This window comes from Xenopus tropicalis, chromosome 4, assembly GCF_000004195.4.
Source record: "Xenopus tropicalis strain Nigerian chromosome 4, UCB_Xtro_10.0, whole genome shotgun sequence".
Lineage (NCBI taxonomy): Eukaryota > Metazoa > Chordata > Amphibia > Anura > Pipidae > Xenopus > Xenopus tropicalis.
The window spans coordinates 49,145,464-49,289,642 of NC_030680.2; the positions used below are offsets into that span (position 1 = coordinate 49,145,464).

A 144,179-nucleotide genomic window follows, 5' to 3' on the forward strand; every position below is an offset into this window, starting at 1 on the left:
AGCACTTCTGCAAATTACACTTAGTTTTTATTTTAGTAGTGTCTGATATATTAGCAGTTTTTTGCAGCCAGTACCAGGCTTTTGGCTCTGCATCTCTCTTTTGTCAGTGACTTTAAGGTTAAGTGACTGTGTGCGCGGATGGAGTCAGTTAACCCCACAGACAACATAACTCTTTTAGGAAAGCTGGTGAACAAAAAGCCTGTTCACTGACCTTGTCTGTATAGTCACTTAACCCCTTCCTTTTGGATCTCCCTTTAACTTGGAATCTTTAGCTAGACTCTTCCTGCTCCCTGAACTGCTCCTGAGCAGTGATGCCTATCAGAGACAAAGAGCTGCCTTTTCCCTTAAGGGCACAGATCATGATCTGTCTGTATATCTTAATTTATATAACCCTACTTGACTATATGGCCATGTTTTGCCTTTGAATAGAAGGTTGTGATCACACTTCACTGCTTTAAAACTAGAACGATTAGGACTAGTTAAGGTGACAGGGGTGGCACAAATAAAATGTAATCTAAAATTTACTGTTTTCTACTCTAGGAAGAAACTTAACATTAATTAAGGGTATCAGTGGGACGCCTTATAAACAGCATGGGGACCCATTTTTGGGTCCTTACCTATAGGTTAAGAAACCTTGGGCTAAAGCAACATACAGTTACCTGAGCAAACTCCGATATCACCTTTGCAAGGAGTTTAACTGTGCTAAACTTTTAACACATAAAGCTGGCTGTTACAATGGCAAGGTCACCGACCAGCAGATCTCTGCCTAATAGACCTGGCCTACTGGGTGAGGACCACATAAATGTGTTGATGCAGTACTTGCAAGACAGAATTTGAAGACCTTCAAAATGCATATCTGGCAGATTTCCAGCCACATATTCTTGTACAAGTATAATATCCAAGACTTGTATAGAGTGAGTGTATAGATAAGTCAGTATAGGTTTGTGTGTGCTGGGTTCACTTGGAAGGGTTGGACTTGATGGACCCTATGTAACTATAAGTATGATATTGAACAGGGATGATGTATTGAGGCCCCATACAAGGTCAGTCTTCAGGGGCTGAGCTGCATCTTTTATTGGCCTGTGTAGGGCAATAGCTGAGATTAAGCAGGAGTGCGGGTGACATATCTATATACACTTTCCTTAATGGCCACATATGGAAACCAGAAAAGCTGCTACTTTGGCGTTTGTGATCTCATTTAATATATAACTCATTCCAAATGTTTAGATCAAATGCATCAAGGCTGTAGTATAATATAATGGGCTTTTTTAAATAGTTTTTTTTCCTTAAGGGATTGGGTGCATTTTTATAAAGCGAAAAAAAACTATTGTTGAAAACAGCTCTAAGTTGATCCAGGGACTGGTGCTAATTCCATATTGGAGCTAAAAATGATTTTTTTTTCTGCTCTAAAGGCAGATTTCACAAAAAGTTGATGCTCACATATTTTTTTAAGATTATTTATTGTGTATGTAGTTTTATTAAACACACATATTACAGCATGGTAAAAATGGTAAATCTCTAATAGAACCTCAGGTCTTTTTCTGAAATAAATACTGCTTTTGGCATCTTAAAATCTGTGGCACTACTGAAATGGCTATGAAATACAAAATAAAAAAAATAAATTGGGGTTATTACATACTTTTCACCATCAATACCCATGTGCACTACTACATAAAATATACCTCACCAACTAATTTCAGGGTGTGAGGCTGAGTGTTCCTGTGTCTCTAACCTTGTAATTCCATCAAGGGCTTAAACCAAAAGTCGTACCACCACAACTAATACATCCATTATCACCTAAAAAAATGTGAGATAAGAGCTCATTCTTTGATTTATTTCATGAGGTTTTGTGTCTAACAAGATAACTATATATTTTTTCCTAAAATGTTAATACAGGTGTGGGACCTGTTATCCAGAATGCTCTGGACCTGGAGTTTTCCGGATAAGCAATTTGAATCTCCATACGTTGAGTCTACTAAAAAAACATTATTTAAATCCAATAGGATTGTTTTGCCTCCAATAAGGATTCGTTATATCTTAACTGGGAGCAAGTACAAGCAACTGTTTTATTACAAAGAAAAAGGGAATCGTTTTTTAAAAATTAATACTTATTGCTTAAAATAAAGTCTATGGGGGATGGTCTTCCCATGAATTGGAACATTTTGGATAATGGGTTTCTGAACAATGGATCCCATACTTGTACGTATAAGTGTGAAATTAGAGTTTACAACTGAATTCACCCATTTTCTGTGTATTCCTGTGTGTATTTATCAATGGGTGAAATTTTGAGTTCACCGTTTCATAAATAGACTTTTAAAAACTCTATAGGAATAAATAGATAGTGGCTGAATTTTTCTATGATGAGCACTAATCTCATATTTTGATCAATTTTACCCCAGCCTTAGATCAGAACTGAACTGGTCCTATACACTGAAGAAGCACTGTACTGCAACTGAAAGAGCAGTAAAATCAATAAAACAATGAAAGGTAATTACTACTTAAAAGCATCTCGATGTCCCCTCCTTTGATCATTATCCATCTATAATATTCAATCTAACCAAAAAATGATTATTGGATATACATAGATGAAGTAGGTTATTTGTTAATATGTATTTCAATAATTAATCCATGGGATCACACTTATGAAATGTTGAGTTACAGGTTGGGGCATTACTAGGCCTGCTACAGAGTGACCAGACAGCATTGCTTCTTTTTCTTTTTGACAGAGGTTCCTCTCACCTCACCTTGTCTGCCATGAAATGCTTGGGCTCCTGTGCTATTAACTGCTAGAAGCCAGGCTGTGTTAGGAAATGCTGGAAGCACAATGTGTGTGCCATGAAATGCTGGTGCTACAATGAGTCATGACATTTCTGGACTCCTGTGTTATAAGATGGGGGCCAGGGGCGAGTCAAGCCGTCTGGGTGCCCTAGGCAACCCGGTTGGCCACCTTGCCCCTGCAACCTTCATCCTCCCTGTGCGAATGTGCAATGCCATCGTGCATGGGGGGATGGTGGGTCATTGCCCCCACTACACAATGGCAAGCAGTGGGGGAATGACAAGGGAGCACAGACTAGGGGTAGGTAGTAGAGGTGCTTCTTTTGCCTACCCCTAGTTCCAGCATTGCTGGGGGCCACATGCTCAACCCAACATTCCATATTAAAATTTTATACTAATTTTTCCACTGTTAAAGTGAATTTGAGCATCTGGGTTGTGGGATGGAGGAGTGTTCCACAGAGCATATGACTCTTAAAACTTTTCTTTAAGGTTGCCATTTTTGTTACATATTCTCTAAAACAGGTTAAAAAAAGTTAAGGAATGGTATATCCCATGAGTTTTTTAACTTATTTCAACCACCAGTAACAGCTGCAATGTACACAAAGCAACAAAGCACAGTGTGGAGGGAAATGTAGAGAATATTAGGGATGCACCAAATCCATGCTCCTGGCCGAACCAAATCTGAATCCTAAAAATCATGTGACTTTTAGTGACGTAAACACGGAAGTTTAAAATGTAACCTTTCCATAACCTAATTAGCATATGCTAATAAAGATGTAACCCTACTGTAACCTAATTATCATACAGTACGCTACTTTAGGCTGATGCCACACGTGGCGTTTTTTCCGCTGCATATTTTCTAATTCTCTCGGAGGGCAAAAAACGCCAGATACCATCATCCATAGAAATAATTTGAAAAGATACAAAGCAAACCACACAATGCGGAAATACGCTATAAAATGCTTTAGCACAGATTTTTCAAGCGTTGGCCAAAATACGCCAGTATTTGCAAAGCAAGCTATTCCTATGTATACGCAAAGGCAGCTGCCAGACCTAGCAGAAATACGCAGCGTTTTTTCCTATTTCGCACTATTAGCACCATGGAAACGGGATTTGCTTACGTCACCAGTACTAGGCTGAAAAACGCCATAGTCAGGGGCTGTGTGGCTTGTGTGGAGTTTTTAGGCTGAGAAAAAACGCAGCGTAAAAACGCCACTTGTGGCATCAGCCTAAGATTACGATTTGGTTCGGTAATAGGCTGATTCCTTTACGAAGGATTCGGGGGTTCGGCCAAAACCAAAAAAGTGGATTCCGTGCATCCCTAGAGAATATGTAACAAAAATGGCAACCTTAAAGGAAAACCATACCCCCGAATAATAAAGGTCTCTATAAAAAATAAATTGCATAAACCAGTTCCTATGTAAAACTCTGCTTCATCTAAATAAGCTATTTTCACCTCCTGGCATCATATGATTTACCGTGCACACAAACAAACCAAGGGCAAACATACAGTGGATTTTAAAAGTCTACACACCCCTGGTAAAATGTCAGGTTCCTGTGCTGTACAAAAATGAGACAAAGATAAATAATTTCAGAACTTTTTCCACCTTTAATGTGACCTATAAACTGTACCACTCAATTGAAAAACAAACTGAAATCTTTTAGGTGGAGGGAAGAAAATCAAAAAAATGAAAATAATGTTGTTGCATAAGTGTGCACACCCTCTTCTAACTGGGGATGTAGCTGTGTTCAGAATTAAGCAATCACATTCAAAATCATGTTAAATAGGAGTCAGCATACACCTGCCATCATTTAAAGTGCCTCTGATTAACCCCAAATAAAGTTCAGCTGCTCTAGTTGGTCTTTCCTGACATTTTTTTAGTCGCAGCCCACAGCAAAAGCCACAGAGAACTTCCAAAGCATCAGAGGGATCTCATTGTTAATGGATATCAGTAAGGAGAAGGGTACAAAAGAATTTCCAAGGCATTAGATATACCATGGAACACAGTGAAGACAGTCATCATCAAGTGGAGAAAATATGGCACAACAGTGACATTACCAAGAACTGGACGTCCCTCCAAAATTGATGAAAAGACGAGAAGTAAACTGGTCAGGGAGGCTACCAAGAGGCCTACAGCAACATTAAAGGAGCTGCAGGAATATCTGTGGCAAGATGAAAGCCTTTTCTTACGAAGAAAAACATCCAAGCCAGGCTACATTTTGCAAAAACACATCTGAAGTCTCCCAAAAGCATGTGGGAAAAGGTGTTATGGTCTGATGAAACCAAGGTTGAACTTTCTGGCCATAATTCCAAAAAATATGTTTGGCGCAAAAACAATACTGCACATCACCAAAAGAACACCATACCCACAGTGAAGCATGGTGGTGGCAGCATCATGCTTTGGGGCTGTTTTTCTTCAGCTGGAACTGGGGCCTTAGTTAAGATAGAGGGAATTATGAACAGTTCCCAATATCAGTCAATACTGTCACAAAACCTTCAGGCTTCTGCTAGAAAGCTGAACATGAGGAGGAACTTCATCTTTCAGCATGACAACGACCAAAAGCATACATCCAAATCAACAAAGAATGGCTTCACCGGAAGAAGATTAAAGTTTTGGAATGGCCCAGCCAGAGCCCAGACCTGAATCCAATTGAAAATCTGTGGGGTGATCTGAAGAGGGCTGTGCACAGGAGATGCCCTTGCAATCTGACAGATTTGGAGTGTTTCTGCAAAGAAGAGTGGGCAAATCTTGCAAAGCCAAAATGTGCCATGCTGATAGACTCATACCCAAAAAGACTGAGTGCTGTAATACAATCAAAAAGTGCTTCAACAAAGTATTAGTTTAAGGGTGTGCACACTTATGCAACCACATTATTTTAGTTTTTTAGTTTTCTTCCCTCCACCTAAAAGATTTCAGTTTGTTTTTCAATTGAGTGGTACAGTTTATAGGTCACATTAAAGGTGGAAAAAGTTCTGAAATTATTTATCGTTGTCTCATTTTTGTACAGCACAGGAACCTGACATTTTAGCAGGGGTGTGTAGACTTTTTATATCCACTGTACATGCTAGGCCACATCAATCAGCCAATTAATGGACAGAGTTCTGTTTTTTGCTTCCACACTTTTTCCTGTTTCAGTTAGAGCTGCAATATTTCTGGTCAGGTGACCTCTGAGGGAGCACACAGACCATCACAATATGGTGTCTTAAGACAAAATATATAAACGGGCACTATTTACTGATATATACTGTATGTATGTATATATACACAATCCATAGAATTTCAGCACACCAACAGACCACGGTCTTGATAAAGGTCTTAGGAGGAGACCGAAATGTTGGCTTTTTATTTTAAATGACTTAAATAATTTTGTTTTTTAACTTTTAAAGGCTTCTGGGGTGCACCTGCTTACTTTTGAATTTCTGGATAATCTGGTAGCACCCAGGTCACTTCTATTGTTGGTGTATCTGTTGGTTAGAATAGTTATTCATTCTGGGGGTGTAACATAGTAAGTTGAATTGAAAAAAGACATCTGTCTATCAAGTTCAACCATAATGACTATATATATCTATATATAACCTGCCTAACTGCTAGTTGATCCAGAGGAAAGCAAAAAAACCCTCTGAAGCCTCTCTAATTTTCTGGGCCAGTCCCTGGATCAACCTGTAAGAGCTATCTCCCATAACCCTGTATTCCCTCACTTGTACTAAGAGCTTTCCCCCATAACCCTGTATTCCCTCACTTGTACTAAGAGCTATCTCCCATAACCCTGTATTCCCTCACTTGTACTAAGAGCTATCTCCCATAACCCTGTATTCCCTCACTTGCTTGTAGTTCTTCTTTAAACAAAGAACTTCAAAGAAAGAGGTGAGAGCACTAAGAACAAATGGGGAATTTAGGAAGGAACTTTACATTAAGTCACTAACTAGCTTACTTGCATGAGTTTTGTTGATAGACCAGTTCCTTCCTAAATCAGCGGCATGGTAAAGTGATTTCTGAGATTACATTCTTTTATTTAATAGCACAAAACACACGATAGAGAATAACCCAAATCTTATTTTATACATGTAGGGGGTAACTGGTATATGAGAGCGAGACAGAGCCAGTCACAATTGATATCTTTGTTGCCCAGCCTCGAGTTCTTTTTTTAGTACAAGGCTGGTTCTAAAGGTTGTGTCAGGGTCTCCTAGATTAGGGCCCCAAAGACATGATTTGTGTATGTTATTCAGCACATATCCTTGGCATTCCCTGACTGCTGATATGGATTAACACAGTAAGACGTGAAACAATTCTCACAGCCTAAAATAGAGCTGTACAGAGGGCAATTCTTGTAAGGTACATTTTCTTTGGGATTAAAGTTATTTTGGTGAGGACATGGATTTCCTGTGAAATTAAGCTTTTCATTCTGGACAATTCATAGTTATGGACCATTAAGCGTTCACAATGAAATCCTGAAAAACCAAATCTTGTAAATCCTTTTATTTATGGAAACTGAAAGTATTTTGAACTTTAACCTTGAGTTGTTATGCTGAACCAGCCTTCCTGCAAAAGCATTTTATATATACATTATGACCCCAGTTCCTCTTTTACAACAGCTGTAAAAATACAGATCACATCACTGCTCATAAATCGTTCTCACACTTTATTACTGGACTGCATCTTTTATAGATTGCTTTAAGTTTCTCTGGCAAAGACTTGATATAAGCTTCCCAAAGGAATAAGCTACATTTACTCCAAACATTGACCATAATATTATCTCATTTAATGTATGTTAAAACTGTACACTGGGCGAACAGCTGCTATATTTAGGGAAGGGAACCTTACTAAATAAAGACCATTGCTCAAACACATAGATTAGGAAGTTTGGAGGAAACCTCCCAAATTTCATTTTTTTTTTAACAATTCTTGAATGTACACATTTTGCAGTATGATGATTACAGTATCATTTGTGCTTGTTTACTTGTACAAAAAGTAAAATAAATTAACATTGTAACAAAAAGAACATCACAGTGTCATCTTTATTGGTATATACATTATTTGCCATTTAACCTTTTACTTCATGTCCACATACAAACCAAAGCAGAGTTAGGATACTGTTATTGTGCTTTCTTATACATTAAGATTTAGGTGTAAGGGTGGTTAGGGGGGAGTTTAGAGGTGGGACCTTCCCCAGATTACAAAAGGGGGCTCATCGTCTATCCATGCTGCCCATATTCAATCAAATTTTTGATGGCACCCTCTCCTTATGTATGTAAGCTTATATAGGGGTATAGCTTTGTTAATCATGGATTCTCATGCTGCAATTTTGGGACCCTCATGTGATTTCCAGTATAAAGCGATTGTTTTTTTTTTGCATACATGCACAGTATAAGGAGTAATGTTCTTTCGGCCCCTTGGGCAATAGGTCTTCTACCTGATTGAGCAGTATTGTTATTGGGTCTAATGGTATCAGGTTTATTCTGTCCCTTATAATGTTCACTATTTTCCCCCAAAAGCATTGTGCCCGTGGGCAACCCCACACCATGTGCAGGAAGTCAGCAGGGGAGTGGTAAATTGTAGGTCTGTTTTAATAATTAGAGATTTGCCCAGGACCCACCAAGACCCATCATCTCATTTAACGTTTGACTGAAGCATCCCCCTGAAATTGCAGACCCCTCATTTTAATTCACTGGGGAGATCAAGGTTTATAGGTTCTTTATAAAAGTCTCAATGTTTCACTTTACGTTTTGTTTTCATCTTTTTGCAATTATGGTTTTCCTCTCCCATGTCTGTTAATCTAGAGGGGTGCAACTGGACCCCACTTCTACTTTGGTAAAGACAGACTATTTCTTTATTGGCTCCCTTATTATGTTCCAGTTCACCTGCTTAAGGGTAGTACTGTTAATAATTTATTGGGGCAACCTCATGCAGTCCACCAATGAGAATTCTGCCGTGGGACCACTGGCACTTTAAATGGGCCCTGCTTTTAAGTTTGGCATCTGTTGTGGCAAATTATATGATCATTTGTTAAGTGATCTCCTTAACTCACCCTGTGCTTGCATAGACACCAGGATTGTGTTTGTTCATAGACAGCAATAGTATTTAAATGACCAAATAGATTGAAGTCTGTGGAAGTCTGGGGATCAGCCTGAAAACATGGTTTATCTGACCGGTATGAAAAAGTGGAGATTCTGGGACCCATATATAAACACTGGGCAAATTTGGAACTTGGCAGTAACTAACGGCAACCAATCTAATGTTTGCTTTCATGTTTCAACCTGCAGCTCACTGAAAAAAGCCAATAACAGATTGGTTGCTATGGGTTTCTGCCAATGGGCAAATTTGCCCAGTGTGTATAAACAAGCCCCTCTGAGTACCAACACAAGCACGGAGAAAGAAAGCTGATGGTGAATTGGGTGCTAGGACAAGAGGCATGAGTACCCCTTGATAATCATTCAGTAATCAGTCTAACTGGGTTTTCTACCACTCTCAATTGACTAGATAACATTTCCAGAGGCTGTCGCCATTCCAGTCCACAATAAATGCTACTGCCATAAGGCTCTACTGAGTTCTTTGTATGATGTCATGATTTTAGTATAAGCTGGATCTCCAATAAAGGGAATGAAAATTATCACAGTAATATAAAAGTTATACCTAGCAATATCCTGTTAACTATGGATTCAAACAGTCGCTGTACTATAAGATAGTTGTGTTTTTATTTAAGGCTGTTACTCGGCACCTATCTGGTCTTAACAAATGAGTGCATGGGCATATTTATGATGTGACTGTTACAGGTGGGGAGTTGCTATGTTACTTGTATTGTGATCACAGGGATAAAAGGAAAGACACAGTCAACCACAAGCTAGAAATTCTTTTGTTCTTAAAGTCACCAAGTCATTACAATATGACAATTGTACCTTCAGATATACACAAGCACAAACAAAACACACAAGCACAGATAAATAAGAGAGAAACCCTTCATCAAAAATGAATCTGGTATTTTTGGTTAGTAGTTATTTTACTACTTTACTAATACAAAACCAAATCAGAATGATAATTTGCTTATTAAAATAAAATAAATGACACTTCATGTGAATATAAAAAAATGGTTACATTACCCGGAGCTTTAAAGCCTCTGGTGTTTCCCCCAAACCAATTCCAAATTATTTGGCTGAATCTTGCAAAAAGAATCCCAAACCAAATCCTGCATCCCTAATATAATGGACTTATGTACCAGTTAACAGTTACGTTGCATAACTTGTGGTTCATCATACCACATGGGAGATAACAAGAACTTTAGATTGAGCCCATATGCTGTATCTCACATCAGCTTAGATGATAACTGTAACTAAATGTGCCCAGTGCTCTGCTCTGGTGCAGTTTCTTCTTTGTTGCTTTGATTTACCAATTTTTGTGGTCCAGGACAAAACCATGACAAAACATGCCTGACTCTTTTCTGTGATCAAAATCTACCACTAGCTTATTCAAGAAAAAACAGAATATTGAGAGTTGCATTTTTCCTATGGACAAAACTCGCACACAAGCAAGAATCACATTGTTCCATTTATTTGCAATGAGGCTAAGAATCTTGAATGCTTTAACAAAAGGAAAAGGAAGTGGTCACACCGAATGCCAATTGAATTCTACAGAAATTTGCTAGTGTTTGCAAACATTTGTTTTTTTTTTATTATTAATTGCATCCATTTAAAGTATCAGAAGATATTCTTGAGTATGTTTGTTTTTTTTTTTCATCCAAGATTTTTTTTGATTTATGTAAGTATATTTTTTGGCAGTATATGATTGTTTTGTTCCTTCTCGAAAAATTCAGGATTTATTAAAAAAAAAAAACAACAAAAAACAAAAAATCGAGATTTCTAAAACTTTGTGACATTTTCTTTTTTGAGGTTTAAGGTGGTGAGAAACACTGAGTCCTATGGAGGCTTAGAATAATAGAATAGTCAGTGCCAGCCTGACACATTAAGGGAAAGCATTATTGTTTTCTATTTCACACACTTTCAAGGCAAAATTAATTCCATCATTGGTTTTAATTTCACACGTTTTCAAGGGAAAGTTGACCACACCACTGTTTTCCATTTCACCCAGTTTCAAGTGAAACTTAAACACATTATTGTGTTCCAAGAATGAGTGCCAATGCTCCTAAAATGACTGCTGGTGCAATTATTTTTTGGAAAAATAAAGAGGATTCATGGAAATGAACAACCATTTAAATTTGTTGCATTTTCAGACAATAAACTTGATAGTTTTGTTCAACCCTACCAACATTATCGTAAATGATTGTGAATGAATGAAGAATGATTTGGTTTTATTCTAAAAAATACCAAGTCGAGTTTATAAGGAGATCTGCTCCTTAATCTCATCTGCCACTAAACTGCCCAGATTGCCAGTTTGCCACATCCTTATAATGAAATTCATTGGCCTGCATAGTTTCCTGAGATCAATTCTGGCTTAGGTACTATCAGCAAGGAGTTCTGCAGTTCTTCCAGGTACTCTGGTTTCCACCAACACTTGAAACACATACAAGCAGGTTAACTGGCTCCTCATAAAAAGGGCCCCATTACATGTAAGCATCAAGGTGCCACTGACCTAATGGCAATTACAGACCCCGTTTAACAAACACTTTGTAGGGAAAATGGGACATACAAAACCGCTGGGCTGAACCACAGAAGGGGTACAGAAACAGTTTACAGACAGTAACAGAGCACAATAAATATCATAGTTCACAATGTCAGAGAACGCTGTAAAACATTTTATTATATTACCACATTTTTACATATATAAGATTTTAAGAGAATGCATTCAGTGAAATAGGATTTATCTTTAAATATCGTTTTTAACATTGCACATATAAGGATAATATGGTGATCTTCTTTTCCAGAATAACAGTTATATTCTTTAACACTGAAAATCAGAAAATATAAAAATACCACTCAATGCCACAATTCTGAAAATTAACCAAAATGACAAGAAGGGCAATGGATTTCCACATCAAACGAAATGTTCTTGTCTTCACATCATACAGGGGAAACACTCTCATGTGATTAATTGGGACTATGCTGGAATCTACTGTATACTGTATGCATGAAGCATTACATCATTGCTTAATGACAGTTATAATGCGCAAAATAAAATTAAAACATACGATTTAGGTTTCTTTTAATGGGTGCTGATAAGCGAATCATTCCCTTAAAATGCGCTTTTTTTTTCTTAAACCTTAGAATTATGTAAAACCTGCTGTCCCTATAATGACCCAAAAGGGTACCAAAAAAGTAAAGCAGTGCTGTAGTGCCATTTTACCTGTCCCAGTCATTCGCTGGCAGACTCAAATTCAGATATGTGCAGTAAAATGCAGTTTTTTACTCTACTGCACAAACGCTCATGTCTGAAAAGCAAGATGGGGCACAAGCTGTATTACATCTTTCCCTGGTTTTGCATGTTTTTTCCCTAACAGGAGCACCAGCGCAGAGATAAAGTTTGTGATCAGATCGCATAGATGTTACATTTAGGCATAGTGATTAAAGGTTTATACACCATACTGTCATATGGTAAAGATTAATGATGCAACTTCTACGATGTAACATCTCTAAGTGAGCTGTTGCACCATAAATAAAAAAAAAACAGTAGGTTTTTATGGTGCATTTCATGAAATTGCCAGAGAACTGGAAGGGAGCCTGTGTGTCTGGAAAGCCATGTGCTCCGCCTAAAGGCTAGCTCAATAATATATATATATATATATATATATATATATACATAGTAGTACTAAGGAGCACTGATGGACAGGATAACTAAAGTAGCCCTTGTAAGAACAATAATTCCTACACCCAGACAAAAACTCCAGTAAGTGGCAAACTGTTCAGATTTGTCTTCACTGTGTGATACATATTCATGACAGTTAGGAAAGTATTAGTAACTAGGGAATGCCCTGTATTCACAATCTATGGATTTGTCTAAGGCTGATGGCAGACGAGGCATAGGGTGGATATTTTCGGCAAGCGGAAAAGCGCTTGCTGAAAATACCGCCCTACACCTCCTACATGTGCCTGCACCCAAATGAATGGAATGCGCTCGGGTTCAGGCACATGTAGCCAAAATACGCATAAAACCGCAAGCGCTTTTCCGCTTGCCAAAAATATCCGCCCTACTCCTCGTCTGCCATCAGCCTAAATACTGAACCTGAGAGCAAATTTGGATATTTAAATTTGAGGCGAAATCACATAAAGTCATGAGTTCACCTGAATAAAATAATATATTATGTTTCATCACATCAGAATTACAGGGCAGACATGAAGGTGAAAGCTTGGCTACTTGTCTGGATTATCAGATCATGAAGTTTGTGAAGTTTCTGATGCTTGGAAATGACCATTTCACCCTCCAACTGGATAAGGTTGAACCTTCCTCCAACTACTGAATAGCTAGCCATCTGAAGATATTGGGGGGGGGGGGGGGGGGGGGGGGGAGTTATTCATGTAAACAATTCAATTCATACAGTGACAAAGTTACCACATAAAACAAATACATTACACCTATTTCTAGGCGGTTCACAAAGATGCCTTAGAAAGTCTATCATACTGGTGGCAATCTATACCTTTCATGGGAATAATATATTTACGGCATAGGTCACAAGCTTAAAGGAACAGTAAAACCAAAAAATTTAAGTTTATCAAAATAATTACTATATTATGCACTATTGCCCTGCACTGGTAAAAGTTGTGTGTTTGCTTCAGAAACAATACTATAGTTTATATAAACAAAGCTGCTGTGTAGCCTGGGGGCAGCCATTCAATTTGAAAAAAGGCTGAAGTTATACATCAGATGTATATATAACTATGTTACACTATGTTATGTGTAGACTCCAATTATGTTATATAGAACTTATCTGTATGTGGCCTGTGCCTTTTCTCCTTTTTTTCAAGCTTGAATGGCTGCCTCCATGGCTACCCAGAAACTTTGTTTATGTAAACTACAGTACTGTTTCTGAAGAAAACACCCAACTTTTACCAGCGCACTTTACTTTAAAACATTTTTATTTCCTGGTGTTAGCTGCTACTAAGTAGCTCCATGTGTCTTCACCCTTACTGTTCCTTTAAGTTAAAAATCATTATACATTCTGTTGTAAAATTCAGTTAATGGGTTGGCCACAAATTAATTTCCTTGTAAGACCTTGAGTAAATAGAAGCTTTCTCAGTGCCAGCTTGCACATTATCTCCTGCCAAGATGCAAGACCTGTGACCTGTGACAAAAGCACTGGCATGGCAAAAACACATGACAATGTCTGTTGACCTGTATGTGCTTGCACTAGCAGTCTGCTTGTACTTACTGCCTCTACCTTAATCTAAAAACAGAGGGTAAAGAGAAAATTGTCTGTGTGCATCAGCCTTAACAGATAAGTCTCAATTTACGTATACCCCTTATATTAAAGAATTTGAATCTAACCATAGTATATTTGTCATATATGCATAACATGCATCACACCTCATGTGAAGAAGGAAAAAGGGCCACTGGCATTGCACATATTAAATAAAATCTCCTGTGGTTCTTTGAGGTAACTACAAAAAAAAGCAGAGGGTAATTAAACTTCACTGCACATTTAAAATGGTTTGTCTCCCCTGCCTATGATATGGAAAGTAAAGTGAAGGAGGTATTGCAGTGCCTGTGGAAAATATACAGGAAAGTAGGTTGGAATGTGACTTTAGAAGATAGGGATGTAGTTGTCAATCTTGGCCCGATGTCTCTGAGCGATGCATTCTGCAATCCACACAATGTTCCTGCATTCTTGTTCCTTCAGCTTTACAAATGCATAGAAAACTCCAAAGTGGAACTGGTTTAGGAAAGCTAATTTATTTAACTTTACCTGAAAAGAAAAAACAAGCATCACATCAATATTTTTTTTGGTAAAAGCAAGAATCAAAATACATTGTAGTACTTATCAGGACAGTAAGCAGATAAACTACAACAAAAGTGACAATACATCCTCTCATTATTTCCTTACTGCTTCAGCTCCATCCACCCCAGACCTCTACACAGAATCCCAACACTCAACACCTCAAAAATATCTGATGGCCATATGGCATTGTTGCAAATGAATGTCTAGTTACAAATTGTCTCTGGATACAACAGTTTGTTGTCAGCCAAGACTTTTACAGTGAATTGGTAAAATTAACTGCTACACCTTATGTGGCAGGGCCTGAATGTACGCTGCAATAAAGTGGTCTACTGAAACGGTCAGTGTGTGCTCAGGATCAAACTAACTGAACAGTTATATCCCATATGGCCTCCCCACATCCCTTCAAGTCGCTGACTGACAAACAGGTTAGAGAGCTGCAAAGAAGAAAGTTGTGTTCTGGCTATTATTATCTATTTACTTCAGGCTTTTAAAAATGTTTTTTTTTTTTTTTTTTGCACAGCCTATTTACCTAATTTTATTTTCTACACTGAACTGCAGCATTAATATCATACTTTATTTTCTTGTTCTTGCACTCATCTCCTTGCAATTAAACACTGCACCTCCCTACAGGTACATACATCTATGGAGGAGGTGACAGTACATAATCTAAATCAAAAAAGAAATATATAAGCAGCTGTCTATTTAATTTTTTAGAAAATGTATTGGCATTGCAGTCAGGAAAAAAGTCCTTGCTACATTTGGTCACCTCAGTATCAATAATTACCATGGTGCTAAACCATTCCCCACACACATGGCAGGGAGTCAATGTAATCCAAGATTCAAGAAAACAGGCCAGAGCGCTCACCAGATTATCAAAAATGGGTAAGAGCCTTTTATCAATATTAACAGCCATGGATGCGACAAACAGAGGAAGTGGTTTTTCCTTGAAACATTGAACACTGTCAGCAAACCCCCACTACGCAGGGGTCATATCAGGATACAAAAGTAAGGCGATTTGATTCCTCTCATGCCAAACATTTTCTAGGCTAAATATATATTCCTCGGCATTTCATGTTTTATGCATCACACAACTTACCTCTGTATCTTGACTTTTGTCACGTAATACACAACAATTTAGATTAAACAGTGTGTCACATGTTCCAGGATTATAACAACCTGTAAATGTTTTATTCAACAATGCTGGGTTTGCTCAAGTTCTTAATTAGCTGAATGCCTCAGTATCAGTACACTGGCTAAAGCCAGTTCCCAAACCACTAAAATCTTGGCAAGATGACATGCCCTTTGGCTTGAGAAATGATATTTTATTTGAGTACAAAGATACCGGACTTTCACCGAAGCAATCATGTTGCTTAAAGGAAAACTCTGCAGAGCAAAGGTTATTACCCCCTATTTAAACTGAATGACTGAATGGGGCATCAAAGAAAAATAATACACTGGTAGCTCTCATGCCTGAACTCCTAAGCTATTGAACTGAAACAATAATTGAAGCAGCACCACAGGCATTAATAAGTCTGATTTACAAATTATCTAGCCATTGTAGAACCTCACTTTTGTACTGAAAACCAAACCAACAAATTATACAAAGTCTGTGGGCTAAACCTGGTTAGTGACCATACTTATATTGACCTTTAAAATGGATAGAATGAATCTTCGATCACAAAAATCGCATACATGCTCTTAATACAGTATTTTTAATAAATGGATAATTGGAAAGACTGAATTGATCTGGTTATTTCCTTTATTTATATTCTCATAGTGTTCAAAGGCCAGCAGTTATGACTACTGGCAGCTGTGCAGTCTTACATACAAGAACTTCATTACATGTCTATATAGAAATGTTGCCCTGAACAATAAAAAGTATAAGGAACTACATTCATTTCTAAAGAAGGTGGATGGTGCTAAATTCCTGCTGGAGACTGAAGCTATTAACCTGGAATACTGTGATCACAGTAAGTGGAAAGTAGTGTAACAGTTGTGAACTGCACATACTGTACCAATAGGACTGTCCCCTTTTCCTATATTTTATGGAAGCTCTCTTACTAATTTGTGCCAAGCAGTTACACCTATTTAATCAGGGCTGATGAAACAGTGATGACTGACTGTGGGAGAGTGCAAAGACCTGGTAAGGTAAAGCGCTGATGTAAACAATGTGACCACTACAGCTGAAACAAATTATGTAAACTTTTATAAACGTACATTAATATTTTTCAGGGTTTAAAGGAGAAGGAAAGGCTAGTAAAGAGTTAATCTCAAGCTGCAGGCATACCTTCAGTTCTCTCAATAGTGCCCTTAAGTCTCCCCATATTTCACCTGTTCAGAAGATCAGAAGCCAAACAGGAAGAAAAAACGCTGAGCTGGGTAGAGAAGATTCCCATAACGCAACGCTCCTGCACAGACACTACGACCAGATCTTTAGCTTGCACATGCGCACACATCAGGAGCACTCCCCCTAGTGTCTGGTTGCTATGGTGACGCAGAAGAGGATGCAGCGAGGGGCGGGGGCGGCGAGGGACTGGCTTGTGCTTTTCAGACATGCTGGCTAAATGATCGGAGCAGGAGGGGGGGGGGCTTTTCAGTTAGTGCACATACACTGCGTCGTGTATGTACGCGGGGAGGAGCCAAATTCGATCTCCGCGTCAAAAGGTCTGGGCACCCCTGCTATACCATATCTGGGAACTCAAATTTCTGCAAACTATACCACTATAATTTAAAGCCTCTAATACAGAACACGAAAACATTACTACAAAAAAAGTATACTATCTCGTGGCTAGGAACAATTGCAGCAATAAAAATGAGCATATTAACTAAATATCTTTATCTATTAAAAGATATTTTAAAAGAGACTCTGCCAGTTAATATATCCCCTAGCATACTAAAAGCAACACAGGCATTATTCCATAATTTTATTTGGAACCACCATCAGCACCACATTTCTAAATCAGTAATGATGACGGCAGTCAGACGAGGTGGTTTGGGTACACCTAACATATAAAAATAATATGAGGCAACACAACTGAGACAGCTCCTAGCCTGGTCTCATTGGTCCTCCCATACAATCTGGGGTCATATTGAAAAAAGCATGCTCAAAAATTGCCATGGTCTCAAGCACCCACTACTCGGAATCATCTTTCTATGCGTTCAGCTACTCGACTCACGCTCTCAATATGGTCAAAAACCAAACGCAATCATATATTGTATTCAAGGGTCACTCTGATACCACTTTATCTGCATAACCCAAAATTCCAACCAGGAACCAATCCATCATTTTACTCCAGGTGGACTAAGTCTCAATTGTTTACTGTCCGGTCTTATTAAACCCACAGTCAAATACCATCCATTTCAAATGATACAAGAGAATCAACCACAGACAAATATTAAATGGTTCCACCATTTTTTAGATCTGTATATCAACTATGCAAAGTCAAACCCCCCCTACTGCATTTAAAACTTGGCACTGAAAGGTCAACCCCAAACAGGGCTCATATAAAAAATCCACAACATACTCACCCCTCCATTAGACTTTCTACAACTTAGACTAAGCTATATGGAAAAACGGGACAAAATTCTCCCTCAGCCTCTGCTTATGGATGATTGGTTGCATATTTGGGACAATTTTAGGAAAGTGGTATAATGTACCAGACAGAAAGAGCAAATATACAAAGTGTTGACTTTCTGGTTCTATAACCCAGACAGATTACACAAACTTTTCCCACAGCATTCCCCTTTATGCTTGAGAAACTGTGGAGCAAGTAGTACACTTCCACACATTTTCTGGAAATGCCAGAGTATTCAACCTTTACGGACTGAAGTTGCAGGACTATTAAGCCAACTGTTGATGAAACAAATCCCACTTGACATGCCCATCTTTATTTTAGGTAAGCCTCTACCAAAAGTGAAGTAAAAGCGGTCAGGCTCTGGTTAACCAAGTCCTGACTGCCACCCATTTGCCCATTGTGGCTAATTGCAAAAACCCCTTACCGCCCACTATAACTCCCATAATTAATAGAGTGAATACTAATCGAATTTTTGAGTCTGGAATTGCAACCATTCAAAACACTACAGCTAACTATTTAGAGGTATGGCCATCAAGGGATTTGCGGGGGCTGGCATCTGCACCCTCTTAAGGGCAACATGCCCACAGCCTGTATACCACCTATTATTCTCAGATACTGTCTGCTAACAATCTCTCAAATGCAACTGCACCTCCTTTGTGAACTTACCATGTTGTGTTACTGCCTTGTTTTTTTCTTTATTAGTTTGAACATAATCACTACATCTTTTTCCTCCTTTTTTGTGGCTACTTAAATAATAATGGTCAATGCAAACAGTAACCACAACATACAATTAAAGGGGTTGTTCACCTTTTTTTTGTTGTTTCCTAAAATTATAATGTTCCTCTAAGCCTGCTAATTTATGTTTCACACAGATGATGCCTCTATTTAGCAAAATATACAATTTAAAACCTACTATTTTAGCTGCAATTCTTCAAGAGGCACCACAGAAAGTCTTCAAGGGGGGATTGTTTATCCTTCATGCAGTGAGTGTCCTGACACCCGAGATTCTGCTTTTCCCTTACTATGCTCCCCCTCCTATCATTTGTATTTGATCGTTTGCAGGAGAGAGCGGCTCACTGACACAAACACTCTTCCCCCCCCCCCCCCCCCCCCCCAGCATGTGTATCTGATCGTTTGCTGGAGAGCAGCTCATTAAAACAAACACATTCCCCCCTCCCTCTCCCAGCATTTGTGCCAAGAGACATGACCCTGCTAGATCTATCTGATCATTTAAATTAAAAAGGCACTCATTGAAACAATGTGCTCCCCCTCCCTCAAAGAAGCAGCAGCAGCGTCCTGAACCTTAGGGAAGCTAGCAGTGTCTTTTACTTCTTTATAACTTAATGAACAAATCAGAGGAGGGCATGCAAATAGCAGAAAAGGAGTGAGCATGCGCAGTAGATTTTTAACCTCCTGCTTGCCAGTACTAAGCGTTATGCAGAGTGTCAAAGTGCTGAGACATCCCCATGTAGAGAGGGGCCGGCGACCCACTCCCCTCGTGTCTCTACTAACTTCTGCTCTAGGAAGAAATGCTAATTGCACAGGTAATTTTCTCAGAAACTATAGAATTTTTATTAAAGATAGACACTACAATTTTACTTAAAATGACCTAATCTGCCCTGATAATTGCATTTATATGAAGGTGAACAACCCCTTCAAGCAAAATTGCCATGTCATAAGCTTTGATATTATTCAATATTGCATTTTATATTTAATGCAATGTTTTTTTGTCTGTAAATACGTCAATAAAAATGTTACAAAAAAAGTTACAAAAAAACCCCAAACAAACAAACAAACAATTGAAAAGCCAGAAAGGGGCATAGTGTACCAGTGAACCTATATTTTACATTAACTGTTTTGACAAAGGTCTCACAACTCCTTTACATACCATGGTCCTGAGAGAAGATAAGTTGAACACACAAAATGGTTAAAGAAGCTAACAAAGCTTCATCTCTGTCCGACCATATCTATAATTTGCCAAGACAGAATTTTGATAAATATGATACGCTTGGGTTGGCTAAACTAGGTGAAGTATTGCTGTGTTTTGCAGGGTGACTTGTTTTCCTCTGTACATACATAGTTCTTACCTCATGTTCAAAGAACCTGTCTTCTAGGGTTTTATCACCAGGGTTATTACCTGCACCTTCAAACAGTAGTTTGTATTCCTAAAAAAAAAAAAAAAAAAAAATTCACACATCAATAAATTGATAATTAATATGTTCAGCACACAAAAAATTTTCATTTATATTTTTTTAGATTAACAAAAATTGTTACAAATTGTTTTCTGAAAGGTTTTTTTTTTTTTTATAGAAGTGCAGCAGGTGAAGGTGATAAGACTAACAGCAAGATTTGCTCCTTTGGTGATCACCAATTTGACCTATTTGTACTGTCATCTTTTTGGCCAAATTGAAATGATTTAGTAATTTTTCCCACTGGCTATTAACTGGATAATAACAAGGACCAAATACTTATAAGCATGGCCAGATTTTGGCCAGGAATGGGAGGGTGAGTTGAATGATCCTACCTCACATGCATCTGCATAATGAGCAAGCTGGGCACTCACTCATTATGTGCTTTGTGTGCCCCAACAAGGCTGCCAACACCAAGGGACATTGCATTCTTTAGGGTTTTTTTTTTTTTTTTTTTTTGCAAAAACTACTATTGTAAGCTTTGCAAAAACTCTCTTAACCTGCAACTCCAACAGTGGGAAAACATTTTTAGATGACAGGTGTCCTTTAAAAGGGACCTGTCACCCAGACATAAAAAAAGTGTTTAAACAAAGTAATTTTCAAATTAAACATGATACCCAAATTACCTTTTTTTATTGACACAACCATACCCATTATAAAGGCATTTAAAAATCCTAGCTGTCAATCATATATTGACTACCCCAACCTTATGCCTTAGGCATAGATGCGGGGCAGCAGTCACTTTCTCCCTTCCTCCTCACCATCTAATTGTGTAGCCAGTGCATGGGCATCAGGTCCCCCATTCTCGCACATAAACAAGATGTTGGGGTTATACAAAGCTTGCTGTAATGATTGTGCCACAAAATGGCACCTGCCTGCTTGCTGTGATTGTGAATTCCAAAATTGAAGGACACGAGATTTAAAATCATTTATATAGTGTAAGTAAAGTTTATTTTGCTTGACAAACACAATACAAAATAATTTGGAATTATTTCCTAGGGTGACATATTCCATATAAAAAATTAAAGGTGCTCTTCATTAAATATGTTTGTATTCCTGACCTAAGAAATATAAAACACTTGTATCCGCTGTAATATCTTAGCACAAATTGAGGCTAAAACACGCTGAATTAATTAAAGATTCTACTGTCTATAAAGAAAACCTGTGTCTCATCATAGGTCAGTGTCATAGCATGTATTTGCATATAACATACATGCAATATTATATTATATATTCAGGTACAGATCCAGAAATATAGATATAGTATGACATCAGTTTTTCTTCAAGTTCAAGTGTTGTTTTTTAATTATTATTCTAAAAAACATTGTACTTTTATGTCCAAACTGAAGGATAATCAATGTAGGTTATGCTACACTCTAAAAAAAACCCTGGTGAAAACTGATGTCATAAAACATGTACATCTCCCCACCAAAAAACCTTCTTTTTAAAAAATGCTATCAAATATTACCAGAAAGACATTTTGAATACCGTATATACTCGAGTATAAGCTGACCTGAGTATAAGCCGGGGTACCTAATTTTACCTAAGAAAACTGGAAAAACTTATTGACTCAAGTACAAGCCTAGGGTTGGAAATGCAGCCGCTACTGCGTTTCAATAATCAAATTATTTAATAAAAGACACTCACAAGTGCTTACATGACTACCATATTAATAAACACAAGGTATGGGCAGGAAAATGAGGCGCATCCAACATAAGATAACCATATGCAAGGTTGTACAGGTTAATATCTCATTTAATTTTACATACATATTGAAATTGTGATGTGTAAATTTGTTATTTAATTCTTATATAGTTCTGTATACTTTTTGGGGTGAGTGATGTAGAATCACAAGTTTAAGAAAGATAAGATCATGTGTACTAGGAAACAGTAAATATTTCTGACTCATCTCATCCAGTCTCTTCTGCAAACCACTCTCTGGTTGCTAAGGTAAACAAGGCCCTAGCAACCAGATATGGACCTTAGATTGCAAGCTTCGTGTCGCGACATGCATGCGAGCTGGGGCGGCCCAGTTGTGCCGGTAGGACACGGATGCGCCGGCAGGACATTGAAGGGGCCCGTAGGATATAATTGAATCACAAGTGAGTGCTGGGGCGGCGCGGGGGGCGGGGGTGTTGCCGGTAGGACATGGATGTGCCGCCGCGGGGGTGGGGGGGGGGTGGGGGGTTGTGCCGGTAGGACATGGATGTGCCGTCAGGGTGGCGCGGGGGTGGGGGCCCCGGCAGGACATGGATGTGCCGGAAGGACAAGGATGTGCCGGCAGGACTCGAGTATAAGCTGAGGATTCCTTTTTTAGCACATTTTGAGTGCTGGAAAACTCGGCTTATACTCGAGTATATACGGTAAGTAGATCAATACTTCAGAGAACAAGGACAATGTTTACAGAAGTTGGTAAGTACTTTGGATGCTAAGAGGGCCAACAATCCTAGCAACTAAATATATATGTTGATAAAGTATTTCTATGGTGCCTTTCTTTAGAGTGTCATCAAGTATGACTAAACCAGAGAGGATGCAACAGAGAGGCTGCTACAATAAGAATATTTAATATTTTTTTAAATGCCTGTACCAAAAGTATGTAGTAATAAATAATATTTACTTACTGGATAATAGTCAGCTACTGTTTTGACCTGTTCATAGTCATCAGCACGTGCTAGCTGGGCCAATCCCTCTGGATAAAGTTTTCCACAGTGCGGAAACAATTTGGCGCGGTCTTCTTTTGAAAGCTCAGTGCCAAATGAATTTATTGTGATTATAAATGCTCTTCTGTCAGCTTCAAACTAGAGGAAAAATATAAAGAGTGGTTAGGGCACTCAATACAATGATTCCTCATGCTGGTAGATTGGATCACATGCTAAACATTAAGAACACAGATAGTTTAAAGGAGAACAAAACTCATGTTTACAAACTTGTGGTATATTTATGGTATTTATCTCCTCTCACAAACTGGCAATATAAAATTAAAATGTTTATGTATCTTCCTCTGTTTCTGACCTGTTTCTCTCCACTCAAACACAAATAATTTGCTGCTATTTTAATACTTCACTTCAACCTTTAGCAAGACAGCAATGTGCAAGCTATTCTAAATCCTGCCCCTTATATGCAGGTAGTGCTTACCAATAAATTATATATAATTGTTCAAATTGCTGGGGGATATATAGCATACATTTTTACAATGCACTAAACCATGTAAAAAACTGTAAAATAGAAGTGCTTTTATTTTAATACCTTTGGGTTCAAATATGTCCATAAACTGCTTGAAAATTGTGCTCTACTCAGACCTTATGCCAGCTTCCTGTTTAGACTCTTCAGTATGTGGCTGAGGCCACCGGCTTTCATAGCTACTTAAAGTGAAGCGAATATGCATAGAGTGGGCGGGGCTTAGGCATGTCACAGGCAGTCTGTTCCTACGCTACTCGCTCCTTTCCCCCCTCCCCTGGCAGCAGCACAAGCAGAGAGACACAGAAGGAGGGAGGGGTTTTCCCTGCTACTGCTGAGTAAAGCCTGTCAGTCAGTGCTGTGACCACTTCCTGTGGGAGACTAAGGTGACACTCACATGTTTCATTTTGCTCTGGCTTCAGACTTGAGTGGTTGTCTCTGCAGCTCTCATATAATGGCAGTTTTAGGAGGTAAAATGCTTTCAAAACCTCTTTCTTTCTGCATCATTTGTATGTATGTATGCATGCATGCATGCATGCATGCATGTATAACTTTATTTATAAAGCGCCACAAGGGTACGCAGCGCTGTACAGTCTTACAGAATACAAAATTACACACAGGGAGGACGAGTGATATAATAAATAAATACATATATGTATATATATATATATATATATATATATATATATATATATATATATATATATATATATAAGTGCCATGTGGTATGAGACACAGTAGGAAGGAAGTCCCTGCCCCGTAGAGCTTACAATCTGAGTGGTTGGGTAACATACAGGCACAAACTGGAAGGTAAGAGTGCATCAGGTATGGGCATTTGCCCTTAAGCGCAGGACTGGGCAGAATAATGTCTTAGTGCTCCAGAAGGTAACAGCTGTGTTTTTTCTTAAAGAGAGTGGGTGAGTTTTCCCTACGGAGGGATTCAGGGATAGAGTTCCAGAGGTAAGGAGCAGCGAGATAGAAAGGTTTAAGACGAGAGAACACAGTGGGTGTGGATGGTGTAAAGAGACGGAGGCTCTGAGAGGAGCGGAGGAGACGACCAGGAACATGTAGGGAGACCAGTGAAGAAATGTAGTGAGGAGCAGAGGAGTGAAGGGCTTTGAATGTCAGCAGAAGGATTTTGTAAGCTATCCTTTGCTTGACAGGCAGCCATGCTAGTGAGCTTAATTAATGTGAATTAATCATTTCACATTTTGAAGGAGGATGAATATTATAACTGAATATGAACTTTATATAAAATGTCTCCTTTAATGGTGACAAATAAAAGAAATACGTTTCCGCACTCTTTCATACAAAACCAGTCTGACACTAAGCAAGTAGGGAGAGGCAACTAAACACTAAGTTGACAATTGGTTGTAGGGAATAAGGGGTGGTGGTGCAAGAAGAGTCAGTAGTAATAATAAATACTAGTGCAATACTACTAGTGCAATACTACTAGCGCAATAAGTACTAGTGAATTAATATAACAAATTGTACTAATATTTTGTATGGAGAAGTAATTAGAAGAAAAAACACACCTCTCAAGATTACTTCAAAGAAAATATCTAGTATAAATAAATCTAAAGCAACTGGACTTGTTAAAGGAGAAGGGAAGGCTAATAAAGAGTTAATCTCAAACTGCAGGCATACATTCAGTTCTCTCAATAGTGCCCTCAAGTCTCTCCATATTTCACCTGTTCAGATGATCAGAAGCCAAACAGGAAGAAAAAAACGCTGAGCTGTGTAAAGAAAGTTTCCATAATACCTCACTCCTGCACTGAGACCAAGGGGCATATTTATTATGCTGTGTAAAAAACGGCGAGAAAATCCGCCAGGCTTCGCGATCTTTTCCATTTATTTTACACAGCTTTTTACTCCGTATTTTCGGCGAATTAGTTTTACACAGCATAATAAATACGCCCCCAAGTGTACATGCTCAGTTAGACTATGGGGCTGATTTACTTACCCACGAACGGGTCAAATGGAGTCCGATTGCGTTTTTTTCGTAATGATCGGTATTTTGCGATTTTTTCGTATGTTTTGCGATTTTTTCGGATTCTTTACGAATTTTTCGTTACCAATACGATTTTTGCGTAAAAACGCGAGTTTTCCTATCCATTACGAAAGTTGCGTAAAAAGTTGCGCATTTTTCGTAGCGTTAAAACTTACGTGAAAAGTTGCGCATTTTTCGTAGCGTTAAGTTTTAACGCTACGAAAAATGCGCAACTTTTCGCGTAAGTTTTAACGCTACGAAAAATGCACAATTTTTTACGCAACTTTCGTAATGGATACGAAAAACTCGCGGTTTTACGCAAAAATCGTATTGGTAACGAAAAATTCGTACAGAATCCGAAAAAATCGCAAAACATACGAAAAAGTCGCAAAATGTTCGTTTTCAAGTCGGAACTTTTCCAATTCGGGTCGGATTCGTGGGTTAGTAAATCAGCCCCTATGAGTCCGCTTCCTGCTGATTGGCTCAGATCCACATTCCTAAGGGGGGGGGGGGGAGTGAGTTCTTAGCATTCTTGAGGGAGGGGGGAGCAGGAGAGGGGAGAGAGCAGAGAGCTGCGTGTTTTTACCTTTCTTTCTCCTTTAAGTAATTATTGAAGACGTTTCACTACTTATCCGAGCAGCTTCTTCAGTTCAACTGACTAGTATGGGAAGTCCTCAGCATACTCTTCCACTAATCCAATCACAATGACTTCCCATACCAGTCAGTCAGTTGAACTGAAGAAGCTTCTCGGATGAGTAGTGAAACGTCTTCAATGATTACTTAGTCCAGTTGCTTTAGATTTATTATACTAGATATACCATGACCTGGATGAATGAAAATCTTCATAGTCACTTCAAAGAAAAGTAAATTGAAGGAACTTGATAGGGTTGTCTTCCTTTTCTCCTCAAACTCATTTTATAATAAAATATGTTCTTTCTGCTCTTTTAATTAATAACATTTTATTTATTTTGTTCCGTATTAATGGCCCACTGTTTTTTTTTGGGTGCTTTTTTGTACTTTTATCATTACTAGCTTCCCATGCCACCCACTAGAATCAAAGGTAAAACAAAAAGGAGGACCTCTGTTAATTTGAATTATAGTGAACTAAAGGTTCTGAACACAAACTTACAGGAATATTGTATATGCTAATGAATAGCCTATTGAAGAATCTTGCTGCTCTTTTAAATCTTTCATTTAAGCCACCATTCTGTGATGTTCTGTGTCAATTACCTATCACCTGACAGAAAGAAGCAGATTCTAGCAGTAACAGAAAGAAGTGCAGGAGTAAACGACACAGCTCCCTCTATTCATTGGCTGTAACCTAGCATGTATGTTTGTCTTTGGAGTGTAAGCATAGTTCCTCATATGAGCCACAGGGAAAGACTCGGAAGCAATTTTAAAAACGGCAGTGTTTCAATATGGGGTCATCCAATAAAATAAACTACCTAAAAACACATTTTGAATGAAACGGTTTTATTTATATATGACATACAGTGTCCAGGGGTATAGCTTTCCTAAAGTGAAGCTTTTATTTTAAAACTGTCCAGAAGGTTCCAGAAACTATTCTGAAAAATTCAGCGAGTGAGTACTAATACAATGTGTAAACCAGCAGTCTTTTATATTTTAAGTAAATTATTTAAATAATTTACTTCATAATTAAATAAGACATAAAATAAAAAACCAAAACTAAAATGAAGCCTACCGCATTTAACCCTAATATATAATAATTCACAATCAATAAACAAGTTAATCATGTAAACACAAGGGAGCATCAGATATCTCAAAAAACTAGGATTTACAACCATTATTTGACTTTACCTCTAAAATTGGACACATTGCATCTGCAGTTGTGCCACCTAGTGAATCACAAAACTTGTAAAAGGATTCCAGGTAGGCCTAAAAAAGAGAAAATGTAACAAAATAAGATACAAATGACTTCTATTCTATAGATACTATATAATACTATAGATTTGATTAAAAAAAATTGCTTAGTAAGAAATTACCAAAAAAGATTTGTTTTAATTTTATTTAAAACTTAAAAAACTTTGCTAGCTATGCAAGATTTATTATTTTGTTTATAGGAGATACAATTATTTTGTACTGTATATCTAAGTACATTTCTTTTTTTTTTTTTTTTTAAAGCAAACCTTTTATGCATACCTTGTAAAGAGTATTTCTTATGATTTCAATATTCATTTCATCAAGATCCTGTTCAGAAATACAGTCCTGGAAAAATGCAGCTAGGCACAAAAATAAAGGTACAAATGAGGAAAACAATAATTTCAAATTAAAAATACTGAGAATGTAAAAACTTGCAAATTGCAATTCAAAGGATGTGGATACACCAATCATTAGTGTTATTAACAATACTTGAATGTAGTCTTTAATTATGGAAAGCTGGTGTGGGCAGAAATGAAGCACATCAGCCTTATAATTAATTTAGATCATAAGACCACAAGCAAAAGTCCAACTCATTTCACCTAAGCATTTGGTTTAAATTTTAGATCAACTTGGAAACTGGAATCAGCCGGGGGCCACGAATTTCTTGTATTTTCTAATGGGAAAGAAAGCTAATTAAAATTATGAAATTTAAAATGTTTGGCTTATATTAGTTATCCAATAAAATTATTAATGGCCCTCCAGTTTCTGCCTTATTCTCACTACAAATTTTTAGAGTAAGTCTGTTGTTCCCATTTGTATGATTTAGAATATTTAAACAAATAATCAAAAGTGACTATTAAACGGCTATTAATCAGGGTCTAATTACACTGTAGGACCAGATCTGAACCTGAAACGGTTTAAAGGGTTTGTTTGAATTAACTTTTAGTATGTTATAGAGAGTAAAATTCTGAACAATACAATTGTATGTAGCCTCACAGAGCAATAGTTTTTTGGCTGCCGTCAAGTCAGTGACCCCCATTTGAAAGCTGCAAAGAGTTAGAAGAAGAAGACAAATAATTAAGAAACTATAAAAAATAAAATAAAATATGAAGACCAAAAGGAAAGTTGCTAGGAACTGGCCATTCTATAGCATACTAAAGATTAACTGAAAGATGAACCACTCCTTTTGTACATTGTACATCCAAGAGTCTAAAGATGGCCCATACACGCACCGATATTATCATACGAAACAAAGAAAGGTTGCAATTGAAGCGTGTATGGCCACCTTTAGAAACTATAAAATTAATCCCAGAATTCCTTTTGTTTGCTTTTGTCTGTATGAGGCAGTCTCCTCAACCTTATTTATTTGTTTGTAGAACCACATGGTGACTCTACCTAAGCTGACCAGAAAACCCTGCACTACACTGATGAGCCTCAAGAAAGGCGAAACCGGTCTGTAGTTGGGAATCTGATCAGCTATTATCCTGGCTTCAGCTTCAAGCCCAGTGGGTGAGCTGTAGCCTATAGCATAAACCCATGTAAATGGGATTTTTTTTAAGAGTTTGGAATTCATTCCCAGAATTCCTTTTGTTTTTGAGGGTCAAATAGCTAAGAAAAATATCTTCTATAATCCCCATGACAATAGTCCTTTATTGGAAAATAAATGAAACACAATGTATACAGTATCCAGCATACTGTCTGCATATTCATTTTAAAGGAGAAGGAAAGTAATTTTGGCATTTTACTGCCAATAAATTTGCCACATTAGTGCCACCTAGAATAATATTTAATTTATTCTACAGAAACCATTACTATACCTGAGTAAACAGCTTTAGAAGCTTTCTCCGTTTGCTTAAGATAGCAGCTGCCATTTTAAGTAGCTTCCTGCCTGCAGTCAAGCCGGTATAGCTCGGATTACACATTCCTAAGGGACAGGGGAAGGAGTTCTTAGCATTCTCCTGGGAGGGGGGTGCAGGAGAGGGGAGAGAACTGTGCAGACTCTGGCCCTGGGAATTAAGGATGTTTCTGAGAGAGGAAGTCAGACATTGGAACACTGTGTTTACAAAAAAAAGAGACAAGAAATCCTGTGTTTCTTTTGATAAGTGCAGCATTACTGTAAGTGCTTATGGCTGTATTTACATCCTTTTTGATAAAGTTTACTTCGTTTTTACCTTTCCTTCTCCTTTAAGAACTATGATTACGGGTCCAGTCCATTAAAGATTTTATTACCTAGTGGTGTATCGACGAGGATAGCATTGTAGAGTTCTGCTGGTGTCTGAGCGATGTTGACTGCTTCCATTTGTTCAAAACTCCCCAAAGGATGGCATTTGGGCACTAATTCAGAGATGGATCGCTGGTGCAGTGTTCCAGTTATAAGTAAGATCACATTGTCAATCATATAACTGTACCTAATAAAAAAAAAAAAAAGTAAATCCACCAACAGTTTAATAAAAAAAGGCAATTATAAGGACAAAAAAAAGGTCAAAATATGAGAAAATTTTAAATTAAATTTAACTGTCAAACTAAAAGTTTAAAAGTACAGTTTGGAGCCAAAGTTCTGTTTTTTATTCTAGTACAGGTATGGGATCAATTCACGTATATCACGTCAAAAATTCACGTATATATTTGGCAAACTATCACCCTTAACTTGTAAAAAAGCTTACCAAAGTAAATAAAAAAATCCAGGTGCTCCAAGCTTTGCTAAAGCGAAATGTGCGTCACATGCTTTTTAGTTTTGGATAGGCAGGACTTCTAGACTCAATAAGGGTGACTGGCTGGGTGGTATGGGGGGCAATTGGGGTGGCAGTGGGTGGCGTTTTGGTTAGGTCACAGAGTGACTTTGGAGCATATTGGTCTGGTATTTTGGTTCTAGTTTATAGATCAGTAGTATAGGACTCAAGGTGATGGTGTTGTATGACTACAATTGGGCTCACCTAGGAGAGTTCCTTATTTGGCTAATCTTACAAACGCCCTGCCCTGTTAATTAACTACCCACAACCTGTAATCCAGCAGTGCAACAACCATATATGCACTACATACCAACTGTTTTGCTTACAATACCTTAACCCTCTGATAACCCTTTAATAACAGAGGCAATTTTGGTAGTTAAACAGAGCTGGTTTATTATTTAGCATATATAATGGTTGTTATCTCTTGGTTATACGGCTTGTTGGTCCTGCCTAAACCAACTACAGTTTTAATGTAAATTTTAGCTTTGTTATTTCTGCACAACACATCCTTATATTTTATACACTTTGAATCTCAATAAAGGATAAGTTTTAATTGAGCAAGTTAACTCATTCCCTATGGCTTAAAGAGGGAAAGGTGCAATTTTGTAGGTCATACTTTTTCTCTTTCCATTTGAGCTAATTGACCCTGCATACCCTCTTTGAGTTTCACCCTATTTTCTAATTGTCTAGCTCCAACCCCAAGCCCTCAGCCATAGGGAGTGGACATCAAAAGAAGAAAAGACAGGGGAAGGGCACTCTGGTAATCCAAAAACAGGTCATTCCAATAGTTAAAAAGAAAAAAAACTTTATTATATACTCATCTCAAAATTGCCTGACACATTTCGTGTCTATCTGACACTTAATCATAGGCTTAAAGGACAAGGAGAGGCTAAGTCACTTGGGGGTGCCAAAATGTTAGGCACACCCAAGTGACTTAAATCGCTTACCTTGTACCGCAGGCTGGTGCCCGTTAGGAGAAAACAGCACCAGCCCGGGGTACCTGTAGCGATGCACTTCCTCCTTTCTGCTTCGTTTAGCTGCGACTATGCGATAGGCGCATGCGCAGTAGAGTGAAAAGCCGACTTCTCTGTTAAAGTTCGCTTTTCACTCTACTGTGCATGCGCGCTCGCGAACCAGAAAGAAGGAAGTGCTGCAGGTACCCCGGGCTGGTGCTGTTCTCTCCCAACAGGGGCACCAGCCTGGGGTAAAAGGTAGGCGATTTAAGTCACTTGGGGGTGAGGACATGGAGGACAGTCGCATCGCAGAGCTGACATGACAGCCCCCCTGGCTCGTTGCCCAGAAGCTGTCATTGCTCCTGACTCTCTGCAGAGGCAGTTGTAAATGCTTGGCAGATAGTGCCTTTTTCTGCCAGACATTGTACAGCGTACGTGCTTGGCAGTGAAAGTGTTAAGCTACGTGGCTAATACTGGTGCTATGTGGACCTATTATACTCAATATCAACTGCATTATCTCTTTAACCACCCAAAAAAAAACAAGGTTGTTATAATTATTATTCCAAAGTGAAATCCTCAGATTCAAGCATATCAATCTAGCAGTTATTTTTGCTGTGGTTATTCCTTCTCAAAAGAAGCTCACACAGGGATCAACTGCTAGCTTTCCTGAGCGACAATCTAGTGATTAAACCTCTGAGGCAATGCTGTCATGGCTACTTCCCTAAATGCTGCTTTAAGTTTATTACAAGTGATTTATGCAAAACATTTAAGCAATTTATGGAAAAGCATCAGTAGTAGCTAGGTATCTTAGTGTCCCCAGTTCATTCCCTAACAGCATTTAACGAAGCATTATAAAATTTGAGGATTTCATTATTATTTCAATGATTACATATCATTATTCTAAATATGGAATTATGAGTAATGTATTCTTGTAGCAGAGGTGCATATAAGCAGTAATAACCGAGATAAGCACAGTTGCACTGCTACTGGGTTAACTAGTATAGTTAATTGGCAAGCACAAAACTTATTACACCAAACATCATAATAATGTGGATTTGATGGTACTGCAGGAAAGACAAGGTTAAAAATAAGCATACCGTACATGAGTATATGTTTTAATGTCTACATTTATTTACCTACAAACTTGCACCTCTTATATAGTATGGGAGCATTATGAATTAAATATCATGCACAATGTCAGGTAAACAGTACCCCTACAATTAATTATGAACAATGATTTAATTCCTTATGTGGTTACAAAGGAATAATATGAATAACTCATTACCCAAATACTTGAGAATCACAACAACCGAGTATTTGCATAGTAGTTAACTGCATTTGATTTCTAATAGATAATTACAAGTGCATAATGAATGCACTTTTAGCCTTGGGCAAATATTGTTTTTGGCTTGATTTCCCATTGCAATCTGTTTTTCCTGTGCATCAGTTACTTAAATACTATCTTACCCAAATAGTCCCAGAAATGAAAGATCAGAGAGAGCAAGACTGGCACCTGCCCAAATTCATAACACTATACAGATGGAAAGTCACTATGTTTGCCAGTAAGGATATCCAAATCAACAAGAAATGACTTACGATTTATCATAGAAGCTTACAGATAAATTTCTATTTCTTATTGAAAGAGCACTTGTAAAAAGTTATATTTAGTTGCTCGAACCACTATATCTCTACACTACGCAATACTTAGCAAGTCATCCTCAAGTACGGGACTCTTGAAAACACAATTCATGAGTAAAGACAGCATAGTTTGCTAAGGCTACAACACACTGAGATTTTTTCATTTTATTTGCTGTGGGTTGACTAAGAGTTGACTTGGAAAAAATAAGCTTGTTAGTTCTCTTAGCAAATCTGTAGTGGATCAACATACCCCACGTAGAATGCTGAGTGACACATGCAGCCTTGCATTAGAGCACATACCCCAAAAAGTGGCCACATTCACCTGGTACATACCACAAAATAACATCATGATTCTATGATATACGCACATTGAGCCAGATTTAATTTGATGAGAATATTCTAGTGTGTTACGGCAAGCCATAATGAGCCAATGCTTGAACAAGGTGTTGGCATGAAGGCCAACAATTATAACTTCCTTCCCTTGTAGCAAGCCACTTTTTAGGGTCTAGGGGAATTATTTATTTGTCCCTGTTTGAAATGAACCCCAAACATGCTGTGACCTTTAAAATAAAGGTGGTGGCAAGCTAATGCTGTATTAAGTCAACAGTTCCTTATCTTATACGAATTTGAATTCAGCACACTGACACTGCAGTGGAACTGTGACTAAGCATTAGGAGTGCCATTCCAAACTACATGCAAGTTAAAGGCATTGTGGGATGGAAAACTTGGCACAGAAGATGATAAAGATGGCTTAGCTCATATACGTTGTCAGTGGCTAAATGTTTAAGCATATTTAGAGCCTGGTGGAACACATCCTTTTAATAATAATTCAAGATTATGTTCTTGACAATGGCATTATAAACATTATATTATTAGAATGGATTAGAATTATTTTTTAAAGGACAGATCATGTGAATCAAATGTATTTTCTTTTTATGATGAAGCAGGTATTTTGTAAAGTTGCAGAAAACATGATCTACTTAAAATATTTTTAATACATTTTTCATACAGTTCAGACCCAACAAAGCATATTTTCATTTTGGTGGAAAGGACAATTTGGCATAATATATTAAAATGTAATAACATGGATTGTTTTGTTCATTTTAAACAACTTTTGGTTATTTATCATTACTATTTGGTAATCCACAATTAGTCTCCTTGTTGTATATTACAGTACTTTAAACTACATATCAAGCCAGAGAGACTCAGGCTAGTGGGCTAGACTAAAGCAACTAACATTGCAACTAACAGCACACATACCAACTAAAAGCTTGCATTCTAACATTTACCCCAGGCCATATAGGATTTGTATTTTCCCCACCAACACTGTTTGCCCTATGAACAATCATTTTCTAATTACGTTGGGTTGAAAACCCCAACATACTGTTCTTCGACTTTAGCTTATTCTTCCGCTTCTTCCCAAACTTTGCACAGTCAGTCACTGTGTGACTTTGTATTCAAGGTTAGAAAATGTGGGCGGGGCCACCAAAAGCCAATCACATTTCTTTCATTGTTTTCAGTGGGGAAATTTTAACTGCTGCCATTCTCCCATGTTTAATGTCAGGGTCCCCAAACTTTGCACAGTTTGTCACTGGGTGACTATGTTCCAAATTTAGAAAAGTGAGCGGGACCAACAACAGCCAGATTTCACCTATAGACTTCATATGTTTATATTTAAACATTAATACTAAGGTCTCCAAACTTTGTAGAGCTAGTCACCAGGTAACTGTGGTCAGAAAAAGTGGGTGGAGCCACAAACAGCCAATCAGATTTTAACTATTGATTTTCAATGGGGAAATTCAACCTGCTGCCATTCTCACACCAGGGTCCTAGGGGACTGCATTTTTAGGTTTTAAAAAGTGGGTGGAGCCACCATCAGACTTCACCTATTGAATTTTTTTGGTTTAAATTTAAAATGCTCTTACATTATTTATGTCTGGGTTCCCAAACTTTGCACAGTCAGTCACTGGCTGACTACATATTCAAGGTTAGAACAAGTGGGCAAAGCCACCAACAGCCAATCCATTTCCACCCATTAAATTTAATTGGTTTATATTTAAACTGATGCCATTATTTAAATGTTAATTCCAGGGTTGTTAAACTTTCCAGAGTTAGTCACTGGGTATTTGCAGTTCAAACTTAGAAAAAAGTGGGCGGAGCCACCAACAGCCAATAACATTTCACCTATTTACTTTCAATGGTGAAGTGTAAAATGCTGTCAGTGTCACAATTGAGTCCCCAAAATTTGTAAAAGTTGGTCACTGGGGGACTGCAGTTCAAAAATAGGAAAAGTGGGTTGGGCCACTAACAGCCAATCAGATTTCATCAAGTGAATTTTATTGGTTTAAATTTAAAATGCTGCCAGTCTCACACTATTTATGCCAGGGTGCCCAATGTTTGTCACTGAGTAACTTCGACTCAAGGTTAGAAAAAGTGGGCACACCCACCAATCACAATTCACCTATTGAGTTTTATTGGTTTAAATTTAAACTGCTGCTGTTCTTTAACTATTAATCCAAGGGTCCCTTAACTTTGCAGAGTTAGTCACTGGGTAACTGCAGTTCCAGGTTAGAAAAAGGGGCTGCAGCCACCAACCACCAATCAAATTTAAGTTGCTGCCATTCAGACACTATTAAAACCAGGGTCCCCAAACTTTGCAGTGGTTTTTACTATATAACTGTGGTCCAAGGTTAGAGAAAGTGAGCGGAGCCCATTCAGTGACTTCATGTTTTTCAACCCAACATGAAGTTTGTTCTCAAACTTCCCTTTCTAGTCGCATGCTTGTTATTTATTAACTGCCGTTTTTAAAACAAATTTAATTTAAAACATCATAGAAAAAACTCTATATTTATCTATATATATCTGAAGGATACTGTTTATTCTACTGGCTGATATACAGGTACTGTGGTTAGGTGCTCCAGTATGGCAGCAAGAAATCTTGGAATTTTATTTTAATTGCAATGCAATTACAATTTAAGATACAATTTATGTGTAAACAAGCAAGTTTAAAGGTGTCACAGTGTATAATACAAGTATTTGACATAGAATTTCCCTTTAGCTGTATGAATGTTGATATACAGGTATGGGATACCTTATCTGGAAACCCATTATCCAGAAAGTTCTGAATTACAGAAAGGCCATCTCCCATAGACTCCATTATAAGCAAATAATTCTTATTTTTAAAAATGATTTCCTTTTTCCCTGTAATAATAAACCAGTACCTTGTACTTGATCCCAACTAAGATATAATTAATCCTTACTGGAGGCAAAACAAGCCTAACGGGTTTATTCAATATTTAAATGATTTTTAGTAGACTTAAGGGATCTTTCTCTAACTTGAATCTCCATAACTTAACTGTAAAACCCCAGGTCCCGCGCATTCTGTATAAAATTTAGGATAATGGAGGGCACTCTGGGCTAAGATATTCTTGCCCTTTACAAACAATCAAATTGTGTGGGGTATTCTCTCATCCAGAGTATCTGCCTTCATATCCTTTTGTTCAGTTTTTTAACTGGATGGTATGTATTGTTTATTGATGGATATTTTACTGTTTAAGATGCAATATTTTGGCTGCATAATGATTTGTTAAATAAAAATATATGTCTTTTAACTATAATACCTCCCTGGGAAGGTTGTTTCTGGTGTGCAGGGTTTGTTTGGGGTTTTACCCATGCATTCTGTATAACAGGTCCCATACCTGTATATAGTTTGGCAATTTCTCTATGGACCAAACTGTAAATTATATCCATAATAGCATGTTCTAATATCAGAATATGCCATTTATAACTTAAAACACACAGTAAACAGGCCAGATATAAAAATAAATCCAAATGCACTAAAAGATAAAGCTATGTCTCTAATTATGACCCTCTCCCAAACCACATAATCCTTAATGAATAACAACATATATACAACCTTAAAGTCATGCCTGAAATCTGTCCTAAAAAAAAACCCAAAAAACTATACAAACACATACACACACAATTTTTTCAATGCACCTCTCGCATTACTAACTCCTAAAACAACGCACCAGAAGCAGCTGATAAAGAAACCTTAAAGGTTTCAGGTAAAGGAAAACTTTAAACAATTGAAAAATGGAAAAATATTTTTTTTTCATGATAAAGAAAGCTTTAAATGAAAGAATGCAGCTCAGAAGCAGATCAAAGCAGCTAACATGTAGCCTTTAAAGCTACATTATACCACTGCACAATGCAAGTCTCCATAAAAATATATAATGTAAAACAGTCCATATGCAAAACAATTTCATATAAAGATTTTTTAATAGAAAATACTTTTTTTTAGTATGAGCTGTGGTATTATGCAATATAGTAAAATTGCCATTATAAGTACTAGAGTCCACCCTGTGGCTTGTATAAAGCACTGTGCTTACACTTAAGTAACACATACTAGGTTATGTCAACCTTTACAAATCTCTTCCTGTTTCAATCCAAACCTTCATTATTTCCTACCAGATGGTCTGTAGGTGAAAATACTACACATCCCCAAATTGGTAGTTCTAGGGAAGATGTAAAAGGACAATATTTGCTGATAAGTAGAAGTCAATTTGATAAGATGCTTCTAATAGGTAACTTAATAGCAGTTATGTATACAAATAAGTTAAAAAAAACACTGCAAATTTGTAAAGAATGTATATTGTAAAGTTGCTTAGAATTAGGTTTCCTTTTATTAGGCAAACAATTATATTTTGGGTTGACTTGTCCTTTAATATAGCTATACCCTGTTTGTGTTCACACCTTGTTAAAGGAACAGTTCAGTGTAAAAATGAAACTGGCTAAAATAGACTGCACAAAATAAAAAATATTTGCAATACAGTTAGCAAAAATGTAATCCATAAAGGCTGCAATGGACAGATGTCTAACACTATAGCCAGAATTCTACTTTCTGCTTTCAGCGGTCTAACCTTTCAGTTAGTCAGTGACTTGAGGGGAGGGGGGGCAACATGGGACATAATTGGTCAGTTAGTTTGTGAGCACACAGGTCAGATTCAAATGCAAACTAACTGAACAGTTATGTCCCATATGCCCAACTCCCACCCCCACCTCAAGTCAATGATTGGAAACTGACTGCTCACTGCTAATCTGTTAATGCCTTTAAGAGGGGCCTGGATGAGTTCTTGAACAATCAGAATATCCAAGGCTATTGTGATACTAATATCTACAGTAATAAGACACAGTACTATAATAAGACAAGTAAGAGACAGCAAGGAGCGAAGAAGGAGCAGCCCAACAGTTTTCCCATCATTCTGCCACCAAGAAGGAATTATTTCACCACTTAAGAAAAAAAGGAAAAGTGTCATACTGAGTGTCAAAACCCCACATCCTCCCAAAACACTGAACTTTGAACTATAATACTGATGCCAGTGGTAAGCACCTGCATGGCATTCAACATTCTACTGCACAGCTGGTAGCCTTTGATTGGTACTACTGCCAAGTGTCAAGCCAAATCGTTGCAGGGAGCAGAAAAGGGCAGTTGAGAATGGCACATCCTTACTCTTAAGGAGTGCTTGCAGGCTGCCAACAAAAGGTGGAAAGGATCTACAAAACGTTACAAGGAATAATTTGCAATTTGAGGAGGAACCCAGGGCCAACCGCACCAGCATATGGTCTCACAAGGGGTCTGAGGATCTCATCTCGGTACCTTATGGCAGTCAGGCTACCTCTGGCGAGCACATGGGGGACTGTGCGGCCCCCCAAAGAAATGCCACTCCACACCATTACTGACCCACTGCCAAACCAGTCATGCTGGAGGATGTTGCAGGCAGCAGAACGTTCTCCAAGGCGTCTCCAAACTCTGTCACGTCTGTCACATGTGCTCAGTGTGAGCCTGCTTTCATCTGTGAAGAGCACAGGGTACCAGTGGCGAATCTGCCAATCTTGGTGTTCTCTGGCAAAAGCCAAACATCCTGCATGGTGTTGGGCTGTAAGCACAACCCCCATCTGTGGACGTCGGGCCCTCATGGAGTCAGTTTCTGACTGTTTGAGTAGACACATGCATATTTGTGGCCCGCTGGAGGTCATTTTGCAGGCAGTGCTCCTCCTGTTCCTCCTTGCACAAAGGCGGAGGTAGCGGTCCTGCTGCTGGGTTGTTGCCCTCCTACGGCCTCCTCCACGTCTCCTGATGTACTGGCCTGTCTCTTGGTATCGCCTCCATGCTCTGGACTCTACGCTGACAGACACAGCAAGCCTTCTTGCCACAGCTCGCATTGATGTGCCATCCTGGATGAGCTGCACTACCTGAGCCATTTGTGTGGGTTGTAGACTCCGTCTCATGCTACCACTAGATTGAAAGCACCGCCAGCATTCAAAAGTGACCAAAACATCAGCCAGAAAGCATAGGAACGGAGAAGTGGTCTGTGGTTACCACCTGCAGAACCACTCCTTTATTGGGGATGTCTTGCTAATTGTCTATAATTTCCACCGGTTGTCTATTCCATTTGCACAACAGCATGTGAAATTGATTGTCAATCAGTGTTGCTACCTAAGTGGACAGTTTGATTTCACAGAAGTGTGATTGACTTGGAGTTACATTAAGTGTTACCTTTATTTTTTTCGAGTGTATATTTTACTCTTTACCTTTAAGAGGTCATTAGGAAAAATCTTCTTAGATTTAAGAACCCATAATCAATTTCAAAATTAATTTACATGATGGAAAAAACCTTAAAAACAGGGATTATCCATTTAAGCTTTTAATGTAGCTTTATGCAACTTAAGTACTCAATTAAAGTTCTTGTGTTGACAGTTTTATAGAGCAAGATGACAAGATCTTTGCATAAAGTAGTCAGAGTGTTCTCTTTAAGCTGTAACAGCTGAATAAGAAATCGAGATTTTGACATATATACACTGTGACCATTCTATCATTAAATCTGAATTATAAACCACTTATAAGTCCTTCAAGTAACACATTTGTAAGGACTAAAGCAGTGGCATGAAAGTTTTAGCTTTAGCTAATTTAGAGTAACCAAACATCTGATTAAGCACTATATTTTATTATACCGATAGGATCACACTAAAAGAAATGAAATACCAACGCATCCCTAGCTGAAACAGGTGTACTGCAATACTTCTCAAACTGTGGGACTGGTTGTCTTGGCTTGTGGTGGCCCAGATTTAAGGCTAGTTAGAAGAGATTTGGGAAGAATGCCCTTCGCAAAATCTAGTAGGCAGAATTCCTCCAGCAGGTTAACTGCAAAACATTTGCTCAGGGTAGTGGACACACTAAGTGCCCTTAGATACTACTGCTTGAAGACCAGATTTTGGAATTTCTGGAATTATGCTTTAAAGGCTGATATTATGTTTGAAACATTGGTGTGTAACATGGTTATGAGCTAATGGGGACACAATCAAACGTTAGGCATGGAAGGCAGGCTTTCAATGATGCCAACAGCTCCCTATCTTCTTTTCTGCTGATTCACTGCACATACTCAGTGCTATTGTCAGTAACCTGAGCTTAGGGACCCACTCACAATTTACTGTATATACAGAAAGTAAAATCACAATACAAGGCCGATAAGTAAATAATTCAGATTTTAATTATATTGCAGCAGAATTTAATAATGATCCCTGTAATATCAGCTAGAAACTTTTCCAGGTATGAGATGGGAGGGAGAGGTTGTATAGGGAGACTGATGGATAGAGCTGCAGAGCAAAAGAGAAACTTTTACAGCTTATGGCTGGGAGTGTAGGGAGACTCTGTGTGAGCTGGAGAGGAGAGAAAAGCTTTTACAACTGGGGCTGGGAGGGTCTGTGTGGGGAGACTGTGTGTCAGGTTCATAATAGGCCACTCCCATCCCTTTAGAAAAATGATCAGAGAGACAGGAGAAGAACTGATTTAACAGGTATAAAACTAAGCTTTTGCAATGGTGTTTTTACCTTTTATTATGGAAAATGAATTTTCTAACACACTGAGAATTATTAGCCATTTTATAAGTTTTGGACATTGAAAGTGAACAAACGCTTTAATATCTGTTTGTAACATGGCAGCAGCATAGTAAGTTAGGGTGAAGAAAAAAAAAAACTGCACGGCATAGTCTACATGGGGCATAATATAAAAACATCATGGTAGCCACTGTACTTCTTTTAAATTTTAGAATACTAATTCAAACCGAACAGCGTGTTCTTATAACATAGGCTCTTATTATAGTTGTCCCCACATTTAACTGCTCCAATAAATATTCCATAAAGTAAGTTGATGCTATATCTCTAATCATGCAGAACGAGAAGTACTGGAAATACATAGAAAACCACACTTGGCATGTAGTTCATATATCAAAAGCCTTTTCTCAGCCAGGCAGTGACAAGTGTGAGGGGGCAGTATAACTGGCTAATTATGAACTACAGCAATAAACCTTTTGTCAGCAAATAACTTGTGGTTCTGCCAGCAGTAATGGACTTGCCAAGTTTAGGGAAATCAAGTTAACAAGTTCAACACAGCATTAAGCTTTAGCCATTTTCAGAAATTAAAACATCAGCTTATATATAAAGGTAGGGGCTTAGGGCCCCTATTGCTTCACATTAATTGTTGACCTGTTGTGTAACACTTTTGTTCTTGGAATAAATTTTTTTTTTTTATTTTTTTTTTTGATACAGTACAAAATGCTGTAGCACTAGATGGTAAGTTTTAAAAGTGTGATGGAAAACACTGTTAATTAACGAATTCATCTATGACTCTGTTAGCTCTGCTGCCTTGCAACACTGGGGTCCTGTGCATGTCCTCCCCAGTGTCTGCCTGGGTCCCCTTAAGATTACAAAAACAATAATACTGTTGGTGAAATTTCCCCAGGTGTGTAGTGGAAATGTCTGTAACCTTGAGTAACCTTCTGTAAGCTCTCAGTTTAAATGACATCTACCATACAAAAATGGTTTCCCCATTAAAGGTGAAAGTAAATACAGCCGGCACTACAGTTGGGGGAAACTACCTCACAAGCATGCACACTAATTTATTATTCACCTATCAGGGCACTTACTTATTATTCATGTACGTGTGCCCCACATGGTCACCTGAAACAGTAGGTACCTGTTGGTGTGGGCAGCCTAGCGCTTGCAAAGGGGGTTTTCTTGACAAAATAGTATTTTTCCCTCTTTTTAAAGAAAGCAGAACAAAAGAACAAGATTGCTCTATGGTGCTCGCTATAAAGAACCATGAGCCAGGGAACTTTTCTGCTAACAGAAGCACTAGCCTGGGTAACAAGTAAGTAAATACAATCACTAGGGGGTGCCTAACCTTTGGCACCCATAAGTGATTGAGACTTTATTTCCTTTGATACTAAATCTTGTATGATAGGTACCTTTTAGAGGATAAGGAAAGTCATTTGGCATTTTACTGCCAATAGATTAGCCACATTCGTGCAAGCTAGAATGCTATATTTATTCTGCAGAAAACTTTACCATACCTGTGTAAACAGCCCCAGAAACTCGCTCCATTTGTTTAAGATAGCAGCTGCCATTTTAGCTTGGTCTCAGTAGCTTCCGTGCTGCTGGTAGCACAGATGACACATTCTGATGGGAAGGGGAATGAATTCTTATTGGAGGGGGGAGCAGGAGAAGAAAGAGGGGATAGTTGAGCAGACTAGGCCCGGGAATGAAGGATTTTTCTGAGAGAGGAAGTCTGATACCAAAGTACATGTGTACACAAAAGAAGACAAGAAACCCTGTGTTTCTTATGATAGAGGACTCAGTACAACTTTTCTGTGAGTGCTTATGGCTGTATTTACATAGACCTTTATGATAAAGCTTACTTAGTTTTTAACTTTTTTAAATAAGAATAAACTCTGATCCCAACGGAACATAAAAACTGAAAGAGACATTTTCACAAGATAATATTAAACAGCCTTGCTGGTAAAGCTTTCTTTCTTTTTTAAATATTATCTTTACAAAATGCTCCTTTCAGTCTGCCGTTTATTGGGAAGGCATTTAACCAAGTTAAATTTGAACAACAAATATATAAAGGACAAAGAGCAAGATTTCACATAAAGTTGATATCAATGAGAATTGTGCCTTTAAACTCTGCTTCATGAGCCAAAATAGACAAAAGTACCAGTGCTATTTTTAAAGCAGGCTATGTGTTATGAAATCACCAACCCTATCCATCATTGTAATAAAAAACAAAAGTCAGGAGCACTCAACATAGTTACATGGTTAATTTGGGTTGAAGAAAAGACAAGCCCATCGAGTTTAACCCCTCCAAACATTCACAGTGTCCAGTAAACCACAGATATTTATTTACCTGCTGAAGAAGTTGAAGCAAAATGGAATTTTAAACATAATCCTTCTTAAAACCCCAAAAAATGGATTCCTTAATGCAGTGAGAAAGATAACACTGTCAACATCTGACTGAAGATGACTGACTACATCTGCTTTATTTAGGAAGTTAATGGTTTTGAATATGTCTGTTTTTAAAGGCAGTGATAATTTCCTCTTGGGCACTTCAAACCATTTGATTAAAGGAACAGTAACACCAAAATGTATCATTCAAAATATCCCTTCTAGACACTTATTAACACACATATCATATAGAAATGACAAAATTGTAACTGGGCATTGAATAAATAACATTACCAGTGATGTATAAGACATAGTTAAAACGGCGACAAGGCGACTGCTTGACTTCCGCTTTAACCCGGAACTTCATTCTCCCCCCCACCACACCCATTGCTTCCCTATCAGAATCTGCCTTGCCAGTGATTTACAGCTTTAGTTTGTTGCCAGATCAGGAAGAGGGAAGGGTGACTGAGGCCTTCTTATCTCCTGCTGTGTTTGGTAGCCTGTGTGATCTGAGTGCTCTGGCTAAGTTTGCACAGGGTGGGGGAGGAGGGGAAGGAGGGGGGAGCTGCCCGGAAAGATGTCAGAGATCTGCAGCTTGAGTCTGGTAATACTGTTTATTTAATATAAGCTTAAAATATTCCTATTTCTATAATACAGATATGCTTATCAAAGTGTTTAGAAGTGCTATTTATAATGTAATTTTTTTGTGTTACTGTGCCTTTAATAATTATCCATACAGTCTTCTCCAACCAATGTAAGACAATGTAGGAAAAGTTCATATTTCTGTTCTTCAGCCGCCCCAGTGTAGCTTTGCTAACTGTGTTACAGATCTATTATTGGTATTTATTTTTTATTATCTTCTACAACAAATTATTATCTCTTTTTACAAAGGCCTCACATATTTGTTATGGTTAATAACCAGGCCTCGTGATTTTAAATTAGCCCTGCTAAAAATATCATTAAGGCTTTTGGTAAAGATTAAAACTATACAGTGAAACTTCAATTTTACATACCCTGATTTTAAGCTTTCCCACATTTTACATCGGGCTTTTTTGTGGTACCACAAAATGATAATGCATTTTAAAGGAAAAATAAAGTCAAAGTCACTTGGGGGTGCCAAAATGTTAGGCACCCCCAAGTGACTTTGACCGCCTACCTTTTACCCCGGGCTGGTGCCCCTGTGAGGAAGGAACAGCACCAGCCCGGGGTAGCTGCCGGCGCTTCCTTGCTGCTGATTCGCTGCGCGCGCATGCGCAGTAGAGTGAAAAGCCGAACTTAAATGTTAAAGTTGGCTTTTCACTCTACTGCGCATGCGCCCACCGCTGGCACTCAGGAAAAGGAAGCGAGGAAGACGGAAGCGCTGCGCTCCAGGTGCCCCGGTGCTGTTTTCTCCTAACAGGGGCACCAGCCCGGGGTACGAGGTAAGCGGTTAAAGTCACTTGGGGGTGCCTAACATTTTGGCACCCCCAAGTGACTTTGACTTTCGTTTCCCTTTAATGGGTGCTTTTATCTGATTTTACATAAAAATGTTGCACTAATGTTCCCAAAGATAGCTGTTTGTCCTCTATAAATGTTATTATTAGTGAAATAAAGGGGTTTAAATACCAACCAGATGCACTTTGTCACAGTTTTGGCTGTAAAAAGTCATTTCCAATCATTCTGCACCTCATACAGTCATGCACAAATCACTTGTTGCTCTAGGTTGTGCATCTCTGTCAGAGAGGCCTTGCATATGGCACCCTTATAATGTAACACCAATGCTGCACTGCTTAACTGTTGTCATTAAAAGAGTAAATATTGTATGTCAATTCTCTGACTACTGTGCTTATATCCTCTATGTATCTAAAGAATAAATTGTTTTAATACATTCATCTGATTTTACATCATTTTTCCTGGCCCCCTGAAAAATGTAAAATAGGGTTTTCTAACATTTTCATGAGAAAGAAATGAGCTACTAAGGACTTTATATACTCACGTGATAAAGTCCATGAAACTTGCCAGTGGTTCGTATGACTGGTTTCTCATATGCCTGAATTCTACCACCATCTTCTCCTTTAGCTTATCATCAATAACAGAGACAGCAAGGGGTGACGCTTCATTGGCCAGGAAGGTACCATAATCTGTGCTCTGCAAATGCAACTTTAAATCTGCAAAACACATACATGGAAAAAAAAATGTTCTTACAATTATAAAACTGAAAGCATTAAATAATATTACATGGACCTGAACATGGACAAATAGCAAAACATTATGTCTGCCTTGGTCTCCTTAACAGTGCAAAAACAATAATGCTCCACAGGTGTGTAGTCAGAGTAACCTTCTGTAAGCTCTCAATTTAAACTAGAAAGGGAAGTTCGAGAACAAACTTCATGTTGGGTTAAAAACGTGAAGTCAGTGAATGAAATCTGATTTGTTGTTGGCTTCTCCCACTTTTTCTAACCTTGGACCACAGTTATATAGTAAAAACCAATGTGCAATAGTTTTAATAGTGTCTGAATAGTGACTGAATGGCAGCAATTTAAATTTCCCACTGAAAGTCAACGAGTGATATCTGATGGGAGCTTGGTGGCTCCACCCCCTTTTTCTAACCTGGAACTGGAGTTACCCAGAGACTAACTCTGCAAAGTTTAGGGACCCTAGGATTAAAAGTTAAAGAATGGCAGCAGTTTAAATTTAAACCAATAAAAGTCAATAGGTAAATTGTGATTGGTGGCTGGTGAGTGTGCCCACTTTTTCTAACCTTGAGTCAAAGTTACCCAGTGTCAAACTGTGGGCACCCTGACATAAATAGTGTGACAAAGGCAGCATTTTAAATTTAACAAAAAAAATTCAATAGGTGAAGTTTGATTGGCTGTTGGTGGCTACACCTAAAAATCTAGTCCCCTAGTGGCCCTGGTGTTAATACTGTGAGAATGGCATTAGGTTGAATTTCCCCATTGAAAATAGTTAAAATCTGATTGGCTGTGGGTGGCTCCACCCACTTTTTCTTACTCTGAACCGCAGTTACGTGGTGACTAGCTCTACAAAGTTGGGGGACCTTAGTATTAATATTTAAAGAATGGCAGCAGTTTAAACTTAAACATATGAAGTCTATAGGTGAAATCTGATTGGCTGTTGTTGGCCCCACCCACTTTAAATTTGGAACATTGTCACCCAGTGACAAACTGTGCAAAGTTTGGGGACCCTGACATTAAACATGGGAGAATGGCAGCAGTTAACATTTCCCTACTGAAAACGATGAAAGAAATGTGATTTGGCTTTTGGCGGCCCCGTCCACTTTTTCTAACCTTGACTACAAAGTCACCCAGTGACTGACTATGCAAAGCTTGGGAACCCTGGCATCAAACCAATAAAATTCAATAGGTGAAATCTAATTGGCTGTTGGTGGCTCCACCCACTTTTAAAAAACTAACCCTCCAGTCCCTTAGTGACCAACTGTGAAAAGTTTGGGGACCCTGGGGTTAATACTGTGAGAATGGCAGCAGGTTGAATTTCCCTATTGAAAGTCAATAGGTAAAATCTGATTGGCTGTTGGTGGCTCTGCCCACTTTTTTTTTACCTTGAACCACAGTTACCTGGTGCCTAACTCTGCAAAGTTTGGGGACCCTGGTGTTATTAAACTGTTAGAATGGCAGCAGGTTGGATTTCCACCAAATCAATAGGTAAAATCTGATTGGCTGTTCACAGGCTGTTTGTGACTCCGCCCACTTAAAAAACCAACAACTTCAATACGTAATCATGTAGTGACTGACTATGCATAGTTTGGGAACTCTGGCTTCAAACCAATAAAAGTCAATTGGTAAAATCTGACTGGCTGTTGGTGGCTCCGCCCACTTTTTCTACCCTTGAACCGCAGTTACCTGTACCTGTGGGGACCCTGATGATATTACTGTGAGAATGGCAGCAAGTGTAGCCTCAAAGCTGTAAGATTGGCAGCAGTTTTAATTTCCCCATAAAAGTAAATGGGTAAAATTTGATTGGCTGTTGTTGGCCCCTCCCACTTTGCTTTAAAAAAAAAAACTTGAATGCATAGCCACCCAGTGACTGAAAGTCAAAGTTTGGGAACTCTGGCTTCAAACCAATAAAAATCAATAGGTAAAATCTGATTGGCTGTTGGTGGCTCTGCCCACTTTTTCTAACCTTGAACCGCAGTTACCTGGTGCCTAACTCTGCAAAGTTTGGGGACCATGGTGTTATTACTGAATGGCAGCAGGTTGGATTTTCTCCAAGTCAATAGGTAAAATCTGATTGCCTTTTCACAGCTCTGCCCACTTTTGGGCATTCAACAATCATCATATTTTCATTCAGGCTGACCCCATGACTATGTGATTCAAGTTTGGGGAGTGTAGCTGTAAGCTGTAAGATTGGCAGCAGTTTCAATTTCCCCATAAAAGTCAATGAAATTTGATTGGCTGTTGTTGGCCCCTACCACTTGGGGTCATCCAACAAAAGTCGCTGTTTCATTCGGGGTGACCCCATGATTATGTTATTCAAGTTTGGGGGGTGTAGTTTCAAAGCTGTAAGAGTGGCAGTAGTTCCCTGTCAAAGTCAATGGGAAAATTGGGGTGTTCAGAGCGGCGCCACAAAGACGGGGACGGGATCGCTTAGAAAAGCACAAGCAACCTGCTCCGCTATAGGGCAAAGAAGTGTGGAGAGTTTGGGTGTTGTACCCTAAAACTGTAGGAAGAGTACCGTCCTACAATTGGTCCTTTGTGGACCAATTGATAAGTGCAAAATAGTAGAAGGCGCCGTGAATAGGGTCATCAGTTGACACAAAAACAGTAGTGAGCCTCTCTTCTACATATTGATCAAGTTAACCTGCATGTTCGCTGATGTAAATGGTCAAAGACTTGATATATTAATTCTAGGGTCAAACAGATGACTGGTTGCTGCTGAATATTTGCTAGACTAAACATGCCTTTGCCAACATGCACATTTTAATGCAGTATGGCAGTGCTGCCTAACTGTGTGGCTGCTTTGATGTTTTACCTTTGTGTAAATTTTAAAAGGTATCAGTACTGAGAATAACTGTCCCCCTGCAGATTAAAGCTGTAATCCCCCTGTATTGTTTAAATGTGTAATCCCCTGTACTGTTCACATATTTTAATATCTGCATTGTTCATCCACTGCATTGTTCACACCTCAGACTGTTATCACTCACATTGTTCACCTGCGTGTGCCATACTCTGCCTGCCCTATGCTGCCTGTGGGAGGTGCAGCTGGTAGGGGTTTGTTCTGGGAGTTTGTTAGCAGTTGGAAATAGCCATTAAATGGTCCCTAAGGTGTGTAATTATGTGCTGGGGGTTCCTGTGCTATCAACAGGGGAGGAGGCGGCATATGGATTTAAGGGTGTGTCTTAATATGACATAATATGAATCTTTCATACATATGAATGATGGTTGATATCCCTGTCATGAGCATCAGTCATTTGCTACCACCATTGATGTGGGCATGGTCTTAAAAGCTCTTGTGATTAAATGGATGTGGTTTGAAGTGGGTGTGGTTTAAAAAGGGGGGGTGGTCAAAAATGTCTTCAATTAGCGGCCCTCTACTATGTATGCTAGAGAAATTTCGGCCCTCAACACCACAGAAGTTGGACAGCACTGCAATATGGAATCTGAAGACCACTTTCCAAGTATCTGGTGTGCTTTTTTAAAGGGGTTGTTCACCAGTTTTTTATTATTTAAATTTTTAGTTTCTAGGGTCCAAATTACCTTAGCAACCAGGGAATGGTTTAAATGAGAGACTGGTATATAAATAGGAGAGAGGACATGAATACAAAAATATGTTGAGCTTCACAGAACAATAGTTTTCTAGCTGCTTTTTTGCGTTAAAATAGATGCGACAATTAGCGCGCGATTCACTACAGTATTACCGTGTGCATTAAATTTACGCGCAACCACATGCGTTAATTTTAACGAATGCGCTAATTAGCACGCAGAAATAACACTAACGCATGATTCACAAACACTTAGACGGGCTAAATATCGCATTAGTCTGTGCGAAAATTAACACCTACTTGAGGCAGGCGGTAATTATAGAAAAGTACAGTTAATGAGCTTTTGGCAACACAATATGGACTTTGCAGTGTTATTTATTCAAGTCTGTGTTGGAGTGAGTGATGCAGCCTCCAGTTTGCCGCATATAAATAGTAGCCGCATATAAAAATAGTAGCCTATAAATAGTAGCCGCATATAAATAGTAGCATATAAATATTCATAGGCTACTATTTATATGCGGCTACTATTTATATGCGGCTACTATTTATATGCGCATAATAATAGGCTATAATTAGCGCACATAATAGGCGTTAATTAGTGCGCATTCAGTAAATGCCGCATACTCATCGCGCGTAAATTAACGCAAGTATGCTTATAGTGAATCGTGCGTTATCGCGTCTAAATTTTCGCGACTTAACATTTTTAACGCATGCTATAAATAGTGCACGTTTTAACGCACTTGAATCAGCCCTGTTACCTCTTACTGTATATACTGTATTTGGGGCTAAAGTTTTCACTGCCTCCCATTTTATGCATTTGATGTAGTACAGAGGAGTGATTGGGGGGCTGGAAACATTTACTTAAAATGGAGTTTGTGGGCCATGGCCTTCCATTAAAAAAATAAAAATAAAAACAATAGGTAAGGTATGCACATTAACTTTTTCATGACTGTACTACTAGTTTCTCAATGGGTGCAGGAGATGAAATAGTATTATTAAAAAGGGGTGTAAGGGTTGAGAGTTTCTATAAATTCATCAAGTTAAGCCTATTTAAAAAATAAATTCTAGCTAACCTGTAATTTATTGCTGAATGAGTGTCACCTCCTGACCATTGCCCTATAAAGAGAGTGTATATATGGATGCAAATGATATGTGCCTTCCAAATGTTCCAATTGTTCATACAAAGAGCAAAATACAGAATAGAAGGAAGCTCCTCTTCACGGTTCATGAACTGGCAGACATGGTGCTTTAGCAGACAAAACTTTTAAACCTCTGTGATTATAATATAATACAAGTCTGGAAACCCTAAAAAAAAAAAAACATTATCCACAGCTCCAAATTATGGGGAGGCCATGGTCCATTTCAAAAAAGAAAACTTTTAAATGTTAATTTTGTTTCCCCTAATCAAACCACTATATTGATTTTTACACATTTTCTGCATTACACTAGAAATTGGATGTTGATGCACTTCCTTGTTCCATTACAGTTGCAACCTTAACACAGTACATTGTCACTTCTCTTCTACAAACTAAAACATGATGTGCATGGCAACATTCTTTTCTTATAAAAAATCCCCCCCACAAAACTGCTCACCGCTCAAATCCTCTGGTCCAAGGTACAACCTGCCCCGGACGTTGCACTCAGGTGAAAAAACTTACGGGCGGGGAGAACCCATTTTCAAACAAAAAAGCATTATGCTTACCAGTGTGTGCAGTTCTGTAACATTCTTTTCTTCACTGACCCCAAGCATGTTATTCTCCCCTGACAACTTTGGACTGCATCACACATGCAATGGCCCTGGGCCATTGCTTTCAATGGAAAAAAAGGAACCAAACTATTCTGATACAGATACTCTATTCTTTTGACAGTCATTGGATGACTGCAGCCAAACTAAAGAACACAAAGCAGAACCGTGGGTATATGTAACTCTTTATAATATGGCTGACATTTATAAAGATTATTCTACTTAAACTTTCCCCCTTTAAGCAAATAATTGTTGTTTTTTTTTTTTTAAATGTATTCCATTCCATTATGTATTCCAGAAAATTTTACCTTGCACTTGATAATACATCAATCCAAAATCCTTTAGAGAGGGTGATAAATGCAAAAAAATAGCTTGCAGATGTTTTCAGTACTGACATAGTGAATACATTCTAAATTCTTTTGCACTGATATAAAGCAATTATAACAACACAAATCAGCAGAATCTCTTAGTACTGTATTCCTCTGGCTCACATCTGCTGTGGGCTCAAACCCTGGATGTGCTTGCTCTCACACTGGGGAGTCTTAGCAATTTAGTCAACACTCTTGTGTATTATTTAAAATAAGAGCTCTCTGTCCCATTAACCGTGACTTTGGCAACACAGCAAGGCTTATTCTACACTGGATTTATAACATCTTTTTGTAGGTAGTGCTGCTTTTAATCTGTCTATATAACAGAATCTATATACATTATAAAGCCTCAGACATTTGTAACAACCAGCAGAAGCGCCTTGTACAAAATGTTCTTACTCGTTTGTAATTTTCGAGCCTCTTGGGAAAGTGATGCACACTAAAGCATTCAGTACTTAACTAAAATCAGATGTGAGGAGAGTATGTGTGGTTGGAAATAGCAAAGCATGATGCACAAAACATAGACTAGGTAGAACCTAGTATTTTTATGGACTGCCCTAGATTGTGCTTAAGTGCATGCATGCATAGCCAGAGGAGAAATGATATCATTCATATGTGCATTACAGGGCTTATGTCACTTCAAAACATTTAACAGGAGGCAAGCATTTTACAAGCTTTTACACGAAATGCAAGCCTAATTTTTGGTGAGTTGATTTAAAGGAGAAGGAAAGGCAAAATCACTTGGGGTGCCAAAATGTTAGGCACCCCAAGTGACTTTAACCACTTACCTTGTACCCCGGGCTGGTGCCCCTGTTCGCAGAAAACAGCATCAGCCCGGGGTACCTGGAGCAGATTGCTTCCTCCTTCCTGCTTCCGTTGGCTGAAATGCCAGCGGTCGGCGCGTGCGCGGTAGAGTGAAAAGCCGACTTTAATGTTTAAGTTCGGCTTTTCACTCTACTGCGCATGCACGCGCAGCGAATAACAAAGGAGGAAGCGCTACCCCGGGCTGGTGCTGTTTTCTGCGAACAGAGGCACCAGCCCGGGGTAAAAGGTAGGCGGTTAAAGTCACTTGGAGGTGCCTAACATTTTGGCACCCCCAAGTGACTTTTACTTTATTTCTAGTGTTCTACTGTGTGATCTCACAAAGTATCTTAAAGTGTGCAAAAGGATTTCAAAGAATTAATTCCACAGAAAAGGGTAAACAACAAACGCAGATATCCTTTGCAAAATGTTTCTGGGCAACTGAAGGTCAGGTCAAATACTGTACATAAAATATACAAAATACTGTTCTATTTAAAAAGAAAAGGCTTTACAGATCAAAAACCAAAAAAGTTTATCCCCGGGTAAGAAGTACAATAAATTAGTCTATGACGGAAAGCTAAACAAATTTTCACTGTGAAGGGCTACCGCCTAGATAATGCAAGAGTACATTAAAAATGAAAGTTTGCAGTCAGTAAAAAATGTTCCAGCTTTGTAATCAGTTTTCTGTTGATGATGCCAATCTCTGAAATACAAAATGTACTAAACATAGTTGATCACCATCCTCTTTAACACATGAACTACTTTAATACTGTATTTAAAAACTCTCCTGAGCTCAGCTCAAACAAAGCAGAACTTTTATCAGAGACAGTTCTACCTGTGTGAGCCTGTATTCTTGATGAAATGTATGCTGAATAAGGGTCTGTGTGTGTAGGCTGTTTGCAGATTCAAATGTATCTGATTATGTATCAGAGGAAAAATGGCCACCAGGTGAAAGCTGCTATTTGCTTTAGGAAAATGTGATGGTGCTGGCAAACGGAGGGGATATATACAGTACACATGATGCCTTTTGGGTGGGGGAGGCATGCCCAATTGATATACATAGTAGGCAAATGTAGGCTTTACATGTACTTTAAAGGAGAAAAAAAGGTGAAATAACTGGGTGGTCGGCCCCAGGGTAGCAAGGGAAGGCAAAGTAGAAGAAAAACCGTGGCCCGAAGCAGTTTTCTGCTAACAGGCAGTGGCTTGGAAATACGACATTGAGTACATGCTCTGTGCACAGATAAAATTCCCTACTAATATTATGTAATAAAAGTACAAATGCTGCACATGGAGTGCCAAAAAGCTTGCTTAGGCACTGCTTCCGTCTTTCTGCTGAATGAAGGCAGAAGCCGACAAAATGCCCCATGGTAAAAAACAAAAACTTGGTCCAGTCACTGTCACTATGCTCCAGAACTGAACAACAATGTGGAGCAAATAAGTCATAATTACAATTTGTGCGGCTAGACCAGAGTGGATTAGTACAATAATACAAAAATTATACTGAAATATATTTCTATCAATGCAGGGTCTTTAAGAAATAAGATGGGCAAAAGATAAAAATGGTTCACACTGCAGTGACTCAATTCTAAATAATAATGACTTGAACCACTTGTTTCTTTTTTAAATGAACAACAAAATGCATGGATTAGCAAGAAATAAAGAATATCATGTGTCACACTGCCACCAAGCGCTAAGATATGGAACTACAAGAAATTCACACTAGTTACTATATTATTGTACTAGTTACATGTAAATGGGATTTTTTTTTTTTTTTTAAGAGTTTGGAATTCATTCCCAGAATTCCTTTTGTTTGCTTTTGTCTGTATGAGGCAGTCTCCTCAACCTAATTTCTTTGTTTGACACTAGTTACTACAACTCTGTAGCTACCTTACACTTCGTGATTTCCGCTGTGAATGTAATTTTATATTTATGCACAGTGACATACATATTTCTATAAAGTTGCCAACACTTCAAAGTATGTCCGAGACAGTACATCAATGACGCATGGACAGTATATAGCTTAGTACAGAACATATTATTTGTCAGATTAATTTACATTTGGCTGCACTGTTTTTTTGGATAACATTTTTCAGAACTTTACAGATTGGTGACATTTACTGCAGAGATTTGAATTTCTTGATTTTCATTTTATATGCTAAACAAGAGACATACAGTAAAGGAAAAAAAAATTGTCCCATTTCTAAATTTCCTATAACTGAATATTTGACATTTAAAGAAAATTTTAAACAAAAGGAACCAAAGAACCAAAAACAGTTTTGAAATTATTACTACATTTATTTAAGTAATAAAGTCATTAAACACCACATCACCCATTTAAAGTAACAGCCTCCTTAGGCTAATGCCACACGAAGCGTACGTAGTGTATTTTCGGCAAGACGAAAAAAACTTGCTGAGAATGTCCCTACCAGTGCCTGAACCTAACCTGAATTGAATACGCTTGGGAGCAGGCACATGTAGCAGATATCTGCCGAAAATGTAAGGTCCCATGTTTATTTGGTGGATATTGGCTACATGTGCCTGCATCTGAGCATATTCCATTCATTCGGGTGCAGGCACATGGTAGGCCAAATTTAAAGTAGCAGGGCATATTCTCGGCAAGCGTTTTCCGGCTTGCCAAGAATACACCCCGTGTGGCATTAGCCAAAGTCACTCAACCAACTGACCATATTGAGCAGACAGCTAGGTATAATTGCAGGCAGTCCCAATGAATCTAACCAGCTATATTCTACATTCTACAAGATCACTATGGCACCATCAAAGGTAATTCCAGATATAATAATAAGAAAATACTGTCGAAATATATAGGGGCATATTAACGGCAAAAGGGCAAAAGTTGAAATCTTGCATATTATCAGTAAAAACGAAAATTCACTCACGATACCTGCACTTTACTAAAAGACAATTATGACAAGTTTTGTTGAGTTAAATCTGCACTGGTTAAACTTCTCTTTGCTTTGGCAAAAATGTACATGTTTTCGCGAGGTGAAACTTCTCCAGTGAATCTTTGCTGATTTAATAAGAGCACAGGATTTACATTTTGCAAAGAGAAATTTCTCCAGGTACAGGCTGGCAAACTTCTATTATAAAGACAGAGGACAATTTTGCACCTTATTATCTATATCACCACCTCCATGCTAATTTCCCACATACCTCATTTAAAGGACAAGGAAAGGCAAAAACTAAGTAAGCTTTATCAGAAAGGTCTACGTAAATATAGCTATAAGCACTTACAGAACTGCTGCTTTGAGTACTCGGTGAAAAGAAACACCACATTTCTTTATTTTTATTATGTATACGTGATCTTCTGTGTCAGACTTCCTGCTCTCAGAAAAATCCTTCAGGGTATGGCACGAGCCTGCTCAGTTTGTTAAAATCACATCAGTATTCCAACAGGGGATTTTTTTTTTTATAACACATAAATTTTATTGAGGCATGTGATACGAATTACAGTAACAGGCAACTGTTGACATCACATGTACCATTAATATAGTAAATAAAGTACCCCTATTGTAAAATATAAGGATATTTCAAGTCACTGAGGAGCTCTATGACCATATAAAAGCATGAGGCCGAGTCCTTTTATACAGGTCATGAAACTCAGAGGTGGCTTCTAATAGCCTCATATTTTTTAACATGGGGAATTATTATAATACACAAGTTGCCGTGAGTCGTGACAAAGATTACATCACTGCAACAATTAAAACAGATGACATCATTAAAGGAGAAAGAAAGGTAAAAACTAAGTAAGCTTTATCAGAAAGGTTCATGTAAATACAGCCATAAGCACTCACAGAAACGCTGCACTGACTTATCTGAAAAAAGATTAGTTGTGTCTGTAATTCCTGTGCCACAGATACACAGCTTTCTGCTCTTTCCTGCCCCCCCCCCTCAAGAATGCTAAGAACTCACTCCCCCCCTTAGGAATGTGGAGTCAATCAGCAGGAAGCTGACTCAGTCTTACTAACTGAGCATGTTCCCTTGGTCTGCATGTCTGTGCAGGAGTGAGGCATTATGGGAACTTTCAGCGTTTTTCTTCCTGTTTGGCTTCAGATCATCTGAACAGGTGAAATATGGGAAGACTTAAGGGCACTAGTGAGACAACTGAAGGTATGCCTGCAGCTTGAGATTAACTCTTTACTAGCCTTTCCTTCTCCTTTAAGCGCCATTTATACTGATGTATGATCATTGACAGGATATTCATGGCCTTTGTGTATTATTAGGATATAAAACACAATAGTCATGAATGTCCTATAAATTATATCATTAGAAATGGTGCTTAGTGGTATCAAAAGTTATAAATGATGCTTAGTGTTGTAATTTCTGTCACATGGATCACTAAAAATTGTGTATAATAACAAATAAAGTACCACCAGTTGAAAAACATGAGAATATGAAAGGGGACATTTGCCTAAATAGTCACTGAACGCCCGGGTGCAGTATTGAAATTTCAGGAAACATGTCACGAGAAGGATACCGCACATGTCTTAATATGAAGAAAAAGGAGAATTTCACTTACCTTCTTGACGTAAATTCTATTTCTTCTAGTCTTGACATGTCAGTACACATGGGTAGAATCGCCCCTCCCCCACAGGAGGTAGGACCTATACCAAGCCAATTAAAATGAATCCTGCCCTATAAGACCACCTGACTTCCTCCTCACCACTGTTATCAGGGCCGCCATCAGGGGGGCACAGGGGGGACTGTTGTCCCGGGCACTTCTCGCTTTAAAGGGGGCCCGGCCATGATACAGTATTTTTAGCCCGGGCTCCCTTTAAAATTTACGGGCCCTATGATTGGTACATTGGTGGTAAGCGGGTAATTTGATTGGTCGCGCCCCGTGTGTACGTGTGACGCCAGTACGCACGGGGCGCGACCTTATAAAAGTGAGGATACAGTGGCAGTGAACAGGAGAATGCGGCGGGGCCTGGAGCGTGAGGGACCCAGCATGAAGCCGGAGCCGGAGCGAGGGAGCAGGAGAAGTTGGTGGACGCGGGGGCCGGAAGCAAGTGGATGCAGTTGGATGCACCAATAGTAATTGCTGCACCCATATACACCCACTGTATTTGTAGTGCAACACATTTAATACTGTTTTATAAAAAAAATTTTTATCAATCGTTAAAGGGAAACGAAAGTCAAAGTCACTTGGGGGTGCCAAAATGTTAGGCACCCCCAAGTGACTTTAACCGCTTACCTCGTACCCCGGGCTGGTGCCCCTGTTAGGAGAAAACAGCACCAGCCCGGGGCACCTGGAGCGCAGCGCTTCCGTCTTCCTCGCTTCCTTTTCCTGAGTGCCAGCGGTGGGCGCATGCGCAGTAGAGTGAAAAGCCGACTTTAACATTTAAGTTCGGCTTTTCACTCTACTGCGCATGCGCGCGCAGCGAATCAGCAGCAAGGAAGCGCCAGCAGCTACCCCGGGCTGGTGCTGTTCCTTCCTCACAGGGGCACCAGCCCGGGGTAAAAGGTAGGCGGTCAAAGTCACTTGGGGGTGCCTAACATTTTGGCACCCCCAAGTGACTTTGACTATTTTTCCTTTAATGGAGAAGGTGCAGTGCATGGAAGTTGGGGAGACAAGGTCCATTGGAAAATAATAAAAAAAAGGAGTCAGTAGAGTGTAGACTTTCTTAGACCCAATAGCAGGCTTATCCGTTTAGGTATCTCTTGGGCAATATTCTTAATTGTATCTCTGTACTGCCTTTAACATTATATCTCCCTTTGCTGAAAATGAATTGGCTGTCAGGCTTTGCTCATGTTTCTGGAAATTCAAGTTGGAGTTGCACTACTGTACATGGCAGCACATGGGCGATGCAGTTGGACGCGGGGTGGGGGAGTTGGTGGATGCAGTTGGACGAGGGGGGGGGGGGAGTTGGTGGATGCAGTTGGACGAGGGGGGGGGGGAGTTGGTGGATGCAGTTGGACGAGGGGGGGGGGGAGTTGGTGGATGCAGTTGGACGGGGGGGGGGGGGAGTTGGTGGATGCAGTTGGACGAGGGGGGGGGGGGAGTTGGTGGATGCAGTTGGACGAGGGGGGGGGGGGGAGTTGGTGGATGCAGTTGGAGGGGGGGGGAGTTGGTGGATGCAGTTGGAGGGGGGGGGAGTTGGTGGATGCAGTTGGAGGGGGGGGGAGTTGGTGGATGCAGTTGGAGGGGGGGGGGGAGTTGGTGGATGCAGTTGGAGGGGGGGGGGGAGTTGGTGGATGCAGTTGGAGGGGGGGGGGAGTTGGTGGATGCAGTTGGAGGGGGGGGGAGTTGGTGGATGCAGTTGGAGGGGGGGGGGAGTTGGTGGATGCAGTTGGAGGGGGGGGGGGAGTTGGTGGATGCAGTTGGAGGGGGGGGGGAGTTGGTGGATGCAGTTGGAGGGGGGGGGAGTTGGTGGATGCAGTTGGAGGGGGGGGAGTTGGTGGATGCAGTTGGAGGGGGGGGGAGTTGGTGGATGCAGTTGGAGGGGGGGGAGTTGGTGGATGCAGTTGGACGCGGGGGGGAGTTGGTGGATGCAGTTGGACGCGGGGGGAGTTGGTGGATGCAGTTGGACGCGGGGGGAGTTGGTGGATGCAGTTGGACGCGGGGGGAGTTGGTGGATGCAGTTGGACGCGGGGGGAGTTGGTGGATGCAGTTGGACGCGGGGGGAGTTGGTGGATGCAGTTGGACGCGGGGGGAGTTGGTGGATGCAGTTGGACGCGGGGGGGAGTTGGTGGATGCAGTTGGACGCGGGGGAGAGTTGGTGGATGCAGTTGGATGCGGGGAGAGTTGGTGGATGCAGTTGACGTGGGGGGGAGTTGGTGGATGCAGTTGGACGCGGGGTGGGGGGGAGGCTTTTGGTGGATGCAGTTGGAAGCAGGTGGATGATGGGGGGGGGGGGGGGGGGAGTCAGAGCATGCTGGGGGGGAGCCGGAGGTAACAGGTGGATGCTGGGGGGGGGGGATCAGGAGAAAGTAGGTGGATGCTGGGGGGGGTGTTAGAGCACACTGGGGTGGGGGGCGGAGAAAGCAGGTGGACCATGGGGGGGGGGGGGGATCGGGAGAAAGTGCCTGTACTGTATTAATAATAATAGTAATAAATGTGATTTAACAAATATAAAACTCATTTGTGTTCTGTGTAGTGTGTGCCATTTGTTAAAGAGACATTTTATTGCATAGCCTGCTTGGAAACTGATGGGAGGGGTCACAGGGGGAGGGGCCATTGGGGGCGTGGGAAGAGGGGGGGCCCAGAAAATTTTGTTGTGAGGGGCCCTGTGATTTCTGATGGCGGCCCTGACTGTTATACATTTGCCATAGCAGTACAGGAAGCAAAATTGGGATGGGAAACCTGTACCGACATGTCGGGAAACAGAATTTACGTCAAGAAGGTAAGTGAAATTCTCCTTTTCTTCTGCGTCCCTCCATGTCAGTACACATGGATCTACCAAGCCATGCCCCACAAAACAGTAAGGGGTGGGAAACAAAAAGGTACAAAACCCAAAAGAGCTAGAAAGGCCAACATCCCGTAGAGGAAACAGGGACACTAATGAATCCCTGGAAATGAGACAAGAATGCTCAACAACCAAAAGAACAACTATCCCCCCATGGTATTGGTAAGTGGCTGACAACCAAGGCTCAAATTTCCAACTACTGCAATTAACATAATGAGAAAAAAGCAAGCCAGAACAATAAATGTCCATTGCCTGCAACAGGGGTTCCCTCACAGACCAGAGGGCCTTTCACAAGACTCAGACGCTCACTGCAGACAACCATAATCCTGGCAAAACCAGCTCAATACTATCACTACCCTAGCACAGCCAGCAGGCCAGAAAAACCACACCAGAAACTGGCAACAACTAGGATAACAAACCCACTAGTGCTGGGGCTAAGAAACTGACCCTAAGCCCCAAACAGTGGCCCTAGAAAATAAAGCTTGTCACCTGCAAGAATCTACTCCACAGCTTAATGGGAGCAGCTCAAAAAAGAGTGGACAACTGTCTACACCTACCAAAAGAAGACCCAACAAGCGCTGATGCAACATGCAGAAGTCCAACTGTATTGAGACACTGCAGCACTCAAAGCCCACTACGCCCAACCAAACTGGGGAACAAAAGAAGCTAATGAACCATTAACACTGGTATAAGTACTGTGCAAGCAAATGCTGATGCTAAAACAACTAACAGTCTGCACACCCTTCTGAACCAAAAAGTCAAAATGCATATAGCCAATGGCACAGAAGCCAGGCAATGCACACCAAAACAATGTTGCACGAGCTAGCTGGCCTGATTGCACAACTGGTGTGCCAAAGCAACAACCACACAGACAAAACCCTGAGAGGGAAGGCTGCTAGCACACAAAACAACCAAACATTGCCAAACACCGAATGTGAATCCATGTATGAGCACTCCTGCTGCAAGCATGCCAACTTTTGGAGCACTGAACCAAGTCAGAATTCCTGGGAGGCAATGACCCTAGTCTTCTCTAGAACTGCCAGAGAGCAGACCATCATGCATGCCCATGGCCCAAAAGATAACACAAGGCTATAACTAAGGCAAAGCCCAGAATCCGCATGCACCAAGGGCCACACCAAACAAAATCGGTCACCAACACCAAAGGCTATCCTGAGACCAGCTAACGCATGAGCCAATCCCCCAGGAAAAGGTCAGCAACCACAAGCATCCAGGCACAAGAAAGCCACAACAGCAAGGACCCGCAGCCATGCAAGCAAAGGGCCAACCAAAACCCCCAGGTGCATGAGTCAAAGGTCACAACAATGGCCCATGACCACTCAAGTCCGTATGACAATACAAGGGCCATGGCAAGGACCAGCACCACACAAGCCCAAAGCAGGTAAGATAAAGGGATAGTGGCCAAATGAACCATGGTCACCAAAGACCACCCAGAGCGGACACGCGGGCCAAGGGCCACGACAGGGGCCAGCGGACACGCGGGCCAAAAAAGGGGCCAGCGGACACAGGAGACAGAAAGGAGGCAGTAGTACCTGCCCTTCCACCCAAACATGGGATTCCTAAGGAGGATGGGAACCAAGCAGCCACCAACACTCAGTGGGAGCGGTTGAACTACAACTAGGCTCACACCTGAGCCACCAGATAGAAAAGAAATCTCTATAGAGAAACATATGAGTAATAATGTAAAAAGCACAGTACACCTGTCTGCCCCGAGGATTCAGGCTCACAATAAAACTTAAAACGTCAAAGACCCAAAGGAAAACAAGCTCATTACCAGATAGCACTGGCTTGGTGGAAAAAAGCAAATCCCTGTTAGAACCCCAAGAAGGTTGCTTATAGGGAACATGCACATAATATAACAGAGAGAAAAGGAAGAACAATACTGCTAGAGCAGCGCAACCCCCAACCAGTGCTGGAAGTTCCTGGTAAAATAAGGAGCACAATTACCTGCTGTGTCTGCAAGGAGGACTCAGGATAAAAAACTAGCAAAAGTTAGCAAAGTGCCCCAGGAATACACAAGCAGCTAACCAGAAAGCAGAATGCAGACTCCAATAAAAGCCTGGGGAAGGCTGCTAATTGTGAGCACACAATATGAGAGAGGAAGGAGATACCATACTGCTGCAGTAGTGCAACACCAAACAGCTATGGAAGCACCTGGTGTAATAAAGAGAACAATACCCACTGTGTCTGCACAGAGGACTCATGCTCACAATAACACATAAGAAATTATAAGCAAAAGAAGCACATGCACCTTACCAGATGAAAGTGAACGTCTGCAGGATGGGACCTCCAGCAAGAACCCAGACAGCTTTCAGCTGAGGGATGTAATTGCTAATTAGCAACATAGTGCAAACTGAGGAATCATACTCACTGGATTCAAGCTAGGCTGACACTAGCCCATATCCATACCCATGGCCCTTAATTCAATCATTTCACAGGGCAGGAGTCCTTAAAGCCTTGCAAAAAAAAACATAGGAAAAAATGGAGGCTAAGTTAGCTTACAGGTAAAAATGTGGAAAAAACCCACACCTGTAGCCTACCCAATAAGCATCAGTTTGCATACTGTGCATAGTTGGGCATAGCACAGGGGGGCTATTTTAGCACAAGGCTAGGACCATGGGTATGCCCACACCTGCATTTCTTCCCAATAGGTGTCAATTTGAACATTTTGCGTATTTGGGGCATCAGATAAATTCTTCTCCATTACCCAGGAAACATCCCTCTGTGTCTACACAGAAGTAAAAAAGAAAAAGGAAAAAAAAAAAAGTGAGGAGGGAGATCCTACCTACCTGTCCGGTAGGACAAAAAAATAGTGGTGAAGAGGAAGTCAGGTGGTCTTATAGGGCAGGATTCATTTTAATTGGCTTGGTATAGGTCCTACTTCCTGTGGGGGAGGGGCGATGCTACCCATGTGTACTGACATGGAGGGACGCAGAAGAAAGATGATTTATTGTTCAAAACATAAAACTGACGTTTTATGCTTTGAACAATAAATCATCTTTGCTTCATATTAAGTCCTGTGAGTGCGGTATCCTTCTCGTGACATATATAAATATTCCATGACCAGTATATAAGCACTCAAAATGAAGCCTTGTGCCTTTTTCATGGCCATGTGATACAATATACTAAATGTGATGTGCCTCCTTTTGTAAAATATAAGGCAAGAGGCCAATTAGCCTGTCAAAAGGCTATCTTTTTACACTTTTTACAGGTAGCTGGTAAGACTGCAAGCTGTATTTGCAGGAACATAACTGCAAAATGGGTTTCAAATGGTATGTAGCATTTCAAACTCAACCTGATATTTTAACAGCCTCTTCTAAAAATGGTGACAAATCACATGATGGATTAGTTGCTTCAGAAGGGACACGGTTATTCCCTGAAACTTGCACAACCTCTTAAAACAATGCATTTCAACACTCCAGTACATCTGTGCATCAGTTCAGCTTTTAGATAGTTCTGCAAATAATAGCATATATATGCTAAAACACAAATGAATGTACCTTATAAAGGGGGGAGTTCCTTGAGAACGAGAAAATGTGAATTAAAGGACATGTAAAGCCTACATTTGCCTACAGTGTATATCAGTTGAGCACGTCTCCCCCACCCAAATGGCATCATTTGTACTGTATCCCTTTACTTGCCAGCACCATCACAGTTTCCTAAAGCAAATAGCAGCTTTAACCCGGTGGCCATTTTTCCTCTGATACATAATCAGTTACATTTAAATCTGCAAACAGCCTACACACACAGACTCTTATTCAGCACACATTTCATCAAGAATACAGGCTCACACAGGCACAACCATCTGATAAAAGTTCTGAAGCATTGAAGCCGACAGCTAAAGCCGAGATTCTATGGGAACCAGCAATGCCATCTCTTCACTGGCTGCTAGACTGGAGGGCGTGTTTAGTACTTTGAGCTTAGAACAACTGAGGATACCCACAAGCCAAAAGTCAAAGCAAATTCCTGAGGAAGGGGGCTGAGTGAGTTACAGGAGGAGAAGTAAATCTAAGTGATTAAGGAGATGTTGCAGCCTTACTATTAACTTCTGGATAACCAGTGTGGCAGGTATTGAAAGATTTCAAAGAGGCTGTTCACTGATTAAATTTGTGTGTGTGGGGTTTACATGTGTGCAAATATATTAGGTGCCCTCCTGGTTTTTCCCATAGCCAGTGCTCCTTTTAGGAAAAAACTGCACAAGGTCTGAAAAATCAGAACTAGGACTGTCTGGGAAAGGTTAATACAATGGTGGTGCGCTAAGGTAATATTTTTCCCTGAGCCAGTGAACTTATTACCTAAGGCTGATGCCACACGTGGCGTTTTTACGCTGCGTATTTTCTCAGCCTAAAAACGCCGCACAAGCCACACAGCCCCTGACTATGGCGTTTTTCAGCCTAGTACTGGTGATGTAGCAAATCCCATTTCCCATGGTGCTAATAGTGCAAAATAGTAAAAAACGCAGAGTATTTCCGCTAGGTCTGGCAGCTGCCTTTGTGTATACATAGGAATAGGTTGCTGTGCAAATAACGGCGTATTTCGGAAAACACTTGAAAAATCAGTGGTAAGGCGTTTTCTAGCGTATTTACGCATTGTGTGGTTTCCTTCAAGTCTTTTCAAGTTATTTCTATGGATGATGATATCGTGCGTTTTTCAGCCGCAGAGAGAATTAGAAAATACGCAGCGTAAAAACGCCACGTGTGGCATCAGCCTAAAAGAGCAGCTGCCTGAGCAAAAAAAAACATAGCAATTAGATTTACTAGGTGGTGACTAAAATACTGGCACCACCTAGTGAATCCTCCTCTCCTTGTCCTTTAAATGTAAGTACATCTGGCCATTTGTGTGTGTATTTTTTATTTATTATGATCTGGTTCTTTTATTTCCAATCCTCTAAGCTCCATGCATCTGACAACTAACATGAAAATCACATGTTCACATGCTATCCACGTGACCCAGAGATTAATCAATTAGCGCCTGTTTGACTGGATTTGGCAATTTTAACAGCTGCAGAGAAGCCCATCCTCCTTGGTGTAATAAGCCACATAGATAATTCCCTGCTGTTTGTCACCCATGTTATTTGAAGTGTGTTCCCTGCCGGTGCACTTGCAACTCAATCAATTTTCGCTCAGAGAAACTCTACTGTGTCTGTCCTTAGTTCCAGCTGTGACCACTCTCTTCTAAATCAAAAACATTATGATCTCAATTTTTCACCAGGCAAGGCCAGTGTTCAAGGCACAGGTAGTTCATGGATTACATAATGCTACCTGAAAAGTACTAGAAGTGTTATGTTACTTTGTTACAAAGAGAAAACTGAACATTTAAATTTAAATTGATACTCTACAGGGCACATTTACTAATCCACGAACGTCCAAAAAGCGTCCGAATGTGTTTTTTTCGTAATGATCCGTATTTTGCGACTTTTTCGCGAATTGTCGCAAATTTTTCGAGCGCTCAATACAAAAAAGTCGTGACAATTCACGAAAGTCATAATGGCTATGCAAAAGTCGCGACAATTCACGAAAGTCGTAACGGCTACGAAAAAGACGCGAAGGTGACAAAAAAAAATCACAAAAATACGAAAAAGCCGCAAAATGTTCGTTTCCAATCCGATTTTTTCCCATTTGGGATTCGGATTTGTGGATTAGTAAATCAGCCCCTACAAGTAGGAAAAAAGTATAATTTAATGGAAATGTTCAAAATAAATATTATTACGAAAAAACAAAGTTCCGCACTCGCAGGTCTTATTAGAAACAAATAAAAAATTTTATTAACAAAAAAGCATCTGACGTTTTGGCTGCCACAGCAGCCGTTTTCAAAGACAAACAGGGCCAGTGGAAGTGCACTCAAACACAAAATGGCGCGAAACAGTGAGACGTCACAGTGCTCAAAATACATGTAAATAACATTACCATTACGTGCAATAGAAAATCAATGTGAAGGATAAACACAAAGTGAAACCAGGAATGAAGTTAAAACGTGAAGGCAGTAATAAAGTATCGAAGATAGAAAAAAGGAACAAATGATATACAATGTACCTAATAGCTGAACTATAACTCCCATAAGGTTATAGATTCTTTCGGTAATAGGAGCGGTGTTGGACCTCCAGGGTATTGTCACACAGTCATAGCTACAGGCAACGCTATTGTCAGGGACTTATCAGGTAGTTATCGGTGGAAATAAAGAATAAAAGTATAAAGCAGATACCGTGTCTTCTATTTTATGCGTGCGGGTAGTACTCGCGTTGTGTCATTGAAGCCCGCAGTTGAAGTGACACGGTTACGTTACGATCCTAAGTCTCCAGTTGGAGAGTCGGGCAGACATGTGTAGATACCGTTGTAGTCACGGAGAGAACAGTGACTAACAGTACGATGACCCTAGAAGCCGCTGTCACATTAGGACGTCCGGGTGCTCTGGACTCGCGGACGTGGTCGTGCGATGTCCAGTGTATACAGCGATATGGGCAAAGGAATGTTAGCAAGCCTAGGGGTACCCGCTATATAGAGATCGGGGAATGACAGACAATGATGTCAACATAAGAGAAGTGCCCAGGGTGCGATGTAAATCCACTTACTGTCAACCGTACATTTAATGAATTGACAGTAAGTGGATTTACATCGCACCCTGGGCACTATATATATATATAAACTGTACCACAGCTTTTCAGTTTGGAATTTCAGCAGCTATGCTGTTGCTAGGGTCCAATTTATCCTAGCAGCCAGGCAGTGGTTTGAAAAAGAGACTGGAATATAAATAAGGAGGGCCTAAATAGAAAGGTAATTAATTAAAAGCAACAATAATAATAAAATTGTAGCCTCACAAAGCAATAGTTTTTGGTGCTGGGATCAAGGCAAAAAAAAATAAAAACTGAAGACCAATTGAAAAGTTGCTAAGAAGTGGCCATTCTATAACATACCCCATAGCCACCCCATACTGAAAGTGAACCAAAGGCACACAGTAGATTTTGTTCTCTGCTTTCAGTTTCCCATAGCACAGGTGACAAAATTCACTGTACCACTCAAAAACACATTAGCTCCGCAATGAATGTAAATCGATGGTGGTATAACACTTGAATCACATAAAGGCCAGAAAATGCAGGAGAAGCCAATTTTCATCACCTACAAAATTCAAATGTTTTACTAGCGGAGATGCACATAAAATTGTATTTTCTGACATTTTATCGCCTAAAGTAGAGATTAAGCAATGGTGAAAAAATATACCATGTGCCATCACCCATCAGGTAGCATATATACCATATCCAGCACGAACACAACAGTAACACTATTTCCAATCAGCAACCTCTGGAATACCTACTCCAAAGCATGCGTCTCTGACATATGGGCACAGCTAGCAAAAATCTTTTTTTTTTTTATCAAGTATGCATAAAGACGGCACACATTCCATAGTTAAGATACACAAGCATTTACCTGGAAAATTTTGTATATGCTTGTGAAGCTCACAAACTGTTGTTTACAATAAACATACTATTGTGTTACTATTTCTTAAAAAGAAAAAAATCTAAATCTTATTTTAGATTTAACCTTTGATTCCCTACATAGTAAAAAGAAATAGATACTTTCATAGGGTTTAAAAAAAAAATTAAAATGCCAGCCACTCCCCACGCTCAGTTTGCCCATTGCAGGGTCCAAAACCTAATTGAGTAGTTCTGTGATAGAGCAGCTGATACACATTGCTTATCTCAACAGAACTTTATGCCAAATACAACTGAAGAAAAGGTGTACCCAAACTGTAGGGCCCATTCGTTTATCTGTTACATTTTTACATTTACATTTTTTAGTGTAAATAAGGCCTTTTTATAAAAAGGTATCACTGGATAATCCTACGGCCATTTTAAGTACCGTATTTTTCGGACCATAAGACGCACTTTTTTTTGGGGGGCACAGCGCCAGAGCTAAGCGCCGGTAAATAGAGGAGGGCCCTGCACGGAGACCACACGGGCAAGTAAAAAACATTTTCTTAAAGTATATCTGTAGGCTATATGCTGGTACAGATGGGGGCAATATGTTGGGTGCTGCTGGTACAGGTGGGGGGCAATATGTTGGGTGCTGCTGGTACAGGTGGGGGGCAATATGTTGGGTGCTGCTGGTACAGATGGGGGCAATATGTTGGGTGCTGCTGGTACAGGTGGGGGGCAATATGTTGGGTGCTGCTGGTACAGGTGGGGGGCAATATGTTGGGTGCTGCTGGTACAGGTGGGGGGCAATATGTTGGGTGCTGCTGGTACAGGTTGGGTTTTAATGCACATAAAATATTTTAGGACACTATTTGTTTCAGAATCTTTTTTTCTTCATTTCCCTTCTCTAAAAACTGGTGCGTCTTATGGTCCGAAAAATACGGTACTACAGTCTATCCCTCTGGCTTGTACAAGGCACTGTGCTCACACACAAATGCCAAAGGTATGCATACATGCAAGGATCCATCAGCCAATGAATGGACAAGAGTTCTGTCTTTTATTTCCACCTTCTTCCAGTTACAGTTAGATGATGGATCAAAATGAAAGATATTAAAGAGTAATATAAATGGATATGTATATGCCAATTTCAGGTCAATAGCATAAAAATATCAGTTACATTTTAGTTTGGAAGATATATTATATCCCTGAAAAAACATTTAACAATTTAAAGACAGGCTAGGACCACACAGATGACAAAGTCAAGATAGTATAATCAGAGTGAGCACTGGGTATTAGTGGCAAGAAAAAAAAGAGAGGGCCCAGTGAGTCCATGACATTAATGCTAGATCTGCAGAAAGCTATATCAACTGGCTGCAACACTACAAAGCAATCAGTGTCAGTGCAGTCCATGACCAATGCTGGGCACAAGGCATTTAACAAACTATCACTTGGGCAACAATGCCTACAAAACTGCCTAGTGACTGAGTCTTGTGACACAAAGGCAACATGGCACAGCAAAGCACAAACAAGGACAAAAGGCAACGGCACAGGGGGCAATTTTGGGTGTTTTTGCTTTACACTTTCATTTCAGTTGCCATCATCTAGGCCTAAAGGTCATGAAAATAGTCAATGGAAATGCTGATTGTAGTGTTTGGTAGGAAAGTTTAAAGAGAAATGAATGAGGAATAATTATGAATATTTTGTTACCTGTCTGCCCTTTGAGCTAAAAAAGCACCCAGTTGAAACAATTCTAAAATACTAGAAATCAAAATACAATAAGGATACTAAAGCAATATATATTCAATCCATTACTGCAGCCCCTCACGCTGGAATTTCTAGTGACTACATTTTCACACGATCTGGTAACCCATGTCACACGAGTTGTCCAACCAGCGAGCCTTGCGGGACTCCAAATCCCAGTACTGCCTGGCCACCTAAGCAATCTATGTCGACATAAGGCCCTCTGCTCTAGGTCCTTACTCACCCTCAAGGGTTTCGCACTGCACCAGGTTAAGGTAATCTCCCTGAGATAATATGCCGGCCTTGAATCCCCGGACAAGTCCCTCCAGATAACCGCTGTCTACGTTGAAGTACAGCTCTGAAAAGGATGTCATGATGGTAGCGTTATTAGGCATCCGACGATCAACTGCTCCCGGTGGCACAAACTGACGTCACACGTATAATGACAGGAACCTGGAAAATGTCACATGAGCACAGCCTCGCGCCTCACGTGATCGAATGTATAGCAGGGAGGGGCAGGGTTACTGACCAATCAATAGTTTTATTTATTTTAAGTGGAAAAAAAAATCTTGAAACGAGGCTTGAAGCGCACAATCGGGAAGCTGGTTATAGAGCCGTGAAATATCTTAAAATAAGCTTTGTAGAATGTTCGTGCTGTGTAAACATGGTTTTTATTTGATCACAGTAATCCAGATATTGCAATAAGTGCAGCCCTTATGGGTGGATTTTCTAGAAATTGATAAACCATATTATGACAGCGGTTCGGATATCTATAGCAGCGAAATGGAAATTGCCACACCCTCCCACCAGAATAGAAAGCAATAAAGGATCTGAATTTAGAATTTCTTATAAATTTCTCCAAAACAGTCAGCTCGCTTTGTAGAAATATGGACCCCTTGGGAGCTCCCTATTCATTCTTAGCAAATCCAGCAATGGTATCCACGAGATTATGGAAACTGCATTCTTTAGCATAAACTGTTATACTTAAGCAACCTCAATTATCATACTTACATGATTTCCCTATATTTTTCTTTTCTTCTTTGTGTTAGCTGGCACACTAACAGTATTACAATGTTTTAATGATTTTTAAATGAAAATCTGATTAATAAAAATTATAAGTTGCAACCTGTCCACTTTTGACCTGGACAGCCCAGTTTTTCAAGGATTTTCATGTTTTTTTCAAAGCAGAAACCCTCCGAATTGTGTCAGATGGATGCAATAACCCTGCCCCTGATGTCATCACGTGGCAAGAAATCACATGAAGATGTATGATGATGTCAGCAATTTGTGTGATGTCTTCAGTGATGCACAGTGCTGATGTCATCACATTTGCCTATTGATCCAGGTTTAAAACCAGGCAAAGGTGGCAACCCTAGATGGAGCTGTACTGTAGCACTCAATAAAGTGCAGGTGATTCTTAAACCATCAATATGGTATTTAAACACCATGTTGCAGGTACAACCTTAAAGGAGAAGGAAAGGCAAAGTCACTTGGGGGTGCCAAAATGTTAGGCACCCCCAAGTGACTTAAATCACCTATCTTTTACCCCGGGCTGGTGCCCCTGCTCGGAGAGAACAGCACCAGCCCGGAGTAGCTGCAGCGCTTCCTTCTTTGCTCGCGCGCACATGCGCAATAGAGTGAAAAAGCCGAACTTTAACAGAGAAGTCGGCTTTTCACTCTGATGCGCATGCGCGGGTCCCGGGAATTTGCCGGCAAAACGAAGCAGGAAGGAGGAAGCGCTCGGTACAGGTACCCCAGGCTGGTGCTGTTTTCTCCTAACAGGGGCACCAACCCGGGGTACAAGGTAAGCGATTAAATTCACTTGGGGGTGCCTAACATTTTGGCACCCCCAAGTGACTTAGCCTTTTCTTGTCCTTTAAAGGAGAACTATACCCCGGGGCTATAAAAGCCCCTTAACTTGTACCCCCTCACCTCTATCTTATTGCATAGCTTCTAATTTTTAAAACTCCCTATCGCTAACCCCAACTTAAAAGAACAGAGTAGCACAGCTGCGTACCTGGCCGACATCTACCTTGCAGCTGAAAAGTCTTTGGGTCTCACCACTCACCACTGCTTGTGGATGTGCAGTTTAAGCAGGTTTCCTGCTACCACCAACTGCGCATGCACAAGCAGGGTTCGTATCGGTGGAGAGACCCGAAGACTGTTCAGCTGCAAGGTAGATGTCAGCCAGGTACGCAGCTGTGCTACTCTGCTTTTTTAGTTTGGAGTTAGCAATAGGGACAGTTTTAAAAGTTAGAAACTGTGCAACTAGGGAGAGGTGAGAGGGTTCAAGGCAGTGCTAGTTGAGGGGGATTTTATAGCCCCGGGGGGTATAGTTCTCTTTTAAGACAAATGATGAGACAAAATGTTCAATAGGTGGTATAGAAGCAAGAGGATTATATAGAGGATCATACACTTTTACCTGCTGGAGATAAAACTTAAAAAGGTTTAAAGGTCACTATTAGAGGAATTTCTTTTATTGGGATCTCCTCTAGTGGATGACTTTCTGTAAGTAGTGAGTGGTCCCTTAAAGGAGAAGGAAAGTCATTTTGGCATTTTACTGCCAATAGATTAGCCACATTAGTGCCACCTATATTTATTCTGCAGAAAACCTTACCATACCTTAATAAAGAGCCCTAGAAGCTCCCTCTGTTTGTTTAACCTTTTTACTGCCAAAGACGTATGGGATACGTCGTGGCAGTAAAAGGGCTTAAATGCCAACGACGTGTCCCATATGTCGTTGGCATTTAAGGTCTTCTCTCTGCAACAGTGGCTGCAGAGAGTTTCTAGCGATGACAGCCCCCTTGGGCAACGAGCCAGGGGGGTTGTCATGAGGGTCCTGCGAAGCGATCGTCGCAGGACCCTTCTGGAAGCAGCAGACGCGATTGCATCGCGTCTGCTGCTTCCTGCTTCCCCTCGATGCCGCAGCCCACTGCAGCCTGGAGGACCTGGAGGCGATCGGGTGCTTCAGGACAGGTAGGTGTTTGTTTTTTGTTTTTTTTTGAACTTACACACTTACATACATTTATACACACTTACATACATTTACAAACACTTACAGCACACAATTTAGCAGTTTTTTTTAGCAGTTTTTTTTTTCATTTTTCACACTTTTATACACTTATTTACACTCATATACACACTTACACACTGTCACACAACTTTTACACATGTACACACATGTATACACAAACACTTTGTTTTGTTTTTTTTTTTTCATTTTACCACTTTGTTTTTAGTTTCTTTTACCTAAAAACTGTTTATTTTGACAGCGTGACTATTGGATCAGATATTCTCACCACTAATTACACTGTCATGTGACTTATTTTGTTGTTTCACTGATTTGCACAATTTTTGTGGTTTTATCGCATTTTATCCCTGTATAAGTGTTCCTAATCTGTTTTTAGCGTAGCTTTGCCAGGTGTTACTTTGGTGTACAAAAATAACTTTACCTATTTTGAATTCATCAGAATGTGTACTTTCCAAAAATATATGGTTTTCTGGGGGTCTCTGTATAGTTAGGGGGGGTTACTGCACATAATACACTGACAGGGGGCTCTGTGTGCAAAAGCTGAGCTGGCAGGCGAGAAATCCTTATGCACTATTTTCATTTTGGGTTCAGTACATACCGCAGACTTTGGTATATCTATACATATTGGGCATCAAACTGTTAGGTAGACCTTAGGTGTTACTATTTGGGGTGATTTGCCTTTATCTGATCTTTATAAAGAAATTGTGAGAGATAAATGCGGCAAATTGCAACATTTTTATGCGATTTTCTAAATGTCATATAAATCTGCAAACTTAGGAAAGCTTTACAGCTTGGTACTTTGGAGCAAAAAGAAATGTTTACCCATTATAGATTCAGGGATGTGTGCTTTCCAAAAATATATGGCTTTCTGGGGTGAGTGTACTTTTTTTGTAGCATTATCCCACATAAAGGATGTAAATGTGTTGATTTTGCAGGAGCTGAAATGATACATCATATGGGGGTATGTTCCCATTGGGGCCCCTACATGCCACATACTTAGGTAAACCTATACATATTGGGCATCATACTGTTCAGTGGACCCCTGGCGTTCAAAGTTAGGGTGTTTTATCTTGGTACCTAATTCTATGTGGGAGATAAGATGCTGCGAAGTGGAAGCTTTGAGGGGATTTTTGGAAATGTCATAAAAATTGCTAAATTTAGAAAAGCTGTGTGGCTTGGTACTTTGGAGTAGAAAGACATGGGTACCCATTTTAGATTCGGGGGAATGTGTACTTTCCAAAAATATATGACTTTCTGGGGTGAATGTACTTTTTACTAGCATTATCCCACATATAATGATGTAAATGAATTGATTTTGCTGGAGCTGAAATAACAGAAATGATTGATCATATGGGGGTATGTTCACATTGGGGCCCCTACATGCCACATACTTAGGCAAACCTATACATATTGGGCATCAAACTGTTCAGTGGACCCCTGGCGTTCATATTTAGGGTGTTTTATCTTGGTACCTAATGCTATGTGGGAGATAAGATGCTGGAAACTGGAAGCTTTGAGTGGATTTTTGGAAATGTTATCAAAATTGTCAACTTTAGGAAAGCTTTGCGGCTTGGTACTTTGAAGTAGAAAGATATGGGTACCCATTTTAGATTCGGGGGAATGTGTACTTTCCAAAAATATATGACTTTCTGGGGTGAATGTACTTTTTACTAGCTTTATCCCACATGTAATGATGTAAATGTTGATTTTGCAGAAGCTGAAATGACAGAAATGACAGTACATATGGGTATATGTTCACATTGGGGCCCCTACATGCCACATACTTAGGTAAACCTATACATATTGGGCATCGAACTGTTTAGTAGACCTCTGGGGTTCATATTTAGGGTGTTTTGTCTTGGTACCTAATGACCTGTAGAAAATAAGATGCTGCACAGTGGAAGTTTTGAGGTGATTTTTGGAAATGCCATAAAAATCATCAAACTTAGGAAAGCTTTATGGCTTGGTACTGTGGAGTAGAAAGATATGGGTACCCATTTTAGATTCGGGGGAATGTGTACTTTCCAAAAATATATGACTTTCTGGGGTGAATGTACTTTTTACTAGCTTTATCCCACATGTAATGATGTAAATGTTGATTTTGCAGAAGCTGAAATGACAGAAATGACAGTACATATGGGTATATGTTCACATTGGGGCCCCTACATGCCACATACTTAGGTAAACCTATACATATTGGGCATCGAACTGTTTAGTAGACCTCTGGGGTTCATATTTAGGGTGTTTTGTCTTGGTACCTAATGACCTGTAGAAAATAAGATGCTGCACAGTGGAAGTTTTGAGGTGATTTTTGGAAATGCCATAAAAATCATCAAACTTAGGAAAGCTTTATGGCTTGGTACTGTGGAGTAGAAAGACATGGGTACCCATTTTAGATTTGGGGGAATGTGTACTTTCCAAAAATATATGACTTTCTGGGGTGAATGTAGTTTTTACTAGCATTATCCCACATATAATAATGTAAATGTATTGATTTTGCAGAAGCTGAAATGACAGAAATGATAGATCATATGGGGGTATCTTCTCATTGGGACCCCTACATGCCACATACTTAGGTAAACCTATACATATTGGGCCTCAAACTGTTCAGTGGGCCCCTGGTGTTCATATTTAGGGTGTTTTATCTTGGTACCTAATGCTATGTGGGAGATAAGATGCTGGAAACTGGAAGCTTTGAGTGGATTTTTGGAAATGTTATAAAAATTGCCAACTTTAGGAAAGCTTTGCGGCTTGGTACTGTGGAGTAGAAAGACATGGGTACCCATTTTAGATTCGGGGGAATGTGTACTTTCCAAAAATTATATGGCTTTCTGGGGTGAATGTACTTTTTACTAGCTTTATCCCACATGTAATGATGTAAATGTTGATTTTGCAGAAGCTGAAATGACAGAAATGATAGATCATATGGGGGTATCTTCTCATTGGGACCCCTACATGCCACATACTTAGGTAAACCTATACATATTGGGCCTCAAACTGTTCAGTGGGCCCCTGGTGTTCATATTTAGGGTGTTTTATCTTGGTACCTAATGCTATGTGGGAGATAAGATGCTGGAAACTGGAAGCTTTGAGTGGATTTTTGGAAATGTTATAAAAATTGCCAACTTTAGGAAAGCTTTGCGGCTTGGTACTGTGGAGTAGAAAGACATGGGTACCCATTTTAGATTCGGGGGAATGTGTACTTTCCAAAAATATATGGCTTTCTGGGGTGAATGTACTTTTTACTAGCTTTATCCCACATGTAATGATGTAAATGTTGATTTTGCAGAAGCTGAAATGACAGAAATGACAGTACATATGGGTGTATGTTCACATTGGGGCCCCTACATGCCACATACTTAGCTAAACCTATACATATTGGGCATCAAACTGTTCAGTGGACCCCTGGCGTTCATATTTAGGGTGTTTTATTTGGTTACTTTATGACCTTTAGGAGTTAAGATACTAAAAATTTAAAAAAATTTCACAAATTTTGATAAAAACCAATAACTTTAGGAAAGCATTGCGACTTGATAATTTGGAGTAGACAGACAGTTGTGCCTATTCTGGATTCCCCAGAATCTCTTCTTTCTAAAAATGTAAAATTTTCTGGGATAAACTTTCTGTTTCAGCGGAATTTTTGGCCTTAAAATCTAACGTATGCAGCTTTCTGGAGCAGTGCTTTGGAAATTTGGTAGTGTACTGCTGGGAGTTTGTGACCTATACAAGTGAGAAATCTCCATAAAACTATATATATTTGGTATTGGCACGTTCAGGAGACATGGGACTTTCCAAATCAGGTGTATTTTCATGCATAAAATAATTTTTGATTCTGGTATGTGTGTTTATATTATGGAAAATATATTTTTTTTTTCATTTTTTAGACATTTAGAAGCCTATATCTTGTTACAAAATTGGAATTACACAAAAATACCAATTACAAAAAAATATTTTAAAAGCTTAGGTTGTCCTGAAAAAAACAATATATTGTTTTCCTGGGTAAACTAAAAGTCCCCCCAAGGAAAGGCCCCTAAAGTGAAACAGTGCAAAATGTTCAAAAACTGTCTGGCAGTAGAAGTTCCGCTTTGTTCAAAACGGCTGGCAGTGAAAGGGTTAGTGATGCCATCAGTTATATTCAGTGCTCAGTGATGTCATTTGTGTCAAAAGGCTCACTGAAACTTGTGTATTATAACAAAATATGTTCTGTAGTTTGAATTTAAGTAAATCTGCTACAAAGTTAAATAACAAGAGCATTCTTTCATCTTCCTATCTCTCATAAGTAAAGTCCAGTTATTGTTTATAAAACAATAAGAAGAAGCCAAATCAGGTTAGTTTTAAAATATGTGATTTTATTAAAACAGAATGCAAAACTACATTCTCAACTACAGTTATCAAAAGTATCAACTACAATCATCTTGTTTTTTTAACCCTTTAGTGCAAAGTTACATATTTGTCAGTGTATATATAATTAGATTGGTGAATTATATAGGTGAATAATATTAACTAATACCTTGATCTGTTTAACATACATTTTCTACCACTATACTCTTCATATATAAATGTAGGAAACAAAATAAATAAAGCATTAAGATAGCAAAAACCAAAACGACAACAGAAAATTAAGGTTAATGTACACATCAGTAAAAATACAATGACATCTAAGGGCCCTGTATTTTGCTAGAAATATTCAAAACCCAAGAGATCTGATTGGAGGAGCTGAGAATAACTAATTCTTTCCATGATGGCAATTGGTGCTGGTTTTTCTGCAGTAACAGAATGCATTAAAGAATCGGCAGTAACAGGTAGCACAGGGACTACAACATGGCAGGTGCCCAACACAAGACTCCAGTAGCTGAACACATCTTCTGGGTGAGCGCTCTTCTCTTGAAGATACTTCCAGTGACAAAGCCTGGCAAAAATCATAGAAGTCTGTATTATATGCATAAAAATATCAAGCTATTTTACAATGTAAAAATCAATAAATACTGCCCATATGATTTAGAAGTACCTCCTGATTTAAACACAGCCCGATTTATGTATAATGGGGTTTTACATAGAAGTAGAGATCATAGAGTAACAATATATTATATGTAATTTGGTTGCATTAAATCTGGGTTAATTGCTCTTGAAAATGTTGCAGAAAAACCCTTTATCGCCGCAAAAAATATGTCTGTAGTAAGTATCTGGGTTACTCCATACCACCTCCCAGTCTAAATTTTTTTAAATTTTATTTTGGCAGCGTGACTATTGGATCTACTATTCTAACCACTAATTATGCTGTTGTGTGACTTATTTTGTTGTTTCATAGATTTACACAATTTTTGTGGTTTTATTAAATTTTTATCCCTGTATAAGTGTTCCTAATGTGTTTTAAGCATAGCTTTGCCATGTGGTACTTTGGTGTAGAAAAATAACTTTACCTATTTTGAATTTCTCATGTGTACTAATGTAATGTGTACTTTCTAAAAATATATGGTTTCCTGGGGGTCTCTGTATAGTTAGGGGGGTTATGGCACATAATACTTTGACAGGGGGCTCTGTGTCCAAAAGCTGAGCTGGCAGGCGAGAAATCCATATGCGCTATTTTCATGTAAAACACAGAAGGAAAATATAATGTCTTTAAAATGCTGTTTAACACACATAAACGTAAATGTATGTTTCTTGTCAGGAGTTGTTGGGCTTCAAAGCTATGACTGCAGGCTGTTTGGACTGTGCATTTTCCTGTTGAGCTACCAGAGGCTTTTAGAACAGACTGCAGCTAATAGTCCACTTAACCATAGTCTCCTCCTCTAATCTCATTAAGACCAGGTGTCAATAATCTTGTTATCAAGCCAGTGCTTTCCTGATGGTTATTGCTGGATAATTGACTTGTGTCTGTGCCCGAGTTCCTGCTTGTTCCTCAGTCCTTGTTCCTGCTACCCATCTGATCTCCTGGTTTTGATTGCCTGGTCGGTTTCACGGACTTGTATTGCCTGCCGCCTGCAAATACCATTTGTCTGTTTTTACAGACTTGCTTCTGCTTGCAGCCTGCCCTTAACCTCTGATTTGTTATATGGACTATCGTCAGGTTGTATCCTCCTATTCTATTATTTGGATTTGGTTTTCATTTGTTTTCTGTTTCATCATTGTCATCTGTTCAAGTTTCTTATTAAACCAAGTTCTGAGCACATTATAGGGTTGATTCACTAAAGGTCGATAAGCGTTATCGTATGCTTTTTTGCGTTAAAATTGGCGCGAAAAAAACCGTGCAATTCGCTAAAGTATTATCGCGCGTGTTAAGTCGCATATCTCGTGCTTTAAATAGCGTGCAACTGAATGCGTTAATTTTAAACGCGCTAAATATCGCATTAGTCTATGCGAAAATTAACACCTACTTGGGGCAGGCGGTAATTATAGAAAAGTACAGTTCATGAGCTTTTGGCAACACAATATGGACTTTGCAGTGGGATTTATTCAAGTATGTGTTGGCCCTAGAGTGATGCATCCTCCAGTTTGCAGGGAAATGGTCATTTTCAGAACAGTAGTTTTCCGAAAGTAATGGCGTGTATGGCTAATATGGCGTGCATTTTTTCGCACGCTGTGACAATTTGTGCGCGCTGCGTTAATTAGCACGCGTTGCGTCACATACCTCACGAAAATAGTCTTAATAACGCAAACAGCATCGCATCTAAATTAACGCAAGTGTCCTTTTAGTCAATTGTGCGTTGTCGCGAAAAATAAGACGCAACAGAATTTTTAACACATGCTATAAATAGCGCTCGTTTTACCGCACCTTAGTGAATCAACCCTTATGTATTTCTGGTTCTTCTAAACACCAAACATGGAAACATTACATTAACAAGCACTTAGGCTTCTACCTGCCAGCCACTCACCTGTGGCCCAGCCTGACAGTTTCCCTTGTAAGCAAAAACATAAAGAGGCTTTAAATGAGAAGAAAAGCCTAAGGCACTTGGGGGTGCCAAAATGTTAGGCCCCCCCCAAGTGACTTTAATCACTTACCTTTTACCCCGGGTTGGTGCCCCTGTTAAGAGAGAACCGCAACAGCCCGGGGTAGCAGCGGGCGATGCCTTCTTCTGCGATGGCGCACTTGCGCATTAGAGTGAAAAGCTGAACTTTAACAAGAAATTCGTCTTTTCACTCTAACACGCATGCGCCGGCCCAGGGATTTTGCCGGCAGAAGAAACGTGGAAGAAGGAAACGCTCGTTACAGGTACCCCGGGCTGGTGCAGTTTTCTCCTAACGGGGCACCAGCCTGGGGTACAAGGTAAGTGATTAAAGCCTAACATTTTGGCACCCCCAAGTGACTTAACCTTTCCTTCTCCTTTAAAGTTGAGGTTGGTAAGAAAAACGTGCTTTTAGGGCAATCAATTTAGCTGGGATAGCTAACATTTATTATGTACAAAGAGGCCAATAAAGCACGCAACAAAGCTGTCAGACCAGCTAAATGTAGAGAAGAGGGCATTGCAGTGAGGAATAAAATGAATCCAAAATTACTTTTTAAATATGTAAATAGTAAAAAAAATGTAGCAAGAAAGAATGGGACCTTTAGTATCAGAGGGAGGTCAGTTGGTTGATAAAAGCTGTGAAAAGCAGTGATTTTGAACTCATCAGTCTACATACACAACTAAAAAGGGTTCCTGACGTAATTCTAATAATATACCTATTGATGGATGTGAGAAATTCAGAAGAGATTAGAGAGAAAATGTTAATGTCCAGTACAGGATAATATTCATCCCAGGGTACTAAAAGTGCTTAGCCCTGTAACTGCCAAACTGCTTTACTTAAGCTTTCAAAATTCTTTGAGGTCTGACATGGTGCCAAAAGACTGGTGAATTCTTAAAGGACAAGGAAAGTCAAAATTTATTAAGCACACTATTAAATAGTACAATAGTACTACTAATGCTATGTAAAAAGGCTATATTTATGGCTTGCCTAATGAAAGATTTACAGAGATACACCTGCTACATTGTACATACTTTTTTTTAGTAAACGGCGCCGCCATCTTTAACAAGGGATGCCCACTCCCTTTCCCTCACTGTCTCTACTGCGCATGCGTCCCCCGCTCCCCCCTGCGTCCTTCTGTGTCTCCCCCCCCAGCTCACACACCAACTCGTCCAGCTCAACTCCCCCCCAGTACCTGCCTGCCGGCTGCGTCCTCTTGTTACTGTCACCCCCCCGCTCTGCTCCACTCCCCGCTTGCCTCTCCCCCCCAGCACATGCCTGCCGGCTGCGTCCTCTTGTCACTGTCACCACCCCCCCTCCAATCCACTCCACTCCCCGCTTGCCTCTCCCCCCCAGCACCTGCCTGCCTGCTGCATCCTCTTGTCACTGTGGTCAACCCCACCCCACTCCGCTCCCTGCATTAAGGGAATCTTCTATACCCAGCTCAGCGTTTTTTCTTCCTGTTTGGCTTCTGATCATCTGAACTATTGAAATATGGGGAGACTTAAAGGCACTATTTAAAAAGGAATCCTGTTCTTGGCCTGAAAACTATATATATTAGTTTGACATTTATGGTAGGAAAGCTTTTGATTGGTGTAATAAGGTAAAAATATATTTGAATACAGTGCATATCACAGTACAGTAAGTGCCAGCATGATTTTATGCTTAATAGATCTTGCCAGGCTATTTAATTGCCTTCTCTGGGGTAACAGCTAATGTGATCTACTTAGATTTTGCTAAAGCATTTGATACAGTACCACACAGAATGTTACTAAGTAAATTAAGGAATATTGGAACATAATATTTGTACATGCATAAAGGACTGGCTTAAGGATAGATTCTACCATCATAAATTTTACTATCATAGATTCTACGTTCTGCAGCACTTCCAGGTCTAGGAATGGCTCTCCTTCATCCCCACCAGTGCCACCCACTCGTTGGATCAAAGAAAAAAGAGGTATCCTCTGGTTCCTGCATCATTTAATTTTTTTGCCTGAAAAATATGTTTTAGTGCCACTGCAAATAGTGTATTTATTACCTGCACTGTACAATACCTTTTGTATGTATTTTTATATTACATTTTAGGTGATTTTGGTACATTTGTAGTCATTTTATGGCATTGTTTAACGTTCTAACTTCATTTTGGAGTCTCTAAATGCCAGAATTCCACAATGGGCATTAAACTGTTCAGTGGACCTTTGATTTTCAGATTTAGGATGTTTTTGCTTGGTACCTAATGCAATGTGGGAGATAAGCTGCTTAAAATTGGAAGCTTTGAGGTGATGTTTTATAATTTTCATACATTTTTATAGAAACTGCCATTTGTAGAAAGACATGGTTAACCATTTTGGATTTGGCAGAATGTATACTTTTCAAAAATATATGGTTTCCTGGAGTAAACCTAATGTTCCAGGATTTTTGGTTTTGGAATCTAAAGTATGCTGTATTCTGCTGTAGTGTATTGAACATTTGGTAATTTACTGTTGGGAGTTTTTCCTAAAGACTTTTTTCTTAGTGTTTTTGCCATGTCAAAAGGGTATCATTTATAATACTAGATAAAAAATAAAGGACAGCACAAGGTGAAGAGCACATTTATGCCCCATACATGTTCTGTTTCCGAGCACCAAGGGAAATGATTTTGGGCGTTACTGCTCTAGCACTTATGTCCAGGGCTTTAATCGCTAATCCCTCACAAAAATAATGAGTACACATGTAAAAAACAGAAGCTATATAAGCATTATATAGGCGTAAAAGTGTCCAATATGCAAAGGAATTGTCAGAGAATTTTGCCCAAAGTACTACAGCCTGAAAATAAGTGCAAATAAGGGTTAGGCTCCTTTTCAGTCAGTTCTGCAGCTCCATTACTCTTGGGCTTCCTATGTTGTTATGGTAGAAAGCTTTGACTTATCATATTTTTTTCACTTTCACTCATATTCACTTTGGGCCCAAATGTGCAGATCATTGCTATTTTGCCATACATGCAAACTAACAGTGCTCAGTGGTACAGCCTATTAGGCAATTGTTTAAATAATGTAATCGTATATATATGGTCACTAACACAAAGTGTAGAGGAGGTGAATCAGGGAAATAAGGCAACCTACTCACCCTTGGGTCCAATAGGCTGTAATCCTCCATCAAGTCTTCTTCATCAGCTTCTGAGTCCAGTTTTAGATATTCATTTCTAGCTAAGTTCCCTGTAACAGATTTGATTAAGCTGTTTACACAAAAGCCAATATTGACCAGGACAGCAGTTTAGTGGTACAGTATAGTGTCAAAATAGCGACTTTCTGAATGATACTTTATAAGAGATTGGTTAGATATTGATCGGTCAGTTTATCTACTGAATGGCCTACTGGATGAAGAAAATATAGAGTCTGAGAAGTCTGCATGGGGATTCTAGGTAATGTGATTGATATGATCTTCAGACATGAATCTTGATATAAGTACCAATGTCAGCCTAAAGCTTGCTATACACAGGTAGGTCTGATAATTTGACCAGTGGGTCAAAAGACTGTATTAGCTAAATTAGGCCACATTGATTATATCTTCTTTTTATGACTGGCTGTAGCCTGATACTGATATTAATATCAACTACAGGGTAATGGCTGAACAGAATTAAGACAGTCCAATGACCTTTACATGGGCTTAGAATTAACTAAATTGTAACTCACATACCCAATTTGAATCCCTAGCCCATAGAGGTCTTCCTCAAAAAGGTCTAATATCCAGAATACACGCTCTGATTAGTGACCCATTTCTTGAACAAGGTTATAAGCACCCCTATATGCTGAAATGGGAGAAAGCGATAGGGTCAGAAATTACAATGGAGGATTGGGATCTCATCTGGGGGAATGCTAAGACAAGTGTAACATGTACTAAACAAAAAGAGAACTTGTATAAAATATTGATGTTCTGGTACCTCACCCCAACGAGACTGAACAAAATATATCCGGAACATCCACAGACATGCTGGAGATGTGGAGAAGCCCCTGGAGATGTCCCGCATATATTTTGGTTCTGCCCCCTTCTGCAACCTCTCTGGGATAAGGTCCAAGATCTTCTGTCATCCCTCATGCACCAAACAATCCCAAAAACCATAACCACCCTTCTATTGGGCAGGCCCCTGACTGGCCTTACCAAACCACAACAAAAACTTGCCAACCACATACTAACTGCAGTTCGCATATCCATCGCATCTAAGTGGAAAACACCAACCCTCCCAACATGGGAAGAGCTCTATCAGCGAATCGAAAGCAACATGAACTTTGAATCCAGAATCGCCTACCTCCGCAACACGACTCCAGCATACTTAAAGGTTTGGTCCGCCTGGGAGCTTCGATCACTCACACAGAGAGGACAAGGGCACATAACCGCCCCAACAGGGACAGCGACTGGCACCACCCCACCCCAACCCAACTTTCTCCAGTAGAGCCAAGAACTGAGAATTGCATATATAACTCTTGATGCACTTATGAAGCTACTATATCCCTCTCCCTCTCTCTTCCCCTTTTCTTTATATTTCTACTCTCTCCTATGTTCATATAAATGTGTTTGCTTGCAAAAGAAAAGAAAAAACAATAAAAATATAAGTTACAAAAAAGAATTAACTAAATTGTATTTTAAGAGTCTGTAACTTTTTTATTAAGAGTCTCAAAAAAATAACATCAAAAGTGAATAAGTTAAAGGAGAAGGAAAGCTACCGAGGCAGTTTATTGCCAATAGATTAGTCACAATAGTGCAAGCTAGAATGCTGTATTTATTCTGTGAAATGCTTTACCATACCTAGTAAACAGCCCTAGAAGCTCTCTCTGTTTAAGATAGCAGCTGCCATTTTAGCTTGATTGGATATTACTTCCCAGCTTGCATCTCTCCTGCTGAAAAGGGGAGAGGAATGGGGGGAGGGGAATAGAGAGAATGGGGAGTGAAGAGGAAGCTGCGTAGGCCTATGCCACGCCCTGGACATTTTGTTGCTGTGAACAGGAAGTCTAACACAGAAGGTCATGTGTAAAGAATAGGAGCAAGAGAATGCAGTGATTTTTTTCACTGAGGACTAGTGATGAGCGTAATTTTTCGCCAGGCAAATATTTGCGACAAAAACAAGCTGTATGCGTCAAAAAAAAAAATTGATGAAAAAATGCAAACTGTTGTGAAGTTTAGTTAATTTTTTGGCAATATAAAACGGGACAGATTCGCTCATCACTACTGAGGACTGAGAGCAGAAGTACTGTAAGTGTTTTTGGCTGTAATCAAAGACCTTTCTGATAAAGCTTACTTAGTTTTAACCTTTCCTTCTCCTTTATAAGACCTGAATATTTAATAAATATGACACTTAAAAGTCAATGGGAGTTATGTAATAAAAGACAGTAAAGAAGCAGTAACCCATAGCAACCTATCAGCAGGTTTTTCTGGGCACCTGTTTAAAAGCCAGAATCTTATTGTTTGCTATGGGTTACTGCTCCTGGACAAACTTAGGGCCTATTCTTACATAATAGTTATAATAGTTATGTAAAAGTTATGATACTGGTGTCTGTTAAGTCTGTATTGCTTATACCTTTACCAGAAACGTAGAATCTATAGCACTGGCATTTAAGTATTATCGTGTTTACAGGGTAACCCTTTTGAAATAAAAAATTACCAAAGTGATATAAAGGTGATACCTTTATACCACTTTTGTTATTTTTTATTTCAAAAGGGTTACCCTGTAAACATTTTTGACTGGCTAACATGGTACATCACCTTTTCCTGCCACAAATGGCAACACACAAGATCAAAATGGTGCTGCAGCAAAAGGCTAAACTCTTCTAACTGCAATACACATGCAAATACAAAAGTATTTTTAATACTCTGTATCCAGTGCATGTTTTCCATTGCATCTGTTGATCTAATTCTGCATATCATCTCCGTACCCAATATAGAGGTCACCAATGCTAAACAAATAGATCAAGACAAGAATTTGCAATTAGTGCCACACAGACCCACAGTGCAGGTGGAAAATAAGGTGTGACTGGCCAGCAAACAGAGTTGTAAATGATGATAGGTATAAAGAGACTCTTCTGCTGCAGTTACTTGCAGGATGCAGGGCCGGATTTCACTTGGCGGTGCCCCAAGGCCGCCCCCGCGAGTGCGCATGCGCAATCGCGCGGCGCCCTCTCCCCCTGAGTGCGCATGCGCATTTAAACTCCCATACGGAGCAGTGGGGAGAGGTCCCGACTGCTCCGTATGGGAGACAAATTTTAAAATTCTGTTGCGGCGGGGCGGCATGCCGCCCCTAAACTTGTGCCGCCCTAGGCCCGGGCCTTTCCACAAATCCGGGCCTGGCAGGATGTACAAGTATGTAGGTTTTAAAAAGTGACATAAGCTCCCTTTATAAAGGATATTAGGATTGGTTTATTGCAAATACCCTGCTTTCCATGTGTGCTGCAGTAGCAGCAGTCCAGGGGTTTATTAGATTTGCAGCTGACTTTTCCATTGAGAATCCATCAAGTAGACGGCTGTTGATTAGCACTTTTAAGCACCCTTAAGGGGTGTCCATAATAACGGCTCAGTAAAACATTACATGGGGTGTTAGATAGACCAGAGTGCAGAATATAACTGTTCGCATTCTTTCTCCTAGCGTACATTAAACATTAAGGAGTAAGGATGCACTGTGCACCCCATGGACACTGTATGTGTTTGACTGCTCAAAGCAGTCAATGGGTTACACACCTCTTGGAAATGTTGTGTATTGGTGTGAATATAGTGTCCTGCTGAACTCCACAAAACAAACCCTCACTTTTGATTGCAAAATACAATTTTAGATTTTTGGGGGGCATTTACTGGGTAGAAGGTACTAGAATTTTACACTTAAAGTTCCAGTTTTCCTTTTATCATAAACATTCCTGACTGTTTCCCCTAATGAATCGTAGCAAGCTTTCTTTCACTTTTTGATAAATATACCTCAGTATGTTTATCAGGGAGAACAACAGAAGCCTAATGCCCTCTATCACCTGTTCCTTGTTCCCACAGAAAAATAATATCCCTGTTTAAATTTGCTAATCGGAGCTATGCATGAGGAGAAGCTACCATACTACTTAACCCACTGAGAAATTTTCTGCAAATCTCGAGATAACAATTTAGTCTGGTGGATACAAATGCATTGCCTTTTTCAGCTATTATTTTTTACGTTCAGTAATTTTATAACATTATTTACTTGCTTCTTACCTGGCCCTTCCATTGCAGTCTCTTTCACTTTGTGCAGCAGGTTTGGATAGTTATATCGTTCATTGTTCATACCAGAGCTCAGTACTTGGAGTCTTCCGTTACTGGTTTCGGAAGTGAGAGATGCTTGTATTGTCTGTATCATTGCCACACACAACAGGACTGTGTTGAACATTGTGTCTTCACAACCTGTGCATATATATATTATATATAGTGTATAGTGGAATTATCATTTGCTGAGTAGTATTTAAAATATTAAGACATTTTACAATATGAATTTGCACATTATGTTTACCATTTTGCACTTTGAAAACAGTGGTAAAACTATAACTAGCCATAATGCAATGCAAAGCAATCTGAAACAGGGCATATCCCACAATGCTGCTGCCTGCCATCGTTTTGCTATGTGGCCAAGCCAGCTATAAGATACTGCAAGCACTTATTCTGTGGTCTCTAAAATGACTGCAAGATTAAGATCTCTCTCTTCTTTTCTTACTTTGTATTGCCAGAACCTGTGGTATGATTATTAGTAAATATGCTCTAAGTGTTACAAGAGACATTAAACACATCCTGCAGCACTAGGTCTAACCCACACTGTGGAATTGACCAGCGGCTAAAAGCACCCTTTAGCCAGTGCTCGGTCTAACCCACATTTTGGAGCTGACCAGCAGCTAGAAACAATAAAGAGCCAAAAAGAAAAATTGCCAGTGCATGGTTTGCCTTTAGAAATAATATTTACAAAATTGAGTACCACACTTTGTCCAAAATATGTTAACTCACATGCCACGTGAGTTCTACACTGCCTATTAGCATTCTAAATCTGTACTGCATTTAATTCAAGTCCCCCAGCAACCAGTGTGACTGAATAGTAAGACCATATTGCATATACCCTTAATTCAGGAGCTCTAGTGTGAAAGCATGGAGCTTTTAAGCCCCAGCTCATTAACACACACCTATGAATTCTACACTGCTCATTAACATTCTGTAGTGCATTTAAAGTCAAGTCCCCCAGCAAACAGTGTGACTGAGTAGTAAGACCATGTTGCACTTACCCTTAATGAGAAAGGAGGGAGTATTTAAGCCCCATCTTATTAACATACACCAGTGAGTAATTCCTTGTTCTTAAGGCTGAATGGCAGCTAGAATGGCAATATTTGGCTACAATTTGTACACAAAACAGAGAAAGAAACTGCCAGCACTCTGTCTAACCCACCCAGTTATTTATTATTATAGTTTTTAAAATATACCTTTGTGGAATGGTGGCAATAATGTTATATTTGATACTATACCTACAATCATGTTTAACCTTATATGCATGGGTGCTTTCTGCCATATTACAAAAGCATTAAATGAGCAGTTCGCTGTTGCATCAGGGCAATAGTGAATATGTAAATGCAAAAAATATTAAAAAAACAAGTAATACAATAATGTTTAAGACATCACTTTCATTAACCCTTTTCCTAAATATAAAGTTTCATCACTGCCTAAAGTTACAACTGAAAACAAGCAGAAGCATTATAAACTATTTAGATTTTATATATATATAGCTCATAGGAATAACTTACGCTGAGATGTATTGAATGCTTCTCTGTACAGCCAGCTAGGAATGGGGACCACTCAATATCTAGGCTTATATAGACAAGTGCAGTCCTATATTCCAGTGACGTTTCCACACACAATAACAAGTAGGAGGGCTCTGTTTTTTTTGCTTTGTAAAAACAAGCACTCAACACAGACCACCCAGAACTCAATATTTATTAACTGCAGTGTTTTGTTAAAAAGACTGGTATTAACCTATGTAGCTCTGCTACAATCTGTCAGATATTTCTGTTAAAATGGCATTTCTGTATTAAGACACTAGCAGCTTAAAATAAAATACATCTTCTGTTTCTTTTTGTGTATTGGTATATATAATAAAAATCCAAAAGGATACTGTATTTGCTTGCATGCTGCTGTCTTTTGTTGCCCCAAGGCTAGATGACCTTTTGTATCATCCTCCTTTTCTTTCATAGTTACATAGTTAAGCTTGGTTGAAAAAAGGAAGACCAAAGTCCATCAAGTTCAGCGCTTCCTAGCAAACATCAGTGCACAAACACAGAGGCCAATACCGACCTATCTACCCACTCACATACATAAACTAAATATACAAACATCTTTACTTATTGTAGATTTTAGTATCACAAGAGCCTTCAATATTATGCTAAATCATCCAAGTCATTCTTAAAGGTATTCACAGAATCTACCATCACAACATCACATGGAAGGGCATTCCACAACCTCACTGCCCTCACAGTAAAAAAAAAACACCTACGCTGCTTCAAATGAAAGTTCTGTTCCTCTAATCTAAAGGGGCGGCTTCTGATGTGCTGGTCGTTTTTATGCGGGGGGGAAGTACACCCCCTATCTGCCTATAATCCCCTCTTATGTACTTGTCCAGAATAATCATGTCCCCCTCTCAATTACCTTTTTTCGAGAGCAAACAACCCCAACGGGGAGTTTAAATCCTCCATCCCCGTTACCAGTTTAGTTGCATGTATTTGCACTCTCTCCAGCCCATTAATATCCCATTAATAGGACTGGGGCCCAAAACTGAGCTGCATATTCAAGGTGACTCTTTACCAGGGACCTATAAAGAGGAAAAATTATTTTTGACTTTTAAGTTAGCCCTTTTTTATGTAATATAGTACTTTATTTGCCATGGAATGAGACTGCCTAGAATTAGACAACCTATTATCCACAAAATCCCCAGATCCTTCTCAGTTAAGGATACCCCAACATTCTACCATTTACTGTATAATTTGCATTGATATTATTACTACCAAAGTGCATAACTTTGCACTTTCCAACTCATTTTTCAGTTTGCTGCCCATTTTTCCAATTTTGTCAAATCTCGATGAAAAGTGCCAGCATCCTGCATAGAAACAGTAATTTCAATGCCCACCTCCAGGTTAATAAGCAAAGGACCAAGGACTGACCCCTGCGGTACTCCTTCAGCCAGTTTTCTATCCAAGTACCAATATTATGTTCCAGGCCAATATTACTCATTGTAATCATTAAAGGGGTTGTTCACCTTTAAGTTAACTTTTAGTATGTTATAGAATAAACAATTGTAAGCACCTTTTCAATGGGAATTAATTTTTTCTTTTTTTATAGTTTTTGAATTATTTGACTTCTTTTTCTGCCTCTTTCCAGCCTTTCAATGGGGGTCCCAGCAGACAAAAAACTATTCCTTCATGCGGCTACAATTTTCTTGTTACTGTTACTTTTTATTACTTGCCTTTGTATGCAGACCCTCTTATACTCAAATTCCAGTCTCTCAAATCAGTGCCTGGTTGCTAAGGTAATCTAGTAACCAGATAGCTGCTGAAATTACAAACTGGACCTGCTACATTTAAAGCTAAATATTTCAAAAACTACAAATAATGCCAAATGCCAAATTAAAGCAGCGCTTGGTGTCTTTTGGGTTGACTACAAGACTTTGTGTGAAAAGCACAGCAAGACTATAATGTATGTAATATATAGGTATAATGAAAGCTTTTGGTAGTTTGCTGGACCTTACTACTCCTAATCTTGTAAATATCTTTTCATGTCTTAAAAACAAAAAGAATTTTGAGATAGGGATTGGAATAGTTAGAAATTAGTTAGCAGTTCTAGATTTTAATTATATTTATTCTTTTCAAACAAAAATATTTATTGTTCAGATGGATCTATATTAGTGTATTAGTGGTTTTAGAGTGAAAAGCTTTAGATATCATTGAAAAGCTTTAGATATGAACTCCAGGGGGCACATTTACTAATCCACGAATCCGAATCCCGAATGGGAAAAAATCGGATTGGAAGCGAAAATTTTGCGACTTTTTCGTCGCAGTCGCGGTTTTTTCGTATTTTGCGCAATTTTTTCGTTGGCGTCACGACTTTATCGGATTTTGCGCAACTTTTTTGTCGCCGTTGTGATTTTTTAGTATTGAGAAATTGTAAACGGCGGAAAAACCAATCCGATTTTTTTGCGACAGCGACGAAAAAGTCGCGACAATTCACGAAAAAAGACGTGACAGCAACGAAAGCAATGGAAAAATCACAAAAATACCGATCATTACGGAAAAAACGCATTCGGACGCTTGTGGATTAGTAAATGTGCCCCCAGGTGTTGATTATTATATAAAGGGTAGGTTTTCCTTTTGTTAAACTTGTGTGATCCTTATGTTGGGTACATTTGTGTTACTCAATTGACTGAATCACTTTAGTCCATACATAATAGCTGGTTAGGACGTCATTGTTTCAGTTATGTTAAGTAACAGCTCCTAATCATGTACTTCAAATCTGCCCTAATTGGCAGGTGTTCAGTTGTGAAAATGTAAAGGATACAGGAGAGATAAAGGACAGTTTGGTTGGATCCCGTTGCAGATCCACCTTAGGGAAAGAATATTAATATTATTAATTCTACTTCTAGCTGTAGTGCGATGGTAGAGCATTATTATGTGGTCAGAAGACCCAATATAACTGGGTTGTGGGGCTCTACCCCTCTCTTCAATTCAAGAGGTCTTGTTAAGTTGATAGGTTGTCCACAAGCATACTCAAGTAATACATGTTTAATTGGCACTTACACCAAATATATACTCTTGTCCCCCACAACAAACTGTATATTTATGCAGATTTACACTAAGGTGAACATTGCTTTTAAGTTGGGGACCAAAACCCTGTAAATGCTGATTTAGTCAGTGATAAGTTTAGTATAGTATACTCCAGTGTAAAAACAGTCAATGTTACTTAGCAAGGGTAGTTCCACAAGCAAAATTTGCAGTTTAAATCTGCATTGTCCTGCATTGTCTTTTGAAGCCAATTTATTCCATAACTTACAACATCTGATTTATTATATCAATGTTTTGGTTCTGGTCTGGAACCTTACTCAAGAGTATATATATACCTTGAAAAAGGTCCCAAATGGGACTAAAACGTCGGTTATACATGCAATAAACTTGAGATTGTTTTGAACTATAAGACCCTTGGTGCTGGCTGTCTTTTATTTTATATTATATACATATATATAATAAATATATATATTTGTGTGGTGGAAATGTAGCTTCCATTTAAATGTGAGGCAGTTTCCTCAGTAACTGTGAGTGGGATTTTGATCACCAATAACAAAACATCCTGATAGGAATGCTTTGTTATCAGCATAAATATACTTTTATTAATACTATTACAGGGATAGAATCAGCCAAAAAAAAACATTTGTTTGAATTGGGACTGAAATAGTAGTTTCATATTAAAAAGTATTAAAAAGTAACATATCTAATACCTGCTATGGTTTTTAAGCAAGGGACCCTTGCTCTCACTTGGCTTTCAGTGTAATTTGACTTCAACACCAAACAGATGCAAAATTTGCGGGGCAAGTCTTTATAGTTAATATTGTCATAAATACTAAAATTAGTTTTGTTGGCAGTCACCCAGGTATAGGACCTTTGTTCAGTTTGGACCCCATAACATAACTTGTTTGGTCCAGAGTCTAACAAATAGATCACAGTAGTGGCCTGTGCAGACCAGTAGGGATCAGACTGCATCTGCTCCTCAATGCTTTCCACACCCAATAAGATTTTCAACTTGCCTGCTAAACATCTTGCTGAAATGCATAGGAAGATATGGATACTTTGTATTCCCTCTTAATCCCCACTAAATCTTCTGCCCTAGTGATTGAGTTGTACAGTTTCTATAAATAACCTTGCTGAGTCCTCTACATCCTGTCAAAGTAAATTATATGTTTGCCTTTTGTTTGTAAACAAAATGGAGTAGTGATCAAATATGTCATTCTGCCATAGAAGCACTGAGTATTCTTTACATTTCTCTGCTTTTGTCTGGGTTAATCACTTTGCATTTAGCAGAAATAAGATTATGTCTACCAAATTAGTATGTACTTTTGACCTCATAAAATCCATTTTCCACAGTCATTTTAACTTCCACTAAAAACAACCCATCTGAGCTGACTGCTAATTAAAAACCCATTTCTACACTGAACAAATAGCTTGTTTATTATAACCCAAGCTCACAGAATGAAAAAAACAGAGTGGAAACACTGAAAATAGCTTATATTTTAATGTTATATATTTATCTATATATGGTTACATTTTGTATTACAGTCTCTGATTTTATTTTTTAGCTTCCATTCAAACATTTCAGCCCTTCAGTAAAAATAAAGAATGCTGATAGGATGCCAGGATGTCATATTTTTGAAAACCTTTTGTACATAAATGTATAAAAACAAATATATAAATACTTATTTGGGAATTCCTTCTGTTTACTACATTTCGTATAATGGTCAGAAGTTCTAATATTTTTACATATGATTTTCCAAAGGCATGAACATACATTGCAATCACTCATTGATTGTCTATCCTTATGTTCGCATTAAATTGGCTATGCCACCTACAGTATTATCTTTATGACATATTATAACTCAATCAATAAAAGCAAATCTCACCTTGTGTATATACTGTCTATTGTCTTAAGCCTTAGCACATTTATTAAGTATACTGCAGTTGCACTATACCCATAAAATATATACAAGGTAATGTAATAAAAGTAGGTAATGGGAAAAAAATTCAAAATGCGAACATTTATTCCTTTGCATGAACAAATTTTCCATTGTGCAAATTTTTAAATGTTATTTTTAATGAGTTTTCATTTTTCTCTAACCAATGGCAAAATACAATAACAACAAACTTCAGTTGACGTCAGTACAGTACATCATCAAGACAAGTGTTTAGTAGAGCAATGTAATACAATCAGGCATACAACCTCATGGCAGGAGTGGCCCTGCAGGGTACCCAGGCTCGTTCAATGTAGAATAAAATTGGGAAACAGGTTTAGGTAGGTCAGTGCTGAATACCATTTCTTTTATCTGTCGACCAGTGCTATCTATTCAGGAGTTGCTCTCTTAAAGGAACAGTAACACCAAAAAATGAAACAGCTTTAAAGTAATAAAAATATAATGCACTGTTGCCCTGCACTGGTAAAACTGGTGTGTTTGCTACAGTAACACTACTATAATTTATTTAATAAGCTGCTGTGTAGTCACGGGGGCAGCCATTCAAGCTGGGATAAAGGAGAAAAGGCACAGGTTACATAGCAGATAACAGATAAGTTCTGTAGAATACAATAGTGTTTTATCTGTTATCTGCTATGTGCCTATGCCTTTTCTCCTTTGAATGGCTGCCTCCATGGCAACATAGCAGCTTATTTATATAAATTATAGTAGACTTTCTGAAGTAAACACACAACTTTTACCAGTACAGGGCAGCAGCACATTATATTTTAGTTACTTTTATACACTTTCATTTTTTGGTGTTACTGTTCCTTTAAGCTTTCAAGACAAGTCATAGTTGGACCTATCTGAAAAAATATCTTATTGAGTAAACAGAATTTAGCCTTTAGGGTGTCAAAGGGGAGCACATGTTTAAACACTTGGCCCAGATATGTAGTTTTATATTTAGCCGATACTTGCAGACTGTCAATAGAGAGCAAGTAGGGGAGTTCAGGGAGTTATGCCTAGGAAAGTGAAGCAGTGCAGTTTTCCATGTTTGTGCCGTTGCTTTTATTAACAGAGTTGTAACTGTAAGTCCCTTGGTTCTTGGTGCAAAATATTTTTTAGGGCTTCATAAGAACCAGTTGCCATAGTCTATATAGTATTAGCAGAATTATGAGTGGATGGGAAGACAGGTAGTTACAGTTTTTTTGGCCAGGGAATAGGAAAGAAAAAGTTGTTATGGGTATTTCCCTCTGCTAGGCAGCCAGGAAAGAAGGCGGAAAAAAAAACAAAGCTATAATAGATACTGAATAGAAAATTATTAATTCAGAAATCTAACTGAACTAACAAAACTTACAGCCAAAATTGGGACTTGGAAGAGGAAAAGATATCTCACATGTAATATTTGATATATGTATTGGGAGTAACTAGAGTTTTTGCCCTGAAGATAATCTCGGTCAGTACCCCTGTCTTTGCTGCCCAAGAGACTGAGATGCTACAAGTTCAGTGAGCTCTAACTCCTGTTGGTGAATGTCTGCCCTGTTCCTGATAGGCCTTGGAGATGGTCTTTACAACCCAGAAACTTAAGGTGGGCTTGGCCACCAGTTCTCCCTTTTTTCCCCATAAAGAGGTGGTGTAAGGAGGATCCATTGACAAAGCACAATAAAAAATGTTTTCAAGATTAGGAACCACAATGAGATTTTATTTAAAGGAAAACTGTACCGCCAAACAATGTTATATATTGCATAAACAAGCTCATATGTAAAACCCTGCTTCATCTAAATAAACCATTTTCATAAAAATATACTTTTTTTAGATCATAGAATTCACAGTACACAAAAGCCAAGGCACACATACATGCTAGGCCACATCAGCCAGTTAATGAACAGAGATCTGCCTGTTTGCTTCCACACTTTTTCCTGTTACAGTCAGAGCTGCATTATTTCTGGTCATGTGATCTCTGAGGGAGCACACCGCCCATGTCTAAATGGTGGATCAAGGGAAAAGATGCAAAAGAGCAATATTTACTGATATACATACAGTTTTCCTTTAAAGGTTCAAATGGAACACTAAAACCCATGTTTTCATACCTAATGGGAGGTTAAATATACAGGACAACTTGAAAAAATTCCTCACAAGAATTTCTGACAAAACTGTTACCTGATCTTTGAGAGTGCTCTAACATAGGCCCTTCTCTTTGGCACCGATGGGGAAAGAGGATTGCAATTCTTCTAAGATGCATAAACACTGAAACAATCGCAACTTTTATGGTATTTAGACAGAGGGCTCTGTTTTCTTCCCTTGATAAGTGTAATTACTGATTCTGAACATCCATGCTGTTTTAAAATCCTCCTCTCAATCTTCAGACCATTAGTTTTAGGCATTTTTAGACATTTGGGTACCTCCAGGTACTAATAGATCTGGAATCTGAGACAGATCTAAAGGTTCTTGTTTTGACAAACGTCTCAACAACGGGAACCAAGGCCTTCTAGGAAAGCTGGAGAGAATGTCCTCCATCTTCAAATATAAGCTCTTCCACAAAACACTCTCATTATGATTGGAAAGACATAAGCATACAAATTTTGGCCAAACAAATTCTACGCTGGAGCCCACAGAGTAGGGGTACATGAAAAGAATTTTGGAAGTTTGGTGTTGTGTCTCCTGTGGACAGCCTCAGATGAAAATTATACAAGCAAAAGCCACCGGCTTCAAAGCCCACTCCTTCCTCAACAGGAGATGCCTGTTGGGACATACTGGGCTGTAATATCAGTAGATGTCTCTGGGCCCAGTCCATTATGGGCCTTGGTTCTCTGAAGTAGAGAGGAGCTGTGAGTTTTCCCTTGACTGACATGGGACAGAGCCAAATCATTTTCAGACCTGATTTGGACCATCGAACCCTTCTAGGAGAGCCTGATAAATGGCTCCAATATGTTGGATGGAACTTGAGACAGATTACTCCATGAGCATAGAGGCCCTGTAAATGGGATTCAGCCAAGGTTGGTCTTCCAGAGTAAACCCCAGATGGAGATTGCTGGTTATCTGTTGCCAACTCTCTGATGATATGAATCTTATGGGGACACTCCTGTATCAGAGGATTCCACTGTTCAAAAAAGACAGCAGAACAGGTCTCATCTTTCACTTGGTCCACTTGACTATAAGTGTTGTTGATGTTAAGAGAGCTTATTACCTCCCTCACTGAGACTGACACCTTCTGTACAAACAGAGAAACTATGAGAATATGTTAAATCTTCTCCAGGAGATTTAGGGGCTTTAAGTCCCACACATGTGTCTGAGCTCCTAAATAGATAAAATGAGAGAAAGATTGAGAGAAGACCAAAAGGTAAGCAACATAACTGGAATTCAAGACCAAAGATATAAAACCAAAGGCATGATCTGGAGCATCTTTTAAATCTATTAATGCAAACCAATCTCCTGGATGAACCAATGTTTTTATCATGGCCAAGGTCACCATTTTGAATGTTTGCTGTCTTAAACACTTGTTTAGTCTTTGGAGATCTAATATTGGCCACAGATCTCCTGTAGATTTTTTGATTTGAAAGGTGAATAGAATCCTGTTCCCTGCTCTGGGTTTATGAACATACTGTAACCATATTTTTGCTTTTCTTTTGTCAGGGAACTACAGTAGACATGAAATGTTTTGAAACAAGCTTTTTGCCAAATTCTAAACAATAATACATAGTATTATTAGTACTAACATAATAAGATAGGTCGAAAAAAGGCATATATGTAATTCAAGTTCAACCATCTGAAGCCTCCCTAATTTGCCACAGAGGGGGACCAGTCCCTGGATCAACTTGTACTAAGAGCTATCTCCCATATATTTCCCATTCCCTCACTTGCTAAAAAGCCATCCAACCCCTTCTTAAAGCTATATAATGTATCAGCCAGTACAACTGGTTCAGGGAGCGAATTCCACAACTTCACAGCTCTCACAGTAAAAATCCTTTCTAAATATTTAAACAGAACCTCCTTTCTTCTAAACAGAATGGATGCCCTTGTGTCTGTTGGAAGGACCTACTGGTATGACTACCCTCCCTAAGTCATTTATGAACAAGTTAAACAAAAGTGGACCCAGTACAGAACCCTGAGGGACCCCACTGAGAACCTTAACAACCACCCTCTGTACACGATCCTGTAGCCAGTTTCCTACCCACGTGCAAATGACTTCACTAAGACCAATAGACCTTACTTTAGAAAGCAGTTGTTTGTGGGGAACGGTATCAAATGCTTTGGCAAAATCCAAATAGATCACATCTACTGCACCCCCACTGTCCAGCTTATTACTAACCTCATTATAAAAAGCAATTAAATTGGTCTGACATGACCTGTCCTTCATAAAGCCATGCTGATTACTGCTCATAATGCCATTATCCAGTACAAAATTTTTATATGTGATCCCTTAACAAGCCTTTAAATAACTTGCCCACCACGGATGTCAAACTTACTGGCCTATAATTGCCAGGCTGAGATCTTACTCCTTTTTTAAATATAAGAATGACATTAGCCTTCTTTCATTCCATAGGCACCATGCCAGATGAAAGTGAGTCTGAGAATATCAGAAACAGAGGCCTCTGGGAAAACTGACCCTAGCTCTCTCAGTACCCGAGGTGTATTCCATCTGGCCCAGGTGCCTTGTTCACATTACTCTTGTGTAAACATTTAAGCAAATTATCCTGTGTCAATCATTAACTAGTTAGAGCTGAGGCAACAGTGCATCTATTGGGAGGATCTTGGCACTCTGGCTCCTCTACTGTATACACAGAAAAGAACTGGTTTCGCACATTTGCCCTTTCAATATCCGCTATAACAATATTGTTACTATAAGTCAATGTGGCTACACCCTCATCCTGCATCTTTTTACTATTAATATACTTAAATAACTTTTTGGGGTTAGTTTTAACCTCTGCCTGTAACCCTCATTTCCTATCTTTGCCTTCTCTTTAATCTAATCTATTTGAACGGTGGTAATTACCCAAGGCAAGAAGCCCCCACAAGAGGAGGGCTTTTAACTAGAAATAAGGTATGGAGATCAAAATTACAAAAAGACCCCAGATCTCCAGCTCCCTCGATAACAGGTCCCATACCTGTACTAAAATAAGAACACAATAAGGCACACTTTTATGTCTATATAAAACCTGGCAAACTACTAGTTGATCCAGAGGGGGAAAAATCCTGACTTCAAGATGGCAACCAGTCTAGTCCCTGGAACAACTTGTACTTAGAGCTTTTTTCAATAATCCTGTATATCATCCAACCCCTTCTTGAAGGTATCTAATGTATCTGCTAGTATGACAGGACAAAAATTCTACAACTTCAGAGCACTCACTGTAAAAAAACCTTTTCGATTATTAAGATTGAACCTCCTTTCGTTTAATCAGAATGGATGCTCTTGTACCTACTGGTAAAAACCATTAGAGAGATTATTATATGATCCTCTTATATACTGTATTTATACATAGTTATCAATATTAATATAACCCCAATTCCACAAGTTTGCTGTCTAGGAGTCACATTTGACTCTGCTCTCTCTTTCATTCCCCACATTCAAACACTCTCTAAATCTTGTCGGTTTCACCTTAAAAACATCACTCGCATTTGACCTTTCCTCAAAAAATTCTCATCCACGCCCTTGTCATATCTTGTTAAGATTACTGTAACTCACTGCTCTGTGGGCTTCTATCTAAACTGAACCCACTCCAATCCATTATGAACAGTGCCGCCAAACTCACAAACCTCTCCTCCCAGTCATGTACAGGATTGAGTGTATATGTACATGTTAACTGTTTTGTCTTTTTTACCCCTTTATTCTGTAAAGCACTGCGTGAACTGATGGTGCTATATAAATATTAATAATAATACTTTGTGGGGAGTTAGAGCTCAGCTACAGCACTAATTTTTTTTTCATTCCTCTGAATTGTTAATTCCTACTGCAAATTTACAATGAGTATAAAGTATTTGAAAATGTACTTGTGCAGTGGTATGAATCTTTTAAACTCATAAGAAATTTTTTAATATGAAATGCCCAATAATATTTAGCCCTTGGTAAAAAATTGTTGGGCAAAGATATATTTATCTCCATAGGGTATACATCTTTCTACTGTATAGAATATGTTCCTTGTCTTGACATGATGCTGTAATTCCAAAATTTTGGTTCTCTGGGCGCCTCAGCTCCTAATTATACAAATTTTCAATAATCCTGTATATCATCCAACCCCTTCTTGAAGGTATCTAATGTATCTAATGTAAGAGAGATTATTATATGATCCTCTTATATATTTATACATAGTTATCATATCCCCCTTAAAGGAGAAGGAAAGGCTAATAAAGAGTTAATCCCAAGCTGCAGGCATACCTTCAGTTGTCTCAATAGTGCCCTTAAGTCTCCCCATACTTCACCCGTTCAGAAGATCAGAAGCCAAACAGAAAAAAAAACTGCTGAGCTGGGTAGAGAAGATTCCCATAATGCATCGCTCCTTCAAGACTTGGCGACTTGTTACTGCAGGCGACGCATGCGCACAGGGCAGGAGCATCCGGTTGCCATGGCGACGCAGCATTGCCGAACTCTGTGACAAGCAGGTGGGGGAAGCGGGGGGCAGGTGCTGCGAGCGGCGGAGGGTTTGTGGCAGGAGCGGAGGGGTTGGTGGAGCTTGGGGGGGTTTGTGGCAGGAGCGGGGGGGTTTGTGGAGCTTGGGGGGGTTTGTGGCAGGAGTGGGGGGGTTTGTGGAGCTTGGGGGGGTTTGTGGCAGGAGCGGGGAGCTGCGGAATCTTTGTGACAGGAGCGGGGAGCTGGCTTGTGCTTTTCAGCCCATACAGACACGCTGGACAAGATGGTGGCGCCGTTCACTGAAACAAGTATGTAGTTTGTAGTATGTGTATCTCTGTAAATCTTTCATTAGGCAAGTCAGGAATATAGCGTTTTTACACAGCAATAGTAGTACTATTTAATAGTGTGCTTAATAGATTTTGACTTTCCTTCTCCTTTAAGTTGCTCTTCTCCAGCATAGATTGGGGATTCCAGAATGGTTCCCAACAGTTTGATATTCTCCACATATATTCAAACTTTCCTGACAGTATGGAAAGAGGTTTAACAGACCAACAGATTTATCAAATATGATTTATGTGTCAGTTCATAAGAATGTGTTTAACTGTTTTGAGCAGTCAAACTTTAAGCATTCAAACACCATTCTACATCCCTGTTATAATTATGGGTGACTTCAATATCCCCATTGACTCCAAAGGGTCACCTACCTCTAAGCTCATTTATCTTACCTATGGGCTCAAACAAAGGGTCTCAGAACCCACTCATCAGGATGGCCATACTCTTGACCTCATCTTTTCTCACCTCTGCTCTCTAACTAACCTTTTAAACTCTCCTTTTCCTCTCTCTGATCACCATCTCCTTACACTCACACTTCCTGTCTCGCACACCACTCCTCCTCCTCCAAATCCTACCATCAGATGCAAGAACCTTCATCACATTAATCTTCACCACTTCTCATCCACTTTACAGCCTGTGCTTTCCTCTATCTCTTCATTCACTGACGCTGAACTTGCTGCATCTTTCCACAAAAACACAATCATTCTCTCTTGTTCCATATTCTATGCTCACTAGTGATTCAAGAAAAGGCTCTATCTTGGATCTCGTCCTATCATTCCAACCGATCCTTCAATGTCTCCCAATTGGCCTCCACCTCCTCTCCTCAACCTCATTCAGTTGGGGTACCTCAAGGCTCTGTTCTTGGACACCTTCTATTTTCAATCTACACCACTGGTCTGGGTCACCTAATCAGCTCTTTTGGATTCCACTATCATTTATACGCAGATGATACCCAAATCTACCTCTCCTTGCCAGAGCTGCCTCACTCCTAGTTTGTGTCTTTGACTGTCTAACTGCAATTCCTGCATTCATGTCCTCTGGTTACCTAAAAATCAACATGGACAATACTGAGCTGGTCATCTTCCCATCTTCCAACTCTGTTCCCCTGCCTGACATCATTGTCTGCATGGAAAATATTAATATAACCCCAATGCCACAAGTTTGCTGTCTAGGAGTCACATTTGACTCTGCTCTCTCTTTCATTTCCCACATTCAAACACTCTCTAAATCTTGTCGGTTTCACCTCAAAAACATCACTTGCATTCGACCTTTCCTCGAAAAATTCTCATCCACGTCCTTGTCATATCTTGTTTAGATTACTGTAACTCACTGCTCTGTGGGCTTCCCCTGTCCAAACTGACCCCACTCCAATCCATCATGAACAGTGCTGCCAAACTCACAAACCTCTCCTCCCGCTCCACAAGTGCTGCCCCTCTTTGCCAATCCTTGCACTGGCTACCACTCATGTACAGGATTGAGTTCAAGACTCTTGTACTCACCTACAAAGCACTCACTGGTACTGCACCACTCTATATAACCACCCTAATCACCAAGTACACCCCCAGATGTAACCTTCGCTCTACACACAACCTCCTTCTCTCCTCCTCATGAATCACCTCCTCTCAATCTCACATCCAGGACTTCTCACGCGTTGCACCCATTCTCTGGAACCCTCTTCCCCATCCCATCAGATACTGCCAGTGTCTCCAGGCTTTTAAACGGTCTCTTAAAACTCACCTTTTCATTCAAGCCTAAAACCTACTGAACACCCCTATTACCCACTGAACACCCCTAATCTTTCCGCATACACTCACTAACCACTGGTTTTCACCTCTTACTCACCTCTCTCTACTGTCACTTCACACATCAACATGAACTCTACCGCCATGCTAGTTACCCTGACCTTATGTCTCAGCCGCACTCTGTTTAAGAATCTAAGCTCTTGCGAGTAGGGCCCTCTGCATATTGTCTCCAATCCAAATGTAACTGTAAACCATTTTTTGTCTAAATGTACACGTTAACTGTTTTGTCTTTTGTACCCTCTGTAAAGCACTGTGTGAACTGACGGCGCTATATAACTAATAATAATAATACTTTGTGGGGTGTTAGAGCTCAGCTACAGCACTAATTTTTTCACTTTTCTGAATTGGTAATTCCTACTGAAAATTTAAAATGGGAATTAAGTATTTAAAAATGTACTGTTCCGTTTTGGTCTCCAGTGCTCAAATGGGACATTATTGAGTTAGAGAGGGTCCAGAGAAGGGCAACTAAGCTGGTAAAGGGTATGGAAAGTCTCAGTTATGAAGAAAGATTGGCCAAGTTGGGTCTGTTTACACTGGAGAAGAGGCGCTTAAGAGGTGACATGATAACTATGTATAAATATATAAAGGGATCATATAATAACCTTTCCAATGTTTTATTTACCAGTAGGTCCTTCCAACGGACACGAGGGCACCCACTTCGTTTAGAAAAAGGGAGGTTCCATTTAAACATTCGGAAAGGATTTTTTACAGTGAGAGCTGTGAAGTTCTGGAATTCCCTCCCCGAATCAGTCGTGCTGGCTGATACATTATATAACTTTAAGAAGGGGCTGGATGGATTCTTAGCAAGTGAGGGAATACAGGGTTATGGGAGATAGCTCTTAGTACTAGTTGATCCAGGGACTGGTCCGATTGCCATCTTGGAGTCAGGAAGGAATTTTTTCCCCTCTGCAGCAAATTAGAGAGGCTTCAGATGGGGTTTTTTGCCTTCCTCTGGATCAACTAGTAGTTAGGCAGGTTATATATAGGCATTATGGTTGAACTTGATGGACGTATATCTTTTTTCAACCCAACTTACTATGTTACTATGTTACTTCTGCAGTGGTATGAATCTTTCAAACTCATAAGAAACTTTTTAATATGAAATGCCCAATAATATTTAGCACTTGGTAAAAAATTGTTGGGCAAAGATATATCTATCTCTATAGGGTATACATCTTCCTACTGTATAGAATATGTTCCTAGTCTTGACATGTTGCTGTAATTCCAAAATGTTTGTAACTGGGCGCCTCAGCTCCTAATTATACAAATATATGGTGATCCAAATTACAGGAAGATCCGTTATCCAGAAATCCCCAGATCCCAAGCATTTTGGATTATAGATTCAGTGCCTGTACAGTATTTAAAAAACCCCACAAATGCTATCATTTGAGAATGAACATTTTTGGCACAGAAATAGGTGCTCTACATTTCTAGGACTGTGTAGCAATCTAAATGTAAAATGCCCTATATCTATGTGCACTATGCCCATAAGTCTCCATTGCGTTTAGAAATTACAGAGATTTATCAGCAGGTTCAAAGCAGAGCGTACACGTGGTCTCTTGGCATATTTCAAAGAAGGGGCTAAATTCTGGGAGGAGCAGAAAGGGTCATGCTCTGGGGTTTCTAAATCTGAATTGCTACAAGTGCTTCCATAGAACAGGAAACAAGCTTCATCAATTTGCAATGACAGCACTAAATGCAAGTTAGCATTGCTGTGTTGTTTACCTATAAGGAAATGTTCCCAGCTGCTTGATTTAACATCCAAAATAATATTCTAATGGAGAGACTCTTGAATACCGGGAAGATACAAAGAAAACCACTGCATGACGTATGAACAAAAGAAAAGGAGTAATTGAGGAAGTTCATCTGTTCTCTGGCGGAATACTAAGACCTTTAAACCACTAATTAGCTAAATAGGAAAGAGGTGCTTTAATTCAACCAGGATATGATGGTAAGAGAATTTAAAAAAATATATCCATAGCCTGACCATGTCATTAATTACACTCAATGTTGCTGTTATGATAGTTTTAATACTTTGTAATTTATATATTAAAATTGTATTTCTGTGCAAGGATGATCTAGTTTCTAGAAAACATTTTGCTATTAGCTCACCCTGCCTCACTGAATTGGCTCATGATTTTTTTCCCTGGAAAAGAACAGCCTGTGCTTCTGTTGTTTGTGCTTCTTACATGTCACTCCAAACAGTCCAATCTGAGTTTGTCCTTGGGGTTTTTATTTAGTAATGGAGTTCCAAGCACTGCACCTCTCAGGTTCATGACATTAGGTAGTGCTTTGATTGTTGTCTCTTAAAGAAAAACTAAAGATAAAATGGTTGTCGGTGCCAAAATGTTCCTTTAAATTAATTAATTTAAAAGTAAGGCTGGTCCAAATATTGTGCAGCTGCAGCATAGCCTAGAGCAGTGGGTTTCCTGACTTTATCAGTTCCAGATCCCCTTTTGGTCCCCTTTGGCTAATGACAAGGTATGTGGCCTTATTTGCATTGTGTAACTGTACTAACCAGTTAGAGAGGCACAGTCTCTCTTCTTCTTGTGTCATCCTGTCAGTATACTTTCTCCTTCCCTTTGGTGTACCTTCCAAAACCCAGGTCACAGGGCTTCACTTCTATCAGCCTGCATTTTGTGTTTTTTCTCCACTCTACTCTGTGTAGCTGCAGAAGCTGTCCCTGTCAGAACAGCTATAAAGAGCTGCGGAAGAGAGCATATCCACTTCTCTCTGCCAGCCTTAAAAAGCGAAGCAGAGCCAAAGATCTATGTGACCAGGGCCGAAGGCCCTCGTGCCATATGGTATGCTAATCTCCGCCTGTGTTCTGTAAGTGGACCATAGGCCACATGTGACTGCGCCCTTACAGCCTCTTCCTTTATCCTCTCACCAAACTCTCCATACCCTCTGTACGTTCTTCACATGACAAAACCTCTTTCTCCTGAGTATGCTTTCTCATCAAACTCTGTTTCCCCAGTGTACGCTCACAAATTCACAAGCCACTATCATGCCCCAGCAGTGTAGCTTCTTTTAATATTTTTTCTTTATTGTAGTTACTCACCATACTATCCTTTTCGATTTGAATTTGATCTTTACATATATTTAAACCTTTGCACTAAGAAGGTTTGGATTACGTTTTATAGCCAATGACAATGACAACAAATATCTGAGTGGTTGCCATGGGTTACTGCCCAGGTTTAAAAATGTGCTGAAAATGCTGTAACTGAATGACTGTAAAGAATGGCATTTGTATGCTGTAAGTTCAAGATTTGCTCAGGTTAAAAAAATGTGTTAAAAATGCTGAGATTAAATTGCATTGCATGCTGTATAAAGTAACAGTCTGACTATTGTGTTCTGGTGTTCTGCCTATATAACAGAGGTAAACTGCCTTTTTCTGTCTGTGTGAAGTTGGGGAGTAGAGTTAATTTAACCCTAAGGTGAAAGGCTGCACATAACTGTTGTGCAGCCTTTCACCTTTGGGTTAAATTAATTCTACTCCCCAACTTCACACAGATGGAAAAAGGCTACAGTACTACAAGCGCTGGAAAAGTGCTAGAAAAGAAATGCAGGTTTTAGTAATAGGGGATTCAGTTATTAGGAAGGTGGATAGGGTAATCTGTAAGGATTCTGCATGCTGAACAATCTGTTGTTTGCCCAATGCTAGGGTTCAGCATGTGGTGGAGCAAGTGGAAATAGGGAAGTCCTGAAGACTAAAGATGAGGACTTTAAGGGGTCCATTCATTAAAGTCCAAATGAGTACGAATGAGTAAAATTCGTAAATTTTTAGAACTGTGCGTTATTTCCAATTATTTTCATTAATTTGCGCAACTTTTTCGTGGTTTGTGTCAATTTCCGCGACAAAATCATATTTGTCGCAACGAGTACGAACGTTTTGGAATTCATTCAAGCTTTGGTATTGTGACTTTCTTTTGGCCAGGTTGGAGCTGCAGAGTGCCATTGAGTCCTATGGGAGGCTTCCAAAATCATGCATTGAAGTTTCAAAGCCAGAAAGGTTTTGCGCCGTTTACGATCATTTGGATGCAAAAATTTCGTAACTTTCGAGTTTTAGTTTCTTTCACCAATTTAAAAAAATTTAATATACTTGAGAATATTCTTTGGAACCTCGATTAGTCCTGATTTATGAAAGAAAATAAAAACATAAAAGTCTCCAGAAAAATCATGGAAAGTAAAAGCTGCAGAATTTTAAAGAAGTCAATGGGAATTGTCACAATCAACTTTATTTTATTCATTTATTTTACAGTTTATTAAAACAGTCAAGATTTTCAGCCCCGGTGAAATTTAAAGGACATGTAAACCCCAAACACAAAAATGTAATCAGTGAACTGCCTCTTTGAAATATTTCAATACCTGCCACACTGGTTGTCCAGAGGTTAATAGTAAGGCTGCAACATCCCCTTAATCACTTAGATTTCCTTCTCATCCTGTAACCCACTCAGCCCCCTCCCTCAGGAATTTGCTTTGGCTGTTGGGTTGTGGGCATGCTCAGTTGTTCTAAACTCAGATTACTAAACACGCCCCCCCAGTCTAGCAGTCAGTGAAGAGAAGGCATTGCTGGTTCCTATAGAAACTCAGCTCTAGCTGAATGTATCTGATTATGTATCAGAGGAAAAATGGACCCTGGGTGAAAGCTGCAATTTGCTTTAGGAAAATGTGATGGTGCTGGCAAGCAGAGGGGATACATGCAGTACAAATGGTGCCATTTTGGTGGGGGAGACGTGCCCAACTGATATACATTGTAGGCAAATGTGGGCTTTACATGTCCTTTAATAGAACAGTGATACTAGCTTGTTTGACTTTTTTTCTGTGAAAAATTCATGTCCATGGCTATGCTGTCAAAACATTTTTTCAAAAAGGAAAGTAGTGCTTGAGGAAAAAATATGCTAATGAGTTGCATGTTTTGACTTTTTTTTTCTTAACTTTAAAGATTGATAAATTTGCCCTTTGTTGTATGTTGAAAAATGCAAGAAGCCTGACTGGTAAAATGGAGCACAGGACGACAGGGTTTTTATCACCTTTAAGTTGCCCTTTAGCAGTTCTCTTGCATGCATTCTCTATATGTGATTAATGCACTGAAAATCTTTTTTAAACATTTTACTTGCACACAGGGTCAGACTGGCCCACTGGGTTACTGGGTAATATCCCTGGTGGCCCCAATCCTAGTGGGTCCTTGGCCGTGAGCATGCAATCTGGAGCCTGTTTAGACCCGAGTGCTCTGTTCTAAACAGGCTGTAAATAATCCATTTGGTAACAAAAATGCAGAAGTCAGTGAAAGGCTGACAGAGCAGAAACGAGCAGTCCTCATCTGGGAAGTGAAGGAAGATTGCAAGAAGAAGCTGCAAGAAGTAACATTCAATGCATTATTTTTTTTTCATCAGCTGCTGAAAAGAAATGTAACAAGAAGGGAGTGGGAGTGTGAGCTCTCTCTTAAAGTAAGCATTAGTGCTTTAGCTAAATACATTTTTGAGCTAAGGGGCTAAGTTATGAAGGAGGTGGGGTGGAAGCAGCTCTCAACCAGTTAGTTCTAAGGTCCTTTCACTCTCTTCATAAAATGTATGTACCTTGCTTAACTTTTAGGTTGGGAGTGTTATAGAAGCTGCCTATGCAGTTTCCGATCTGTTCAGAATTTTCTGCTTAAAATTATGAGCTGCCATTAGTTTTGGATTGTGCACCTTTTTTGGATTGTGCACCTTCAAACTTCTGTGGTGGGCCCCTGGTGTTCCAGGCTGACAGTGTTTACTGCCATGTTATGTATTATATATTTGGTTAATTTGAATATAGGTCCAACACTGCCTAAATACATTAGGGAGCAAGGACATTTAAAGCAGAAAGAAAGGCAAAAATCACTGGGTTGCCAAATGTTAGGTATGGCTCCGTGAATGTAATCTCTTACCTTTTACCACGGGCTGGTGCTTCTGTTAGAAGAAAACTGCAGCAGTCTGGGGTAGCTGTGAGCCTAACATTAGGACCACCCCCCCAGTGATTTTCGACTTTCCTTGTCCTTTAAGCATATATGAACAAAAATGAATGTAGCATGTATATCTGCCCCTAATTTAAAATATTCACCAGTATACGGATGTGAAATCTTGTCCCCCTTAATCAATGAATTACAGGTAGAACCATTAAACTATGAAAACACCCTGTCCTTTATCTACTAGATCACAATTTTGAACAGCACCACTGATATCCTTTAGGAGAAAATACCTTTATTGCACACTTTGAGAGCATTACAGCGAAATTTTAGGTCTTACTGTATATGGCCCTTTCTGTAGCTTGCTAAAGTGCCGGATAAGGCAGGAAACCTCTCTATAATGCCCTGACAGTATGCAATAAAGGCATTATATCCTAAGCAATATGAGCAGTGCTGTTCTAAATTGTATCCAGTTCTATGTATCAGTGGAAAGTGGCCATTAGAGAACTTGCACTGCTTTAAAGGCTTCACAAATTGTTGTGCTGACTACGTGTTGCCTCCCAGATCCAGGGGTAAAGATTTAGCCACTGGGTCTTGTTTTTTTATATATCATCATTGGCTTAAGTTTTATCCCTTTCTATAATTCCCCAGGTTGAGGGTCCTCAACCTTTTATATAGTTATCTTTTAGTTGAGGGAGCAACCTTTGGACTGCGTAGTTTAGCAAACTGTCACTTAAGGAGCATGAATGTGATTTCTTGTGATTAATAGTTAACTTTAGAGTAAATATTGCAGGGTTTACTGGATACTCTGCAGTTTATAAAAAAAAGAATTTAGACATGCAGCATTCATTAAACATGCAAAATGAGGGATATGGAGGCATGCATTTTAAACCAGTTTGAATAGGATTAAAGAATGTGATCTAGTTATAGAGATGGGGGGGGTGAAAAGTCTAATAGCTGTTTTTGATGGAATAAAAATTTGTCCTTGCAGGGCGATAATCTCAGTTAGTGGAATAGTAAATTACACTAAATGTGACCCAAACCACAATTTTGTTGTCACCGATACTTTTCTAGGTGTTAAAACCCAGTACAGTGGTGTTGTTTTTTAAATAGTTTCCCATATTAATCCAAACTAGATCTGTTTGGTCAAATGCACAAACACAATATAAGTTAAATTCTGATGAGGGTTATATGGGGCTAGTGCTCCAGAGTAATGTGTACATATTTTTCTTAAAATATGATTTCTGGGCACTAGTTTATATCTACATTATAAAGTGAGATAAACTTTTGTTAGATCAGAAATTCTTAACGTTGTGTGTCTCTTTTTATAGCTCTCTTGTCTTAGTCCTGCTTACTTATCTCACACTACCTTTTCTCACACTACTTCTTTGCATTTTCTGTTCATTACCTTACCATAACAAAATGGAATTAGTTTGTCAGGGAAAGTGTTAATGTTTGGAGAATGTAGAACTTCAAGTCACATGTCTAGCAGTTATTTCCTGGACTGCATGAGGGTAGTGAAGACAAAGCAGCACTGAGACACAGAAGCAAAACGCTGTAGGAAAAGACAAATTACAAATATGTCCGACGTTAACATCCGTACTGTCTTGGTGACTGGATCAAACAGGGGGATTGGATATGAATTTGTGCAACAATTTCTGAACAGTCAGAATCCTCCTCAAAAGATTTTTGCCACATGCCGGGACCCAGGTGCTCAGCAGAGTCAGGTAAATTAAATAAGGTCACTTGACTGTCGGGTGGCTATTTCCAAATCTCCTACAAGAATGACACAGCCGCTATATATATATATATATATATCTATCAGTAATAAACCTTTCTATTTTTGCATTTATATTTTGCTCACAATCCTTTAAATCCTAGGAGTGCTCTCCTTGTTCCAGTGCATTTTTTTGGTACAAGCACCCAGGTTTTGTCGCTGCAAATGGTGTGCACCCTATGGAGTATTTTATATATATGTATGTAGAAAAGGCTGAGGCACACACTTATAGGAGTTACAACCTGGGTGCAAATCAGAGAGACAATATAAATATGTAAAAAATGCTGATGCACACCAAAATTTTATCAAAAAAAGAAAGATACTTATTTTATTTGGATCGACATTTTGGTCCTCACCCGGTAATAAATAACCTTTATTTTTTCACTAAGTCCTGTGAGTGCGGCATTTATTCTATCACGCTCTATACTATTTTTTGATACTGCACCTGGGCTCTCTCATTTTTTACTTTAACGTGAGTGCCTGTTGCCCGTGACAGAGTGCTCAAAAGCAGGACTGATCTGCCTAGAGCAGGACACCTGGCCACCCTACTTAACTGGTTTGGCAGAGATTCCAATAGTGAACTAGAAAGGGAAGTTTGAGAACAAACTTCATGTTGGGTTGAAAAACGTGAAGTCACTGAATGAAATCTTATCTGTTGTTGACTCTGCCCACTTTTTCTAACCTTGGACCACAGTTATATAGTAAAAACCAATGTGCAAAGTTTGGGGACCCTGGTTTTAATAGTATCTCAATGGCAGCAATTTAAATGTCCCCACTGAAAGTCAATGAGTGACATCTGATTGGCGGTTGGTGGCTCCACCCACATTTTCTAACCTGGAACTGCAGTTACCCAGTGACTAACTCTGCAAAGTTTAGGGACCCTAGGATTAATAGTTAAAGAATGGCAGCAGTTTAAATTTAAACCAATAAAAGTCAATAGGTAAATTGTGATTGGTGGTTGGTGAGTGTGTCCACTTTTTCTAACCTTTTAGTCGAAGTTACCCAGTGACAAACAGTGGGCACCCAGGCATAAATGGTGTGAGAATGACAGCATTTTAAATAAAATTCAATGGATGAAATCTGATTGGCTGTTAGGGGACTCAGACATAAAAATTTTGGGACTGACAGTATTTTACATTTCACCATTGAAAGTAAATAGGTGAAATGTGATTGGTGGCTCCGCCCACTTTTTCTAACTTTGAACCGCAAATACCCAGTGACTAACTTAGGAAAGTTTAACAACCCTGGAATTAATACTTAAATGGTACCAGTTTAAATATAAACCAATCAAATTGAATGGGTGGAAATGGATTGGCTGTTGGTGGCTCCCTCCACTTTTTCTAACCCTAAATACGTAGTCAGCCAGTGACTGACTGTGCAAAGTTTGGGAACCCTGACATAAATAGTGTGAGAAATTTAAACCAAATAAAACTAAAAATGCAGTCCTCTAGTGACCCTGGTGTTAATACTGTGAGAAACGTATGAAATCTATAGGCAAAATCTGATTGGCTGTTGTTGATCCCGCCCACTTTTCTAAACTTGGAACATAGTCACCCAATGACAAACTGTGAAAATTTTGTGAACCCTGGTGTTAATACTGGGAGAATGGCAGCAGGTTGGATTTCCCCATTGAAAGCCAATAGGTAAAATCTAATTAGCTGTTGGTGGCTCTGCCCACTTTTTCTATCTTTGAACCGCAGTTACCTGTTGCCTAACTCTGCAAAGTTTGGGGACCCTGGTGTTATTACTGTGAGAATGGCAGCAGGTTGAATTTCCGCCAAGTCAATAGGTAAAATCTCATTTACTGTTCACAGCTCCGGCCAATTTTGGGCATCCAACAATCATATTTTCATTCAGACTGACCCCATGACTATGTCATTCAAGTTTGGGGAGTGTAGCCTCAAAGCTGTAAGATTGGGAGCAGTTTCAATTTCCCCTTTAAAGTCAAAGGGTGAAATTTGATTGGCTGTTGTTGGCCCCTCCCACTTTGGGTCATGCAACAAATGTCACTGTTTCATTCGGGGTGACCCCATGATTATGTTATTCAAGTTTCAGGGGGTGCAGCTTCAAAGCTATAAGAGTGGCAGCAGTTTGAAAATCTTCCCTGTCAAAGTCAAAGGGAAAATTGGGATGATCGCAGCAGTGCCACAAAAAGACGGGGGGGCACAATCGCTTAGTAAAGCACAAGCAACCTGTTCCACTATAGGGCAAAGTGTGGAGAGTTTGGGTCTTATACCCCTAAAACTGTAGGAGAAGTAGCATTTAGAAAATGGGGGGCGCTAAGAAGAAGAAGAAAAAGTGGAAGAATACGCTGAAGTTGAAGAACAGTATGTTTTTCAACCAAACATAATAAAATGCAATCCATTATCACAAACTTTGCACAGAGCATTACAAGTTAAAATGCCCTTACATGCAGAGGTTTTTTTTCTCAGAGACAAGCTAGACTTTGTTGAAATGTGTATTCATATTGAGACTTTCTCAACTAAAATGTCAACTGCTATCTGGTTGCTAAAGTGACATATATATACATATATATAATATAACATATATAATATAACATGCTCCTTCAATTTACAATATTTTCTCTGACTAAAACACAGGCAAAAGCTTCAATTATAACAAGGTGAAATTTCATTCAATGAATACATTTTTGACACATCTGTCAATAGAATGTACGTGATGGCAAGCAAGTGGTGATATAAGGGAGCAGTATAAATAGGGTGCACCGTTCATCATAATTTAGTAATAACAATAGAATAAGTTTGGTTTTACTGACAGTTGTTGAAGGTGAACATCTACTTTAAATAAAATGTCATGTACTTTGTAATTATTTATAAAAGGTTTAGGGCTGTTAAGATACAATGTTGGGAAGCCTAGTAGGAAGGTCTTACGGTATATGCAATTTACTGCACTGCGGAATATACAGTAAGAGTGAATTGCTAAGATATATTTGAATGTATCAGCCCCAGGAATCATGTTTATGCTGCAGCGAGAGTCTGTTTTCCACATCATCAATTGTCCCAAAAGAGCCCGAATCAGTTCTATTTAATGTTATGTGCTAAACAATGAGCGTTTTTCCTCATCATATTGAATCTGGCTTAATGTGTGCAACGCCTGATGTGTTCAGGGCTTCAGGCTGCTAGTTCCATGCTCATGTCAAGGGGTTGGATATGACTTTTTCATATTTTGGAATAAATTAATTTTTAAAAAGTCAACATTTGTTCTGCAATTTTGTCAAGGTAAACAACCAGTTTAAGTACCCTTACACAAAATTTTGTTCATTTGAAGGGGACCTGTCACCTTAAGAAATAATTCCAAATTGTTTTCTATTGTGTTTGTCAAGCAAAATAAACGTTACTTACACTATATAAATTATTTGAATCTTATTTTCTTCAGCCTTGGAATTCACAATTGCAACAAGCAGGCAGGTGCCACTTTGTGGACACTGTTAACAAAGTAGGCATTGCATCCTGCCAAAATCTGAGAGTGGTGAGAAGGGAGGGGGAATGTGAGGAGTGCAGCAACATCTAAGAAGTTTTGAATTGGAATTCAAAGTGAAAGTAATTGTCTGCCCCACCTCTATGCCCTGACAGATTTTTAAATGTTTTTATAATGGGTATGGATGTGGTAATAAAAAAATGATTTTGGGTTTTATGTTTAATTTAAAAAGGACTTTTATTATGCAGCTTTTTATGTAAAACAGATAAACAGATTTGTCATTTTTAATAAAATCTACAATTTGGTTTTATTAACAAAAATGCAGCCTTTTCAATCTTCTTACCTGGCCTCATGGCAGGAACGGCCCTACTGATGAGCACTGGGGAAAAACCGTGTTTGATTATAAAAAAGCGTTTGATTATAATCATATTTAAATACGTGCACATATATTACTGTAATTACGAAGTACATAGCATTCATTTGTTTGCATATAACTAAGGATTTTACTTGGTTTTATTTTGCAGGAATTAAAGAACCTTTCTGAAAAGCACTCAAATGTTGTAGTAATTCAGCTAGGTAAGCAGACAATAAATGATTTGGACGTAAATACATTGGCATTTGTATTCTTGCTTCATCATATTACAAGCACCAATTACAGGCTTAGACACACCCATGTGCAGCACAAACACAGATATCTTCTCCTGCAGGACTTTGTAATTTAAGGGGGTTATCTTTTTAATGGGCAAAATTAGCTTAGGATAGGAACTCATCTGCAGCTAGGCTGACCTGATAGGGAACTAAAGCCTATCTTAGCTTGTGTGACTGCAGGGCTGTGATTGGCTATCCCCCTCCTGCTGTGCTTCTGGCAGGGACTGTTATGACAAGCCCACCCTTCATTTGAAACATGGACAGAGACCTGATAGGCTCTATATGGAGCTCCAATAAAGGGGCCATTTTTACAGACTGTATTCAATTTTAAACTAATGTGAAGCCAGCACCATATATTATTCATAATTGCCTACAAAATTAGGGTTTTTTCCATTTATCCAATACGTCTCATAATTGGTTTGGCCAGAGGCATGGATTTGGCCAAATCCTGCTTAAAAAGGTCAAATCTTGGGAAATTCCTGAATCATGCCTAAAAAAATCCATGACCGTGTTTTTTTTTTATTGGAAAACAAGTTGCACACAAACAAAGATTGTTCTAGTTATTTTCAATGAGATTAGATTGCTTTAATAAAATGGGAAAAATGAACTAAAACAAAGTTTCTTAAAATCTCATTTCCAATGACCTTTTATAGAAACTGGGCAGATTTTACTTGCCATGTATTTATGCAACTTTTTTGTTTTTGGGAGTTTTCCAAAAATATTCTAAAGTATATTTTGTGTTTTTTTTTCTCTGTGTATATTCTCTAATCACAAAACAATGCCATTTGGAATTTTGCTAAATCTGCCATACAGTATAAATAAAAGTAAATGCCTGACTGTGTTTTATTTTTAACTGGATGGAAGAAAATTGACTGCTTCATTACATAAGTCCAGCATTACTGATGAACTACATTTGAGAGTAATGTGATAAAAACTGTGTACCTGGTAACCTGCTAACCCATAGCAACCAGTTAACACATACCAATTAGTGGTAACCTGTTTGAAAGCTATCATTTGATCTGTTGCTTTGGGTTACTAATACAAACTTTATGGCTTTAATTATACTATCTCTGTATAAAAATTCTCTTACATTATTCATGTCACATTCACAGTTGATTGATTGATTATCTATGTACTTTCTAGATACTACCAACCCTGCAAGCGTTAATGCCTCTGTGAAAGAAGTAGAGAAACATCTGAATGGACAAGGCCTGGACCTGCTGATCAATAATGCTGGGATTCTAAATCACAACTCACTGGAGACACAGACTGCAGAGGACATGATGCATGTCTACAACGTCAATGTAGTTGGCCCTATGCTAACAACTCAGGTTAAGAGGAAAAATTATTAAATCTAATGTACACACAGATATTCGGTCCCATTATGTTCTGGTGCCTCTAAATACTGATTGTAGAATGCATGGTAGATGTTGTGATGGCAGATTCCCTGAATGTGTGTAGGAGGGGTTAGGATAAATGTTTGGAATTTTTATTTAGTTTTGAGTATAAATAATTGTAAATGTGTGTGTATTTATATGTGTGTCTATATATGTATCTAAAGGGTGCCCAATATTATTGTGCCATTGGGCACAGAGTGCAAAAAAGCCTTATCATTCATGCAGGTCCAAAAGCCAGGGGGACTGCATTAATCCCTCAAGCTCCTCTGATGAATATAGAATATACAAATAACTGATAAATACCTGTGTTCATGGAGTATTGGGGTAGGTTGTAAATAACATCAGTTTTCCCCCATTTTTACACTTTGCATCTGGCCCAGCAGGGTTTTCATACAAGAATACAGTTATTTGTGCAAACTTGATTTCTACTAAAATGTGTATTAATGCTTCTTATACATTTTTTGTAGGCATATCATCATTTGCTAAAACGATCTGTAGTGGAAAGCTCAGGAAAATCAGCTATTGTACATATCTCAGCTCTGCTTGGCTCTCTGGAAGAGCTTCCCCATTTGTTTTCAGCATTGCCAGTTATCTCCTATCGCTGCAGCAAGGTACAACAGATAGTTACAAGTACACCTGTCGTTACCTATAGGATGTACATTATCCATTATATAATAAAATCTGTGCCTGTAGGTGTTGAACTTCAATTTATATAATGCATCAATGTATTAGTCTGTGAATTATAAAATTAAATTACAAGTTGAATTCTAGATATAATTTTACAGAGTTGCTTAAAGGACAAGGCAACTCTCATTTTTAACCATTTACCATCTATATCTCCTTCGCTTAGTTTTTTACACAATATAATGCACACTTTATCCCTGTTCAGTCTTGCAGCTACCATATTGTCTTCCATTATATATTAAAGATAGATGCTTAGCTATTTCTGTGCATGCACAAACAGACAGAATGGATTCCCCCTTACTGTATTGTAATGCAGGCAGCTGAAGCAAGAAAAGACAGCACTATCACTGACCTGTGCTGGTGAAAACAAAAAGGATACAGATCAGTTAAGTTCTGTAATCAGAATTGGAGCGCTGCTATAGAAACCATATCAATGTTTGCTATTTTCTGATGATTTACACAGGGAGGGGATTCCGGAGGTCAACAGTGACATGCACTTCGACACAGCTGTATTCATGAGCAGGGGAGGCATGTAGGCTTCCCCACCCACTATGGCGCTCTGCACCTTGTGTCAGATTCTTTTACTTGGCACAACAAGTCAATCATAGTGTAGCATACAGCATAAAATATTTTGTCTTTTGGCCCCTTACTTGTGCATCATTCAGAAATGTAAGTTAGGAAACAACGGCAGGAGCAGGCGGTGACAAAGCCCTGTTCTTAGGTAAAGACAAGACTACCTTGAGCCTGTCAGCCTAGGGCTGGATGTAAATGACCACTCAATTGGTTTTGACAAGCAAGCATTCTTAACTGATCCGCACACAGCATGGCACACTTTATTTACATATCCTGTTTCCAGTAACAGTACTGTATTGCATTAGGCAAAAAAAGATGAAGTGAAAAAGGTGCAGGTGTGCATAGCAATGAAAGAGTTGGTGGGGTACTGGTTTGAATGTCTGCAGCCTTGTGTTTTTATATGATCATGGAACTCCTTGGGGACTTCTAAAAGCCTTTTACATTTTAGTAGGGGGTACATTATAATTTATATATATACAGTGAGGAACATAAGTATTTGAACACCCTGCGAACACCTTAGAAATCATGGAGGGGCCTGAAATTCACATTGTAGGTGCATTCCCACTGTGAGAGACAGCATTTAAAAAAAAAATCAGGAAATCACATTGTATGATTTTTAAAGAATGTATTTGTATTACACTGCTGCACATAAGTATTTGAACACCTGGCAATCAGCAAGAATTCTGGCTCTCAAAGACCTGTTACTCTGCCTTTAAAAAGTCCACCTCTACTCCACTCATTAATCTAAATTAGTAGCACCTGTCTGAGCTCTTTAAAGACACCTGTCCACCCCACGGTCAGTCAGACTCCAACTACTACCATGGGCAAGACCAAAGAGCTGTCAAAAGACACCAGAGACAAATTTGTGGACCTCCACAAGGCAGGAAAGGGCTACGGGGCAATTGCCAAGCAGCTTGTGAAAATAGCTTAACTGTTGGAGCAATTGTTAGAAAACGGAAGAGGCTAAAGACTCCATGCATGATCTCACCTCATGGGGTATCACTGATGATAAGAAAGGTGAGGAATTAGCCCAGATCTACAAGGGAGGAGCTGGTCAATGACATGAGGAGAGCTGGGATCACAGTTTCAAAGGTCACTGTCGGTAGAACACTACACCATGGTCATGGTTTCAAATCATGCATTGCACGGAAGGTTCCCCTGCTCAAATCATCACATGTCCAGGCCCGTCTAAAGTTTGCAAATGACCATCTGGATGATCCAGAGGAAGCATGGGAGAAAGTCTTGTGGTCAGATGAGACCAAAGTAGAACTTTCACTCGCCGTGTTTGGAGGAAAAACAACAAGGATGAGTTGGATCCCAAGAACACCATCCCTACTGTGAAGCATGGGGGTGGTAACATCATGCTTTGGGGGTGCTTTTCTGCGAACGGGACAGGACAACTGCACTGTATTAAAGAGAGGATGAATGGGGCCATGTATTGTGAGATTTTGAGCAACAACCTCCTTCCCTCAGCATTGAAGATGGGTTGTGGCTGGGTCTTCCAACATAACAATGACCCGAAGCACACAGCCAAGATAACCAAGGAGTGGCTCCGTAAGAGGCATATCAAGGTTCTGGAGTGGCCTATCCAGTCTCCAGACCTAAATCCAATAGAAAATCTCTGGAGGGAGATGAAACTCCGTGTTACTCAGCGACAGTCCCGAAACCTGACAGATCTAGAGGGGATCTGTGTGGAGGAGTGGGCCAAAATCCCAGTTGCAGTGTGTGCAAACCTGGTCAAGAACTACAGGAAACATTTGACCTTCGTAATTGCAAACAAAGGCTTCTGTACCAAATATTAACACTGATTTTCTCAGGTGTTCAAATACTTATGTGCAGCAGTGCAATATAAATACCTTCTTTAAAAATCATACAATGTGATTTCCTGATTTTTTTTTTGTAAATGCTGTCTCTCACAGTGGGAATGCACCTACAATGTGAATTTCAGACCCCTCCATGATTTCTAAGTGTATTTCTTTCCTCACTGTAACACTTTTGATTTCCAAGTGATTTCTTTCCTCACTGTAACACTTGTTAACACTTGTAAACTTTGTAAATTGTTTAGTAATGTTGGTTTGAAAATATTAAAACCACTGAAATAATATTGATTTACTTGGTGCTTAATGGACTTTGTGTTGGTATTCTAATATACAGGCTGCTCTGAATATTCTCTCAAGATGTCATATGGAGGGGTACAAGCAGGATGGAATTATTTCAATTGCTATACATCCAGGTTGGGTGCAAACTGACATGGGGGGTGAGAAGGTAAGAGGGAAATAAATAAAACAGGACATCAATAAAACACTATATTACATATCATTGTTGTCTGTTCAGATTCAGTACATCAGCATTCATTAACTTTGAGCACCTTACTGCACTGTAATTGCCTGTTCCAAGGGAGATTTTTTGAAATAAAAAAAAGTAACTACCAATAAAATTGTATTCTGAACACAAAAAAAGCAAAATAATATAAAACAATTTAAAAATAGACCAATTGAAGAGTTATATATAGAACTAAATAGAATATACTTAGGGGCACATTTACTAACCCACGAACGGGCCGAATGCGTCCGATTGCGTTTTTTTTGTAATGATCGGTATTTTGCGTTTTTTTCGGAAAATTGTCGCGACTTTTTCGTTACCAATACGATTTGCGCGAAAAAACACGAGTTTTTCGTAGCCATTCCGAAAGTTGCGCAAAATCTGGCGATTTTTTCATAGCGTTAAAACTTGCGCGAAACATCGCGCCTTTTAAGTTTTAACGCTACGGAAAAGGCGCGACTTTTCGCGCAAGTTTTAACGTTACGAAAAAATCGCCAGATTTTGCGCAACTTTCCGAATGGCTACGCGTTTTTGCGCGCAAATCATATTGGTAACGAAAAAGTCGCGATAATTTCCGAAAAGTCGTAAAGTCGCCGAAAAAATCGCAAAAAATACGAAAAAGTCGCAAAATGTTCGTTTTCCAATCGGAATTTTTCCAATTCGGTTGGAATTCGTGTCTTAGTAAATGAGCCCCTAAAAGTTAACTTAAAAGTAAAATACTGTTTATTGCTATAGGTTTTATATATGCCTATGGTATAGATACAAAAGCAGGATAGAAATTGTTCTTGTCTGGGGCTCATGAGGAGATCCCCAAAACTCTCTCTGCAAAATAGGAGTACACTTGTTTTACATAGGATGATGATCCAAATGACATGTACTGGTTTCTCATAAATAGATTGTAAATGTCTCTTTTATAAAATGTGTCGCAACATCTTATAGTTGGAAAGGTAAACATGAGTCATGCTTCTGTAACTAAATCTGGCCATACATGTGCAATGTACTACTGATAATGGTTAATTTGGGTATTGGGCCTATTTGAAAAATGCATATGCTGATTCGCTATATATGCCAGTATATGGGGTATCAGCAGATGAGGCTGTCTGAACAATAAGACCAATAGAATAAGGCACCCATATGTCGGCCCATGTATTTGCTACCTTTATACACCATTTTGTTAAAATATACATACTTTATAAAGACCCTCAGCATTATATGCTAGTATATGGGGTATCAGCAGATGAGGCTGTCTGAACAATAAGACCAATAGAAGAAGGCACCCATATGTCGGCCCATGTATTTGCTACCTTGATACACCATTTTGTTAAAATATACATACTTTATAACGACCCTCAGCATTACCTATTTGTTTTAACTTTACACAGCAAAGCATCCCATCTACAAAAATAATGTATAAATATTCAGGTTTAACTTTTCTTTCTGTTCCAGGCACCAATAACAAAACAAACCAGTGTTTCTGGAATGATGAAGATAATCTATTCCCTGAGTCATCAACATAGTGGCACCTTTATTGATTGGGAGGGCAAAACAATTCCATGGTGATTCCAATAAATACAAAATTCTGTAAAATATGCCAGGAATCAGTTGTGAATTTCTTGCAGAAATGTTACAGCACAGATAACTGACCTAATATTTTAAATGTATGTTTTAATTATGCTGCTTAAATAAAAGCTTGTAGCATTGCCTGTGTGAAATGGGTTTTAGTATATATGAATCCTATGTTAATTAGTAAGTGAAGATATTTTTCACAAAACACATCAGAAAACCAAAGGGAGGAAACTTTCATTCATCTGGTAAATAATTTGCCAGAGTGGGGCCAAAAGGCCCCAGAGGTCTCTTACTTGTTTATTATTTTTCTCCCTGTTCAAAAAGAATAGGTTCAAACTGAGTCTCTACCGCACTATATAGTTCATATGGTATAACTAGAAAGGGAAGTTTGAGATCAAACTTCATATTGGTTTGGAAAATGTGAAGTAATTGAATGAAATCTGATCTGTTGTTGGCTCTGCCCACTTTTTCTAACCTTGGACCACAGTTATATAGTAAAAACCACTGTGCAAATGTAGGGAATCAGAGAACTCTGTCCCCTGTTTTTCAGTCTGTGACATCATCCAGCCCAGCTACAGACTGGGAAGGGACCCGGTTGGTTGGATGCCCCAGTGCACTTCTGGGAGGAGGTGTGCTTAACTTTGGAGCCAAAAATCAGGGGGCAGGCCCAACAGTTGATAAAGGGAGCCCCTGTTGTTTTGCTGGCTTTTGGAAGAGAGATCCAGTGAGCAGCCAGTACCACTTGTTGTGAGTTGAGACTGAAAAGAGAAGAGTTTGCAGGGCTGCCAGGGATTACAAAGTCCTCTGTGGAATCTCTGTGTGTGTCCACTGGTGAGGACAGGTATTGCTTGTTTGTGTAGTTTTTGATGGTGTAGTTTTGCTATGATTTTAATGGAAATAACAAATAAAGGATATAATTTTTACTGACAAGTGATCCTGGCGTGCTCCATCCAACAATATACTTCATTTGCATTCCAAATACGCCTGGATCGGGGGCGGTACTGGATGTGCCAGCACGGGATACTTGGAGGGCTTTCGGTCTCTGGTGAGTGCTCCCCGTTTCATGCTTTTTACCATAATTGCTTGTTTGCCTGCCACGTGAGAGCAGCCACCTTTCCAAAGGGGAAGGTACTCTGGGGGAGGTAGCACTACCTGCGGGGACTTAAGAGCTCTTGGGGAAGGGACTGAACTGAATAAAAGGGTTGTGGACTATCCGGATCCAAGTTGGGACTGGGTACCTACAGAGACTGTGCCAGCGGTGGATAGACTGTACAGGTTCCTAAGGGCAGGATAATCAGTTATCACTAAAGTTGTTTGCATTCTATTTCAACAGTTATATAAAGTTTGATATTGCTGCAACTGTGTGTGATTATTCCTGGCGGAAAGTCCCTTGAGGTGTGTTCCTCAGTGTCCACTAGATGGAGGCACTGCGCTAAAATCCCAGTTCCCAGTATCTTTATCATTCAAAGAGAACAAAATCTCCTGTACTAAGCAAGTAAACAGCCAAATGTGAGTGTGCCAAGAAAGGGTTACACAAAGTTTGGGGACCCTGTTTTTAATAGTATCTGAATGGCAGCAATTTAAATTTCCCCAGAGTGACATCTGATTGGCGGTTGGTGGCTCCGCCCTCTTTTTCTAACCTGGAACTGCTGTTACCCAGTGACTAACTCTACAAAGTTTAGGGACCCTAGGATTAATAGTTAAAGAACGGCAGCAGTTTAAATTTAAACCAATAAAAGTCAATAGGTGAATTGTGATTGGTGGTTGTTGCCCATTGTTGTAACCTCGAGTCAAAGTTACCCAGTGACAAACAGTGGGCACCCTGGCATAAATAGTGTGAGAATGACTGCCCACTTTCTCCAACTTTATACGGCAAACACCTAGTGACTATATTTGGAAAGTTTAAGAGCCCTGGAATTAATACTTAAATAATGGCATCAATTTAAATATAAACCAATGAAATTTAATGGGTGGAAATGGATTGGCTGTTGGTGGCTCCGCCCACTTTTTATAACCCTGAATACATAGTCAGTCAGTGACTGACTGTGCAAATCCTGACATAAATAGTGTGAGAAGGGCAGCATTTTAAATTTAAACCAAAAAAATTCAATAGGTGAAGTCTGATTGGCTGTTGGTGGCTCCACCCACTTTTTAAAACCTAAAAATGCAGTCCCATAGTGACCCTGGTGTTAATACTGTGAGAAAGGCAGCAGGTTGAATTTGTTTAACGATTAAGTCCGCTAAAGATCAAAAGTTATAAATACAAATCTTTACTATAATCCATTAAAAAATTATACCCCATGTATGCAGCCTTGGCATACATGATTTTTTAATGGATTATAATAAAGATTTGTATTTTTAACTTTTGATCTTTTGCGGAGTTAATCTTTAAACATTGTAATGTTTCCCTCTTTTGACCACTGTGGCTGCAAGACGTATAATACTAATTTAATTTACTTTGATTGATTTTTTTCTTAGTCTAACCATTTTTGTAATGTTTCAGCAAGTTGAATTTCCCCATTGAAAATCAATAGTTAAAATCTGTTTGGCTGTTGGTGGCTCCACCCACTTTTTCTAACTCTGAACCACAGTTACCTCGTGACTAGATCTACAATGTTTTGGGGACCTATGTATTAATATTTAAAGAATGGTAGCAATTAAAAACATATGAAGTCTATAGGTAAAATCTGATTGGTTATTGTTGGCCCCACCCACTTTTCTAAACTTGTCACCCAGTGACAAACTGTGCAAAGTTTGGGGACCCTGACATTAAACATGTGAGAATGGCAGCAGTTAAAATTTCCCCACTGAAAATAATGAAAGCAATGTGATTGGCTTTTGGCGGCCCCACCCACTTTTTCTAACATTGAGTACGAAGTCACCCAGTGACTGACTGTGCAAAGTTTGGGAACCCTGGCATCAAACCAATAAAATTCAATAGGTGAAATCTGATTGGCTTTTGGTGGCCCCACCCACTTTTCAAAACTAAAACTGCACTCCCCTTTTGACCAGCTGTGAAAAGTTTGGGGACCCTGGTGTTAATTCTGTGAGAATGGCATCAGGTTGAATTTCCCCATTGAAAGTCAATAGGTAAAATCTGATTGGCCTAACTCTGCAAAGTTTGGGGACCCTGGTGTTAATACTCTGAGAATGGCAGCAGGTTGAATTTCCGCCAAGACAATAGGTAAAATCTGATTGGCTGTTCACAGCTCCGCTCACTTTGGGGCACCCAACAATCATCATATTTTCATTCAGGCTGGCCCCATGACTATGTGATTCAAGTTTGGGGCATGTAGCTGTAAGCTGTAAGATAGACAGCAGTTTCAATTTCCCCACAAAAGTCAATGGGTGAAATTTGATTGGCTGTTGTTGGCCCCTCCCACTTTGGGTCATCCAACAAATGTCACTGTTTCAATCGGGGTGACCCCATGATTATGTTATTCAATTTTCAGGGGTGCAGCTTCAAAGCTATAAGAGTGGCAGCAGTTTGAAAATCTTCCCTGTCAAAGTAAATGGGAAAATTAGGGTGATCGGAGCAGTTCCACAAAAAGATGGGGGGATCGCTTATAAAAGCACAAGCAACCTGCTCCACTATATGGCGAACAAGTGTGGAGAGTTTGGGTGTTGTACCCCTAAAACTATAGGAGGGGTAGCATTTAGAAAATGGGCGGCGCTAAGAAGAAGAAGAAGGAGAAGAAAAAGCAGATTTCCCAGACTCTGTTCTTTCCAAAAATGTATCGTTTTCTGGGATATACCTTCTGTTAGTGGAATTTTTGGCCTTGAAATCTAAAGTATGCAGATTTCTGAAGCAGTGCTTTGGAAATTTGGTAGTGTACTGCTGGGAGTTTTTGACCTATACAAGTAAGAAAGCTCCATAAAACTATATATATTTGGTATTGGCACATTCAGGAGACATAGGACTTTCCAAATCAGTTGTATTTTTATGCATAAAATAATTTTTGTTTCTGGTATATGTGTTTATATTATGGCAAATATATTTTTCCCTATTTTTTAGACATTTAGAAGCCTACAGGTATATCTTGTTACAGAATTGGAATTACATAAAAATTATAGCATATTTTGAAAGCTTAGGTTGTCCTGAAAAAACGATATATTGTTTTCCTGGGTAAACTTAAAGTCCCTCCGAAGAAAGGCCCCTAAGGTGAAAGAGTGCAAAAAAAAAAACTGTCTGACATAAGTTACACTTTGACCACATCGGCTGGCAGTGAAAGCGTTAATGTATACACCAATAATAATGTTTTAAGTTAATATATTGTATACATCTTTATTTAAAGGAAAAGTAAAGCCACCAAGACATATTTGTAACTTTAGCATATCCAGAGCTACAGACATGTTTGAAAGCATTGATCACCACCTTTAGCTGTGTCCCTTCTGTTCCCAGCAGCCAGCTTTGTGATCAGCAAACAGCACATGCACACTGGCACCCAAACTGGCATATTGGGGTACTGTGAATTCAAGGTTGGACTGGCCCAAAAGAGCACTGGGAAAAGAACTAGTGTGGTGTAGTGCAGGGTGCTTGATTCACCTTTTCCTTGAAGAAGGTACAGTGAGGAACATAAGTATTTGAACACCCTGCGATTTTGCAAGTTCTCCCACTTAGAAATCATGGAGGGGTCTGAAATTCACATTGTAGGTACATTCCCACTGTGACAGACAGCATTTAACCCTTTCACTGCCAGCCATTTTGGACAAAGCGGAACTTCTACTGCCAGACAGTTTTTTAACCTTTTGCACTGTTTCACTTTAGGGGCCTTTCCTCGGGGGGACTTTTAGTTTACCCAGGAAAACAATATATAGTTTTTTTAGGACAAACAAAGCTTTCAAAATTTGGTAGAATTTTGGTGTAATTCCAATTCTGTAACAAGATATAGGCTTCTAAATGTCTACAAAATTTAAAAAAAAAACATATTTTCCATAATATAAACACACATACCAGAAACAAAAATTATTTTATGCACAAAAATACAACTGATTTGGAAAGTCCCATGTCTCCTGAAGTATGTAGCATGTAGGGGCCCCAATGTGAACATCATTCATCTATCATTTCAGCTGCTGCAAAATCCACACATTTACATTGTTTGCCGATTTTTATTATATTTCAGAAAATCGCCTAAAAATGTTGCAGTTTGCCGCAATTATCTCACACAATTTCTTGCATTCAAAGGCAAATCAGCCCCAATAGGAACACCAGAGGTCTACTGAACAGTTTGATGCCCAATATGCATATATATACCAAAGTCTGTGGTATGTACTGACCCCAAAATGAAAATAGCGCATATGGATTTTTGCCTGCCAACTCAGCTTTTGCATACAGAGCCCCCTGTCAGCGTATTATGTGCTGTACGCCCCCAAACTATACAGAAAAACCCAGAAAACAATATATTTTTGGAAAGTACACATTCTGACAAATCCAATATGGGTAAGGAGTCCTTTCTACACAAAAGTACCAATCTGCAAAGCTTTCCTAAAGTTAGTGGTTTTTATGACATTTCAGAAATTGTATAAAAATGTTGCAATTTGCCGCATTTATCCTACAATTTCTTGCATACAAAGGCACATCACCCCAAATAGGAACACCTAAGGTCTACTGAACAGTTTGATGCCCAATATGCATAGATATACCAAAGTCTGTGGTATGTACTGAACCCAAAATGAAAATAGCGCATATGCATTTCTCGCCTGCCTGCTTTTGCATACAGAGTCCCCTGACAGCGTATTATGTGCCGTAACACCCCCTAACTATACAGAGGCCCCCAGAAAACCATAGATTTTTGGAAAGTACACATTCTGATAAATTCAAAACAGGTAAAGTTATTTTTCGACACCAAAGTACCGCATGGCAAAGCTATGCTAATAAACAGATTAGGAATACTAATACAAGGATAAAAATGCAATAAAACCACAAAAATTGTGTAAATTGATGAAACAACAAAATAAGTCACACAACAGTGTAATTATTGGTTAGAATAGCTGATCCAATAGTCACGCTGCCAAAATAAAATTTTTAGGGAAAAAAAGGGGTAAAAAAAAAAGTTAAAAAAAAAATGTGTATACATGTGTGTACACATCTAAAATTTGTGTGACAGTGTGTAAGTGTGTATATAAGTATGCTAAAGTGTGCTAAAGAGTGCTAGAGTGTGCAAAATCTGAAAAAAAAACAAAAAAACCTGTGCTTAAATTGTGTGTAAATGTGTGTAAGTGTGTGTATTAGGCAAATAAAGAGCACTTACCATTAGAAGGTCTCAGGGATCGCAGGCAGGGGTCCTCTCTGTAGTACTCGCAGCACAGGAAGTGTGTGGGCGGCGCTGGGGGGGCAAGGAGCAGGGGAAGACACAGGACAAGCAGCAGACATGATGCGATTGCGTCTGCTGCTTGTAGGTCCGTGCTGCATCACTGGACCGACTTGCTAGCCCCCTTGGCTCGTTGCCGAGGGGGTTGGGGGCACAGCTGACTCTCTGCACCGGCGGCAAAAGCCACCGGTGCAGAGAGAATCGCATTAGTACCAATTACGTAGGTACTACGTTGTTGGCACATAACTGCCGGGGGAAAGGGTTAACATTATAAGTCTGTAGTGCAATTAAAATCAAGTCCCCCAGTGAACATTGTAGTAGTATGTAGTAAGACCCTATTGCACCTACCCTGCTTTCTCACTAGTGCCTTTGAGTTAAAGGTAGGTGCAATATGGTCTTACTACTCAGTCACATTGTTCACTGGGGGACTTTTTTAATTGCACTAGACTTATAATTAGCTAGACCGAGCACTGGCAATTTTTCAGGGTTTTATCCTGCCAAATATGTCACACTACACAGACCACAAAGTTATACATGGCAAGCATCAGATGTACTGCAAGCACCCCTAAACTTATACAGATGCTAGTTAGTGCAAAGGTGTGGTATAAAGATAGTTTGGGTGCATGTTTTAAATTGTGAAGACTTTACTTTTCTATCAGGTTTATTGGTAGCTCTGCAACATAGCACCATCTGGCATCTAGCTGTAAAAAGACCAGATTAGTAGCATTTAGGTCACTGTTTTTTGCTCCTCCTCAGCTATGCACATGCACATAGAAGTCCTCTTATGATGTCACAGCTATGCATGTGCAATTGCAGTTGCTTTTGTGTTTGCGGAACAGCTCAGAAGACCCATAAAAAGGTTCTGCATGTTTCAAAAACTCCGTATTAATATATACTTGCCCTAATGTAAAGCTACTTCATCTGGCTCCCCTCATGCACACACTGTGTGGCCATCATTAGGAAGTGGGTGGGGAACAGGCCTAAAGGTGGCCATACACGGGCCGATTGTAGTTGCCGATATCTGTCCTTGGACCGATTCTGCAGCTTATTGGCCCATTTAGGGGCAGCAACGACAAGCATGCCCGACTGATATCTGGCCTGAAATTGGCCAGATATCGATCGGGCAGGTTAAAGATTTAGTCGGATCGGGGAGCACATTGGGTCATTGATGCGGTCCCCGAACCGACTGCACCAATTGCCTCTGTTATAATCCAATTGTTTGGCCCCAAGGCCAAATTGGCCTAAATTTGTTTCTGATTTGTACCTATCAGAAACATTTCTTGTACTGTTCAGTCCTCCTGCTCTGGAATGTGCCTGGTTTTTAACTACAAGGAGCGTTGCTTCTTTCACCTGCAGGAAAGCGTTGACAATTGCAGCACAGAGAGCGTGAACATAAACCTTCCTACAGCCGAAAGAAGCTGCATTCCACACAGTTAAGCCATGCACATGATATAAATATATAAGAAATTGTGCATATAATCTACGACTGCACAATTCTGTCTTCCACTGTAGTCCCTCCAATATTATCTCAAACCAACGTGATATTCCCCCACAATGCATGATGGTTGAATGGTTCTACAGTAATAACCACATCTATTTACGCTGGAAATCTTTCGACTGCGCAATTTCCGGCCACACTAACCCCGCCCACCCTAAGGTTCCTACGGAGGCACTGAGTACGTATCCTGTAACCATGGCAACTGGCAAGCTAGGAGTCAAAGCAGTTGTTTGATCCCCAGCAGATTCCGTAAGGATCAACCCACCCTTCCTCTCTGTATTCTAATCTGCTCCTCAGTTTAGATTGTGTTCTCTTTATAGCCGTAGCGTAAGTAGTATATTTATCTCTCAATAAATTTACACACGCATATTGATGATATCTGTTTAGTTCATACGTTCCGTCTCTATTCAGTTGTGCGTCGATGCTGCTTTATGTTACCTTACTCTTATGTGAATTGCGGACAACAGAATTACAGCAACGTCGTGGGATTACTAAGGATCAGGGCTATGTTTTTTATGCTAATATTATTAGAGTTGTATGATTTTCCTTGGCAGTGTTCACAGGTTAGGTAAGAACAGTTTGGGGCTCATTTACTAACCACTGGGGGGAAATACACAATGTAATCTCGTTCATAGTGCCTCATTTTAGTGTAGTTACTGTCCTGGTGTGCGGTAAATGCTCGCCAATTACAGCTGTTGCTCAGAAATGTACAAAAAGGATCATAATAATGTTTAGCCTTTTATAAATGTCTTTATAAAATGGTTAATTTGATAAATGGTTACTTTATAATCTATAGCCACTCTGTTATCCTGGCACAGCAGGCTACCACTTATCTTAAACTGGTTATCTGTGCATCTATGCAATAGTGTTAATATCCTTTCTAGAAACCTCCATATCTGCATGCACCACAAGTTCAGGGAAAGGTAAGGGTGAAGACACATGAAACTACTTAGTAGCAGCTACTTGTCACAGCTACTAAACCACAGAAAATACCCTGCCATAGACGATACTGAGAATTGCCTTTGTTAAAACAGTCATAGAGACAATTATCAGTAAATGATTATCATTGTCTATTTTTGTAGCCATGACAAGTAGCTGCTACTAGTAGCTCCATGTATCTTAGGGCTGTGACAGGCGGGGAGATTAGTCGCCCCGTGATAAATCTCCCCGAAATGCCATCCCACTGGTTAGAATGTAAATCGCTGGTGGGATGGCATATGTGGCGCAGCGACTTGCCGAAGTTGCCTTGAGAGGAAACTTTGGCGATTTGCCATCCCACCAGCGATTTACATTCTAGCTGATGGGATGGCATTTCTGGGAAATTAGTCGCCCACGACAAGGGAGATTTGTCTTGCGGCGACTAATCTCCCTGTCTTTCACAGCCCTTAAACCTAGTATCCGTGTAAGCACTCTGATCTGAATTTATATGTAACACTCATTTCAACTGCAATGATATATAAATGCGGTTGTCCTAAAACCATTAAAATGCAGCATTGATTGGTGCATTCTGGTTTCATTCTGACTGTGTACCATTTTCCACAACCAAATTGACTTTTTTGTATTTGATATTGATGTAATGCAAATCAGGTGGTAGGTGTTTGTGGCTATGCCAGGTAAGTGCAGAGGGGTGTCTTTCTCTCAATTTATTAATCTGACAGACTAGATAGTCCCATTGTTACTTTTGTTTTTTGTTTTTTTTTTTTACAGTCATGTACGGACCCTGTAATTAAAATCTGTTTAAAATTAGTTTTTAATTATTGGGCTGTTTCCATGCCTGCATCCCTCCTTGGGTTATTTGTAGTGTGGCAGTGAAGATTTAAGTATTGGTGACCAGGTTAACTAACAGGCCAAGTGCAGAATTTCTGCTAAGTAGATCCACTGGATTGTTTTAGATTTAAAAGTATATGTTCTTATTGCTTAATAATATCACTGTAATAATAAATGACTATGTAAATAACTACTTTTCTTTCTATCAACCATAGGAATTTTACATTTGTATGAACAGCTCTTTTCAACAACTGCAAAGGGACATAGGACTTTGGAAGAAGCTTCTTTGTATATTAAGTTGGAAGCAAACAACCTGAGCTAACTATTCTTCCCTCTAATGGATCATTTTCCAGACTGAATGCGCTTTATAAATTAGTAACTATCTTAAGCCACATGTTTCATTTGTTCCGGTACTGTCAGATGGGCATTCGGAAAGGTGATTATTATTTAAAGTAGGGTTAATTCTCCTTGTTAGGTCCATTAGGAGCTACTGACGCATAACACATGATCTATTTTTAAAACTTCATTTAAAAAAAAAAAAAAAAAAAAAAATAGAACTTGCTATATCTGTCTGAGAAAAGGACCAAAACCAGTAAGCTGCAAAATGTGCTTATTAAAGGCAAGGAGTATATACTGGGATTAACATATATAAAACATGCTTTATACAGTCAATGCACTCCTTATATGCTATCTTACTCTTACTTTATTTGTTATGGGCATTAAATATTCAAAACCTACATTACTATTTTCCCATGACCAGGACGCATAACCAATTAACTAAATCTAAGTTATCTGCTTGTTTTTTCTTTAGATGTCAGTGTGCAAGAAGCAGTCTGTTATGACTGTGACTGATAAGGAGAGAGGGGAAGTCATTGCAGAGCCACTTCAACATTCAAGAAAAAATGGTTGGAGTTGGCCCCTGCACCTGCTGCAGCTTGTTGCCTGGTGCACCTTTCTTTTCTTTGCTATCATTGGATTTGGAATCTTGGTCCCTCTTTTGCCACAGCATTGGCTGGCAGCCGGTTACATTGTATCCTTTTTTTATGGTTAGAGAATACTTAAGTGAAATTAAGTCACTATATAAAACAATAAATGGAAGTATTGGGTAAAGTTCTTCACTTTATCTTTCATGTTTTTGAAATGTGACCCTTGGCATAGTTACATGGTGTTAAATAAAGACCAGAGTCCATCAAGTTCAACCCCTCAAAGTAAACCCAGCACACACAAACCTATACTGACCTATCTATACACTCACATACATAAACCATATATACCAACATAAATTCTAACTGTAGATTTTAGTATCACAATAGCCTTGGATACTATGCTTGTTCAAGAACTCATCCAGGCCCCTCTTAAAAGCATTAACAGAATCTACCATTACAATATCAATGCCTATCTGCCTATAATCCCCTCTAATGTACTTATACAGAGTAATCATGTCCCTTTGCAAGTGCCTTTTTTCCAGAGAATACTACCCCAACCATGACAGTCTAACTTCATAGTTTAAATCTTCCATCCCCTTTACCAGTGTAGTTGCACATTTCTGCACTCTTTCCAGCTCATTAATATCCTTCTTAAGTACTGTAGCCCTAAACTGCACTCCATACTTAAGGTGAGGTCTCACCTGGGACCTATAAAGGGGCAAAATTTTGTCCCTTGATTCAGTCTCCTTTTTTTATACAAGACAGCACTTTATTTGCTTTAGTAGCCACAGAATGACTGCCTGGAATTAGACAACTTGTTATCTACAAAAACCCCCAGATCCTTCTCCATTAAGGAATTAAGGATACCCCCAACACATTACCATTTAGTAGATAGCTTGCATTTATATTATTTCTACAAAAGTGCTTCACTTTGCATTTGTCCATATTGAACATTATTTTCCAATTTGCTGCCCAGTTTTACAATTTTGTTAACTTGCTCTGCAAAGTGGTAGCATCCTGCATGGAACTTATAGTTTTTTGCAATTTAGTATTGTCGGCAAAATTAGAAACAGTACTTTCAATGCTCATCTCCAGGTCATTAATATACAAGTTAAAAAGCAAAGTACCAGGGACTGACCCCTGCGGTACTCCACTAATAACACTGGCCCAATTAGAAAATGTTCCATTTACCGCCACTCTTTGTAATCTATCTGTCTCTGCAGCATTATCTCAAAGAAGACCATGTTATGATCACTGTTCCCAAAATGCTCACTCACACAAATGCTAGAGATGAGTTCAGTATTATTAGATATCACCAGGTCCAAAATAGAATCATTCCTAGTAGGTTTTTGAACTGCCTGAAATAAAAAAAAGTTGTCATTTAGCATATTTACAAACCTACTAGCTTTTTCTGACATTACTCCAGTCAGTGTCCGGATAATTAAAGTCCCCCATAATAACAACTTGACCTAGTTTTGAAGCCTCCCCCATTTGCAATAGTAGCTGGGCCTCATCCTCTTCACATATACGGGGTGGTTTATAGCATACACCAATAATCATTTTCTTTGTAACCTTTAGCCCTGCTGAAATTTCTACCCAAAGGGATTCCACATTTTCCTTGGTAATTTCTTTAGTACATGGCTTTAAATCTGACTTTACATAAAGACAAACCCCTCCACCCTTTTTAATCCCTCTGTACCTTCTAAAAAGGGTGTAACCATTTAAATGCACAACCCAGTCGCATGTTTCGTCCCAATTAAATCATAATTTTCAGTACATGCAATGGCCTCAAACATGTAGCGGAGATGACTACTTCTCCCTCTAATATTTACATTAGATAACAGAGACTTAAGGTCCCCAAGCGAGCGGATCTTCACCCGATATCCCCACCTACGGGTGGGCAATATTGGGTAGCAAGTGGCTTTAAAAAAAATAATCCGATCGTTTGGCCCTGGGGCCAAACGATCGGATTACATTTGCGGCCATGGGTCAGTTGGTTCAGGGACCGCATCAACGAGCCGATGCGGTCCCCGATCCGACTGGATTTTCTAACCTGGCCAATTTCAGGCCAGATATCGGTCGGCCAGGCCGCTCGTTTCTGTCCAAGGGACCGATATCGGCAGCTTCTATCGGCCTGTGTATGGGGGCCTTTAGAGCTAAGGGGAATATTGGGCTGTTTCCTCAGTAACAATGGAAGTTCCTCATCTGGTAAACTGTATGCACTCCTCCCCATGACCCTTTGCTAATGCCACGGCCCTCTCTACTCTAGCTTTTGCCATGAAAGAAGCTTGAACTTCTGCATTGCAGTGCCCTTTTAAACATCCCAAGTTCATAAAAATGTTAAAGAGGATGAATAGCCAAAAAAACAAAAAAAGACATTTTGCCCTGAACTGGCAATCTGTGTATTCTGGCAAATGCCAGAGGTGCTTCTATAAGCTGCCAAAGACAGTCACTAATTAGTGGGCTGGTGGCGGGATGTATGGGCCTCTGTGTACTTAAAATGCAATGGCCTATTTTGAATCCGAATCTAGGCCTGTCACCCATGGTTAAAGCTGCTCTACCGAAGGTGACATATCTCTTCAACATGACATGTAATAGTATAAAATTAAGATCGCTGCTAGTAAAATATATAACACATGTTGATCTTGCTTTATCACGGGAATTTCCCTCCCTTCACATTTTCCTGCGATAAAGCCAAATCGCAGTGAATAATAGGTTTTACTTGCGGCAATCTTAATGTTATACTACGGCAAGTTATTTCCAGGAGATTTGTTGCCCATGGTGGTGCAGATTTAATCACGAGCGACAAATCTGTGTGCCATCACCCTTAGAGCCGTTCATTACTATCTTCTTACAGGCATGGGCCATGCTGTTTAGAGTGAATGTTTGGCTCCATTCTCTTCTGTCTGGAAGGGTGAAAGATGTGTCTGCCTTTATTTCTCAGCAAAGCTTTTGTTGTAAGGCCAACAACAGCAGCGGCTTTTATACTTTCAGGTAGTGGATTTTCCCTCTGTTACATAGTTAAAGGACAAGGAAAGGCTAAGTCACGTGGGGGGTGCCAAAATGTTAGGCACCCTCAAGTGACTTTAATCGCTTACCTTGTACTCCGGGCTGGTGCCCCTGTTAGGCGAAAACAGCACCAGCCCAGAGTACCTGTAGCGAGCGCTTCCTCCTTCCTGCTTTGTCTTGCCGGGACCCCACGGCGCATGCGCAGTAGAGTGAAAAGCCGACTTCTCTGTTAAAGTTCGGCTTTTTCACTCTACTGTGCATGTGCGCGCACGCAAAGCAGGAAGGAGGAAGCGCTGCAGCTACCCCGAGCTGGTGCTGTTCTCTCCAAACAGGGGCACCAGCCGGGGTAAAAGGTAGGCGATTTAAGTCACTTGTGGGTGCCTAACATTTTGGCACCCCCAAGTGACTTTACCTTTCCTTGTCCTTTAAGTTGGGTTGAAAAAAAGACCAAAGTCCATCAAGTTCAACCCTTCCAAGCAAACCCTAGTGCACACACATAGACCCATACTGACCTATCTATACACTCACATACATAAACTACAGTGGATATAAAAAGTCTACACACCCCTGGTAAAATCTCAGGTTCCTGTGCTGTACAAAAATGAGACAAATATAAATTTCAGAACTTTTTCCACCTGATGTGACCTATAAACTGTACCACTCAATTGAAAAACAAACTGAAATCTTTTAGGCGGAGAGAAGAAAACCAAAAAAACTAAAATAATGTGGTTGCATAAGTGTGCACACCCGTAAACTAATACTTTGTTGAAGCACCTTTTGATTTTATTACAGCACTCAGTCTTTTTGGGTATGAGTCGGCATGGCACATTTTGACTTTGCAAGATTTGCCCACTCTTCTTTGCAGAAACACTCCAAATCTGTCAGAGTGTGAGGGCATGTCCTGTGCACAGCCCTCTTCAGATCACCCATCAGATTTCCAATCGGATTCAGGTCTGGGCTCTGGCTGGGCCATTCCAAAACTTTAATCTTCTTCCGGTGAAGCCATTCTTTGTTGATTTGGATGTATGCTTTGGGCCATTGTCATGCTGAAAGATGAAGTTCCTCCTCATGTTCAGCTTTCTAGAAGAAGCCTGAAGGTTTTGTGCCAATATTGACTGGTATTTGGAACTGTTCATAATTCCCATCTTAACTAAGGCCCCAGTTCCAGCTGAAGAAAAACAGCCCCAAAGCATGATGCTGCCACCACCATGCTTCACTGCGCGTATGGTGTTCTTTTGGTGATGTGCAGTATTGTTTTTGCGTCAAACATATTTTTTGGAATTATGGCCAAAAAGTTCAACCTTGGTTTCATCAGACCATAACACCTTTTCCCACATGCTTTTGGGAGACTTCAGATGTGTTTTTGCAAAATGTAGCCTGGCTTGGATGTTTTTCTTCGTAAGAAAAGGCTTTCATCTTGCCACTCTACCCCATAGCCCAGACATATGAAGAATACGGGAGATTGTTGTCACATGTACCACACAACCAGTACTTGCCAGATATTCCTGCAGCTCCTTCAGTGTTGCTGTAGGCCTCTTGGTAGCCTCCCTGACCAGTTTTCTTCTTGTCTTTTCATCAATTTTGGAGGGACGTCCAGTTCTTGGTAATGTCACTGTTGTGCCATATTTTCTCCACATGATGACTGTCTTCACTGTGTTCCATGGTATATCTAATGCCTTGGAAATTCTTTTGTATCCTTCTCCTGACTGATGTCTTTTAACAATGAGATCCCTCTGATGCTTTGGAAGCTCTTTGTGGACCATGGCTTTTGCTGTGGGCTGCGACTAAAAAAATTTCAGGAAAGACCAACTAGAGCAGCTGAACTTTATTTGGGGTTAATCAGAGGCACTTTAAATGATGGAAGGTGTATGCTGACTCCTATTTAACATGATTTTGAACGTGATTGCTTAATTCTGAACACAGCTAAATCCCCAGTTAAAAGAGGGTGTGCACACTTATGCAACCACATTATTTTAGTTTTTTTTGTTTTCTTCCCTCCACCTAAAAGATTTCAGTTTGTTTTTCAATTGAGTGGTACAGTTTATAGGTCACATTAAAGGTGGAAAAAGTTCTAAAATGATTTATCTTTGTCTCATTTTTATACAGCACAGGAACCTGACATTTTACCAGGGGTGTGTAAACTTTTGATATCCACTGTATATACCAACATCAATACTAATTGTAGATTTTAGTATCACAGTGCCTTCGAAATTATGCTTGTTCAAGAAATCATCAAGCCATTCTTAAAGGCATTAAGAATTATTCACCCCGGTGGCAAGTGTAAATAGAAATGTATTTGCTTTATACATCGTTACACATATATGTATGTATGTATATCTTTATTTATAAATGTATAACGAAATGTATCACTTCTTCCAACTTTACTTTATTATCCAGTACAGTTGTTAAAACTAAGTTTATCCTTAATTACTGGCTCTCAGTGTACTGGAGTAATGTTTACTTTCCACTGTGTTGTCCACTTTCTGGCTGTTACCATTGATCCTGCTGATGACAATGTGCAGGCTAAGGGCTCTCATGGCCCTCTACCAGTGTTTGATCACAACAAGCATGCTCATGTTATTGAAAACATGCATTGTTATATCTGTGAGGTGGATGTGTAAGTAAAGGATGACCTTTGTTTTAACTTACTTTGAATAATTCAGGTCACATGTCATTGCCATTTAGGACTAACCCACCAGGTTTCATGAGTGCACTCATTAAGGTCCCTCAGCATTTATACACACTGGTAATTAGGCCACATTTAAGAGTCATTACACAAGTATTCGATGCACCAGTGTAATTAGCCTGCAGATTGCTGGCTGCATTGTGTTTTGTAGAATTTTTTATATTCGTGAAGTAATGTGTATTAGCACTTTATCAAATAAACTTTAAAACTCCTTTATTTTCTCAGCAGATTAAATGTCTACTGAAAAATAAATGTCAGTGATTACATAATAAAGCACTATTATACATAAATTTACAGCACTATCGTGATTTTACTTAAGAAATGTATTTCAGGAAAATGTATACATGCTAAAAAAAGTGTACAGGTTGAGTAAAGTGTACAGTGTAAAGGTTGGAGTAAAATTAGCATTTGACTGTAATATATATATATATATATATCTTCGTAAATATTCCAAGCTTTAAGGAAAATGAAAGTTCTCATCAATCATACATTGCTTTCCAAAGCACATTAAGTGAAACACTACAAATAAAGAAGACATCAGCAAGTATGCAAACTGATGTTGCAACACAACTCAGTGACAACAGAAACAAATATAAGCAGTGCTATATAGCTGGAGTTGTTGGTACAAGATAACTAGAAAAACACACACTGTATAGTAAATGCATCAGATGAGTGGAAAAGTTTACTAAGGGTCTACAAACATTTATTTTTCTAATATTAGCCATCAGAAAATTGCAGGCTTTCTCATAAAAACACATTTTTCAGGGACTTGTCTTTAATTGAGAGGTATAGCCGCCTTAAGAAAAATTGCTTACACCAGAATTTTAATTGCCCCATGATGTGCATGTTTTTGTTCATGTCATATTTAAAAGCAGAGGAAAGGTTGTTCTGGCATGTTGAAAGCCACTGTTCTGTGTTCTTTTATTAGTTAATTGCTGACACATGTAACCAGACCATTATCCACTGGTGATGCAATAAAAAACCAAGCAATTGTTGGCAAGTAGTATGAAATGCATCATGCCACAGCTTACTGTGAAATTGTTTTTACAGGGGTCCCAAGTCAAAGCACTGCAGTATATGCAATAAATGCGTCAGTAATTTTGATCACCACTGCAAATGGCTGAATAACTGCGTGGGAGAAAAAAACTACTGGTAATTAAAGTGGATATTTATTTTTGAAAATAATTATGCAAAATGCAGATAGAAACTAAAAATAGGTCAGATGGTGTCAAACATAAATATCAGTCATGATGCAGAAAATTCTGTCTTGGAAATCTGCAGAGGACCTTGTTCCATACTGAAATCATTAACGAGAATACACCAGGTTTTTTTTCTTCAGTGAAAAATTTGCAGTTGAGCTATGTTTTTCATGGTAATTTCATGATAATTGTTTCATGTTCTGAACTTTGCCTATATATGTGATGTTGCATAATGCTTGTGTAAAGGGTCATAATGTGCTCAAAAAGAAAGTTAATGTTCTTTTGTGCCCATTCTAGGCTGTTTTTCAATTGCCTGATTTCTGCATTCTTGGGTACATTTCTGCTCAGTACAATATCAACATATGTGTTTGTTGAATACTTTGTTGATCCAGCAATGTTGAGAACCAGCCAGCAGTTTGAAGGTGTGTTTCTCTTTGTTTATTATCTATAAATTTCTTAGGGGGGTGAGGTTATGTTTGTTTTCCTGAATGTAAAGGTTTTAGTAGAGGGGGTGCAGATTGCGTAAGTGTTGGGTGCTGGCATTGATTAAGGTAACAGGGCTTATGTCTGCAAATGCTGTGACCAACTTGCACCTTTCCCCATAAGTTGCAAGTAACAACACTCTTGTTAAAGGTATTTTTGTCAAAGTGTGCTCCTTGCACTTCTGTAGAGTGCTTGGCACTACTGCGTCTTTCCTGCCTTCCATTCCAAATTGGGCACTGCACTACACCTATTGACTCATAATTTCTGGAGCTTTAACAACCTCTGCTCCAGGTGGTAGATTGTAGATTGGTTCCCTTAGTGACCCGTGTCAATATTCACACTTACACTGAAAGAATAAGGCGCTTTCGTCACTTGCGTGCCAAATACCTAAAAATTATGCCAGACAAGACTTTTAAAGTATTCACCTCAATGGTTTCTGATTTGCAACAAAACAGCATGCACATTTTTTTATTTGGACCGTGGTAGGATGCAATGCAATTGCACTGTTTGTGTCTGCAATGATGTAGGCATTGTGGGGTGAAAAGTGCATTGTGGAGAAAAAAAATATGCAAAATATGCAAAGTGCACTTTGCTCACTAAGTGAATGCACCCTAATACCTTTGACCCTCATGCTGGACCTCAGTGGGTCGTGTGAATTATGGCCATCCGCAAACCCCATGCAGACCAAATTTTCTTCACTACTAAATCCAAATAGCCTTCAATCAAATAAAAATATTTGGCTTTCTGCATCAAAACCACCAAGTTTCTGTTTATGAAACAATCATATCTCTTAATTTTGCAAAAATGCCCCTTTGCATACAGCAATTTTGACATGATTTCTTGTGGGCAACAAAATGTCCTATTTGCCATTGCCTTTAGACAAGAAAGACTGAATCAGCTTCTAGCATCAGGAACTATCACTAAGGGGCTGATTTACTAACATTTATTTTTTTTCTTGCCTTCAAAGTCATATAAACTTGACATGGTATTAATTTGAATTAAACTCGATTATTGTTGTATTTATAAAATGTCACAATAATGCTGTTATTGGTCGTACAAAAATCAAAAATTTTTCGAACTAGAGTTAAAACTTGAAAAATTTGAGTTTTAAACGGATGGTTGTTTCAATAAATCCTTTATTTTTCTGAAACAGGAATTGTTCCAGCAGCCATTTTAGGAGCATTGGTGCTCATTCTTGGAAAACAATAATGTGTTTTAGTTTCATTTGAAACTGGGAAAAATAGAAAACCACTATGGGATTCTTTATTTTTCTGAAACAGGAATTGCTCCAGCAGCCATTTTAGGAGCATTGGTGCTCATTCTTGGAAAACAATAATGTGTTTTAGTTTTATTTGAAACTGGGTACAATAGAAAACAACGATGGGATTAACTTCCTTAAAAATGTGTCAAGGACAGGCTGTCAATGACTATTCTAAGCCTCCATAGGACTCAATGGTACTCGACAGATTAAACCTGCTAAAAAAAAGTTAACTAAGGGGGAGATTTATTAAGACACGAACGCTCTGAGCGTTCATTTGAACACTCCGAGCGTATTTTTGCCGACTTTTTTGTACGCTTGCACGACTTTTCGGCGGAAAGGTTCTGCCGCTGTTTACAGGCGTTCGGTATGAAAATTTCATGACTTTCGGATCGCCAATATGATATTATCGTGCCTAATATGATTTTTTTGTAAGCATTTTCATGATATTTGTGATTTTTAGAAATTATCGTATCCAATCTGAATTTTTCCCATTCGGGATTCGAACGTGTGTTTTAATGAATCGGCCCCTAAATGTGGGAATCAGCCCACAAATTATGGGAGTTATTTTCGAAATGTTTCAGGAACAGTTTCCAAACTAGAAACAATATCAGAAAAATTGAGTACTGGAGAAAACCTATTTGTAAATCTCAAAAATATTTAGAAGTAAAAAAAAAAATCTACTTTATCTCAAAATTGCCTTGTAAATGTGCCCCTAGGTGATTACCTACATTTCATTTATGTTTTGTTCTGCATGGTTTATATTATTTTATTATGTTTTTGTTTTTCAGCAATACAAAACCTCTCGGACGTCTGGTTCGTTTTCCTTCCCTCTGCCCCAGTGGAGACAAAAGCCCCTGCAATACTTGCCTTAGCAGCAATTGTGTCTGTCATGGGTCTCATCACAATATTGCTGATTGGACAACTGCTTTGCTTTCATGTCTACCTTTGTAAGTATCATAAGCTCTGACCAACTGACTAATTTTATACCAAATAAAAATGTAAGCTTGTTACATACATTCATTGGGAGCTTATCTTATATAGGGCAACTTATATTTCCATTGATCTATAATTATACCTACTGTATGTTTCTACTAGTATAGCAGCCCTATACAATATTTTTTGCATTCCTGGGGACCTCCATGAAGTTCATAACTCCCATTCTTAATTGATGGCATTAAGGCATGGGTCAAAAAAGGGGAGCAATGAAAGGGCATGCTTAAGGGCAATTTATTATCTTTTTAAGAGGAAGTTTTTAAGGTTCAAACTGTTAGCATGATGATACACAAACGTATACTCTGAGACAATCTGCTTTACGGTTCATTCTAAGGTTTTTTTTTTTTTATTACGATTACATTACTTTTTTTTCCAAGTCCTCTCCCAATCTTATTTTAGACTATCATTTAAACCTAACACTTTAAATGCGTAATTAAAAAAAAGTGAATTTAAAAACTACAATCAAGTAATAAATGTAAAACATCCTCTATAAGGCTGTGGTACATGCAGCATTTTGTGCAGCTGTTATTCCTTGATCACTCCTTGTTTACTTGAATTGGAACCACCTCAGTCTCCTTACATTAGGAATTAGCAGTTATTGTGGGGGCTAGATGACCTGTGAAACCTAGGCAGTTGAAGTATTTTGCATGGCACCACAAGTAGCATCAACTCTATGGGGATTAATTATCAATGTTTGTATTTTTTCTGTGATTAGTTTTAAATCGTGAATTTGACTAATGGTTTAAAAAACACAAATCAAATTTCCATATCATTAAGTGAAAAAAACAAGAAAACTACAACTCCTCCTACAACTACTAACAAATCCTCTACCCCGGTTCCGCTTAGTGTGGGGGTGCCTCAGGGATCTGTGCTTGGTCCTTTGCTGTTCTCCCTGTACTCTCTCTCTTTAGGAGACCTTATTTCTTCTTTTGGTCTTAAATATCACTTATATGCAGATGACATCCAGATATATTTAGACACCCCTGCACTAACTGCTGATGTTCAAACCCAGATTGGTAACTGCCTCCTGGCTATCTCCTTCTGGATGAACCAACGCCACCTCAAACTTAACCTAGCTAAAACAGAGCTCATGGTCTTCCTGCCCAAACCTGGCCCTCCTCCTTTCACCATTACTATTGATGGCATGACCATCAACCCTGTAGATTTTGCACGCTGCCTTGGGGTTATCTTTGACCAGTCACTCTCCTTCTCTAACCATATTAATAACACTGCCAAAACCTGCCGTTTTTTCCTCTGCAATATTGCCAAGATACGCCCCTTTCTTTCACAAGTACCAGCTAAAACACTAATCCATGCCCTTATCCTTTCCCGCTTAGATTACTGCAATCTCTTACTAACCGGCCTCCCAGACTCCCACCTCTCTCCCCTGCAATCAATTTTAAACTCTGCTGCCAGGATCCTCCTGTTCTCTCCGAAGAGGGAACCTGTTCAGCCTCACTTAAGCTCTCTTGCATGGTTGCCTGTTAAGCAAAGGATAGCCTACAAAATCCTTCTGCTCACATTCAAAGCCCTTCACTCCTCTGCTCCTCACTACATTTCTTCACTCGCCTCCCTGCATGTTCCTGGTCGTCTCCTCCGCTCCTCTCAGAGCCTCCGTCTTTTTACACCATCCACACCCACTGCGCACTCTCGTCTTAAACCTTTCTATTTCGCTGCTCCTTACCTCTGGAACTCTATCCCCGAATCCCTCCGTAGGGAACACTTACCCACTCTCTTTTTAAGAAAAAGCTTCTGCTAACATTCAAAGCCCTTCACTCCTCTGCTCCTCACTACATTTCTTCACTGGTCTCCCTGCATGTTCCTGGTCGTCTCCTCCGCTCCTCTCAGAGCCTCCGTCTTTTTACACCATCCACACCCACTGCGCACTCTCGTCTTAAACCTTTCTATCTCGCTGCTCCTTACCTCTTGAACTCTATCCCTGAATCCCTCCGTAGGGAACACTTACCCACTCTCTTTAAGAAAAAGCTCAGCTGTTACCTTCTGGAGCACTAAAACATTATTTTGCCCAGTCCTGGACAAATGCCCATACCTGGTGCACTCTTACCTTCCAGTTTGTGCCTGTATGTTACCCAACCACTTAGATTGTAAGCAGGGGCAGGGACCTCCTTCCTACTGTGTCTCATCATACCACATGGCACTTATATATATATATATAAGATTTTACAGCACTGCGTACCCTTGTGGCGCTTTATAAATAAAGTTATACATACATATGAAATTTAAACCAAAATGTTAACAATATGCTCAATTTGTGTTTTTAATTCTTTTTTGAGCTTTGCGACCCATTAAAAATGAAGGGAAAATACAAATTTAAGCTGTTTTTAATTCTGATTTTTTTAAAATAAAGAAGGTAATTCGCATTGCATTTTATTTTTGTTTTTAAGGTTATGAAGAAAAACAAATGTGAAAATTATACAAATTTGAATTTTGATAAATAGGCCTCCCCATGTGCCATAGCACTGACAATGATGATGATGCAAAATGACTAATTGCATTTAAATAAAAAATTAATTACTTTAATAAAAAAACATTTTTAGGAGAATTATGCTGGAGTAAATGTGACATATTTTGTTTGTTAAAAGTTTAAAATGTTTAACTTTTATCTGTTTTATGCATAATGAAGCCCTTAGTTAAAAAAAACAGTTGACAAAACACAAATAAACTTTTCTTGGTACAACTAAACAAAGAGCATGTATGCACAGTGCTGAACTGCAGAGTATTTCAGTATGTTCTTATTAATGCTTGTAAACTTGTGGGATACACAACAGACACTTTTATTTGCTTTAAGGCAGTTTATTTAACAGAGGGTTGCCCATTTCAGCATACAAATCATAAATTATAAAAGTAAATCCTGCCGTCTGGGTGCTACCTTCACACATTGGAGTTCCTTCACTAAACTGGGCCCTTTGTGGACTACCAGTAAGAAAACACAAATGGTTGGCGTCGCCCCTGTATGAATTATCCAGCCATAGTTTATTCTCAGTGTGTTTACTGTATATTTTCCTCCCACAGTGTGGAACAAACTCAGCACTTATGAGTATATAATGCACCAGCGTCAGAAGCAAGAAATGAAATCAAACAGTCGGCATAATGAAGACGGCGAGAAGTCTTTGGCAGGCCATCCTCCGTTGCAGGTGAGAAGTGCGTTAATATTCAAAAATAGCAGCAACTGGCTAGACTCCTTGATAATATAAACTTAGATATGTTTATCAATATGGCAACTGCCAGTCCCACTGCACAAACCTGACTTGGCAGACTGATATGATAGAATGGGGCCATTTTGAACAGTGAGGTTGTGGTTGTTTGGGAAGGGGGCTTGTGCAAGGGCCCTAAACTGGCTTAGAAGGATTAGTTTTGCAACCAGCCACCTTCAGAGCACCTTAATTTACTTCTGGAAATGTTTCTGAGGAATCTTGCCTACTCTTGTTTATTAATACCTGGCTATCTATTGGTCCATACATTTAGCCAAATAATATATTTGCTGTGTAAAGTTGAACTATTTCCCAGATTTTTGCTGGTAACTGTGGTATTTTTTTTTTTTTTTAGGAGGAGAGCTTTGGAGGAAGTCTTATTTATACAAACCCAGATGTTCAGATAGAGGGTCCTTCATCCAGGTCATTAAAGAGAGAGTGAGTACGCCTCTAAGAAGTGGCTTGAATGCTGCCTAAATTTTGCACAGTTTATAGCAAAGGCTGCTTACTTTTGATAAGCCTCAAAGGCATCGGGTGCTAACATGATATGATATTTGTTCTCAGTTCCCCCATACATGAAACAAACAGCTTCTCTTCTCTTTTTTATTTTTTTTTTAGGTTTTGGGTAAGACTAATGGTGTATTTTATTTACAGACAGGCCTCTCTAATAAGGAGAGATTACTAGGGTGTTAGGAACACTATTTGTGCAGCTAACCTATTAACTAATATTATGGTTATTTCTAGTGACTATATAGTATGCTTTGTTTGCTACTGCAGAATTACTTGGTGAGGATTGTGTCACTGACTTCTTTTCAAATGTAGAAGGTTTTACCATCCAGTTCCTTTTTAATAAGAAAATGTTAAAATTTATTTTGTCTTTTATTTATTAGTCCAACTCTTTCGGTATGGGGGCATTGACAAACATTGCTGATAAAAGAGCAGTCTTAACCAGAGCATTGTCTCATTCTCCTTGTGGATCTAAAATAAAATTTATTTTAACTGAAGGTCCCTAGCTTTGTTTACTTTACTGTCTCATAGACAAAAGCGCATGTGGCCCCCAAAATATTAAATACTTCTCCCATGCTACATTATTCCTTTAAACTTTGAGTTCAGCCTCACTTGTAATTCTGGTGAGGCCTGAATGGACTCTCAAACACTAATGTCCTCTTATATTGTGCTGGACCCCTAGCTCAAGATATTGCACAGGGAATGGTGAGGCATTAAGGCTTACATTTTTCATTTCAAAGATAAAACAGTTTATTACAGTTGTGTCTTCTGTTTTCCTAATTGTAATTTTTATTACTATAATCTGCATGTGAGCTATGTTGAACAAATGTAAACACCTCTGGTAGAGAACACCTTCTAGGCATTTTGTTTAAAAGGTCATAAGTTTTGTGTTCAAGCTTTTCACTTAAACCTTTTCATGATTAATCAGTTGCCCTATGCTAGCCAGTCATGACGATAATGCAGATGATTCAAACACACGCCCTTCATTAAGTGTGGAGAAGAAGCCAAGAAAGGTGGGTAGTATTTATAAAGAAGAATATTTTATAACCTAACCACTGTTATGCAAAACATAAAGTACATATTTTGCATAATTTTCAAAATAGAAAATAAAAAGACTGTTACGTGGGTATTCTGTTTTGTATAATCTTGTCTATAAACATGGCTTGTCAAATATTTGGCCCACCGTACTGAAAAAGACAGCACTGGTATTTAGCAAGTCTGTAAATGTTCATATTTTGTGTTTTATCCTTTATCATCACTGCTACAGCAACACTGTTCAGATTGTGCTAACAATTCACTCACAATTGCCCCAG

General features: G+C 39.2%; 4 protein-coding genes across 9 annotated transcripts in view; 2 read left to right on the plus strand and 2 right to left on the minus strand.

Annotated features, from left to right (window-relative positions):
* Nucleotides 1–11,505: 11,505 nt before the first annotated feature.
* On the minus strand, nucleotides 11,506–68,676 carry atp6v0d1 (ATPase, H+ transporting, lysosomal 38kDa, V0 subunit d1). Its single transcript, NM_001017310.3, is given in 8 exon segments — nucleotides 11,506–14,622; nucleotides 20,318–20,395; nucleotides 23,041–23,217; nucleotides 27,405–27,482; nucleotides 27,747–27,826; nucleotides 29,697–29,875; nucleotides 45,044–45,215; nucleotides 68,535–68,676. Coding segments are annotated over 8 exon segments (1,056 nt in total). The 5' UTR covers nucleotides 68,665–68,676; the 3' UTR covers nucleotides 11,506–14,460.
* Nucleotides 68,677–75,649: 6,973 nt separating this feature from the next.
* agrp (agouti related neuropeptide) lies at nucleotides 75,650–87,109 on the minus strand. 2 transcript variants are annotated; one of them, XM_018093486.2, is made up of 4 exons: nucleotides 87,026–87,109; nucleotides 85,464–85,649; nucleotides 81,369–81,457; nucleotides 75,650–76,230 (listed from the first exon to the last, which is right to left on the minus strand). In XM_018093486.2, exons 2-4 carry the CDS (start codon nucleotides 85,633–85,635, stop codon nucleotides 76,048–76,050), a joined length of 444 nt encoding a protein of 147 aa, XP_017948975.1. In that variant the 5' UTR covers nucleotides 85,636–85,649; nucleotides 87,026–87,109; the 3' UTR covers nucleotides 75,650–76,047. The 2 variants fall into 2 exon arrangements, with proteins under 2 accessions (XP_017948975.1, XP_031756609.1); XM_031900749.1 differs by lacking the exon at nucleotides 87,026–87,109 and adding an exon at nucleotides 85,957–86,055.
* A 15,290-nt stretch (nucleotides 87,110–102,399) lies between these two features.
* MGC147117 (uncharacterized protein mgc147117) lies at nucleotides 102,400–119,160 on the plus strand. Of its 3 annotated transcripts, none has more exons than NM_001078920.1 (6): nucleotides 102,400–102,631; nucleotides 112,349–112,400; nucleotides 113,616–113,803; nucleotides 114,337–114,480; nucleotides 117,281–117,391; nucleotides 118,895–119,148. In NM_001078920.1, exons 1-6 carry the CDS (start codon nucleotides 102,629–102,631, stop codon nucleotides 119,006–119,008), a joined length of 612 nt encoding a protein of 203 aa, NP_001072388.1. In that variant the 5' UTR covers nucleotides 102,400–102,628; the 3' UTR covers nucleotides 119,009–119,148. The 3 variants fall into 3 exon arrangements, with proteins under 3 accessions (NP_001072388.1, XP_012816772.1, XP_012816771.1); XM_012961317.3 differs by lacking the exon at nucleotides 102,400–102,631 and adding an exon at nucleotides 108,103–108,336 and having other exon boundaries at nucleotides 118,895–119,160; XM_012961318.3 differs by lacking the exons at nucleotides 102,400–102,631; nucleotides 114,337–114,480 and adding an exon at nucleotides 108,101–108,336 and having other exon boundaries at nucleotides 118,895–119,160.
* A 7,827-nt stretch (nucleotides 119,161–126,987) lies between these two features.
* zdhhc1 (zinc finger DHHC-type containing 1) overlaps nucleotides 126,988–144,179 on the plus strand; it is a 19,582-nt gene continuing 2,390 nt past the window's right edge. The window contains exons 1-11 of one of the 3 annotated variants that reach the window (XM_018093487.2): nucleotides 127,012–127,150; nucleotides 127,235–127,391; nucleotides 128,806–129,026; nucleotides 129,402–129,620; nucleotides 134,967–135,142; nucleotides 136,262–136,363; nucleotides 136,708–136,832; nucleotides 138,943–139,101; nucleotides 142,181–142,302; nucleotides 142,715–142,797; nucleotides 143,795–143,879. In XM_018093487.2, the coding sequence (XP_017948976.1) occupies nucleotides 129,402–129,620; nucleotides 134,967–135,142; nucleotides 136,262–136,363; nucleotides 136,708–136,832; nucleotides 138,943–139,101; nucleotides 142,181–142,302; nucleotides 142,715–142,797; nucleotides 143,795–143,879 (1,071 nt within the window). In that variant the 5' untranslated portion in view covers nucleotides 127,012–127,150; nucleotides 127,235–127,391; nucleotides 128,806–129,026. Of the gene's footprint in view, nucleotides 127,151–127,234; nucleotides 127,392–128,805; nucleotides 129,027–129,401; nucleotides 129,621–134,966; nucleotides 135,143–136,261; nucleotides 136,364–136,707; nucleotides 136,833–138,942; nucleotides 139,102–142,180; nucleotides 142,303–142,714; nucleotides 142,798–143,794; nucleotides 143,880–144,179 lie in introns of all 3 variants that reach the window. The other 2 variants (XM_012962211.3, XM_002937322.5) reach the window with 2 other exon arrangements.

What these genes read in the sequence shown, in the direction of transcription:
- agrp (XM_031900749.1), bottom strand. Translation starts at nt 86,029, where the DNA reads ATGTGTTTAATGTCTCTTGTAACACTTAGAGCATATTTACTAATAATC. An exon ending in GACTGCAATGGAAGGGCCAG is followed by an intron (nt 81,458 to 85,463) that starts GTAAGAAGCAAG and finishes AATCTGTTACAG; the next exon opens with GGAACTTAGCTAGAAATGAA. An exon ending in ACAGCCTATTGGACCCAAGG is followed by an intron (nt 76,231 to 81,368) that starts GTGAGTAGGTTG and finishes GATTTTTGCCAG; the next exon opens with GCTTTGTCACTGGAAGTATC.
- MGC147117 (XM_012961317.3), top strand. Translation starts at nt 108,190, where the DNA reads ATGTCCGACGTTAACATCCGTACTGTCTTGGTGACTGGATCAAACAGG. An exon ending in CAGGTGCTCAGCAGAGTCAG is followed by an intron (nt 108,337 to 112,348) that starts GTAAATTAAATA and finishes TTTATTTTGCAG; the next exon opens with GAATTAAAGAACCTTTCTGA. An exon ending in TGTTGTAGTAATTCAGCTAG is followed by an intron (nt 112,401 to 113,615) that starts GTAAGCAGACAA and finishes TGTACTTTCTAG; the next exon opens with ATACTACCAACCCTGCAAGC.